Source organism: Manis pentadactyla, chromosome 10, assembly GCF_030020395.1.
Source record: "Manis pentadactyla isolate mManPen7 chromosome 10, mManPen7.hap1, whole genome shotgun sequence".
Taxonomy (NCBI): Eukaryota; Metazoa; Chordata; class Mammalia; order Pholidota; family Manidae; genus Manis; species Manis pentadactyla.
In genome coordinates this window covers 35516246-35660424 of record NC_080028.1, presented here as the reverse complement: position 1 = coordinate 35660424, position 144179 = coordinate 35516246, and the positions used below count along the sequence as shown (strand labels likewise).

Here is a 144179-nt window from a genome sequence, read left to right as displayed (position 1 = left end):
CGATCCTTACTGGTGTGAGGTGATATCTCACTGTGGTTTTAATTTTCATTTCTCTGATGACAAGTGGTGTGGTGCATCTTTTCATGTATCTGTTGGCCACCTGAATTTCTTCTTTGGAGAACTCCCTGTTCAGCTCCCCTGCCCACATTTTTATTGGAATATTTGCACTGTGTTTGTTGAGGTGTGTTAGCTCTTGATATATTTTGGATGTCAACCCTTTATTGGATCTGTCATTTATGAATATATTCTCCCATGCTGTAGGATGCCCTTTTCTTCTGTTGATGGTGCCCTTACCTGTACAGAAGCTCTTAAGCTTAACATAGTCCCATTTGTTCATTTTTCCTTTCTTTCCCTGAAGAGATATGTTCACGAAGAAGTCGCTCTTGTTTATGACCAAGATATTTTCGCCTGTCTTTCTCTAAGAGGTTTATGGTTTCTTGGCTTACATTCGGGGGTTCGATCAGTTTTGAATATACTTTTGTGTATGGGGTTAGACAATGATCCATGTTTGCTCCTTTTTTGCAGCCATCACCTCCGGCTTTGGAGCTGTGACTCAGCCCACCAGCTGTGGGACCAGTACATCCGGGTTTGGCAGCACCATCTCAGCGCCCTTCACATCTATGGTGTCAGCAGGCCCCACTGGCAGTGGCGGACTTGGGACAGGCGTGCCTGCCCCCCACAGCAGCCCTACCACCGGGGCACTTGGCTTTGGGTCAGGGCGGAGTGGGAGAACTGGTCCCAAGAACCCCTTTTGGGGAGCCTTAAAACCGAGCTCCCTGGGTGCAGCTGGCCAGAGCACACCAACTGCTTTCCATGTGGCCAGCACGCCTCAGAACACTCCTGGGTTTGGAGGTGAGTTTTGGAATGGGTTCGGTCTGCAGTGCCAGGCGCTGTCTTAAGTGCTGACACAGTCTCCGCTTTCGGAGCCGTATGCTTTGGTGAAGATTTAGACGTTATCACCAAAGTTATCTGTGAACAGCTTCAGGTAGCAGTGTAACTCATCACCGGAGGAGCTATTTAGGTATTCAGCGGCATCCTTTCTGGGACAATAGCAAACTGAGGCCATGGCCGCAGTTCCAGGTTTGGGAGCAGGGGCAGCGGCGGGCGGTGAGGACTTTACAGGCACAGGAGCAAAGGCCCAAAGGCAGAGATGAGCTTATGTTTTCGTGAGCAGAGAAGAGCCAGGTGTGGCTAGAGGTTATAAAGGAAAGTGGGATAAACTGACATGAAGAGACAGGCAGAAAGGAAGATCATTCACAGCCTTTCAAAATGTTTTTTTTTCTTGGTATCTATCTACAATTACCTTAAGAGCATTGTATTTATTTGGCTTCCCTCTTCACCAAGTACCCCGCACAAACCCCATTAGGGTCACTGTCCATCAGCTTAGTAACATGCTGTAGAATCACTGCTTGTCTTCTGTGTGTAGCCTAGCCATCCCCGTGCCGCCCCACATTATACATGCTAGTCATAATGCCCCCTTTCTTTTTCCCTGCCTTTACCCTCCCTTCCCACCCGTCTTCCTCAGTCCCTTTCTCTTTGGTGACTGGTAGTCCATTCTTGGGTTCTGTGATTCTGCTGCTGTTTTGTTCCTTCAGTTTTTCCTTTGCTCTTATACTCCCGAGATGAGTGAAATCATTTGGTACTTGTCTTTCTCCGCCTCGTTTATTTCACTGAGCATACCCCCCCTAGCTCCAACCATGTTGTTGCAAATGGTAGGATTCATTTTCTTCTTATGGCTGAATTATATTCCATTTGCATACATTCATCTACTTTTGGACACGTAGGTTCTTTCCATTTCTTGGCTGTTGTAAGTAGTGCTGCGATAAACTTAGGGGTACATGTGTCTTTTTCAAAATTAGGCTGCTGTATTCTCAGGGTAAATTCCTAGGAGCGCTATTCCTGGGTCAAATGGTATTTCTGTTTTGAGCTTTTTGAGGAACCTCCATATTGCTTTCCACAATGCTTGAACGAATTTACATTCCCACCAACAGTGTAGGAGGGTTCCCCTCTCTCCACAACCTTGCCAACATTTGTTGTGGTTTGTCTTTTCGATGGTGGCGATCCTTACTGGTGTGAGGTGATATCTCACTGTGGTTTTAATTTTCATTTCTCTGATGACAAGTGGTGTGGTGCATCTTTTCATGTATCTGTTGGCCACCTGAATTTCTTCTTTGGAGAACTCCCTGTTCAGCTCCCCTGCCCACATTTTTATTGGAATATTTGCACTTTGTTTGTTGAGGTGTGTTAGCTCTTGATATATTTTGGATGTCAACCCTTTATTGGATCTGTCATTTATGAATATATTCTCCCATGCTGTAGGATGCCCTTTTCTTCTGTTGATGGTGCCCTTACCTGTACAGAAGCTCTTAAGCTTGACATAGTCCTATTTGTTCATTTTTCCTTTCTTTCCCTGGAGAGATATGTTCACGAAGAAGTCGCTCTTGTTTATGTCCAAGATATTTTCGCCTGTCTTTCTCTAAGAGGTTTATGGTTTCTTGGCTTACATTCAGGGGTTCGATCAGTTTTGAATATACTTTTGTGTATGGGGTTAGACAATGATCCATGTTTGCTCCTTTTTTGCAGCCATCACCACCGGCTTTGGAGCTGTGACCCAGCACACCAGCTGTGGGACCAGTACATCCGGGTTTGGCAGCACCATCTCAGCGCCCTTCACATCTATGGTGTCAGCAGGCCCCACTGGCAGTGGCGGAATTGGGACAGGCGTGCCTGCCCCCCACAGCAGCCCTACCACCGGGGCACTTGGCTTTGGGTCAGGGCGGAGTGGGAGAACTGGTCCCAAGAACCCCTTTTGGGGAGCCTTAAAACCGAGCTCCCTGGGTGCAGCTGGCCAGAGCACACCAACTGCTTTCCATGTGGCCAGCACGCCTCAGAACACTCCTGGGTTTGCAGGTGAGTTTTGCAATGGGTTCGGTCTGCAGTGCCAGGCGCTGTCTTAAGTGCTGACACAGTCTCCGCTTTCGGAGCCGTATGCTTTGGTGAAGATTTAGACGTTATCACAAAAGTTATCTGTGAACAACTTCAGGTAGCAGTGTAACTCATAACCGTAGGAGCTATTTAGGTATTCAGCGACAGCCTTTCTGGGACAATAGCAAACTGAGGCCATGGCCGCAGTTCCAGGTTTGGGAGCAGGGGCAGCGGCGGGCGGTGAGGACTTTACAGGCACAGGAGCAAAGGCCCAAAGGCAGAGATGAGCTTATGTTTTCGTGAGCAGAGAAGAGCCAGGTGTGGCTAGAGGTTATAAAGGAAAGTGGGATAAACTGACATGAAGAGACAGGCAGAAAGGAAGATCATTCACAGCCTTTTAAAATGTTTTTTTTTCTTGGTATCTATCTACAATTACCTTAAGAACATTGTATTTATTTGGCTTCCCTCTTCACCAAGTACCCCGCACAAACCCCATTAGGGTCACTGTCCATCAGCTTAGTAACATGCTGTAGAATCACTGCTTGTCTTCTGTGTGTAGCCTAGCCATCCCCGTGCCGCCCCACATTATACATGCTAATCATAATGCCCCCTTTCTTTTTCCCTGCCCTTACCCACCCTTCCCACCTGTCTTCCTCAGTCCCTTTCTCTTTGGTGACTGGTAGTCCATTCTTGGGTTCTGTGATTCTGCTGCTGTTTTGTTCCTTCAGTTTTTCCTTTGCTCTTATACTCCCGAGATGAGTGAAATCATTTGGTACTTGTCTTTCTCCTCCTCGTTTATTTCACTGAGCATACCCCCCCTAGCTCCAACCATGTTGTTGCAAATGGTAGGATTCATTTTCTTCTTATGACTGAATTATATTCCATTTGCATACATTCATCTACTGTTGGACACGTAGGTTGTTTCCATTTCTTGGCTGTTGTAGGTAGTGCTGCGATAAACATAGGGGTACATGTGTCTTTTTCAAAATTAGGCTGCTGTATTCTCAGGGTAAATTCCTAGGAGCGCTATTCCTGGGTCAAATGGTATTTCTGTTTTGAGCTTTTTGAGGAACCTCCATATTGCTTTCCACAATGCTTGAACGAATTTACATTCCCACCAACAGTGTAGGAGGGTTCCCCTCTCTCCACAACCTTGCCAACATTTGTTGTGGTTTGTCTTTTCGATGGTGGCGATCCTTACTGGTGTGAGGTGATATCTCACTGTGGTTTTAATTTTCATTTCTCTGATGACAAGTGGTGTGGTGCATCTTTTCATGTATCTGTTGGCCACCTGAATTTCTTCTTTGGAGAACTCCCTGTTCAGCTCCCCTGCCCACATTTTTATTGGAATATTTGCACTTTGTTTGTTGAGGTGTGTTAGCTCTTGATATATTTTGGATGTCAACCCTTTATTGGATCTGTCATTTATGAATATATTCTCCCATGCTGTAGGATGCCCTTTTCTTCTGTTGATGGTGCCCTTACCTGTACAGAAGCTCTTAAGCTTGACATAGTCCCATTTGTTCATTTTTCTTTTCTTTCCCTGGAGAGATATGTTCACGAAGAAGTCGCTCTTGTTTATGTCCAAGATATTTTCGCCTGTCTTTCTCTAAGAGGTTTATGGTTCCTTGGCTTACATTCGGGGGTTCGATCAGTTTTGAATATACTTTTGTGTATGGGGTTAGACAATGATCCATGTTTGCTCCTTTTTTGCAGCCATCACCACCGGCTTTGGAGCTGTGACCCAGCCCACCAGCTGTGGGACCATTACATCCGGGTTTGGCAGCACCATCTCAGCGCCCTTCACATCTATGGTGTCAGCAGGCCCCACTGGCAGTGGCGGACTTGGGACAGGCGTTCCTGCCCCCCACAGCAGCCCTACCACCGGGGCACTTGGCTTTGGGTCAGGGCGGAGTGGGAGAACTGGTCCCAAGAACCCCTTTTGGGGAGCCTTAAAACCGAGCTCCCTGGGTGCAGCTGGCCAGAGCACACCAACTGCTTTCCATGTGGCCAGCATGCCTCAGAACACTCCTGGGTTTGGAGGTGAGTTTTGGAATGGGTTCGGTCTGCAGTGCCAGGCGCTGTCTTAAGTGCTGACACAGTCTCCGCTTTCGGAGCCGTATGCTGTGGTGAAGATTTAGACGTTATCACAAAAGTTATCTGTGAACAGATTCAGGTAACAGTGTAACTCATAACCGGAGGAGCTATTTAGGTATTCAGCTGCAGCCTTTCTGGGACAATAGCAAACTGAGACCATGGCCGCAGTTCCAGGTTTGGGAGCAGGGGCAGCGGCGGGCGGTGAGGACTTTACAGGCACAGGAGCAAAGGCCCAAAGGCAGAGATGAGCTTATGTTTTCGTGAGCAGAGAAGAGCCAGGTGTGGCTAGAGGTTATAAAGGAAAGTGGGATAAACTGACATGAAGAGACAGGCAGAAAGGAAGATCATTCACAGCCTTTTGAAATGTTTTTTTTTCTTGGTATCTATCTACAATTACCTTAAGAACATTGTATTTATTTGGCTTCCCTCTTCACCAAGTACCCCGCACAAACCCCATTAGGGTCACTGTCCATCAGCTTAGTAACATGCTGTAGAATCACTGCTTGTCTTCTGTGTGTAGCCTAGCCATCCCCGTGCCGCCCCACATTATACATGCTTATCATAATGCCCCCTTTCTTTTTCCCTGCCTTTACCCTCCCTTCCCACCCGTCTTCCTCAGTCCCTTTCTCTTTGGTGACTGGTAGTCCATTCATGGGTTCTGTGATTCTGCTGCTGTTTTGTTCCTTCAGTTTTTCCTTTGCTCTTATACTCCCGAGATGAGTGAAATCATTTGGTACTTGTCTTTCTCCGCCTCGTTTATTTCACTGAGCATACCCCCCCTAGCTCCAACCATGTTGTTGCAAATGGTAGGATTCATTTTCTTCTTATGGCTGAATTATATTCCATTTGCATACATTCATCTACTGTTGGACACGTAGGTTGTTTCCATTTCTTGGCTGTTGTAAGTAGTGCTGCGATAAACATAGGGGTACATGTGTCTTTTTCAAAATTAGGCTGCTGTATTCTCAGGGTAAATTCCTAGGAGCGCTATTCCTGGGTCAAATGGTATTTCTGTTTTGAGCTTTTTGAGGAACCTCCACATTGCTTTCCACAATGCTTGAACGAATTTACATTCCCACCAACAGTGTAGGAGGGTTCCCCTCTCTCCACAACCTTGCCAACATTTGTTGTGGTTTGTCTTTTCGATGGTGGCGATCCTTACTGGTGTGAGGTGATATCTCACTGTGGTTTTAATTTTCATTTCTCTGATGACAAGTGGTGTGGTGCATCTTTTCATGTATCTGTTGGCCACCTGAATTTCTTCTTTGGAGAACTCCCTGTTCAGCTCCCCTGCCCACATTTTTATTGGAATATTTGCACTGTGTTTGTTGAGGTGTGTTAGCTCTTGATATATTTTGGATGTCAACCCTTTATTGGATCTGTCATTTATGAATATATTCTCCCATGCTGTAGGATGCCCTTTTCTTCTGTTGATGGTGCCCTTACCTGTACAGAAGCTCTTAAGCTTGACATAGTCCCATTTGTTCATTTTTCTTTTCTTTCCCTGGAGAGATATGTTCACGAAGAAGTCGCTCTTGTTTATGTCCAAGATATTTTCGCCTGTCTTTCTCTAAGAGGTTTATGGTTCCTTGGCTTACATTCGGGGGTTCGATCAGTTTTGAATATACTTTTGTGTATGGGGTTAGACAATGATCCATGTTTGCTCCTTTTTTGCAGCCATCACCACCGGCTTTGGAGCTGTGACCCAGCCCACCAGCTGTGGGACCATTACATCCGGGTTTGGCAGCACCATCTCAGCGCCCTTCACATCTATGGTGTCAGCAGGCCCCACTGGCAGTGGCGGACTTGGGACAGGCGTGCCTGCCCCCCACAGCAGCCCTACCACCGGGGCACTTGGCTTTGGGTCAGGGCGGAGTGGGAGAACTGGTCCCAAGAACCCCTTTTGGGGAGCCTTAAAACCGAGCTCCCTGGGTGCAGCTGGCCAGAGCACACCAACTGCTTTCCATGTGGCCAGCATGCCTCAGAACACTCCTGGGTTTGGAGGTGAGTTTTGGAATGGGTTCGGTCTGCAGTGCCAGGCGCTGTCTTAAGTGCTGACACAGTCTCCGCTTTCGGAGCCGTATGCTGTGGTGAAGATTTAGACGTTATCACAAAAGTTATCTGTGAACAGATTCAGGTAACAGTGTAACTCATAACCGGAGGAGCTATTTAGGTATTCAGCTGCAGCCTTTCTGGGACAATAGCAAACTGAGACCATGGCCGCAGTTCCAGGTTTGGGAGCAGGGGCAGCGGCGGGCGGTGAGGACTTTACAGGCACAGGAGCAAAGGCCCAAAGGCAGAGATGAGCTTATGTTTTCGTGAGCAGAGAAGAGCCAGGTGTGGCTAGAGGTTATAAAGGAAAGTGGGATAAACTGACATGAAGAGACAGGCAGAAAGGAAGATCATTCACAGCCTTTTGAAATGTTTTTTTTTCTTGGTATCTATCTACAATTACCTTAAGAACATTGTATTTATTTGGCTTCCCTCTTCACCAAGTACCCCGCACAAACCCCATTAGGGTCACTGTCCATCAGCTTAGTAACATGCTGTAGAATCACTGCTTGTCTTCTGTGTGTAGCCTAGCCATCCCCGTGCCGCCCCACATTATACATGCTTATCATAATGCCCCCTTTCTTTTTCCCTGCCTTTACCCTCCCTTCCCACCCGTCTTCCTCAGTCCCTTTCTCTTTGGTGACTGGTAGTCCATTCATGGGTTCTGTGATTCTGCTGCTGTTTTGTTCCTTCAGTTTTTCCTTTGCTCTTATACTCCCGAGATGAGTGAAATCATTTGGTACTTGTCTTTCTCCGCCTCGTTTATTTCACTGAGCATACCCCCCCTAGCTCCAACCATGTTGTTGCAAATGGTAGGATTCATTTTCTTCTTATGGCTGAATTATATTCCATTTGCATACATTCATCTACTGTTGGACACGTAGGTTGTTTCCATTTCTTGGCTGTTGTAAGTAGTGCTGCGATAAACATAGGGGTACATGTGTCTTTTTCAAAATTAGGCTGCTGTATTCTCAGGGTAAATTCCTAGGAGCGCTATTCCTGGGTCAAATGGTATTTCTGTTTTGAGCTTTTTGAGGAACCTCCACATTGCTTTCCACAATGCTTGAACGAATTTACATTCCCACCAACAGTGTAGGAGGGTTCCCCTCTCTCCACAACCTTGCCAACATTTGTTGTGGTTTGTCTTTTCGATGGTGGCGATCCTTACTGGTGTGAGGTGATATCTCACTGTGGTTTTAATTTTCATTTCTCTGATGACAAGTGGTGTGGTGCATCTTTTCATGTATCTGTTGGCCACCTGAATTTCTTCTTTGGAGAACTCCCTGTTCAGCTCCCCTGCCCACATTTTTATTGGAATATTTGCACTGTGTTTGTTGAGGTGTGTTAGCTCTTGATATATTTTGGATGTCAACCCTTTATTGGATCTGTCATTTATGAATATATTCTCCCATGCTGTAGGATGCCCTTTTCTTCTGTTGATGGTGCCCTTACCTGTACAGAAGCTCTTAAGCTTAACATAGTCCCATTTGTTCATTTTTCCTTTCTTTCCCTGAAGAGATATGTTCACGAAGAAGTCGCTCTTGTTTATGACCAAGATATTTTCGCCTGTCTTTCTCTAAGAGGTTTATGGTTTCTTGGCTTACATTCGGGGGTTCGATCAGTTTTGAACATACTTTTGTGTATGTGGTTAGACAATGATCCATGTTTGCTCCTTTTTTGCAGCCATCACCTCCGGCTTTGGAGCTGTGACTCAGCCCACCAGCTGTGGGACCAGTACATCCGGGTTTGGCAGCACCATCTCAGCGCCCTTCACATCTATGGTGTCAGCAGGCCCCACTGGCAGTGGCGGACTTGGGACAGGCGTGCCTGCCCCCCACAGCAGCCCTACCACCGGGGCACTTGGCTTTGGGTCAGGGCGGAGTGGGAGAACTGGTCCCAAGAACCCCTTTTGGGGAGCCTTAAAACCGAGCTCCCTGGGTGCAGCTGGCCAGAGCACACCAACTGCTTTCCATGTGGCCAGCACGCCTCAGAACACTCCTGGGTTTGGAGGTGAGTTTTGGAATGGGTTCGGTCTGCAGTGCCAGGCGCTGTCTTAAGTGCTGACACAGTCTCCGCTTTCGGAGCCGTATGCTTTGGTGAAGATTTAGACGTTATCACCAAAGTTATCTGTGAACAGCTTCAGGTAGCAGTGTAACTCATCACCGGAGGAGCTATTTAGGTATTCAGCGACAGCCTTTCTGGGACAATAGCAAACTGAGGCCATGGCCGCAGTTCCAGGTTTGGGAGCAGGGGCAGCGGCGGGCGGTGAGGACTTTACAGGCACAGGAGCAAAGGCCCAAAGGCAGAGATGAGCTTATGTTTTCGTGAGCAGAGAAGAGCCAGGTGTGGCTAGAGGTTATAAAGGAAAGTGGGATAAACTGACATGAAGAGACAGGCAGAAAGGAAGATCATTCACAGCCTTTCAAAATGTTTTTTTTTCTTGGTATCTATCTACAATTACCTTAAGAGCATTGTATTTATTTGGCTTCCCTCTTCACCAAGTACCCCGCACAAACCCCATTAGGGTCACTGTCCATCAGCTTAGTAACATGCTGTAGAATCACTGCTTGTCTTCTGTGTGTAGCCTAGCCATCCCCGTGCCGCCCCACATTATACATGCTAGTCATAATGCCCCCTTTCTTTTTCCCTGCCTTTACCCTCCCTTCCCACCCGTCTTCCTCAGTCCCTTTCTCTTTGGTGACTGGTAGTCCATTCTTGGGTTCTGTGATTCTGCTGCTGTTTTGTTCCTTCAGTTTTTCCTTTGCTCTTATACTCCCGAGATGAGTGAAATCATTTGGTACTTGTCTTTCTCCGCCTCGTTTATTTCACTGAGCATACCCCCCCTAGCTCCAACCATGTTGTTGCAAATGGTAGAATTCATTTTCTTCTTATGGCTGAATTATATTCCATTTGCATACATTCATCTACTGTTGGACACGTAGGTTCTTTCCATTTCTTGGCTGTTGTAAGTAGTGCTGCGATAAACATAGGGGTACATGTGTCTTTTTCAAAATTAGGCTGCTGTATTCTCAGGGTAAATTCCTAGGAGCGCTATTCCTGGGTCAAATGGTATTTCTGTTTTGAGCTTTTTGAGGAACCTCCACATTGCTTTCCACAATGCTTGAACGAATTTACATTCCCACCAACAGTGTAGGAGGGTTCCCCTCTCTCCACAACCTTGCCAACATTTGTTGTGGTTTGTCTTTTCGATGGTGGCGATCCTTACTGGTGTGAGGTGATATCTCACTGTGGTTTTAATTTTCATTTCTCTGATGACAAGTGGTGTGGTGCATCTTTTCATGTATCTGTTGGCCACCTGAATTTCTTCTTTGGAGAACTCCCTGTTCAGCTCCCCTGCCCACATTTTTATTGGAATATTTGCACTTTGTTTGTTGAGGTGTGTTAGCTCTTGATATATTTTGGATGTCAACCCTTTATTGGATCTGTCATTTATGAATATATTCTCCCATGCTGTAGGATGCCCTTTTCTTCTGTTGATGGTGCCCTTACCTGTACAGAAGCTCTTAAGCTTGACATAGTCCCATTTGTTCATTTTTCCTTTCTTTCCCTGGAGAGATATGTTCACGAAGAAGTCGCTCTTGTTTATGTCCAAGATATTTTCGCCTGTCTTTCTCTAAGAGGTTTATGGTTTCTTGGCTTACATTTCGGGGGTTCGATCAGTGTTGAATATACTTTTGTGTATGGGGTTAGACAATGATCCATGTTTGCTCCTTTTTTGCAGCCATCACCACCGGCTTTGGAGCTGTGACCCAGCCCACCAGCTGTGGGACCAGTACATCCGGGTTTGGCAGCACCATCTCAGCGCCCTTCACATCTATGGTGTCAGCAGGCCCCACTGGCAGTGGCGGACTTGGGACAGGCGTGCCTGCCCCCCACAGCAGCCCTACCACCGGGGCACTTGGCTTTGGGTCAGGGCGGAGTGGGAGAACTGGTCCCAAGAACCCCTTTTGGGGAGCCTTAAAACCGAGCTCCCTGGGTGCAGCTGGCCAGAGCACACCAACTGCTTTCCATGTGGCCAGCACGCCTCAGAACACTCCTGGGTTTGCAGGTGAGTTTTGGAATGGGTTCGGTCTGCAGTGCCAGGCGCTGTCTTGAGTGCTGACACAGTCTCCGCTTTCGGAGCCGTATGCTGTGGTGAAGATTTAGACGTTATCACCAAAGTTATCTGTGAACAGCTTCAGGTAGCAGTGTAACTCATCACCGGAAGAGCTATTTAGGTATTCAGCGGCAGACTTTCTGGGACAATAGCAAACTGAGGCCATGGCCGCAGTTCCAGGTTTGGGAGCAGGGGCAGCGGCGGGCGGTGAGGACTTTACAGGCACAGGAGCAAAGGCCCAAAGGCAGAGATGAGCTTATGTTTTCGTGAGCAGAGAAGAGCCAGGTGTGGCTAGAGGTTATAAAGGAAAGTGGGATAAACTGACATGAAGAGACAGGCAGAAAGGAAGATCATTCACAGCCTTTTAAAATGTTTTTTTTTCTTGGTATCTATCTACAATTACCTTAAGAACATTGTATTTATTTGGCTTCCCTCTTCACCAAGTACCCCGCACAAACCCCATTAGGGTCACTGTCCATCAGCTTAGTAACATGCTGTAGAATCACTGCTTGTCTTCTGTGTGTAGCCTAGCCATCCCTGTGCCGCCCCACATTATACATGCTTATCATAATGCCCCCTTTCTTTTTCCCTGCCTTTACCCTCCCTTCCCACCCGTCTTCCTCAGTCCCTTTCTCTTTGGTGACTGGTAGTCCATTCATGGGTTCTGTGATTCTGCTGCTGTTTTGTTCCTTCAGTATTTCCTTTGCTCTTATACTCCCGAGATGAGTGAAATCATTTGGTACTTGTCTTTCTCCGCCTCGTTTATTTCACTGAGCATACCCCCCCTAGCTCCAACCATGTTGTTGCAAATGGTAGGATTCATTTTCTTCTTATGGCTGAATTATATTCCATTTGCATACATTCATCTACTGTTGGACACGTAGGTTGTTTCCATTTCTTGGCTGTTGTAAGTAGTGCTGCGATAAACATAGGGGTACATGTGTCTTTTTCAAAATTAGGCTGCTGTATTCTCAGGGTAAATTCCTAGGAGCGCTATTCCTGGGTCAAATGGTATTTCTGTTTTGAGCTTTTTGAGGAACCTCCACATTGCTTTCCACAATGCTTGAACGAATTTACATTCCCACCAACAGTGTAGGAGGGTTCCCCTCTCTCCACAACCTTGCCAACATTTGTTGTGGTTTGTCTTTTCGATGGTAGCGATCCTTACTGGTGTGAGGTGATATCTCACTGTGGTTTTAATTTTCATTTCTCTGATGACAAGTGGTGTGGTGCATCTTTTCATGTATCTGTTGGCCACCTGAATTTCTTCTTTGGAGAACTCCCTGTTCAGCTCCCCTGCCCACATTTTTATTGGAATATTTGCACTGTGTTTGTTGAGGTGTGTTAGCTCTTGATATATTTTGGATGTCAACCCTTTATTGGATCTGTCATTTATGAATATATTCTCCCATGCTGTAGGATGCCCTTTTCTTCTGTTGATGGTGCCCTTACCTGTACAGAAGCTCTTAAGCTTAACATAGTCCCATTTGTTCATTTTTCCTTTCTTTCCCTGAAGAGATATGTTCACGAAGAAGTCGCTCTTGTTTATGACCAAGATATTTTCGCCTGTCTTTCTCTAAGAGGTTTATGGTTTCTTGGCTTACATTCGGGGGTTCGATCAGTTTTGAACATACTTTTGTGTATGTGGTTAGACAATGATCCATGTTTGCTCCTTTTTTGCAGCCATCACCTCCGGCTTTGGAGCTGTGACCCAGCACACCAGCTGTGGGACCAGTACATCCGGGTTTGGCAGCACCATCTCAGCGCCCTTCACATCTATGGTGTCAGCAGGCCCCACTGGCAGTGGCGGACTTGGGACAGGCGTGCCTGCCCCCCACAGCAGCCCTACCACCGGGGCACTTGGCTTTGGGTCAGGGCGGAGTGGGAGAACTGGTCCCAAGAACCCCTTTTGGGGAGCCTTAAAACCGAGCTCCCTGGGTGCAGCTGGCCAGAGCACACCAACTGCTTTCCATGTGGCCAGCACGCCTCAGAACACTCCTGGGTTTGGAGGTGAGTTTTGGAATGGGTTCGGTCTGCAGTGCCAGGCGCTGTCTTAAGTGCTGACACAGTCTCCGCTTTCGGAGCCGTATGCTTTGGTGAAGATTTAGACGTTATCACCAAAGTTATCTGTGAACAGCTTCAGGTAGCAGTGTAACTCATCACCGGAGGAGCTATTTAGGTATTCAGCGGCAGCCTTTCTGGGACAATAGCAAACTGAGGCCATGGCCGCAGTTCCAGGTTTGGGAGCAGGGGCAGCGGCGGGCGGTGAGGACTTTACAGGCACAGGAGCAAAGGCCCAAAGGCAGAGATGAGCTTATGTTTTCGTGAGCAGAGAAGAGCCAGGTGTGGCTAGAGGTTATAAAGGAAAGTGGGATAAACTGACATGAAGAGACAGGCAGAAAGGAAGATCATTCACAGCCTTTCAAAATGTTTTTTTTTCTTGGTATCTATCTACAATTACCTTAAGAGCATTGTATTTATTTGGCTTCCCTCTTCACCAAGTACCCCGCACAAACCCCATTAGGGTCACTGTCCATCAGCTTAGTAACATGCTGTAGAATCACTGCTTGTCTTCTGTGTGTAGCCTAGCCATCCCCGTGCCGCCCCACATTATACATGCTAGTCATAATGCCCCCTTTCTTTTTCCCTGCCTTTACCCTCCCTTCCCACCCGTCTTCCTCAGTCCCTTTCTCTTTGGTGACTGGTAGTCCATTCTTGGGTTCTGTGATTCTGCTGCTGTTTTGTTCCTTCAGTTTTTCCTTTGCTCTTATACTCCCGAGATGAGTGAAATCATTTGGTACTTGTCTTTCTCCGCCTCGTTTATTTCACTGAGCATACCCCCCCTAGCTCCAACCATGTTGTTGCAAATGGTAGAATTCATTTTCTTCTTATGGCTGAATTATATTCCATTTGCATACATTCATCTACTGTTGGACACGTAGGTTGTTTCCATTTCTTGGCTGTTGTAAGTAGTGGTGCGATAAACATAGGGGTACATGTGTCTTTTTCAAAATTAGGCTGCTGTATTCTCAGGGTAAATTCCTAGGAGCGCTATTCCTGGGTCAAATGGTATTTCTGTTTTGAGCTTTTTGAGGAACCTCCACATTGCTTTCCACAATGCTTGAACGAATTTACATTCCCACCAACAGTGTAGGAGGGTTCCCCTCTCTCCACAACCTTGCCAACATTTGTTGTGGTTTGTCTTTTCGATGGTGGCGATCCTTACTGGTGTGAGGTGATATCTCACTGTGGTTTTAATTTTCATTTCTCTGATGACAAGTGGTGTGTTGCATCTTTTCATGTATCTGTTGGCCACCTGAATTTCTTCTTTGGAGAACTCCCTGTTCAGCTCCCCTGCCCACATTTTTATTGGAATATTTGCACTTTGTTTGTTGAGGTGTGTTAGCTCTTGATATATTTTGGATGTCAACCCTTTATTGGATCTGTCATTTATGAATATATTCTCCCATGCTGTAGGATGCCCTTTTCTTCTGTTGATGGTGCCCTTACCTGTACAGAAGCTCTTAAGCTTGACATAGTCCCATTTGTTCATTTTTCCTTTCTTTCCCTGGAGAGATATGTTCACGAAGAAGTCGCTCTTGTTTATGTCCAAGATATTTTCGCCTGTCTTTCTCTAAGAGGTTTATGGTTTCTTGGCTTACATTCGGGGTTTCGATCAGTGTTGAATATACTTTTGTGTATGGGGTTAGACAATGATCCATGTTTGCTCCTTTTTGGCAGCCATCACCTCCGGCTTTGGAGCTGTGACCCAGCCCACCAGCTGTGGGACCAGTACATCCGGGTTTGGCAGCACCATCTCAGCGCCCTTCACATCTATGGTGTCAGCAGGCCCCACTGGCAGTGGCGGACTTGGGACAGGCGTGCCTGCCCCCCACAGCAGCCCTACCACCGGGGCACTTGGCTTTGGGTCAGGGCGGAGTGGGAGAACTGGTCCCAAGAACCCCTTTTGGGGAGCCTTAAAACCGAGCTCCCTGGGTGCAGCTGGCCAGAGCACACCAACTGCTTTCCATGTGGCCAGCACGCCTCAGAACACTCCTGGGTTTGGAGGTGAGTTTTGGAATGGGTTCGGTCTGCAGTGCCAGGCGCTGTCTTAAGTGCTGACACAGTCTCCGCTTTCGGAGCCGTATGCTGTGGTAAAGATTTAGACGTTATCACCAAAGTTATCTGTGAACAGCTTCAGGTAGCAGTGTAACTCATCACCGGAAGAGCTATTTAGGTATTCAGCGGCAGCCTTTCTGGGACAATAGCAAACTGAGGCCATGGCCGCAGTTCCAGGTTTGGGAGCAGGGGCAGCGGCGGGCGGTGAGGACTTTACAGGCACAGGAGCAAAGGCCCAAAGGCAGAGATGAGCTTATGTTTTCGTGAGCAGAGAAGAGCCAGGTGTGGCTAGAGGTTATAAAGGAAAGTGGGATAAACTGACATGAAGAGACAGGCAGAAAGGAAGATCATTCACAGCCTTTCAAAATGTTTTTTTTTCTTGGTATCTATCTACAATTACCTTAAGAGCATTGTATTTATTTGGCTTCCCTCTTCACCAAGTACCCCGCACAAACCCCATTAGGGTCACTGTCCATCAGCTTAGTAACATGCTGTAGAATCACTGCTTGTCTTCTGTGTGTAGCCTAGCCATCCCCGTGCCGCCCCACATTATACATGCTAGTCATAATGCCCCCTTTCTTTTTCCCTGCCCTTACCCACCCTTCACACCCGTCTTCCTCAGTCCCTTTCTCTTTCGTGACTGTTAGTCCATTCTTGGGTTCTGTGATTCTGCTGCTGTTTTGTTCCTTCAGTTTTTCCTTTGCTCTTATACTCCCGAGATGAGTGAAATCATTTGGTACTTGTCTTTCTCCGCCTCGTTTATTTCACTGAGCATACCCCCCCTAGCTCCAACCATGTTGTTGCAAATGGTAGGATTCATTTTCTTCTTATGGCTGAATTATATTCCATTTGCATACATTCATCCACTGTTGGACACGTAGGTTGTTTCCATTTCTTGGCTGTTGTAAGTAGTGCTGCGATAAACATAGAGGTACATGTGTCTTTTTCAAAATTAGGCTGCTGTATTCTCAGGGTAAATTCCTAGGAGCGCTATTCCTGGGTCAAATGGTATTTCTGTTTTGAGCTTTTTGAGGAACCTCCATATTGCTTTCCACAATGCTTGAACGAATTTACATTCCCACCAACAGTGTAGGAGGGTTCCCCTCTCTCCACAACCTTGCCAACATTTGTTGTGGTTTGTCTTTTCGATGGTGGCGATCCTTACTGGTGTGAGGTGATATCTCACTGTGGTTTTAATTTTCATTTCTCTGATGACAAGTGGTGTGGTGCATCTTTTCATGTGTCTGTTGGCCACCTGAATTTCTTCTTTGGAGAACTCCCTGTTCAGCTCCCCTGCCCACATTTTTATTGGAATATTTGCACTTTGTTTGTTGAGTTGTGTTAGCTCTTGATATATTTTGGATGTCAACCCTTTATTGGATCTGTCATTTATGAATATATTCTCCCATGCTGTAGGATGCCCTTTTCTTCTGTTGATGGTGCCCTTACCTGTACAGAAGCTCTTTAGCTTGACATAGTCCCATTTGTTCATTTTTCCATTCTTTCCCTGGAGAGATATGTTCACGAAGAAGTCGCTCTTGTTTATGTCCAAGATATTTTCGCCTGTCTTTCTCTAAGAGGTTTATGGTTTCTTGGCTTACATTCGGGGGTTCGATCAGTTTTGAATATACTTTCGTTTATGGGGTTAGACAATGATCCAGGTTTGCTCCTTTTTTGCAGCCATCACCTCCGGCTTTGGAGCTGTGACCCAGCACACCAGCTGTGGGACCAGTACATCCGGGTTTGGCAGCACCATCTCAGCGCCCTTCACATCTATGGTGTCAGCAGGCCCCACTGGCAGTGGGAGCTTTGGGACAAGCGTGCCTGCCCCCCACAGCAGCCCTACCACCGGGGCACTTGGCTTTGGGTCAGGGCGGAGTGGGAGAACTGGTCCCAAGAACCCCTTTTGGGGAGCCTTAAAACCGAGCTCCCTGGGTGCAGCTGGCCAGAGCACACCAACTGCTTTCCATGTGGCCAGCACGCCTCAGAACACTCCTGGGTTTGCAGGTGAGATTTGCAATGGGCTCGGTCTGCAGTGCCAGGTGCCTTCTTTAGTGCTGACACAGTCTCCGCTTTCGGAGCCGTATGCTGTGCTGAAGATTTAGATGTTATCACAAAAGTTATCTGTGAATAGTGTCAGGTAGCAGTGTAACTCATAACCGGAGGAGCTATTTAGGTATTCAGCGGTAGCCTTTCTGCGACAATAGGAAACTGAGGCCATGGCCGCAATTTCAGAGTCTGTACGAGGGACCTCAGCTGGGGTTGAAGACTTTGCAGGCACAGGAACATAGGCGCGAAGAAGAGACCAAGTTGTATTTTCATGAGCAGAGAAGAGCCAGTGTGGCTAGAGGTTTTAAATAAGGAGATGGGATAATATGACATTAAGAAACAGGCAGAAAGGGAGATCATTCACGGATTTTTAAAATGGCTGTTTTTGTTTTTTGGTATCAATCTACAATTACCGTAAGAACATTATGTTTATTTGGCCCCGCCCTTCTCCATGTACCCTGCCCAGTCCCCATTAGAGTCACTGCCCATCGGCATAGTAACATGCTGTAGAATCATTGCTTATCTTCTGTGTGTAGCCTAGCCCTCCCCGTGCGCCCGCACATTATACATGCTAATCATAATGACCCCTTTTTTTTTCCCTGCCCTTACCCTCCCTTCCCACCCATCCTCCTCAGTCTCTTTCTCTTTGGTAACTGTTAGACCATTCTCGGGTTCTGTGATTCTGCTGCTGTTTTGTTCCTTCAGTTTTTCCTTTGCTCTTATACTCCCGAGATGAGTGAAATCACTTGGTACTTGTCTTTCTCCGCCTCGTTTATTTCCCTGAGCATAATCCCCCCTAGCTCCAACCATGTTGTTTCAAATGGTAAGATTCATTTTCTTCTTATGGCTGAATTATATTCCATTGTGTATATGTACCAAATCTGTTTTATCCATTTGTCTACTGATGGACACTTAGTTTGTTTCCATTTCTTGGCTGTTTTGAATAGTGATGCGATAACTATAGGGGTGCATCTGTCTTTTTTCAAACTGGGCAACTGTATTCTTAGGGTAAATTCCTTGGTGTGGAATTCCTTGGTCAAATCGTATTTCTATTTTGACCTTTTTGAGGAACCTCCATATTGCTTTTCACAATGGTTGAACGAATTTACATTCCCACCAACAGGGTAGGAGGGTTCCCCTTTCTCCACAACCTCGCCAATATTTGTTGTTGTTTGTGTTTTGTATGGCGGCGATGCTTCCTGGTGTGAGCTGATATCTCATTGTGGTCTTAATTGGCATTTCTCTGTTGACAGGCGATATTACACATGATTTCATGTGTCTACTGGCCATCTGAATTTCTTCTTTGGAAAACTGTTTAACTCCCATGCCCATTTTTTCATTGGATTATTTTCTTTTTGTTGTGCTCTGTTAGCTCATTATATATTTTCTATGTCGAACCTTAATCAGATCTGTCATTTATGAATATATTCTTCCATTCTGTAGGATGTCCTTTTATTCTTTTGATGGTGTTCTTTACTTTACAGAAGCTTTTAAACTTGAAATAGTCCCATTTGTTCCTTTTTCCTTTTTTTTTTCCCTTGCCTGGTGAGGTACGTTCATGAAGAAGTTGCTCATGTTTATGTCCAAGAGATTTTTGCCTGTCTTTGTCTAAGAGTTTTCTGGTTTCATGGATTACATTCAGGTCTTTGATCCATTTCAAATTTACTTTTGTGTATGGGGTTAGACAATGATCCATGTTTCCTTCTTTTTTGCAGCCATCACCTCGGCCTTTGCAGCTATGACTCTGACCACCAGCAGTGGGAGCAGTAGGTCAGTGGTCGGCAGTACTTCTTTATCACCCATCACGTCCAGGGTGTCAGCAGGTCCCGCTGGCAGTGGGGGTTTTGTGATCAGCATGGCTGCCCCCGACAGCAACTCCACCACTGGGTCATTCGGATTTGGGTCAGGATGGAGTCGGAGAACTGGTCTCAAGAACCCTTTCTGGGGCGCCTTGAATCAGAACTCCCTGGGTGCAGCTGGCCAGAGCACACCCACTCCCATCCACGTGGCCAGCACACCTCAGGACACGTCTGGGATTGCAGGTGAGATTTGGAATGGGCTCAGTCTGCTGTGCCAATCGCTGTTTTAAGTGCTGACACAGTCTCTGCTTTTGGAGCTGTACTGTGTGTTGAAGATTTAGATGTTATCACAGAAGTTATCCATAAACAGCACCAGGTAGCAGTGTAACTCAAGACTGAAGGAGCTATTTAGGTAGACAGCGGCAGCCTTTTAGAGACAGTAGAATGCTGAGTCCATGGCCACTGTTCCAGAGTTGGGAGCAGGGACAGTGGCTGGGGTGAGAACCTTGTAGGCACAGGAGCAAAGGCCCAAAGGCAGAGATGAGCTTATGTTTCCATGAGCAGGCAAGAGCCAGGTGTGGCTACAGGTTTAAAAAGGAAAGTGAGATAAAATGACATTAAGAGACAGGCAGAAAGGAAGATCATTCACAGCCTTTAAAAAACACTTTTTAAATTGTTATCAATCTACAATTACCTTAAGAACATTATGTTTATTTGGCTTCCCCCTTCACCAAGTAACCCACACAAACTCCATCAGAGTCACTGTCCATCAGCGTAGTAACATGCTGTAGAATCACTACTTATCTTCTGTGTGTAGCCTAGCCCTCCCCGTGCCCCCATGTTATACATGCTAAGCATAATGCCCCCTTTCTTTTTCTCTGCCCTTATCCCTCTGTTCCCATCCATCCTCCTCAGTTCCTTTCCTTTTGTAACTGTTAGTCCATTCTTGGATTCTGTGATTCTGCTGCTGTTTTGTTCCTTCAGTTTTTCCTTTGTTCTTATACTCCTCAGATGAGTGAAATCATTTGGTACTTGTATTTCTCCACCTGGCTTATTTCACTGAGCACAATACCCTGTAGTTCCATCCATGTTGTTGCAAATGGTAGGTCTTGTTTTCTTATTATGGCTGAATAATATTCCAGTGTGCATATGTATCACATCTTTTTTATCCATTCATCTACTGATGGACACTTAGGTTGTTTCCATTTCTTGGCTGTTGTAAATAGTGCTGTGATAAACATAGGGGTGCATCTGTCTTTTTCAAAATATAGGGGTGCTGTATTCTTAGAGTAAATTCCTAGGAGTGGAATTCCTTGTTCAAATGGTATTTCTATTTTGAGCTTTTTGAGGAACCTCCATTATGCTTTTCACAATGGTTGAACGAATTTACATTCCCACCAACAGTGTAGTAAGGTTCCCCTTTCACCACAACCTCTCCAACATTTGTTGTTGTTTGTCTTTTGGATGGCGGTGATCCTTCCTGTTGTGAGGTGATATCTCATTGTGGTTTTAATTTTCATTTCTCTGATGACAAGTGATGTGGCGCATCTCTTCATTTGTCTATTGGCCATCGAATTTTCTTCTTTGGAGAACTGTCTGTTCAGCTCCCCTCCCCACGTTTTAATTGCATTATTTGCTTTTTGTTTGTTGAGCTGTGTTAGCTCTTTATATATTTTGGATGTCAACTCTTTATCAGATCTGTCATTTATGAATATATTCTCCCATACTGTAGGATGTCCTTTTCTTATGTTGTTGGTGTTCTTTACTGTTCAGAAGCTTTTAAGCTTGATATAGTACCATTTGTTCATTTTTGCTTTTGTTTCCCTTGCCTGGGGAGATAGGTTCATGAAGATGTCACTCATGTTTATGTCCAAGAGATTTTTGCCTGTTTTTGTCTAAGAGTTTTATGGTTTCATGACTTACATTCAGGTGTCTGATCCATTTCAAATTTACTTTTTTGTATGGGGTTAGACAATGATCCATGTTTCCTCTTTTTTTGCAGCCATCACCTCGGCCTTTGCAGCTATGACCCTGACCACCAGCAGCGGGACCAGTACAACAGGGTTTGGCAGCACCATCTCAGTGCCCTCCAGGTCCAGGGTGTGAGAAGGTCCCGCTGGCAGTGGGGGCTTTAGGATGAGCATGGCGGCCCCGCGACAGCAGCTCCACCACTGGGACATTCAGCTTTGGGTTAGGACGGAGTGGGAGAACTGGTCTCAAGAACCCTTTCTGGGGAGCCTTGAATCCGAACTCCCTGGGTGCAGCTGGCCAGAGCACACCCTCTCCCTTCCACGTGGCCAGCCCACCTCAGAACACGTCTGGGTTTGCAGGTGAGATTCGGAATGGGCTTGGGCTGCAGTGCCAGGCACTGTCTTAAGTGCTGATACAGTCTCTGCTTTCGGAGCCGTATGCTGTGGTGAAGATTTAGATGTTACCACAGAAGTTATCTGTGAACAGTGTCAGGCAGCAGTGTAACTCATAAACTGGAGGAGCTATTTAGGTAGACAGTGGCAGCCTTTCTGAGACAATAGCAAACTGAGGCCATGGCCGCGTTTCTGGAGTTGGGACAACGGACAGCGGCTCGGGGTGAGTACGTTACTGGCACAGGAGCAAAAGCCCGAAGGCAGAGATGAGCTTATGTTTTCATGAGTAGAGAAGAGCCAGGTGTGGCGAGAGGTTATAAAGGGAAGTGGAATAAAATGACATTAAAAGACAGGCAGAAAGGAAGATCATTCATGTCCTTTTAAAATGTTTTTTTTTTTTTTTGGTATCTATGTACAATTACCTTAAGAACATTATGTTTATTTGGCTCCCCTCTTCACCAACTACCCCGCACAAACCCCGTTAGAGTCACTGTCCATCAGCATAGTAACATGCTGTAGAATCACTGCTTGTCTTCTCTGTGTAGCTTAGCCCTCCCCATGCCCCCCCGCATTATACATGCTAATCATAATGCCCCCTTTCGTTTTCCCTGCCCTTATCCCTCCCTTCCCACTCATCCTCCTCAGTCCCTTTCCCTTTGGTAACTGTTAGTCCATTCTTGTTTTCTGTGTTTTTGCTGCTGTTTTGTTCCTTCAGTTTTTCCTTTGCTCTTATACTCCCGAGATGAGTGAAATCATTTGGTACTTGTCTTTCTCCGCCTCGTTTATTTCACTGATCATAAGTCCCTTGAGCTCCATCCATGTTGTTGCAAATGGTAGGATTTGTTTTCTTATAGCTGAATTATATTCCATTGTGTATATGTACCAAATCTGTTTTATCCATTTGTCTACTGATGGACACTTAGTTTGTTTCCATTTCTTGGCTGTTTTGAATAGTGATGCAATAAATATAGGGGTGCATCTGTCTTTTTTCAAACTGGGCAACTGTATTCTTAGGGTAAATTCCTTGGTGTGGAATTCCTGGGTCAAATCGTATTTCTATTTTGACCTTTTTGAGGAACCTCCATATTGCTTTTCACAATGATTGAACGAATTTACATTCCCACCAACAGTGTAGGAGGGTTCCCTTTCTCCACAACCTCGCCAACATTTGTTGTTGTTTGTGTTTTGTATGGCGGTGATCCTTCCTGGTGTGAGCTCATATCTCACTGTGGTCTTAATTGGCATTTCTCTGATGACAAGCGATATGATGCATGATTTCATGTGTCTACTGGCCATCTGAACTTCTTCTTTGGAGAACTGTCTGTTTAGCTCCCATGCCCGTTTTTTTTTTTTTTTTGTAGATATGTATTTTTTATTGACGGGTAGTTGACACAGTATTACATTAGTTTCAGGTGTACAACACAGTGATTCAACATTTATATACATGATAATTCTAGCTGGCAACTATCACCATACAAAGTTGTTACAATATTTTGTCTATATTCCTTATGCTATACATTACATCCCAGTTACTTATTTATTTTACAATTGGAAGTGAGTACATTTTTTTTTTTGAGTGGGCATCTCTCATATTTATTGATCAAATGGTTGTTAACAACAATAAAATTCTGTATAGGGGAGTCAATGTTCAATGCACAATCATTAATCCAACCCAAGCCTAATTTTCATCAGTCTCCAATCTTCTGAAGCATAACAAACAAGTTCTTACATGAAGAACAAATTCTTACATAGTGAATAAGTTACATGGTGAACAGTACAAGGGCAGTCATCACAGGAACTTTCGGTTTTGCTCATGCATTATGAACTATAAACAATCAGTTCAAATATGAATATTCGTTTGATTTTTATACTTGATTTATATGTGGATACCACATTTCTCTCTTTATTATATTTATTTTTAATAAAATGCTGAAGTGGTAGGTAGATGCAAGGTAAAGGTAGAAAACATAGTTTAGTGTTGTAAGAGAGCAAATGTAGATGATCAGGTGTGCCTGTAGACTATGTGTTAATCCAATCTAGACAAGAGCAATAAAACATCCACATATGCAGAAGATTTCTCTCAGAACAGGGGGGGTCCCGTGCCCATTTTTTAATTGGAATATTTGCTTTTTGTTTGTTGAGCTGTGTTAGCTCATTGTATATTTTGGATGTCAACCCTTAATCAGATCTGTCTTTTATGAATATATTCTCCCATACTGTAGGATGTCTTTTTGTTCTGTTGATGGTGTTCTTTACTTTACAGAAGCTTTTAAGCTTGATATAGTCCCATTTGTTCATTTTTGCTTTTGTTTCCCTTGCAATGGGGAGATACGTTCATGAAGAAGTCACTCATGTTTATGTCCAAGAGATTTTTGCCTGTCTTTGTCTAAGAGTTTTCTGGTTTCATGGCTTACATTCAGGTGTTTGATCCATTTCGAATTTACTTTTGTGTATTGGGTTAGACAATGATCCATGTCTCCTCCTTTTTTGCAGCCATCACCTCGGCCTTTGCTGCTATGACCCTGACCACCAGCAGCGGGACCAGTAGCTCAGTGTTTGGCAGTACTACCTTATCGCCCGTCATGTCCAGGGTGTCAGCAGGTCCCGCTGGCAGTGGGGGTTTTGTGGTCGGCATGGTTCCGCCCCACAGGAGCTCCACCACTGGATCATTCGTATTTGGGTCAGAACGGAGTGGTAGAACTGGTCTCAAGAACCCTTTCTGGGGAGCCTTAAAACCGAGCTCCCTGGGTGCAGCTGGCCAGAGCACACCCACTCCCTTCCACGTGGCCAGCACACCTCAGAACACGTCTGGGTTTGCAGGTGAGATTCGGAATGGGCTTGGCCTGCAGTGCCAGGCACTGTCTTAAGTGCTGACACAGTCTCTGCTTTCGAAGCTGTACTCTGTGGTGAAGATTTAGATGTTATCACAGAAGTTATTCATAAACAGCATCAGGTAGCAGTGTAACTCATGACTGGAGGAGCTATTTAATTAGTCAGTGGCAGCCTTTCTGAGACAATAGCAAACTGAGGTCATGGCTGCAGTTCCAGAGTTGGGAGCAGGGACATTGGCTGTGGCTAACTCCGTTGTAGGCACAGGAGCAAAGGCCCGAAGGCAGAGACAATGTTATATTTTCATGAGCAGAGAAGAGCCATGTGTGGCTAGAGGTTTAAACAGGAAAGTGGGATAAAATGACATTAAGAGACAGGCAGAAGTAAGATCATTCATGGCCTTTAAAAAAATTTTTTTTTTGGTATCTATCTACAATTACCTAAAAAACAGTATGTTTACTTGGCTCCCCTTCACCAAGTATCCCGCACAAACCCCATTAACATCACTGTCCATGAGCGTAGTAAGATGCTGTAGAATCACTGCTTGTCTTCTCTGTGTAGCTGAGCCCTCCCCGTGCCCCCCCACATTATGTGTGCTAATCGTAGTGCCCCGTTTCTTTTTCCCTGCCCTCATCCCTCCCTTCCCATCCATCCTCCTTAGTCCCTTTCCTGTTGGTAACTGTTAGTCCATTCTTGGGTTCTGTGATTCTGCTCCTGTTTTATTCCTTCATTTTTTCCTTTGTTCTTATACTCCCGAGATAAGTGAAATCATTTGGTACTTGTCTTTCTCTGCCTGGCTGATTTCACTGAGCATAATACCGTCTAGCTCCATCCATATTGTTGCAAATGGTAGGACTTGTTTTCTTTTTATGGCTGAATTATATTCCATTGTGCATATGTATCACATCTTTTTTATCTATTCATCTACTGATGGACACTTAGGTTGTTTCCATTTCTTGGCTGTTGTAAATAGTGCTGTGGTAAACATAGGGATGCATCTGTCTTTTTCAAACTGGGTTGCTGCATTCTTAGAGTAAATTCCTAGGAGTGGTATTCCTGGGTCTTATGGTGTTTCTATTTTCAGCTTTTTGAAAAACCTCCATATTGCTTTCCACAATGGTTGAATGAATTTACATTCCCACCAACAGTGTAGGAGCGTTTTCCTTTCTCCACAACCTCACCAACATTTGTTGTTGTTTGTCTTTTGGATGGTGGCGAACCTTACTGGTGTGAGCTGATATCTCATTGTGGTTTTAATTTACATTTCTCTGATGACAAACAATGTGGCCCATCTTTTCATGTGTCTATCAGCCATCCGAATTTCTTCTTTGGAGAACTGTCTGTTCAGCTCCTCTCCCCATGTTTTAATTGCATTATTTGCTTTTTGTTTGTTGAGCTGTGTTAGCTCTTTATATATTTTGGATGTCAACCCTTTATCAGATCTGTCATTTATGAATAAATTCTCCTGTACTGTAGGATGTCTTTTTCTTCTGTTGATGGTGTTCTTTACTGTACAGAAGCTTTTAAGGTTGATATAGTACCATTTGTTCATTTTTGCTTTTGTTTCCCTTCCCTGGGGAGGTACGTTCATGAAGAAGTCACTCATGTTTATGTCCAAGAGGTTTTTGCCTGTTTTTGTCTAAGAGTTTTATGGTTTCATGACTTACATTCAGGTGTCTGATCCATTTCAAATTTACTTTTTTGTATGGGGTTAGACAATGATCCATGTTTCCTCCTTTTTTGCAGCCATCACCTCAGACTTTGGAGCTGTGACACAGACCACCAGCAGTGGGACCAGTAATTCAGTGTTTGGCAGCACTACCTCATCGCCCTTCACGTCTGTTGTGTCAGTGGGCCCTTCTCACAGTGGGGGCTTTGGGATGAGCGTGGCTGCCCCCCACAGCAGCTCCACCACTGGGGCGTTCGGCTTTGGGGAGGACAGAGTGGGAGCACTGGTGGCATGACCCCTTTCTGGAGTGGCTTGATTAAGAACTCTCTGGGTGCAGCTGGCCAGAGCACACCCTTTGCCTTCCACGTGGCCAGCATGCCTCAGAACACGTCTGTGTTTGCACATCAGATTTGGAATGGGCTCGCTGCCGGAGTCCAGCTCCAGCTGACGTGTGGGTCACGAAGGAAAGGACAGCGTCAGCGAGTGAGATCAATGAGGAGACAAAACACCCAATTAAAGTTGTAACATCTCCTGACATCAAGCAGCAGGGTCTTTATTTTTGTATCTTTTTACGGTTTACATAATGTTGAACATTTTTTAAAATTATGAATAATACAATCCTTTTTCTGTCAGTTTACGTAATTTCAGCTTATTACCCTTAATTAAATATCATTATTTCTTCTAATAGTAGCCATTTAACATTTAATTTTTAACTTTCCCCTAGTTAATTCATGTAAGCTACATGCTAGGTGCTAAACAGAAAATGGCGTAAGACAGCATGTGGGTTAAGCATGTAGGCTATGATTTTTACTTTAAGCATGTAAGATTATATAGACTTTTAGATATGTGTCTAAGGTATGTGTCTAAGGCTATATAAAGTTTAAGCAGGTTATATAAAATGCAAGCTATATGTCTTTTGGTTATTAAGTGTAGCTATATTATTAATTAAATCCTATCCTACACATGTGGGTTGAAACTTACATCTAAAATCTAGGGATGGTACTCCTATCACCCATTCCTTAACATTCATATGAATACAATAAAAACACCTTATTCTTTTATAATATTCATTCCACAATTTCAGATGTTTACACCTTTCCTCCTGCATCTACAGGCACCAGGGCCTTGCAGTCCTCTTTATCCTTTATATAATAACTCTAAATCTGCACTTACTACCTTACTATTAATATAGTAATATTTTATAAATTTATCATAAACTTTTATATATGGGATATTTGTCAATATAAATTTTATTTTGCTCATAAATTCTTTCTATGAGGGGGTTATCAGAGGTGTCTTCTAATATTATAAGCAACATAAGTGGGGCCCTGGGCAGTGGGGACTATTAATCTTTATTACTTTGCTGTTTCATATAAGTTTCTTGGGAGAATGGGTTTTTCCATGGCCTAGGTTCCTGTAACTCCTTCTCTGCCAATATTCTAAAGAAATCCCAGTTAGTCATGTTTGAATTGTTACAAAGGGGAGGACAAACTGCATCTAGTTTTAAGAGAGGCCTGGGCTGTTCTGCCTCACTTATTTGTGGCAGTATGCCTGGAACAGTTGGTCCCATAACACTGCTTTCATTTCCGGAATTGCTGCTTTGGTCAATATTTTGGGTTATGTTATTTACTAAAGATGAATAAATGTTAAGTACATAAGATTTCCCATATATGAGCCCAATCACCAACATCATAACTGCAAAAATAAGTGCAGGAATTAGCAGGGGCCAGCTATGAGGTTTCCTGTTTCCAGGATTCCTCCTCGTGCCTGGACCTTGTCAAACAGCATGAGCAGCATGGCCTGCACCATCTACCCCTTTTTTTATTTTTTGCAGCTAATTGAAGCATCTTCAATTTCAAATGGGTTATTCATATTCTTTTGCTCAGCAGTTGGATGAAGACTGGGAAAAGGAGTAGAAGGGAGAGTATAATTAATGCTGACATTCTGAAATTTATAAAAAAGGGAAACCAAGCAGTATGGATAGTATACGGTCACAGGGTAGCCAGGAAAGAATTAGCAACTTTAGGAGCTGTGGCTGAGGATACATGAGTTTCACTAATAGCTCTTATCTTTTTGTGTAAATCGGCCATATTTAAAGAAGTATTAGAATTATCACAAATGCCTAATTAATGATTTTTCACACTGTCCCAAGAAGTTTTGGTGGAATTATACAAGTAGGGAGTCATGCAGATTTATTATACTGACTGTAACATTTGGTGATCAAGCGGGTTTTTAAATTTTGGACTTGATTTTCTACATACAGCAGGGTTTTTTCTAAAACATTAATTCATGCCTCAATTTTTAAATTAATCTGCTCTTGTAAATATAAAGCTACTGAAACATTTTTGCTTAAAGTGTCTACGTGGTTGGGTATGTGGATTTCTTGTACTAAAGCAGTAGTGGATAATGCAAATGAGCTGATGAGTGTAATTAATGCAGTGATTCCTAATAATTAAGGCAGCTACAAACTGCTTTGGATGGCTTAAGGCATGATTAATAAACTGAAGAACTTGTATTTCTGGATCATTATACTAGGGCTCTTTTAAAACTACAGGAAGAATAACATAAGAAGGCTGATGTACAAGCATAAAAACAGTAGGACCGTAAATAGGGTCTCTTTAAGGGCATTAACTTTAGACTTTAATTTTTGGTCAATAATCTTTTGAGTGGCTAAAGCCAATGATACATTTTTAGACAACTAATCAGTAAGCGGCAGTATGGGTCTCTTGTACTAGGGCTGCAGCTGAAAAAGAAAGGGAAGTTGCTAAGGTAATGAGTGCAGCAATACCAAGAATGAAAGTTGCCACAAAACGCTTTCCCAAAGTAAGAGAGTGCTGGTACCACGAAGTGCTTGAAGCCCATAATCATTAAACTACATAGAATTTAAAGCAACAGAAATTATCAAATATGGGGGATGGTGCACAATAAAAATGACTTTTGCATTAGTTTTTACAAAAATACAAGTAGAAAGAGTACAGTTATTACAATTTATAATGAATTTATCTATAATTTTGCTAATATTTATAGATATATAATTTTGAAATAGCAAAAAGGCATATAAAGTTAACAAACAGGCTTGAAATTGATAAACAGCTTTTTTTTGTGGGTCTATGCAGTGTTACTGGTCTGACAGAAGCTACAACTCGCCATAATTCAGACTGTAGGAAAGATTTTTCATTTAGTGATATAGTTAATGTGGGTGGGACCGATGCATAGCAATAAACAGAGTTTTACGAGTAATAGGCAAACCCTGAAGGCTATCTACAGCTTCAGCTTTCTCCGTCAGCTTCTTTATTTGGTCTCAGGTCAGAGGGTCACTTCCTTGAGTTGATCTTGCTAATCGCTGCTGGTGCGGGGGAAAACTTGGTCGCAACTGGCGAGCTTTTCAGGAATCTTGCAGAGCGAGGTTCTATAAATGCTGTGCTAGAAGTTCTTCAAGGTTTTTCTTGGGCGGGGACTTTCACTTCGTCTCAGGAAGTTGTGTGGGGGAGGAGGTGGTGGTTGAGACTTGTCTGATGAGTTTGTCTGGTACCCACACGGGTGTATCTGGGTCCTGTTTAAAAATACAAGCATATCCTTTCCCACAGGTTATTAAAATATCAGGCTCTTTCTATTGCCCTGTAAGCAGGTGTTTTTATTTTGCTAAAGGTTTGGAATTAATTGAAGACAAAAAGCCACAAAATCATTTTCTTTAGTTTACTTAATCTTATGTAACCAATACCTGTTCTGCTAAAATCTATTTCTTTACTAATTTAGGAATAATTAGTGACTATAAATGACAGCAAACTTATAAATGACGATGTTTAAAGATTTGATAAGAGCTTACTATAGGACAGTTGACATAAGAAAATTTGGATACTTTTGTAACATAAAACATTTAGTTATAAGGTTTAGCATTATCTTCTTTGACAGTGTTTTCCAGGTAAATATATATTAGATAAATAAGCCAAATGGGCATAATAATTGACACAGAAGAGTTCATTAAATTAGCCAAGGTCATTCAGCTACTATGTGGAGAGCCAAGATTCAAACCCAAGTAGTATGACTCCAGAGTCTTTGCATTAACACTTGACTTTGAAAATGCAATCAGAGGACGTCAAAGACAAAATCACGCCACAGCAGATAAAAAAAAAATTCACAATGAAACTTGAATAGATCTTTGAATGCTTAGAATACTAAGTGAACTAGGAGCAAGAGTTAGGATACCAAGTGCAGGAGGAATAGCAAGACGATTAGAAGCAAGAAAGCCCAGGGTGAGCAGTCCTGGTATTCTTCTGTTAACAATTATAATAACATTTTTGAGCACTAACTGTATACCAAGAACTTTGCTAAGTGCTTTATATGACTTATTTCATCCATACAATAACATACATAGAGGTAGATACTCTTACTTTTCCAAGTAAGGGTAATCAAAGTTCAGAATGTCAAAGTAACTTGTTTAGGGTCAGAACTGAGACACAAACTCTCAACCATCATATCATATTCCAAGAAAATGAACCCACTGGATGATTTATTAGCATTAAACAGGGTTTATAGCCCTCAGAAAAAGATAATCACAATCATATCATCTTCACCTATTTTCATCTAGCTTGGAAAGCAAGCTGATACAATAAGAATTTAGGAACAGGACATACATAGCCCTGGATTGTCTCCACAGGGAGATAATTCCAAGGAAAAATGTCAGCTTGGAGACATTTCATACTCAGAAGGCATTACCTGGCCTGAAAAAAGTAGGCTCAACCACTCAAGTCACTTTACAAAAATGCAGCAGTGTGTTACTTAACTTTGGATCAGACTTGGTTTTCCCATCTTTATAGTCAATCTTAAGTAAGCAATGTTGTTCCAGAGAAGGAAGCCTTTCAAAAGGGACCATATATTCTCCGCAACACAACTCAAATATTTCTAGAGCATATAGACAGGAGAAATAGTAAAAGTTATTTTGACAAAATGCTCAGAGAAAATATTCTAAAACCACCTCATTCAAAGCACTCTTATTCTCTGTTCCTTCAGCTCTTATTTACTCTGCAATTTCACTTAGCATTTATGAAAAAATTAATATGTAATTTCTCATGAAGTATTTTGAGTATGCAGATTTGATCTCAATAGACTCTAAGCTCTTTAAAGATAGAGCCTATGAATTCTAACCAAGAGAGCACAAATAGAACCATTCCTTCAAGACTGTATTTACAACTAATCAGTTATGAACCACTTCCATAAAATTGCCCATGTCCTAGAAATGACTTATTGGCAAGGACAGGGAGAAAAGGGAACCCTCCTACACTGTTGGTGGGAATGTAAATTGGTGCAAACTGTGAAAAGCAATATGGAGGTGCCTCAAAAAAACTAAAAATAGAATACCATACAATCCAGTAATTTCACTTCTAGGAATTTACCCAAAGAAAACAAAAACTCCTGATTCAAAAAGATATATGCTACACAATGGAATATTACGCAGCCATAAGAAAAAAACAGATCCTACCATTCGCAACAACATGGATGGAGCTAGAGGGTATTATGCTCAGAGAAATAAGCCAAGCGGAGAAAGACAAGTACCAAATGATTTCACTCATATGTGGAGTATAAGAACAAAGGAAAACTGAAGGAACAAAACAGCAGCAGAATCACAAAACCCAAAAATGGACTAATAGTTGCCAAAGGGAAAGGGACTGGGGACGATGGGTGGGAAGGGAGGGATAAGGGCGGGGAAAAAGAAAGAGGGCATTATGATTAGCATGTATAATGTGGTGGGGGACACGGGGAGGGCTGCGCAACACAGAGAAGACAAGTAGTGATTTTACAGCATCTTACTACACAGATGGACAGTGACTGTGAAGAGGTATGTGGGGGGGACTTGGTGAAGGGGGGAACCTAGTAAACATAATGTTCTTTCTGTAAATGTAGATTAATGATACCAAAAAAAACCCAGATATATGCATCCCTATGTTTATTGCCACATTATTTACAATAGCCAAGATATGGAAGCAACATAAGTGTCTGTCAATAGATGAATGGATAAAGAAGTGGTACATATACACAATGGAATATTATTCAGCCATCAAAAGGAAATCCTGCCACTTGCAACGATCTGAATGGACCAAGAGGGTACTTTGCTAAATGAAATAAGCCAGGTGGAGAAAGACAACTACCATATGATTTCACTAATTTGTGGAATATGAAAATAAAACAAAATGAACAGAATGGCAGTAGACGCAGACACTGAGAAGTGACTGGTGGTTACCATGGGGGAGGGAATGGGGTGAGAAAGCGATGGGGATAAAAGGGCACAAAAATTGTCAGTCATAATATCAGCTGATCACAAGAATGGTAGTACAGCATGAAAACTTTGGTTACTGATTCTGTAACATCTTCCTATGTTGACAGATAGTAACCTCACTAGCAGTGGTGAGGATTTAATAATGTGGCTAACTGCTGAACCACTGTGTTGTACACTTAAAACCGATAAAAGATTATATATCAACTATGACTTCAATTCAAATGAAAGTCCACCAAGAAAAATTGCCCATATCTTTAGTCAGCTACAAAATTAGACCCTCACTAGGTAGATGTAACTGAAAAAGGAATATTTTTGAGTTATTTGGGATTTAGACCACATGAAAGAAGTAGAATTTTAGTTGGGCTATAAAATTCCTCATTTGACTGACTGCCTTGTGCCAAGTATGAAAACAGACAAAAACCCTTAATTTTGAAAGTTGTGCAATGGTCGTGTACGTTCCACAACTACATTGTGCAATTGTCACAAACATCTGTTTTTTAAGAAAAGAAAATGAAAACAGAAAACCACTTTGTAGTTCATTTTTGTAAATAGATATTCACTTGACCCATAAGAACATAACAAAAATTGGGGATAATATACTACAAAAGGATATACCTCTTTTTAGACAGGGCAGGTGAACAGAGGGAGAGAAAAATTAAGAAAAGTTGCTATAGAAAGAGATCATTAAGATTTTCTTCTCTTTTCCCTTGAGTTTTGGTTACATGACAGTTTGCATGCTTAGAGATCATTGCTGTTTCCTCCAAGAATTAAACAACAGATTTGTTTTCTTTCCCAAATGAATTGAAATTCAACTTTATAGATAATGACCTAAAGAATTAAGAGCTTTATATATGTCGTTTGTGAGATTGCATTTTGAACTTGTATAATGGTGTTTTCTTTGTATTGTTTCTCATTACTCCAAGTGTGTATGAATTGGACCCACAACTGAATTAGGAATTCTTGGAATCACTATTTCTTCCAAAGAAGAGAGTTGCACACAAAATAAGCAATTATTTTGCACACAAAAATAGGAATTCTGCAATTGCTTGTTAAGAAAAGGAGGAATTAACTCACTTATCAGCACAAGAAACATTTGGCAGCTTCTTTATATGATTTAGCCTTTTCTCCTAGGTATACTTCCAGCCATTTCTTCTTGAGGGTCTTTCCATCCTACCTAGGGCTCACCTCAAAAAGAGGTCTAGGGGCCTTCACGCTCATTAACTTGACAAACAAACCTGGGAGTTCAAGCTTCTCCCTGAGCCTGGGACTTCCTGCCGTAGGGTTAGGAGAGGTGGGGGTAGTTTGGGACGCCATTCTCTGCTTTCAGCAACATCTACCTTTTCCTCTGACTCTTCTTCCAACCCAGGAAACTTTAGCCTCTGCAGTGAGAAACTTTACCTGATCCATCTCAAGGTCTTCTAAGTCTCTTGCTTATTGTTATGTCCTTTTCTGTTTCCTTCAGGGTCAAGATTTGAGGCACACAAGTCTAAGTAAAACCCTTTTTCTTTTTTTTCCCATCTTTTCTCTTTCCTGATGCATTAAAGCCAGACTGTCCTAGTGCAGCCTGAATTGAGATGGAGTGGTAAAGAAGACAAAGAATTATCAGCGGAGAATTAGTGTGAGTATGTGTTTGGTGGGGAAATGAAATCCCTTGTAAATAGGAGGAAACAATTGGATAGAGATCAAATTGGATAGAGATTCCCACTAAGGAGATTGGAACATGAAAGTGGATGTTCAAGGTTCCTGGGATGTGCCTAAAAGTGGTCCACTGTGAGGGGAGGGATTCATTCCATTTCTCTCTCTTCCCTTGGATGGTAAAAAAAGTCATACTAAATCTATAATTTAAACTTACTAGACTTCTCATTGTCTTTGTATCCTCCAACCCGCATATGCAAAGCCCCATATGCCAATACAGTCCTATCCTGTTGCAAGACACAGACGTGAAGCCAACACTTTACTCTTCTAGGAGCTTCAGGAGCTGGGGGTCCTCTGCATTTAGTGAGGACTTCTGAAGGAAGGACTGCGCCCACCAGGCAGCAGTTGTTTGAAATCTTGTACTCACCAGATTTATTTTTCAGTTACTTTATGTGAACTGCTTACCTACTATATAGAGTAGCGGATCTCAAAACCTATTGTGCATAAGAATCTGGAGTATGCCTTTAAAATACAGATTTCCAGGCTCTTCCCCCAGGTACTCTGATTCAGCAATTCTGGGTTAGTACCTTATTTAGCATCTGCATTTTTGTCCAAGTTTCATACTATAAACACTGACTTAGAGATTCTATATCAGTTGTTATTTCATTCTATTTTATTACTAAAGTATATTACCCCAAAATAGTTTTATAATGCACATCAGTGCCCACTATATTATAATTATTATATAAATTATTCATTGCTAATGAGATTATAATTGAAATAACAATTTGTGGTACTTAAGCTGTTATGAATTCATGTCAGTTCGTCATTCTTAATTTTTATCTTATTGCTACCAATGACATTAATTTATAACATATATTTTCTACAAAACACCCTAAATTGTCTTCAGAATGACTTTAATCCTATGCAGGGTCTTAATTTCAAATGCTATTGTTCACTTGAAATGATTATTGATCCCATTCACTTAGCTAGTGCTTTACAGGACATTGTTGTGATTAAGAATAATAATTTACCAATGCTTCATCAGCATGGAATTATACCATTGGTTGCAGCATTTCTCAATTATATAAGTAAAAAGATGAATATTCCTGCATTCTGCCAGCAATTTAGCAAGGTCACTTGAATTTTAATGCTATTTTATACAGGAGCATATCTTCAGAGATAAATGCATGTTTCCAAAAATTCTAGAGTCTGAAGTATAAAAAATATATATATACTTTCTAACAGGCCATCATCATCTTTGGGTGGAAATAAAGTAACTGGAGACTACCAGTGTTATATATACCACAAGTAATAGATGAAGATTAATTCTCTAGGAGAAAATTATTTCTAGAAATTTTTCAACTTTTTTTTCTAGGAAATAAAAAACCCTGTATACCCATTAGGTAAGTATTTTGCCCAATAATATTCCTACTAATAATCTGTGGTCAGTAACACTGAAGAATCAACTTTGAAACAAAAATAAAAAAACAATTGAAGCCAATGAAATCCAAGAGCAGAAAAAAATAAACTTTTGTGATAGAAAAATGTCAAATAACATATTTGAAGAACTAGCTGAATAATATGAATCTAAAGCAAATTAGTTTTATGATTGAACTGAGAAAATATTTTATATTACCATATGTCTTCTTCTAAGTCCAAGAAAATGATCATGACATCTGAGTGTGTCCTATACCGATATTTCCCAGACCATGGGATGAGTTTTCAGAATCTATGTGGGAACGGTGAGGCAGTGTTCATCTGCAGCACGGCATTTTAAAGCATAAATAAAGGCCTTGTGAAATATTCAGCTAACTGCTCTATTCAGATTAATAAACCTTCTGAAAATACTGTGTAGCTTAAGTTTAATAAAATATTTGACTCTCAGAATTAGACACCTTGGAACCATGTTGTATATGCAATACTTCTAAAACAGATTTATGCTGTGTTACTTCATTTCTTTCGAAGTTCTCTTGTTCTGTTTTGTTTTTCTTGGCTTGGTTTTGCTTTGCTTTTCAATTTGGACATATATTATTATTATATTCTCACATGACACAATATAGTTTAGATTTTCACATATCTATAAAAGTTTAAGCCTCAAAACCCCTAACAACTATTTATGGGGTCCACTGTATTTTTTTAATATGAGTGTAATTAATTTAGACATAATGGCTCTGTTTTTGGTCACCTCCTATAGATGGCAAAACCTTCCTATGCCTTTTTGTTCTGTGCTTTAAAAGGAGTAATGATAGAAATTCCTTTAGTTGTTTATGGTAATAAATATGACTGATTAGAAATCTATTAAATTATGCTATAGAATGTGGTTTTAAAACTGCAGCACTTTAAAAACACTGGTCTTTATAATAGAATGGTTTCTCTTGAAAGAGTTGTGTACTGTTTGGAAGGTTCAGAGGTTACTATAAGAGTACTGAGCTCACAATTTATATAGTAATATGTATTAGTTTATAGGTCAGGCTTTAAAATTATAAGGTATTTTTCTGTGTCTTCATTAAATACACACATATGCACACATAATTTCATTACAAGTATGCACATGCATATATATATTTGTTTTACACATGCACACAGTACATTTGTGTTACACATATAATACACATGCATACAATAACACTGTTTATAATATCACTTATTTTTAAATAGAAGTTACAACCTCATCTGTGAGAGTTTGTACATTGCTAAAAATATTTTCTTTTGGCAACAATATGCATATTGATTTTTAAATAAATTTATGTGGTCAAAAACATCCCTCTAGTCTTAATTCAATTTATGAAATTTGAACAAAACTCATGTGCATCCATCTTTAGATCTAATTTCATTACTTTAAAAAATATGTGTGTTGTTTTAGCACTTAAGTGTACTAAGGATCATAAATCTCTACTAACAAATTATGGAAATCACATGCATACTTATACAGACCCTGGCAGATAGTAAGATAAGGGATAATTTTGTAAATTTCATGAAACTTTAAAAGAATTAAGAATTTATCCTGCAACTCATTTTGAAATTCTCGTAGGACTCTAAAATTTGTGATCTTCCTACTTGGATAGAATGTCCTACTTTTTCAGATGTGATTTATTTTAACATGAGACAACATAAATAAGAGTTTTTTAAAAGTCATTTATTCTAAAGTATAATTATGACATTTCATATGTTTTTTAATCCAGATATTTATTATTTTATATAGAGACAAGCATAATTGAGCTAGAGCAGGTTTTTTTCCTCACTTGGTTAAAGAATGGGCCCTTTTCAAGAAAAAGCTTCCAAGAATTCCCATGTAGACAAAAATGATGACTTTATTAGTATATTGTAATACTGTAAACTGTTATAAAGGCTTAGAAATCTTGTAGAGGTATAAATTAAAACTCATTAACAAATTAAAAAAAGAAAACTATAAAACCAATAAAATTCATATTAACAGTATATAACTGGATATTAAAGTTTTTACTAAGCATGTAAACTGGCACTTAACCAAAATTCGAGAGGGAAGAAAATCTTAATGATCTCTTCCTATAGCAACTTTTCCTAATTTTTCTCTCCTTCAGCTCACCTGCCCTGTCTAAAAGGAGGTATATCCCTTTGAAGTATATTATCCCCAATTTTTGTTATGTTCTTGTGGGTCGAGTGGATATCTGACTATTTACAAAGGTCAACTGCAAAGTGGTTTTCTGTTTTCATTTTTTCTTAAAAAACAGAAGTTTGTGACAATTGCACAATGTAGCTGTGGAATGTACACTATGATTGCACAACTTTCAAAATTAAGAGCCATTTCTGTCTGTTTTCATACTCAATACAAGGCAGTCAGTCAAATGAGGATTTTTATAGCCCAACTAAAGTTCTACTTCTTTCACGTGGTCTAAATCCCAAATGACTCAAAGATAATCCTTTTTCAGTTACATCTACCTAGTGAGGGTCTAATTTTGTAGCTGACTAAAGACATGGGCAATTTTTGTTTTGGTGGACTTTCTTTTTAATTCAAGTTATAGTTGATACATGATCATATATTGGTTTCAAGTATATAATACAGTAGTTCAACAGTTACCCACATCATTAAGTACCCCCACTAATGCAGTTACTATAGAAGGATGCAGGATCATTGGCTATATTCTCCAGTACTACTATCCCTGTAACCAACTTATATTATGATTGAGAATTTTTGTGCCCCCTTATCCCCCTCACCCTCCCTCCCTACCCACCCCAACCCCTCCCCAATGCTAACCACCAGTCACTTCTTAATGTCTATGAATCTACTGCTATTTTGTTCAACAAAATTTATTTTTAACAGCAGTAGCATGATTTTATTAAATCAATTTTAAAGGGAACTGAGACTTTAGAGTTTCAAAGCATTTATTTTTCAAATGTTTGCCATATATAAATAATACTTATATTTTATGAATTTTTCAGATTTTTCATTACTTAATTGAATAATGTGTCAGTATTCCCTATTCTAATCACCACATATATAGTATTTTAAATTAGTAAGATTTTCTTTAGAAGTATTCTTTCAAAGTTAAACAAGCTAAAAAATATACATATATATATATTATATATGAGCAAATTATTTATCCCCAGCTTTATTGGGATAAAATTGACATACAGTATTTGTGTAAGCTGAAGAGTTGGTGTTGATTTGATACACGCATATATTACAAAACGATTACCACCATAGTGTCTCCAAGCACCTCCACTATGTCACATTATTACCCTTTCTTTTTTGAGATGAGTTTGAAAAACACTCCTTAATGGAAAGACATTTTGTGTTTGTAAGAATAGAACATTATAATCTAGAATCAGTTCTAACAAATCATCTAACCTCTCTGTACCTCAGTTTTTCTATTTCTCTCATGGGTAGAGTGATAGACATCCTACCTTAGCAAAAGGAGACCATCAAGAAGAAAAATGCCTTGAATTCAATGATATAAAGATTCAAAGAAATGTTTTGTGAATTGAAATGTAAATAATGTAATAATGCAGCTATATTAACTGATGTCTGAGATTTTACCAAGAATCAGATTCTGGCTTTCTTTCATGTTCTATCTCATGAAGCACCACTTCTATCAATTCAATTATTATCGAAAAATAATTAGAGTAATCTGAAGAGAAGAAAATTTTTGACCTAGCTCATCATCTTGTTTCAAAGACATCTTGAACAGACAGCAAATAAAACTTATTCATGGAGATATTCTACTAGTCCACAAAAGTTTCCACTGATAAAACACTGTTATTTCCTTCAGTTGCTTAAAAATTGCTTAGGTTCTTCATTTCCAACTGGAAATTCAAGAAAATTTTCTGAGTGGCATGTATTTATCCTGCATTTAAATAAAAAGTCTGAGATCTATTTATAATTGAATAGAAGGGCAAAAATATAATCTTTGCAGTTGCTTCAAATCCTATAACTCTATTTGATTCTCTTTGCCTCTTTGCCCAGGAGATCATATCCTATCTTCTTAATCTTACGATATTTGGTCAATTCCAATCTTTTGAGTTGTAAAGATAATTTTGTACATTAACTTGTCTTGTCCATGATGAGTCCTATGAAAATTCACTCCAAAGCATATTTTAGTTCCCAAGTTTCCAAAACGAAAAGTGAAATATGAAACAAAGAAAAAATTATCCTATCTACTTTTGATTAATAATTAAAATTTATGTTAAGCAAAGAAGAAATTTCATCTTTCCATCACAGTATAACAGGAAAGAGAATTTGTCATTTTGTCCATAACTCTTTCCTCCTGTTGAGTGTCAGTGATCATTTTGAAATATATAATAGCAGAATATGAATGTGAAATATATTTGTGCTATTGGAAAGAGGGAAACATGCTTTCTCTCAACAGCAGAGGGGAACTTTCAGCAGCAATGTGGTTGTAATGGAGAAAAAAGTGCCACATTGATCTGTTAATAACTGCACTGTGCTTCTGTGAAGGTATTTGTGGTTACGTGAAATAATAGAGAAGAAAAATATGAGTGCAAGTCATTAAAAGTTTTAATGTTTAACAAAAATATTTCTTCTTTTTCCCACTCCTTCATTGAAGAAAACTCTTCCTTCTTCAAGATCTCGTGGGCTAGTCATAGAGCCATAAATTCCTAAGTTATTCCTTTGATAAGAATAGATGTTCTTTCCCTGAATCTTCCTTCTGGACTCTCATTTAATACATTGGGGTTTTGGCTCTGCTTTTCTAAAGTATCATTAGAAAATTTTTCTTTTTAATTTTTTATTAACTCTGGATAACATGTCCCAAAGATGGGGACATAGGATTTAATTCTCCCGTGGCCATTAACTTGCTGGGTGGCCTCAGACCTCAGTCTTCTCATCTACCCAGTGTAAATATTAATACATTATCTTCATAAAGACAGGGAGCTGTGGCCAAATCACCTCCCAAGTTCTTTCTAACTTTTTAACCCCAAGTCATTTCTACCTCTGATTTCTGGGTGCTCTGGGATTCTAAGATATTTCCTGACTACATCAAATTGGTTAAGGCCAACTTTTCAGGGGTACATCTACCCTGTTTTTTGTGGGGTGGGGGTAGGGGGTTAATCTGTTTCTGGGATAAAACCTTCCAGAGTCTCCTTTTGGTTCAGTCCTTCTGTGCATGTTTAATCCAGCTGATTCTGTGCTTCGCCTCCCTAAGTCTGGAGCTTTCCTCAAAAGAAGGTTCTATGAGAGGTCATGGTATCATCAGGTATGAGGGTAAGACACATGCAGTATAATAGCTGTAATTAGTGTTCATGGCTCCAAATTAAGAGGGATACAATACATTCCAAACTAATCTGAGCTTTTTATTAGTGCTGAAAGGAGCAGGGGACGGGGGGAACATGAACAAAAGAAATACACGCACTAAGCAAGAGGTTCCAGAACGTTTCAGTCACCATTACAGGCAACAGACGAAGTAGCTTCTTCCCATACCTTTATTTTTTATGTGTATAAACTGGGGGAAATCACTTAGAAATTATATGAAATTAGGAAAATATTTCTGAGATGTACTCTTAGCCACAATATTGTTTTTCTATGAAAAGATCTCTAATCACAGAACAAGATGAGTCAGAAATAGAGAACATCAAATAGATCAGTGTTTATTTTCTCAGGCTGATACATCAAGGAACACTGGGCAGTGTTTACATTCAGGCACATGACCATCGTGTCAATTCTGGTCTTCCATTCGGATAAACGCATTGTTTCTAGGACCTTCATTCTGTACATTCACCTGAGAAGTTTCTGCTCCTTAAACCTGTGGACATGAGCACTCTCTCTCCTCTCTCTCTCTGTCTAGCTCTAGTTCTAGCTCTTTTTCCAGCTTTATCTCTAGTTCTCTCTCTCCCTCTCATACACCACTCACAACACCCCTAAACCATTAGCATTCTTGCGTGTCTCCTTCCTTCCTACCACTTTACTTTTGCTTCTCAATTTCTATTCTACTCTGTCCCAGAGTCTTTCAACTCAAACCTTTTAAAAAGAGTGCACGTTTTCAGGTTTCCCTGCAGAGCCCAGACTGCCTCTTCCTGCCGTCGTCCTCCCTCCCCACCTAGCAACAGGACTCGCAGAGCCAGGTTCTCGGTTTGAGGACAGCCGCTGCTGCTGCTTGCAGGGCACTCAGGCTGCGTTGAGGAAGCTTCTGGTCCCCGGCGGAACAGGGAAGACGGCCACTCCCGTTTTCCCCGGTTCAGGGCCTGGCTCCATCCCTTCCAGCATTCTGACCCTCTTACCTAGCAGAAACCCACAGGGGTCCAGGTGTTCATGCTACCGCGGCTCCCCAGAGGTCTTCCTACTTCCTCTCTGGAAAAACCACCAGTCTTCCCCATCCCCTTCCACTCCTTCCATCTCACTCCTCAGCAGAGTGGGCCCTCCTTGGATCCCAGGCCCTCAGGCTCCCGACTGCTTCCAGCTTCCAGACTGAATCTGATAAAACTTCTTACTTGTGGTATTTGACGATGAGTTGATTATTCATTTTGCATTTTAATACTGACTCAAAGTCTCTTATCCCTAAAAATGATTGTCCAGCAGACCGGGCACTGAGATGATACTGCGGATGAGACAAGCAACAGACAGCACGTCACATGAGAAGATGTTCACATGACACTTAAAAGATTCTTTATTTGTAAGGCCCATTGGCAGGTATGAACTGCATTATCCCGGTATGGAGAAGGTTTTATACGATGTTGCTGGTGCTAGCACGCTCTTGCATAGAATGAGAATTACTACTGGGAAATGTATTGTTATAAGCATGTGAATAATAGACGACTAATACCGGAAACACCTAGATAAAACATCATCTTTACTACTAAGCATTACTAAACTTTTTTAACAAAAGGAAAACAGAGCGAATAAAGCAAATAATGAATTTCTTCCTTTTCAGAATAGGCCCTAGGAAGAAATAAGATAATTAAGTATAATCAAACATCATCTCTAATTCACAGCTCTCCTTTCTTCTGATAGTATAGGCTTGGGGAATAAAAACCAGGAAGGAGTTTTTCTTGCTGTCACTGAAAAGTGGTCATTAATGGTGGAAATTTCAGACACTGTGGTACAAACAGGAGAAATTCGGGGATCAGCAGAATCCTTTATGGAACCTCAAAGACAAGCCATTTAATCATCAGTGTGGCTGAAAATGATTGTCGTGAACCAGGTTTCCCAGGTAGATGAGTTCTGATGGAAGAGGGATTTCCAGCCGCAGCCAAGCAAACCGAGAAAAGGATCACGTGTTGCTTGTAGCTGTAAGGTACGGACAGCGGAAGGCGGCTTCCTCCGCCTGAGAGCCGACGCAAGGATGCAAACCGCTGGGCGTCCTGGTCAGGAAAGCAAGAGGGAGGGCGTCCTCTCCCTCGGTGCCCCAGAGATGAGCACACCTGGACTTGCTGTTCAGAGAAGGGGAGGAGAAATCAAAGGTTTCTGAGGGGGCTTGTTAGACCTAGACCCTCCTGCAGCACAGACCCAGGGCTGGCGGGAGAGGTCTCAGCCCTCCGGCTGCTAGAGGCAGACAGGAGCTCTTTCCTCAAGGGCGCCAGAAGGCTGCCCGCTGCAACTACAGTCACACCCTTTGGAGTTTTTCCATGTTCTCCTGGGTCTGCAATTCCTAGTGTAGAGAGGAGTAATTTAGTTTAAAATCGTGGGGCTTCTCATCGTACAGACTTCCTAGTCACCATGCCGTGTCGCTAACTCCAAAGACTTAATTGGCCTCCCATGGTTGTCTTCCCTCTAAAATATTTGCCTGTTTCTTGCCTTTTGCCCTCTAGAAACTCTGCTGCTTTGTAAACAACCTCTTCTGAAGCCTCCGTCTCTTGAGGATTATGAAAAATACCATACAAGAAAAATCTGAAAGATGAATGGATTAGATTGAGGTGATATGAAATACTGTATGAAAAAAGTCTGGAAGGAATGTATCAGTCAGGGTTTTCCAGAGAAAGAGACCAACAGCATGTGTGTATGTGTAAAAACGTTTATTGTGATGAACTGGCTCGTGAGATCATGGAGATCGGTGAGTCCGGAATCCGCAGTGCGGGCGGGCAGCCCGGAGACTGAGCAGAGCCGCCGGGGCCTCTGACGTCCCAAGGCGGCCCGCGGGCGAGCGCGTTCCTGCTTGAGGAGGCTGCTCTTTTCCATCCAGGCCTCTGGTGGACTCAGTGAGGCCTACTCCCATCACGGAGGGCAATCTGCTTACTCAAAGTTCATCAGTTTAAGCGTTAATCTCATTTACATACACCCTCCAAGTTGACACTTCAAATTAAACATCACAGTAAAAAAAAAAACAAAGAATAGTTGTTTTTAAAAAATATTTCCTCTTATTTCTTTCCTTTCCTCACCTTAATGGGATGTGGCTTTCCCACCATGAAACTGCTTTCTTTGTACTGTCTTCCATGGAGGCAGCCCTTCCTTGTGCACAGCACGGCCGTGGGACTCAGAGCAATGTCGGCATTCTCCTAGCAGTCTAGTGTCACCTCCGGATGACTTTTCTCCCCCTTGCCCAGAAAGCATCTGCCTTCAGGCTCGTGCTAATAGGTAAGGACACCGATTACCTATTCACATCGTTGTCATTTCCCTACTGGTCAATTTCTCATAGTCATCAAGGGCTCTCATACCCAACTTACAATATTTCCTCTTCAACTCAATCCGGCCATTCCTGCTGTTGAATTCCGTGCCCATGGTGCTGACTCATCCTTAAATAAAGAGTTTCTTCAACTCCTTGCCTCCTAAGGACTTCACCCCTTCCTCTTCAGCAGTGCAACCCACATCCTAGGCCTGACCTGCCCATGAAGCCCTTCAACAGAATTCAGTATCTTCCCTTTATCTGCATTCCTTTGGTCGCCATAGAAACCCCTTTTGTTGTCAAGTCCTAAGTAAAAGCATCCGGTGGGAAGGACACTTAGTCAAAGAGGCTGAAGCAGGTGGGCAATAGAACAGAGCAAGAATGGAGTAAGCAAGGAAATTTCTACAGATGGGGCTGGGATTACCCTCTGTCCAGTCTTCTACTCACCAATCAGTCCTCCTCACTCCCTCCAAAACACCAATCCAGTGTAATTTCCTACACAAAACACTTTAATGGGTTAGTTGGTAAATCCCAAATCTGGGCCATGCACACAAGGATCTTCACAATGAAAATTCTTCCGAGTCTTCCACATTCAGTGTCCTCATACCTACTCTGCTGCCTATTTAGTGAGAGGCTTTCACACCCATAATTGAACAATGCTCTACCAGACCTCATTTCTTTGCACATTGTTCCCTCGTCTGGAAACTCTTCTGTTTTTATGCTTCTGTTCAAATAGTAAACTATTGCTTATCCTTTAAAACTAAGGCACAGGGATCTTCCTAGGACATATCCTTTCTGAATCCCTCCTTCCCAAGCTGAGAAGAAACTCCTTCCAGGTGCTATACTTCCAGTTTATAAATCACTGTATATTGCAGATTAGTTGTTTGTTTCTAAGTCCATCCTCTTTCCCTTATTCTGAGCTTCCTGAGGGAAAGCTTTGTTTACTATTCAGTCCTCAGCACCCTACCTAGTGGAAGAGGCCTGCTTATTTAAGTCTCCTTAGAGCCGCTGACCACCAACGTGGCCCGGGATGCAGATGCTCCTGGACCACTGGCAGATGCTGTCCTGGACTGACCTGCCCTGTTCCTTCTTCCTCTAGTCCACTGGCTATCTGACTTCTATCTCTTTGCTCTATGGCTCATCTCCCATTATGTGTTTAGAGCAGGACAATAGAACTCAGATCTCTAAGCTGCTTAGGGCAGCAGTTCTAAACCTCTGCATCCCAAATGTGTTGAGTCATAGATCAAAAAGAGAGGAAGGGTTGGAGTCAGAGTGAGCCTGCTGGGGATGCAAAATTAATACCACATGCACAATATGCATGGACCTCAACATAACACTGAGGCAAGCAGCCAGACACACACACAAAATGTGCATGTGTAAACTAACCTATGCTGTTAGAAGTTGGGATAGGGGTTCTTTAGGGATGGAGTAAATTGAAAGGATCACTGCGGAAGGAGGGCATCACTGGGTGCTTATTTCTTGATCCATGTGTTCATTTTGTGAAAATGCATATAGCTGTACAGTTACAATCTGTGGAAAACCATTTTATACTTGGAGAATAGGAAAAAATTTAAAGTCTGACAATGCAAAGATTTATCAAGAATGTGCAAAAATGAGAACTTGTTTTCAGAAGTGTAAATTGGCAAACAAATTTGTGGAAAACAATGTGGCATTATCATGTAAGGCTGAACACATGCATATCCTACAACAATTCCTAAACCAGAGGAGTTCTGGCATATCTGTATCAGATAGCATGCAGAAGACTGTTCACAAAAACACTATTCATAAATTTAAAAAGAAAGAAAAAAGAAAAAAGAAATATTGGGGATGACCCACTGTCGGGGAAATAACTAAATAAATGGCAGCATATCCACACTACAACAGCAGCAAAAATAAAAGAGGTATCATCACATCAACAGAGATTATTTTAGAAAAAAATGCTAAATAAAGACAAGTCACAAAAGATTATATATGATTCGATGTTTATAAAACCTCCTAACAAGCCCTCTTACACTGTTATGGGAATGTAAATTGGTGCAACCATTGTGGAAAGCTATATGGAGGTTCCTCAAAAAACTGAAACTAGAAATAACATTTGACCCAGGAATTCCACTCCTAGGAACTCATGTGAAGAAAACAAGATCCCTGTTTGAAAAGACATGTGGATTCCCATGTTTATTGCAGACCTATTTGCAATAGCCAAGATATGGAAGCAACCTAAGTGTCCATTAGTAGATCAATGGATAAAGAAGATGTGGTGCATATACACAATGGAATATTATTCAGCCATTAAAAGAAAAGAAATCCTGCCATTTGCAACAACATGAATGGATCAGAGGGTATTAGGCTCAGTGAAATAAGCCAGGCCGAGAAAGACAAATACCAAATGATTTTCTTCATTTGTGGAGTATAAAAACAAAGAAAAAGAGAAGGAACAAAATAGTAGTAGACTCATAGACACTGAGAAGGGACTAGTATTTACAAAGGGGGAGGGGTTGGGTAGGGCAAAAGGGTTTAAGGGGCACAATAATTCTCAACCACAATATCGGTTGGTCACAGGGTCAGTAGTACAGCACAGAGAATGTAGTTAATGATTCTGTAACATTTTACTACATTAATGGACAGTGACTGCACTGGAGAGGGTGAGGACTTGATAATATGGGTGAAAGTTGAACCACTGTGCTGTATATTTGAAACCAACATAAGATTGTATATCAATGATACTTAAAAAAAATCCTAACTAGCAAGCAAGTATACACGGTGTGATAAAGCTGTCAAAGAGAGCAGATGCGCAGTAAACACACAACCCAGGACAGCGGCACCCTCTGGGAAAAAGGAGGGAGGTGCAGTTGAGGAGGTGCGTCATCAGATTTATCGATGTCCTAATTCCAAGATTAGGAGGTGGGTTATCTTTGTGCTTTGCAACTTGCCTGTATATTCATTTGGATGTACAGATATTAACCAACAAAAATTTATCTGCGAATTCCTGTTCAGCATGAGCACATGCTCTTACCTGATCTCTTTTCTAAACCCTCATTAAATGAAAACTACTGATGATAATAATAACAAAGGCTTAAAACACACAAAGCAAACAAGAAAAGCCATTAGCTAACAAAAGCTCTCTACCCATTTCAGAGGGACCGAAAGTGGGGGAAGGCGCTGCCAATGAAGCTTGGCAGAGGAGGCTGTAGCGAAATGCATGCAGAAAGGCGCAAAGCTGAGGAGACAGCCCTCCAGATCCCCCAGAGGGACTCTCCTCCCTGGGAAACAGCTGTGGGACAGGCAGGAAGGAGAGGTGGCGTGGAAAGCAGAGGTTCCGTGGCCATCTCTGGGTGTAAGAGTCTACTCCACCTCCCTCACCCCAGGTAGAAAATTCCTGGATGGAAAGGCACACGCTCTGGACAAATGCACTGCTGACTCCCCTCCTTGTGAAGGGGGCCCAGGTTTTAGCCCTGGTTTTGGTGGCCACCCGGATCTCCGTTTTTGGTGTCATTGAGATTCTGTAGCAGGAGACATTGGGCTTCTGTGCTTTTCCCAAGGAATGGCTTCAGCTAAGTCTGTTATCACTTGCCCATCTACTGCCGGGCTTTTAAAAGCATGTTGCTATTTTCTCCTCTCAGTCCTTGTGATTTTGCCCTTTTATTTAAATTTCTTTATCATGATAGGGGTTGGGAGAGCAAGGCTACCAAGAAACTCCTGCAAACTAAGTATTTAGTCCCACATTTAACCAAAAGTCTCTATAACTTTTACAACAAGAAAAATAAGAAATATTCTTAAATTGAATTGAGTTGGGGAGATAAAATATATATGTGCTTGTTTAGTGGGCTGCTACAAACAGAAACACAACGGGAACATTAGGGTATAGCTCATATAGCAAGGATAAGAATCATTTCTTGGAATGCATGTGTTACTTAAAAGTATGGTTCTTATTGTGGGTTGTGAATTTCCTTATTTTCAAGTGTGGAAAGCACTTTATTAAGCACACCTTTGATTAGCTCCCAAAAGCCAGAATAGGGCTGCCAGGTACAGAGACCCTGACTGATACCTGGATCATGGAACTAGAAAGAAAACAGCCAGACACACTCTATATTTCTAAATCAGCTGCTAGGTGCTTATGTATCCCTGTGGGAGTGGTGACAGGGTTCTTTGTGACTTTTCAGTATATCCTTTTGTAAAAATATAACCTATTCTCATAAATAAAGAAATACACACATTTATAAAAGGGCATTTTTTTTTGGTTTGATTTCCTACAGGGTGCCAGGCACTGCCTTAGTGTTTTACTGAGCAAACCAACAACCTGCCCTAAGAAAGAAAATTACTCGTTATTAGAAGTCTAAGGTGGGATGGTGAAAAAACAATGTAGTATGTGGTGATCATATGTTCTGGTGATACCCAAAAGCCAGCAGGACGTTTGCTAGTTTTAACTTTATTGAGGCAAATTCAAGTGAGAATCAAATGAGATCATGCAGGATAAAGTATTTTGAAAATGAGGGGAAAAAAGCAATACAATCTGAATGTAAGCTAAAACCTCACAGCTCTGAGGTCCTCCAGGGTGTGGGGAAAATGAGGACTTTCCTTTCACAAATGAGTTAGAGGGAGTATTTACAGGGTTATACTTATTCTTTCATATTTTGGGATGGGATTCTCAACAACCTCAAAGATTGAAATTTTTCCCAAATGTTAGAAATGCTGAAAGGTCGGCACAGCAAGCCGCAGTTTGTTGCTAAGCCTAGCAAGGTTTTCTGTTCATCAGTTTTATCATTGTCCTTCTGGCTGGGTGATCTTAGACAAATGATGCTTTTGCACCTCAGTTTCCTCATTTGTCATTAAACACATACAGACACATAGAATTATAGACATTGAACCAGATTTCTTCCGGTGCTAACAGTCTGTGGAATTCCCCCACCAGCCTCCATATGTGGGTCCATTTTCTCCTTGAAATCATTAGTCAAGTCATTTCCATGAACCCATCAGATTTTAACCATGATAGCTGTCCTGAGACATGATCCTTCCCACGACTCCCAGATCAAAAGAGAACAATTTCTACTGGAAAGTATTTCAGTCATGGCACACTGTAATGCTCAAATAACATGAGAAAAACTAATCCACATACTTGGTGAGCTTAGAATAGCTAAACTCTGTGCCTGCGGCAGAAGAGGGACCCTCCCTATGCAGGTAAATTGAGATCCTCAACACCACCACGAACTCCTAAATGCTGAGGTTAGAAATGATGCTTGCGTTGGTTTCTTACATTTGTATAAGGCTATGGGAGACTGCTCTTGACCTCATTTTTTAAAAATCTGTCTGCAAATGGGAGAAGAAACTGAATTATAAAAAATATTGGAAGAACATGTTGGAATTTTTAAAAATAATTTTGCACACTGAAGATTCTTCTAAGCAACAAAGGACCCAACATCTTAAAACATTGATGGATTTAACCCTAAAAAATACTGGATGGAAAAGTATGTGTTTATAGATATACAAAATTAAAATACACTTTAAATATTGCACGATTTTAGTTGTCATCTATACCTCAATTCAGCAGAAAAAAAAAAAGACCAGCAACTGATGGGGAGAAATATTAGCAATGTATTAATAAATACACATTTACTATCTAGAAAATATAAATGGCTCTATGAATAAGAATAAACAAACCAACAGAAAAATGGGCAAAAGATACAATGAAAAGATGGAAAGAAGATAAAGAAACAACCAATAAATAACATATGAAAAGATAGGCAGCTTGGTAAAAAAAAATCATGCAAAAATATTTATTATTGGCCATCAAACAAGCAAAATTTTAAAATAGTTAAAATCAAGTGCTGAGAGATGGGGAAATAGGCATTTAGGCAAGATTGGGTTACATTAAATTGCTACTGCTTACGTGGTGGGCAATTAGTGGTTTCAATGAAAACACGCAATTGTTTTCTTAGACCCAGCAGTTCTACTCCTAAGTATTCAAAAGAACAATTCATACACACACACACACACACACACACACACACACACACACACACACACACAAATTATACAAGTATATTTATCTCAGCATCCTCCGAAATAACAAAAAATGTATATAATCTAAAAATAATATATGTAGAATATGTTAAATGAATAAATACATTAAAACATAGAAGTAAATATATATTTCAATATATTTGATATATAAACTTTTAATATTTTATTTAATGAATATAAAAACATATTAACCAAGCTATATATATAGCTCAGTAAATTATGGTACATCTTTATTTGCATATGCAGAGTAGTCACAAGGAATGAGGAAGGTGAAAATATACCTACAGGGAAAGAGCCCCAAGGTAGGCTGGGGCTCTCGCAGAAAGCAAGTCCCATTGTACGCACTTGGTATGAATGCACTGACGTTCATGCACGCACACCAAGGGAGAAATCAAAGTGCATAACTGATTAAGGACATACGTGTATTTCTAGAGGAAGTTCTGAATGGAGCCCCACCTCTGGGTAAGGTGGACAGTAGACAATGAGGCACAGGGGAGGTAGAAAGAACATCATCTCTTTAGGTACCTTTGTAATGATGTATATTTACAAGGAAATGTGTTATTTGCATTATTTTTAAATTTGAAGACAATACAGGAAAGGGAAGCAAGGGACGTAAAACTTCTGCTTGTATCAGGCATCAGAGCATCAGGGTCTATCTGGCCCCCTTAAAAATGATTTATCCTTGAGCAGCCTCACTGCCTTCACCTAGACTTCTTTTAAGAGTAGAGCAGAGGGATTCGTAGCCCAGTCTCTAGAACTGGGCTATTGATTTAAATGCCACTCTACTTACCAGATGTACGGTAACTAGATGTCTCTGTACTTCAGTGTCCTCACGTGTAAAGGGAGGGAATATTAATACCTACTCCACAAAGTTCTTATAAAGATTAAATGCAAAATCCCTTGGAGCAATACTGACATACGGCCAACAATTAATGTTAGTTCTTACTGTGAATACCACTGGGCATCGCCTGTAGGTCTGGTTGAGCATAACATGCAATAGCACTGCTCTTTCCTTGCTTAGCATAACAGGTGGAGAAGACTGTTTTGGAAGCCAAATCCAAGTGTGGGTAGGCCCAGGTAGACAGCACAGCCTCTCACCTTATACAGCTTACAGACCTGTTAGGTAAGGTGCTAAGCCAAAGAGCTGTGGCACCTGCAATGCAGCAAAAGGTTTGCCAGTGTATGTGTGACTTCAAGCGCTTTCAGCATAGTTGGATCTCAGTAATTGTATTGACCAACTTGATAGCATATGCTTGGTAGCATATCTACTGGGGCACAAATTCTGGTTCACAAAGCATGTGATTAATTAGACAAAAGCGTTAATCCTCCACTTTCTCATCCAAGAAAAACGTGGACTGGAATGCCTACTTTGCACTGTTAGAAGGGTTAAAAATAATATTTGTGTAGTGCTAAATAGTGCCTGGAACAAAGTAGGTATTGAGGACATGGTAGCTGTTATTATTATGGTCTGAGTCTATCCATCCAAGATGGTTTGTTTTAAAATTTGGAAAACAATTCAACTTCATGAGTATCACAGTTTGTAAAAAAAACCTTATGACTAAATATGTCTAAACATAGGACTAAGAACCAAGAGTTCTTTCTAATTTTGGCTCTGTTGCCAACTTCTTTAATGCCCTTTGAAAAGTTTTGTAATCAAATGCAATACTTATTAATAATAATAAAGTCTGTAGCCAGAGCACATTCCCTTGCAGTACCACTCACTGTGATCATACCTGAATTACAGTTAAAATTCTTAGACTTCTGTCTTGTGTGCTATGAAGACATTAAGCCGTTAACCTTCTCTGGACTTTCACCTATAACCTTTGGTTTGGTGTAGTTCCTCCGGGTGCTCCATGCCTGGGTCTAGCTGGCCTTCCTGGGTCAGCCCACACTTGAAGTGTCTCTTTATTTGACCTGCTTTGCCAAAGATTTCAGAGAGGTTGGACACGGTGATTCTTATTCCAACTGTACACTGGTTCACTTAAAGAAATCGGAATAGTGATTCCTGTCCTGACACCCCAGTTAGTTATTTGCCTTATATTAACTCCAGCTGACTAAACAACTTACCTTTTCCAAATGACTGCAATGACACCCCCACTCCACCCTCCCACCAGGAAATGTGTCCACCCAGTCTGAACTCCCAAGGCATTTCATCTCTAACCACTTGGGGTACGTATGATTTTCTACTCTACATAATAATGACATATCTCCCCTCTCAGTTTATACATTTCTCAAGGGTTTAAAACTCACATGTTGATAGCCTCACAGGCCTAGTAAAATACCTTATAATAAATTATGGTACAAAAATAAGGAAAAAGGTCTCCTGAGATTTCTTACATCTAGAATAATTTAAAAACTCAAGGCCATGATTTTTCAGTTGTTTAAGAAAATACCAATATAATTAGTTAGTACACTGATGGCTTGCTTTTATCCTGATATTATCCTCTTTGCCATAAGAAAACATTTTCTTTCAAAATAACAAGTTCATAAGACTTAACATTTTACTTCATTGTAATGGGTTAGAGAAAAATCTAAAAATAATGTCCTATTTTGTAAAGTCTTGAAAATTTAATAAGTCTTACATGGTATGGATGCCAGTATGTGCATATATAATATAAATATAGGGCTGGCCCTGGGCAATGTTTTAAAATTCACTACAGTCTCATTTAATCTTTTTATAAAGGAACTTTCTTTGAACATGTACCATATATTATCTTACTCAATCTTCACAACAAATAATTCTAAGAGCAGTTCATTCATGCATCTTTCATTCAATTTAATGAACATGTCTTTCTACCTTACCATACTGTTTTAAGTACTATACTTGTTTTAAGTACATTAGGCAGGGAAAAGATACTCCAGGAGTAGGGTGGCGGAAGGTTCTCATCTTCATGGAGGCTATAAAAGAAAGAACAACAAAACATATAGTAGAATATCAAATAGTGATAAATGTTATCCCCTCACCTCCCTGCAAAAACAAAGCTGCGTAAGTCAAAGGATTTGGGAGTCAGAGAGGGAATAGTTATTTTATGTAAAATGAAAGATGTAACTTATTTTATATAAGACTGAAAGGTGTATTTGAAGAGATATTTGAGCAGATGCCTGAATGAAGGAGGGACAAATCATTCAGAGATCGATCATAAAAACTTGCCTTCTAGGCAAGGGAAATGGAAGTGCTAATGGCCTGAGGTGAGAGCATATTAATATAGTCAGGTGAGGCTGGAAAGTTCGCCAGAGGCCACCACCTGCAGGGCCTCTTAGGTGATAGCAAGAATCTTGAGGATTTCTGCTAAATGTGATAAGAAATTGAAAGGTTCAAAGCAAGGAAATGATATAAAGTAGTCCTCCCTGATCTCTGGTTTCACTTTCTGTTGTTTCAGTTACCCACAGTCAACAGCAGTACGGAAACAGAGATCAGATGGTCAGCAGTAGCCTAACTCTATGTCACAATGCCTGTGTCCTTCCCCCACTTCATCTCTTCACATAGGCATTTCATCATCTCACATCATAACAAGAAGAGAGGTGAGTACAGTACACAATGATATTTTGAAAGACCATTCACATAACTTTATTACAGTACATTATTATATCTGTTCCATTTTATAATTAGTGATACTGTTAATCTCTTACTGTGCCTAATTTATAAATTGAACTTTATCATAGGTATGTAAGTATAGAAAAAATATATAGTGTATGTAGGGTTCAATACTATCCATGGTTTCAGACATCCAGTGGGGGTCTTGGAATGTATCCCCAGTAGATAAGGGGGGACTACTGTAATTTTAATGGCTTCTACACAAAACACCTTAGCTACAGGTTGAAAATACAGTGGAGGCTGGGACAAGAGTGGAGGCAGCACCCTGTTTTGTTTATAGCATTTTAGGTATTGAACTTTATTAAATGCTTTTTCTGCATCTATTGAAGTGATCTATATGGTTTTTCTCCTTTAATTTACTTAATTGGAAATTACATTAAAAGACATATCAATGTATTAACCATCCAAACTTATGTGGATAAACTGTATTTGTTCACAATGATTTTTTAATGCACTCAATTCAATTTCCTTCTATTTTCTTCAGGATGTTTGCTATGTTTATATGCGAGGCAGGACCATAACAATCTTTTCTTACCCAGTACTTACCTGATTTTGTTTCAGGATAATACCAGCCTCATAAATTAGTATTTCTCCTCTTTTACTATGTCTAGAATGATTTTTACAAGGTATAAATGATATATTCATTGGAGATTTGACAAAAGTAGCCTATAAAACAGACTGAAGTATTGGGTTGGAGTAAGATATCAGACTTACCTCAGAAAGATAATGCATTTATTTAATGGTTATTAGCCTACTGTTTCTCTTCAGTCTCTTTTGATAATTTATATTTTTCTAAACTATTTTAAATTTTACCTTAATTTTCAAATTTATTCCCATGAAATTTTAAAAATATTTCATCTGTTTTATCTGTATTATGTCTTGTTTTTCATTATAACACCATCATCTCTGGTGCTTATTTTTTGTTATAGGACCTCTAATCTCTCAAACTAGAAATCTAGACATCATGATTCCTCTTTTTTATTACTCCCTGCAGATATTAGCAAATCCATTGATTTTTTCTTCCAAAATGCATATTGAATTCTCTTTCTCTCTATCTCTGTACCCACCACCTTAGTCATTTCTATCTCTCCTGTTCTACTGCAATAGTCTTTTCACTGGTCTCCCTGCTGCAATCTCACACAACCTCACAACTACTCTCACCTCCCCTCTCTCCTCGTCCTAGTACTCACAGCACTTCAGCCACATTTATTTCATCAGTTCTTAGAATATACAAAATTTTATGAATAATTTCAAAATCAACTGTGGCTCATAGCCAAAGCTTCAGATTTGCACTTATTTTATTAAACCCAGGAAAGAAAACATTTTGGATGAAAATCAAACCATCAAATAAATATACTGAATAATTTCCTAGTTTTCATTTCTAGTAAGAAGACACCAATTTTTTTTTCTGGCAGTAATTTTGGGAGTGGTGTCAGTGGAAATACAAATGACCAAAATTAATTCTTTCAAGCGTTTTGGGAATACAAAGAAGTTTGTCCATTCTTTTTATCCATTTACTCAGCAAACATTCATGTATATATTACTCCATGTCAGGAATACTACCAACATTAAGAATATAAAGATGAGCAAAAGATAGTCTCTATTCTTAAAGAGCTCATTATTTAGCAAGATATACACTAAAAATACACTAAAAGCACAGAAAATTAATTGAGTAAAATTCAAATACACAGAGATGCAAGAAAGGAACTACCAGGGAAAGGAGATAGCTGCAACAAAGACTTTTAAAAGAGCATGAAATTCCATTTGACTGATTTATGAGAGTCATGAAGTAGAGTCAAAAGAAAGAAAATCCAAAGGGCATACTGGTGTCTTTATTACCAGGCAAAGTGGCTTGGGCTACATCCTCAGGTAATATGAAATAATGAAAGATGATATTGGGCTATATTCATCCATAGAATTAGGACCGATCTGAATATGGAGAAAGAAAACGAAGGCAGACTCATAGGAAACACTAAATTGATATAGCTAAGAAACAGCAGGGTCAGATTTAGCAGAGGATTGTGAAAAGAGAAAAGAAAATTATTGAATTCTTCCTTTGTTCTAAAGACTAAGCAAAGCACTGCATACTATCCATGCATCACTGACTCCTCACAAGAAGGAGTTAATCCAAGGGGGTAATTAGTAGTATCCTCTGTTTAGAGAGTAGGAATCTGAGGCCCAAAGGGGTTAAATGACTCACCCAAGGTCACTCAGCTCAAAAAAAAATGGAGCCCTGGTGGAAGCAGAACAAAGAGTCTTGGGAACTGATGGGATGTCAGGGTGAAAAAGAGAGATGAGTAAAAGATGAGGCCTCGGTTGTCGGCCTGACTCATACTGGTGGAAAAGTTACCATGAGTGCGCAAGTCAGGAGGAAGAGCTGGTTTGGGTAGCTAATGAGGGATTCTCTGTTGGACCTGAGTTTATGCTACTGGTGAGAGATCTTGATGGACAAGTCAGGTAGTCTGTTAAATATAGGAATCTGGATCTTAGGGGAATGATCAGCACTGCAGATAGAAATTTAGAAGTTCTGAGTTTCTGTTAAGCTGAAGCTAAAGAGTGAGAACAATGAAATACAGGATGCACAGAGCACAAAAAGAACACTGTTAAGTACAATGTGCTTTTGGCTTGGCAAAAAAAAAAGACATTTTCTTTATACTTTCTCTTCCTAAAATAAGGCAACATTTGAACCTCTGGCAATTATCATTTCATAGTAAAGAGAGCCAGTTGCTGTTTCCTGAGGAAACAGTCTATTTCCTATGGGCTGCAGTCCTCAGCACGCCCTGATTTCCCTGTTAGAGGCACAGGGAAGCATGTACGTGTCTCCACTCCATTCCCCTGGCCTCAAAGTCCTCCTTTTGGCCAAGCCTATTTCAGTGGGGCAAGGCCTGTAGACTGATGGAAATCTGTCTGTCCCCAGATCTTTCCCAACTTCAGTGGCTCTGTTTTTCTTTTTTCTTCCAGAACAATTTGTGGATGTTTTTGAAGCACAAGACAGTATTACTTTTAACTTACTCTTTATTTACTTAGATTTCTCCAAGTGTCCATGGGTGTGGGAGTTAAAAGCTCTGTGATCTTTTGCTGAAAATCTGGGTGACATGCTGTGCATGGGGATGGGGGATGGGGGGAATGGTTGCTTCCATGCAGAGTTGCCCCACCACACCCCTGTCCTTAATCCGAGAGGCCAGCACCATCTCAAAGAAGGGAAGGACTGAGAGCAGCACTTGACTGGATTTACTGTTTTGCACCACTTGGAGATCATCATGTCCTGGAGTTTTGTAGTCTCCCTCTTTCCAGAAATTTCTATAAAAATCCTATATATCTGGTACTACAGGACTAGTGCTTTGCTTGATATGAAAGAAAAGAACAACAACAACAAAAATCCCAGTTATCCATCAGTTTCCTTTTCATATTCTTCTTCTTGCCATCTGATAAAATAAAATCTTGACGTAATTAACTGGCAAACCAGCTATTTTGTTGGCAATAGTGGCAAAACAGAATTACTTAGAACCAGTAACTTCTAAAAGTTTCTATGATTCTCAAAGACAAGTCAACAAAGGTAGTCCCTAGGGCATGTAATTCTAGAAATATGCTGTTCAAAACCAGTACTGCTCTTCAGAAACAAAGTACTAGCTGTATAGCCTTGGGCAAAGTTGTAACCCTTCCTAAACTTTCCTTTCCTTATCTGTACATTGAAAAGAATAATGTATCTTCCAGCTGCTGAGGAGAAAGTATTTAGCAGTAAGTGCTCAGCCAATGATAGCTGTGGTCCCAGGAGTAGGCACTACACAAGGGTGAGCAAGTTTGCCCTCAGGAGTTTGCAGGATAGTAGAATAGATGAGTATTTATGTAGGGGAAATCATAAAACAGTAGGCTAACAGCCACACAGGAAGAGCACACAAGTGCTCTGGGGGGATATTGTAATGCCCAGGGTTTGACCGACTGGTGAATAAGGAAAAGTCCCTGCCTCTCTGAGCTCAAGCTAAAAAGGCCAAGTAAGGCATATATACCTAGTAACCACACTTGAAGACACGAGGTATATAAAGTACCTTAGGGAAGACCCATATGTCATAGAGATTTCTGGTAAAGGAAGACTATCTCACCTTATATGTATGGTTTGTGAGCCAACCATACTTCTAAGGAACACTGTCTAAGAAACCTCAAAACTCATGGAAATCATATTGACATGAATCCTCCTCAGTGCACAGGATACAAAGTTCTCAGCCTCTAATAAGAGATAAGTAGCTCCTATTATTCATTGATTGTCCAATTTGTTGTGCCTACGAATAAAATTCCCATTGAAAAGATACTTGAAGCTGGCACTTAATGATTAGATTCTGGTTTTCAGTATTCTCTCTTTTTTTTTTTTTTTTTTTTTTAGGAGAGCGAGGTACAGGCTTTTATTTAGAGATAAAAGTGAAAGGACAGAGCTCCCAGCTCACGCCAGGAGGGGACAAGAGAGTCCCCATTATTCTCTTTTGAGAAACCCTCAAGTGGTAGGAACAATTCAGTCATGGCAAATTAATTTCCATATCATAATGACAAATTCATCTTTTATCAGCTTAACATTACAAAGTAAATCCTGGCATGGGAATTCCAACCAGAAGGGAGTGCTCTTGAAATATTCAAAATCTCTTGAACAGTGGGATTTTTTTTTCTATTTTCTCACCATTGCAGCTGTGCACATCAGTAGAAATAAGTATCACTCAGTGTGGGTAAAGTTGTAATATTTCCAGAATATCTAGCCTGGCTTTAGTGCAGTCTGCATATCAACAGGCATTCCTCAGGGGTGCAAAATAGTTCATCTCCATATCAATGGGTGATTACCTGGGCAACCAAGGGCTTCTCTGAACCTGAGAGGTGAGGGGGAGGGCTTGCTTGCTTCTGCTGGAGTAGGAGAGAGAGAGAGCCCCAGACTGCAGTTTGTAAGCAATAAACGGGTTTTAAACTTTATTTCTCCCTCTGACTGATTTCGGTTTTAGAGGTATTTTGCCCCAGGATATCCTTTCCCCGGAGTTACACTCAGGGTGTCAGGATTTCACAGCATTCGTGAAGGCAAAAACATTGAATGCTCTGAATCTGTTATTTAGTAAAATAATGATGCTTTCCACAACATAGGAATGACCTCAAAATTCATGTTTCCCTTAAAGAGAAATAAAAATTCCTAAATGAAGACCTTATGTACATTTGAAACTTAATCTGTCAAGTTTATTCATTATGGCTGACATAGGCAATATGTATGTTATTACATTGTGCACTTTTTAGTGGAGAGCTGCAGTACAACTAAACAGCAAAACTGTACAATGAATATGTTTTTGGTGTTTTTGATTTGAGTCAGTTCAATTCAGGAAGCCATCTGTCTGTTGCCTGGCCATAATTCTGGTTTTTCACAGCCAACTGGGCAGACAGAAGGATACTTTGAACTCAAGCCAAATATTTTTGGTGATTTATTGACAGTTTTAACAAGTTCAGTCATGTGAAAAGGTGAAACATTTGGTTAAAGAGAAGCTCCTGCATACCTGTTCTGAGCTGAACTGTATCCCCCCACCCAAATGCATACATTGAAGCCCTGACCCCCAGTACCTCAGAATGTAAATGTACTTACAGAAAAGGACTTTAAAGAGACAATTTAGTTAAAATGTGGTCCCTAGGGTGGGCCCTAATCCAATATGACTGATGTCCTTATATGAAGGGAGAATTTGGACGCAGACCCACAGAGAGGAAAGCCCATGTGAGAAGTCCAGGGAGAGAGGCCTCAGAAGAAACCAAACCTCTGACACCTTGATCTTGGACTTTTTTATGTCTTATGAATTTAAAAATTCTCAGAAAAAAAAATCTCAGAAATACCCATCAAATATATATAATATGTTCCATAGACTTCAATATGCATGTGCATGTATTCGCTGGCCTTCAGAACCAAGTAGGGCTTTTGAAACATACTTTTTTAAACTTATAGCTAATAACCGCTTTCCTAAATATTCACAGTTTTTATTACACATATTTCAAAACTGTTAACTCTGGAAATACCCAAAGATATCAGTTTCTAAACATGCATTAAAAAAGGCAGTTTGTGGGAGGGGGGGAAGGGGTGCTCCAACACATACTTTAACCATCTCAAAAGACATATATGACTGGCTCATAAGTATGAGAGGACACTGGTCTCCCATTAAGGAGTGGCAGCAGGCTGTGTCATTGTGAAAACAGACACCTGCCTGCAAGCTCACATTGTGGCAGAATTCATGATCGGCCATTGGAAGCACGTAGTGGACCTTGTGTTAGCATTAACATATGTGAAATGTAAATGAAGTTTAGGTAGGACTTGAGGCCCTTTGCCTCTGGGAGCTTGAAGTAGTGTATATTTAGATTCATTCCAATTCTGTGACCTGGCAAAGTCTGAACCTTCTCTCTAGATTTCATTATCTTTTCAGAGACTTATTTTCTCATGGCGACTCCTACTTCCAAGTCTTGGCCCGTTCTGTTGATGCAGATGTCAAATAGACCTCTGCCCTGCTCTCTGCATTGAAACCATTTCTAGCAAGCATTTCACAAATCCAAATGGATATATGCAGACCACAGAAAGATGAGCAGTGCTGTGGACCGTTTAGCCTTCAGTCTTCTCACTTCTCTCTCAGGCCTTCTCTGTCTTCATTTCCTTCTCCTTTCTTTGAGGAATAAAGTGAATCCTTCTTTGCTTCATGTATAGCAACTTAGCAACTATTTTTATTGCTTAAGGATGTCCTCAAGGCCTCACTGGCCACAGCAATGACTTATAAAAGTATGTCTTCCATACAAATACTCTGCCCCCCCCTAGGAAAGAATCTGTAGGAAGTTAAAATTTCCTCTCTTTATAAAATATGATCTACACATGACTCAAGTATTTTCAGGCTACTGGTTATCTGCCACATACATCAAACTATGTGCCCATATGTGTTTTCAGTGCTGGAATGTAGTAAAGAAGACAAAGTCTCTGCCATCACAAAGCTCATATTCTGTTGAGGAGGTAGAGGCATGATAGATACCAATCACGTATGTGCGCAAATGCATGTACCGCATAGAATAGCTTTTCACAGTAACCACTCCTATGCAGGCAACAAACCCAGGGAGTGGGGTAGGGGAGTGTGTGTGCTGTCTGTCTGTGGCTGCTACAACGTGGCAAGTGGGAAAACCATTTTCAGAGGAGGTGAGATTTCCACTGAGACAAGAATACTGAGGTGAAGGCAGTCAAGTAAAGAAGGTCTTGGAGGGGTACAGTGAGGGCAGAGGAGACCCCTAGTACAAAGATCTGAAGAAGGGAGTGGGAATGCCATGTCACAAGACAGGGGCAGGACCCTGTGGCTGCACAGCAGTGAGTCAGGGAGGGAGGGAGAAGGGCTGACGAGAGGGGGGCAGAGGGCCAGAACACCAAGAGCCTTCTGGGCCCCTAGCAAAGAGTTCGAGGTGCACTGAAATTATAATGGAAAGCCGCTGGAAGACTTTGAGAGAAGTGACACAATATGATTGTTATTTTTAAAAATATCACTTCAGTTGCTGTGTGGGGAAAAAACAAAAAATGTATACTGGACATTTGCTAAGAGAGTCCATTGCAGGGGCTCTTACCAACACACACACACACACACACACACACACACACACACACACACACACTGGCAAAGTCTGAGATGGATAAATTAATTAGTTTGAGTAGTAATTATTTCACTATATTTATATCAAAACATCATGTTGCATCCTTTATATATATACAATTTATTTTTAAAGTTTTAATGAAAAATAAAATTTGACTCAATAAAGAAAAAAGAATATAGGGGCAATAGCAGAATTCAAGAGACCACTCGGGGGCCTGCTGTAGGATCATCTGGTCAGGGATGGTGGCAGCAGAATTAGCAAGAAGTGGTCAATTTGGGTCACGCTTTTGAGGCGGAGCCTATGGAGCTTGATAGACTGTCCTGTGGTAGGAATGAAGGAGGGACCAGACTCAAGAGTGACTCCAGGGTTTTCCTTATGTAACACAGAGTAGCATGATTGTGGTACATCTCACCCTTGGTATAGCAAAGCAGTAGTTCATTTTCTTACTTAGCCTTCAAATATGCAGAAGACACTGCTTGACGCTACCAGAAAATGCATGCTGGACGTGGCTAGGGGCACATATCTGGTTATTAACGTGCAATATAGAGCATATCCTAACATGAGGCTGGTTCCTGGTCTGGGCAAAGGGACTTGCTCCTTGGGTTTTTTATGGAAATACACATTAGTTGAGAATGACTGAATCCATGCTATGAGACAAGAAATGTATACTTAACTAAATATATATATTTACTAAATGGCTACTTAATACACAGACTACCCTGAATGGTACACAGTGGAGCGCGTGTCACAGAGGAAAGCTCAGTCTCTGTTGGGACGCAGATGCTGCCTGTATCCTCTCTCTTTGTGCATCATCCCCATCCTTCTGATTCCTCTTGTGTTTCATGATGTTTCCACCTTATGAAGATCAGGGTCCTTGTTTTCCACCTGTAATGATGTACTTGCTCAACTTGCTCATTAAAAACAGTCCATTGCATTTCTAATGGTGCTTATTTTCTCCCAACTCCTGGCAAAATCACCAATTTCTTATTATTCAGTACTCACATTATTGATGAGTGAAACTATAATCCAAGCCTTTTACTAGGAAAGCAATCCCCATTTTGGTGCCCCACCTGAAAATGGAATTACCACGTAAACTGAAACACTGACGCTTCCTGGCAGCACATCATTACCTGGCCTCAAGCCTCCACTAGGTAACCCTTTCCTGCGCCTTTAGTGTACCTAGTCACATGAAATATATTGAAAGACATTCTCTTTGTATTTAGCTAAAAATTACTCACACACATACACACACAGAGTTCCAATTCCAATTCGGGGGACTCCTAAATGAAAAAGAGAAATGTACACTGAATATGTATAAACTGGATTTCAGCTGAAAGAGCTGTGGTTATAAAGTGACATAATACTTGCAATAAATGTCTAAAAAATCAGCTGTGAACTCACCTGTGCTGTATGCAAAAACTGCAACTCTGACATGCAAATGTGATCTAACTCATCAGAAATGTCCCCAAAAATATACATATCACTGAGTGCAAACACAGGCTCAGAAGTTTTTTTGCTTCAGCATCCATAAAAAATCTCATTATTGCTGCTTGGGCAATTTACCTCAGATTGTGGTTTACGATTCCTGAAGCAGTTAGCAGGTATTCTGCTTTTTTATTACAAGTTTGTATTATTTATTACAAGTTTGTAATTCTTTAAAACGTTCCATTTCACAAGTTTGTAATTCTGAAATGATGTGCACTGTGTTCTCCGAGAATACAAATCGGGCTGACAGTCATCATCCCATATTTAGACTATCCTGCTGGCTTTATACTCTAAATACTGTCTCTTGGATCACACTGGATCTTGAGGTATAACTGAGGCTCCCTGTGACCTGAGTCAGGGCAACCATCCCAAGTTTATTCTTGACTAAAGAGGAGTTTTAAAATTGTATTTTCATATGTATGACAGGGAAACTTCTCTTCAAATACTTTCCACACCTGTTTGCTAGTACCTATAATTAAGTTATGCCATAAATATAACATCATAACATAATACCATGACATTGTCTTGTCATTCTAGAATTTTTGATACTGGCTAAAGTTTGAATCATTCCAGGCCTGACATTTCAGTAATCTGGGAATGAGATCTAATAAAGAAACAGAACCTAGGACTGAGTCGAGGGACAATATCTAGGACAGCAGATGTGTGTGCGCACATGCACATGTGTGTTTATATGTGCTCAGAATTAGGCTGCTATTTCTGTCTCCAAGTCTCAGTCATCCTTTATTTTGCTGCAATTTTTTATTCTTAAAAATGGTAGAATCAAATAAGCCCAATTTTCCTGTAGAAATGATTTGCACAAAGAAGCTGGAGATAGTTTAATCTAATTGCTAATCATACAGGCTACATGATTTCTCAGGAAAGAAGATAAAAACTAACATTGATAGGCACTGGACATGTCAAGAGCATCACAACTATTATCTTAATTTTCCCAACAACCTTAGAAGGTCATTGTTGTTGTTCCCAATTTAGTGAGAAGCAAAGTAGGCAAGGTCACAGGTCTGTTAGCCACACAGGCAGGACTCAAACCTAAATCCTTCTGATGCATCATCTCATGTAATTTTCACATTCTATACACAAGTGGGGATCTTCCTTTCTTCCTATACAAGTGTATAGTTAGAGCTCATTTTTGAAGGCAGATAGACCTAGGTTCACATCTTTATTCTTAAAAAAGGAAGAGTCAAATGAGCCCAATTTTTCTGAATGGTGTCTTCTCCATCTGTAATTTCCACCACTGGGTCAAATTCAGAATTAATTGCTGGCTTCTCTTAGTGCTTCTGAAATTGAAGGGCTGGGCATTTTGACATTGTGTCAACTGCTATTTTCATTTATGCTAAAGAAAAATATTTCTTTAAAGAAATTATCATGCTTACAGTGTTTCTGTACACAACAGATTTTTATGTAGTTTATATATATTTTCTCTGTCAAACTGTGCTTCCTTTATGTCAAATGAGCAGGGCAAGATTAAAGTGCTGGCTCTTGAAGGGACGAACTCTTGGGCTGATAGATCATGAAAATATACACTGCCCCTAAAATTATATGCTCTTCATCTAATGATTTTTAAGTAAATGCTTACTTTTAAGTAAATGCTTACTTCCAAAGAATAGGATCATCAATATGACATAATGCAATAATGACTTATACATAGTAGTAACCATATGCACACATAAATACACACATAATTTATAACTCACAATAACCCTAGGAGGAAAGTATTATTATTACCATTTTACAGACACATTAACTTGACCAAGTCACACAGCTAGACAGTGGTGGGGACAGCATTACAAATCAGAGACAAAATGAAGACTTATTCAATTGTTGGTGTTCTACATGGAAAAAATATAGATCTCTACCTTAACAAGGCCCAGCTAGATTAAGATATATATGTAAAATATAGAATTTTACACATTAGAAGAAAATATAGAAATAAATTCATAATACTGGTGGTAAGGAAGATTTTCTTTTATAAAAATCAAAAAGAAAAATGATAAAAACACATTTGATAAATTTTACATCAAAATTAAAAGTGTATAGTCAATAAAAACACATAATCAACATTGAAGTAAGAGACACAAAAGACAGAGGTAACCAAATTCATACACAGAATATTTTTGAAACCTTCAAAAATCTACTAGAAAATGAAGAATAAGCCCACAGAAAATGGACAAAGAATATGAACAGATAATAATCGTAAGAGGAAAACCAAATAGACTAACAAAATACTCAGCTATTTGAAAAATGAAAATTCGAACAAGAATCACCATGAAATTATCAAGAATGGTGATGTTAGCAAGGATGCAGGGAAATGGGAACACTATACATTGCTGGAGAAATAAACTGGAACAAGCATTTTGGATATTGCAATATGGCAATAAAACATTAAAATGGAATTCTAAATATAGGCATATATCCTGGAATGGTTCTTGCATTTATGCTCAAGGAAACTGTAGAAAGCTATTCATGTGTATTGGAAAGCATAATAGAATTTATGACAGCATAACACAAAGGAAAAAGAAAGCCACCTAAATATTCATTAGAAATGAATAAATACCATGACTAATATTCATAAAATAGAATTCTATATAAGAGAAATAATCTATTTTTATACATTTTATAAGTGACCTTTATTTTATACATATATACATATGTATATATTTATCTTTATACATATTTTTATACATATATATATATATATATCATACCTGTTATCAACATGGAAAATTTCAAAACCTACTCCTCTGTGAAAAAAATAATTCATAGGTCAATACTGACATTATATATTTCAGATATACTTTCTTTAAAAAGATACAAATGCAAAATTTTATTAATTTTTTTATAGCTATAAAAACAAAAATTGTATTAATTAGAAAGTAAACTTTAAAATATTTGAATTAATTAAGGTAATTGGGGCAAAATAGAAAAGACTAAATATTGGATTAATTAGCATAATTTGGGAAACACAGGTATAACAAAGGATTAATTAAATTCAAGCAACATATCTATGAAAACAAAATATTAATTAGGTAATTAATTTGAATGACTAGATTAACAAAAAAATTCTAAAATTTCAGTGGCTTAACCCAATAATTTTTATTTCTTGCTCATATGACAGTCCAGTGCACATTTTCTTGCCATCATATATTCCTTCATGAAGTGATTCAGTGATTCAGACCCCTGCAATTTTTAAAGTCTGACATCCAAAAAAAAATGAACATCTTTTAGGACCTTGCCCACAGAAGGGAAAAGAGATGTAGAGTGAGCACATCTGCTTCTTAAGAGCTTTGGTAAGAAGTGACTTCAATCATTCCACCGAGGAGAAACAGTCACAAGGCTGCTCCTAGAGAGACGAGGAGTTTGGACACGGAGCCACTGCCTGACAGGCACTTCCTCGGCGGCTCTAAGCTGGGAGAAGGAGAGCGAGAGTGTCAGCAAACAGCCGGCCATATGTAACTCTCCGCATCTAGCGTGCTCCTATAAACAGAAGTGCACCAGAAAGTGGGAGAGAAGGTGAACCCAAGAAGGCTTCATCTTAATCTGTATCATTTTGTAGGAAAAAAAATTGATGTATATCAAATGTAGATGGAGGAACAGCTCCAGGAGCTATCACTGTAGACGGCTTTGCTATAACGTTAACGAGGTGTGGTAGAGATGGAGGGATGTGGCTGAGTCTGTTAGAATTCCTCTTTGCACCCCATTGGTTCTGTGTGGCCCATCAAGTATTTTGTTTATCAAACATTTAATCTTTTCATATTCCTGTGAGTTGCTTCCCTTTTCCTTTGAAGTGTCAAGCCTACCCCCTGGTCCAGGATGAAGTAATCTCCTTCTCCCTCACTGTCTTTGGAACCCATGTCTATACGTAATTAAGCTTTGTTTTTTCTACTGTTAGTCTGTCTCATGTGTCAGTTTGATTCTTAGACCAGCTAGAAGAACCTTGAAGGGGTAGAGGAAATTTCCTCCTCCCCAGCAACATTAAAAAAACTAGCTGTATGGGGCTTCCCAGGTTTACCTTCTAACCTTTTCCTCCAATCCTCTTCCTGGACCTCATGAACTTATTCTTGTCTCTCCTCACAGCAGACCCCTCATTATCCCTGAATATGTAATGAATCTGCTCCTCTTTCCTTTGCTGCTGCTGTTTCCCCTTGCCTCCGGCTTTGCCCATCTCCTGAGGCTCTTCATGCAGTATTTTTTTTGAGGGGGGAGGGATGGGGAGTGGTGTCAAAACCACACCCGATTTTGGGCCTTGATGGCTTGCAGCTAAAAAAATCTTCGTGTCACAGTGGCAAATCTTGGGGCAGCCTGCCATTGGTCCCCACAATGTCAAATGCACACTAAGGGATATGGCACACAGAGATGGTAGAGACTGTGGCTGTGTTTTCTAGCTGGACCCAGCTGTGTGAATTTGGGCTTATCATCTCTGATATTTAATATCTGAACTCTAATTTCTCTACTTGTCAAGTGAGGATAAAATGCAGAATCGAGCTTTAACTGAAAGACACTGTAATAACTATCTAGCAAGTATTTACTATATACAACTGTTGTGCTTTGCATGGATTATCCCAGTTTTTAGAAAATACTGTTATACTTTAGATATTACTATCCATATTTTACCATAGAGGAAACTGAGATAAAATGATTTTCAAGTAAGTGGGTAGAGTATGATTAAAACAAAGATCTGTCTAATCCAAAGTCCATGTTTTTAAGCAGTATACATTTATGTCTGGCACATAATACATGTTCAATAAATGTTAGTTAGAAATAATAGTAGTAGTAGCAATAGTTAGTAGTGGTAATTACAGTTTATACATAGGAAAAGGAAATATAGTGGTGAAAATTGTAGTAACAGTAGTAGTAGTCTACAGAGAAATAAACAAAGGGTTTTTTTGTTATTGTTTTCATAGAAAAAATAGCATGATTATATTTGAATTCTACAACACAACTCTGGAGGACGTATATTTCAAAGATGCATTTAGGGAGAAAGTTTCTAGAGCTTCAAAGGCCATTTATTTAGGAGGTTATTTCATTTATTTAGGAGGTTATCTCCCTCTCTCTCTCTATTCCATTTCTATCTCTATCTCTCTATCTCTTCTTGCACATACACCAAGGAAAGGACCCCGTGAAAACATACCATCTGCAAGCAAGTCAGGAAGAGATCTCACCAAAAACAGAATCAACTGAACCCTGGTCTTGAACTCCCAACTAGGAGAAAACAGATGCTGTTATTTAAGCCACCCAGCTTTGGCAGCCCAAGCAGACAAAGATACATACGAAGGAGTTTGGACCTTGTCGTGTAGGTCAAAACCTTCCAAAGTTCAGTTCCTGGACCATCTGCATTGGGATCTCCCAGGGGCTCTTCCAAATACAGATAACCCACATTCGCTGAATCAGACCCTCTCAGAGTGGGGCCTAGGAATCTGCATTTTTACAAATACAAGGAAGGCAGTGAGGACAGAGAAGAGAAAAAAAACACAAAGGAAATAAGAAATGCCCAGGAAATGGTCTTCACTGGCCACTGTCAATGGCTTCCCCAGAAAGTGGGGCTAACCAGCATGAGACTACATTCAAACTGGAAACCAGACCTCTCTTGCCAGATCTGGGGCCAGGGCTTGGATGCAAGGCATGAATGATAAGGGCAAGCCAGGCCAGCAATAGCTCAATAAACCCTCCCCGCAATGGTGGGGGGTCTGCTGATGGTGACTGTTCCCAAGACAGGCATGAAGGGTGGGGCACAAAGGCTGGCCTGGGCCAGGGCCCAGCTGTGGCTGCCTCTCTGTGCTAAGGGTTGGGGTTCTGAGTCAGCCCCTCAGTAAGGGGCAACAGACTTGGGGAAGAGTGAGCAGTCTTGGCTGGTAAAAGGAAGAGAGCCAAGTCCAGATCTTTCTCCTTTAAATGGCCACATCTTCCCTTTGAGAAATGAATAGAGACATGAGGGGGTCTCCTTAAGTCCCAGCCGATCCTCTGTCGGATGGGAATTCCATGAGATGACCCCCCAGTTCTGGGTTGAACTGTGATTTGGCACGATTTGAGTTGAGCAGGAGTCAGTTCGAGTCTTTGCAGCACTGGTATTCCACAGGGATGTATGTATTCAAGCCCTGTCTCTGGTATTTCCAAACGAGGAGCCCTGAGTCAATTATGCAACTGTTCTGAATGTCAGTTTCTCTTACCTGTAAAATGGGGATTACATATGACCTACCTCATAAGGTTATTGTGAGGACTAAATGAGATTATGCATGGACAGTGTTTACACAGTACCTGGCACATAGTTGACACTGTCAACAGCTATTATTTTTATTGTTTTGTTGTTGATGATATCATTTTCATAGAATAAGGACTTTCATAGAATAAGGATTCATCAGACGTGTGTGTGTGTGTGTGTGTGTGTGTGTGTGTGTAATGGCCTTAACTCTGGTTCAAAAATCATGCCAGCCCTTTGCTGTGACAGGCAGCATCACATCACAGATTGGTGCAAAGCAGTAACCCAAAATGAGATTCTCTTCGAAAAATGCCCCTTTTGGTGTTCATGCTCTTTCCAGAGTCAGAGGGAATAACCAGCGATTTGACTGTTGGAGCTATTGCCAATATAAGGAAATAAGTACAAATGAAAGGGAGTGAATTGGATTAATTAAGGATATTATCACTTGCTCTGTTTAATTACCTCCTAGCAGCCGTTCCCAAACTGCTGTCAGATGCTAGCATGTATGCCCAGAAATAAAAAAAGGAAGGGTCAAATGATCTCAGGAAATGATCCATCTTTGAGATTCACAATTCATATTAACCTGTGAAAGACTCCTTTGAGTCCAGAAGCCAAGAATCCCATTTAAGTTTGTTACCTTGGGAGGCTGGCTCAGGACTCAGGAAAATATAGGCTTTAATCCGAAAGCTGACCCCAGTGTGGTTATCTTGAGCACCTTCCTTTAACCTCTCTGTGCCTCAGTTTCTTCCTCTGTGAAGTGGGGATAATAAGGGTCATGAGGGTCAAATGGATGACACACACAGCATGGGTCCTATGGATAATTAGGGCTTTAAAGATAATGATGATTTTCCAACCTGCATTGACCATATGTTGGGCAAAGTTTGGACAAAGCAGAGCAAATGGGGAGATGTGAAAAGGAGTGCCTTGCGGGTTAAAGAAGAAGCCCCTTAAGAGTCAGGCTTCTTACCTGTTTGTAGCAGAATATTTGGTGAATAAAGTTCAATACCGACGCCTGTCAGATGCTGGGGCATAGGGGAGTAGACTGAATGTGATCATTGCCACTCAGAACTTAGGGTCACGCAAGTTTCTGTTGAGTTCACAGCTCGTGAGTCGCTGCCAGAAGCCACTGGCCACATGTTCTAGGCAGATGAAAGCCCAGCTTCCTTCCAAGGCTCTGAATACCACAGGCGAAAGCCTTGAAGGCCAACACAGACCCCGAGCTAAGAAACAAAAGGGCCGCCAGCAACCTTGTCTCTGAGCTCATCACTCCAGAGGAACTGATGGTAGCCAGCCCCGCAGAGGACAAACAGCTTGCAGGGCACGTGTGTCTGGTCAAAGCTGGAGGCTTCAGCGCTCATTAGCGCTGGGCTCCTGGGAGCCCGCCAGCCCTGGGGTCTCTCATGGAGTTCGCAAGGCCCAGCGCATTGCCAGAAAGCTGCCTCGGATCCCAGCACAGAACGTGGAAATGTGCTACCTCCTTGGCCCCTGACCACTTAATCAGTAAGAACTTAAGAGAGGGAGAGCGGGAGAGAAAGGCAGGACGGCCTGGCAGTCCCCTAACACAGATCTGTTTCTATAAATACCCACTACCCAATGTGGTGGACGGGCGAGGGATGTTTATCCGGACAGGGAAAGGAGCTCTGGGAAGCAAGGACGAAAAAGGAGGGAAAAGAGAAGGAAAGCAGCAGGGAGGAAGTTCAGAGGAAAAGGAGGGCAGGGGTGGGCGGGCTCCGCAGCGGGAGTGGGGGACCCACGCCACGGATCTTCCTTTGTGGCTGCAGCTTCGGCCTCCTCGCCCAAAAGACGGAGGACGGCATCCAGGAGTGGCCACCGGCCAGGGGCGTGGAGACACTCGCTCTTGGACCTCTCCTCTCCCGGCGTCAGAACCGCTCAAGTCCAGTGTTTATGCCCGGGCCCTCCCGCACCCCGTCCCCCGGGCCTCCCTCGGGCTTGGTCTCACCGTGTGGGCTGCGGCGGCAGCGTTGCTGGCCCGGAGAGGCGGCAGGGCGATGGGGGAGGGCGGGCCGGTCCCCACTCCGGTCCGAGGGGCCCCGCGCCGAGCCCCGGGGGAAGACTGAAGCTGATGAATGGCGCTGTCCCCTCCTTGGCCTGGGAACCACGCGCGGGAGGAGACAAAAGAGGGTAAGGGGGGCGTCACCCAGGCCCCGTCGCCCCGCCCCGCCCCTCTGGGCAGCAAACCCCGCTCTCCCTACGACAGATCCCCGACTCTAGAAACCGCCGTCCGGGGGGCCGACGCGGCGCCTGGGACGGGGATCCCCAGCGCGCACCCACGGGCGGGGCTCGGGCAGCTGCAAAGTTCAGTAGGGCCCAAGCGAGAGTTCGCGACCCCGCGGGGGAGCCGCGCTGGGCCGGAGCTCGGAGCCCCACGTTGCAGGCCGGGAAAAGGACTGGACTGCAGAGCGCGACGGCCCAGCCAAGCCCGGGCGGGAGGAGGCCCGGGGCCGTCCCCGCCCGGCAGGCTCGGAGGGCTCCACTCGGAGAAGCCTCCCGGCCCGCGTGCAACGATGAGCAGAACCGAGGCGAGGGCGCGCCGTCCGCGCCTCGAGGGTGGCCCGGGGGCGAAAGCGCGGCGCGGGGGCCCCGGCCCTCCTTACCCGTCGGGTAGGCGGCGGGAGCGGCGGCCGAAGGTTTCCTGGTTAACATGGCCGCTGGAGGAGAAAATGCATTTCAGGGCTGCAGTCTCCGCCGCCGCCGCCTCGTCGTCCCTTTCGCGGGTCTCCCGCGCCTCCTCGCCGCCTCGCGTCCGCTACAGCCAGACACACACAGTCCGCTGTATCCCCTCGGCCCGGGCTCGCCGCCGCGAGCCCCGCGCTCTGCTCCTCGCCGCCGCCGCCGTCCTCCTCTTCCTCGGGCGGCTGCAGCAACCCCCGGCCCGAGCACATGCATCGCCCTTCCCTGCGCGCCGCTGGCCTCCCTGATTCCCTCACATAGGGCGCGGAGGAGCGGGCTGCGCCGCCAGGACCCACTCGCTCGGAGCCTCCTCCCGTGATCGCGGGCGCCCGGGCGCCCGCGCACACTCGCTTTCTCTTCCGCGCGCGCGCGCGCGCGCGCGGGGCGAGTCCCGGGAGGACAACCCCGCCTCCACTCCGGGCCACCGCGGGTGCAGGCCCCGCCCCCAGATCCCACCTCCCCCGCCCAGCCACACACTCGAGTGTACACCCCGCCCGCACCAGGTCTCCCACAGAAGTCCCTCCCCGCGGCCCAATCATCTGCATGGCCACCCCTCCACTCCCCGGAAAACTGCAGCCTCTGCTCGCCCTCTGCCTCCCCCACTCACGCCCCATCCGGCATCTGCACCGCCCACCTCGGCTCCCCTACTAACGACCTTTTCCTCCCCAGCCTCCAGCCCCTGCAGAACCCCTCTTTTTCCCTACCGTGTAAACCTACCGCTCCTCTCCTAGCGAAATCACTGCAAGACCCCTCGTCTTCCATGGGCGCCCCCAAACACAAATTATTGCAGCTTTTCGAACCTAATGGCTGCTCACAAACAATACCACCCTCCTCCCTGGTCCCAGTGGCTCATCCACCCCCAATTTATCATCTCAATAACTTAGTTGTGCAAGAATCACCTCGGTAAGTCAAGTCCAGTAGAGGGCCGCAATGTAGCCCGGTGACCCCGAGTGTAGGCGAAGGTGAGTGTAGGCGAAGGAGGGAACTGCCTTCCCACTTCCACCTCCACCTCCACCACGCACACCCACCCCGATTTACTGACACCAAGTGACCGCTCTCCAGTCGCTAGGACAAGGGGAGGCAGAGGTGCGTGTGGACTGCTGCTGGGGAAGCTGCTGGCTGCGGGTTTGTCATGTATGGCCTTTATTATGTTGAGGTACTTGCCCTGTATAGCCATTTTGTTGAGAGTTTTTATCATGAATGGATGTTGAATTTTGTCGAATGCTTTTTCAGCGTCTATGGAGATGTTCATGTGGTTTTTGTCCTTTTTGTTGATGTGGTGGATGATGTTGATGGATTTTCAAATGTTGTACCATCCTTTCATCCCTAAGTTGAGTCCCACTTGGTCATGGTGTATGATCCTCTTCATGTATTTTTGAATTCAGTTTGCTAATATTTTGTTGAGTATTTTTGCATCTATGTTCATGAGGGATATTGGTCTGTAATTTTCTTTTTTGGTGGGGTCTTTGCCTGGTGTTGGTATTAGTGTGATGCTGGCTTCACAGAATGAGTTTGGAGGTATTCCCTCCTTTTCTGTTTTTTGGAAAACTTTAAGGAGAATGGGTATTATGTCTTCTCTATATGTCTGATAAAATTCCACGGTAAATCCATATGGCCCAGGGGTTTTGCTCTTGGGTAGTTTTTTGATAACTGGTGATGAGTTTTTAATCAATATGAGGAAATCTGACTTATCTGTCACACTGAACTAAAATTATTCCAGCTCAGAAGTAAAATGCATTTTACTTTCCCTGCGTAAACTTATCACAGTAGTCATATAAGAAATTTGATAACTTACCATCAAGCTCTCCCCTTTTTTTGGAATTCTAGTTTAAGTGTATAATCTTTCTTCTTCACATTTTTGATAACTTGTAAATTAAAATAAGAAATAAAAACATACATCTACATAGAGAATCTAGGAATTTTAAATTTCTTTATTAACTTCTTAAGTTATAAACCCACTTAATATCTTATTCTAGCTATGCCAAACTATGATAGTAAGTGTCTTATGAAAAAAAGTGTGGGGGTGTTCTTTGACCATATACATTAGAAGATGCGGTACATGTCCAGTTTGAGATAATGTTTTACTTTAGACCTTCTCAACATTTAATATGATACTATGAATCATGATTTTCAAGGGGGAAGGATGTTGGAAATGGAGTTTTTTTTTCAGACCACTTGTTAACCTCTCATAGAATTATGTTTCATGAAAACAGTTTAGAAAACTTGACTTTGGTATTTCATATAGAGAACAGATATTGGAAACTAATGGCTTTTCCAAAGGTCTAGAAATTTGAAATTCTGGTATTTACTTAGAGAATGTAACTTAATCATTCAGGAAATATCTTATCACTTTGTAGACTGAGATTTCTGATATTGCCAAAAGGCAAGTCAACATTTTGATGCACAACAACAATGCAGGGAAAAGGAAGTAGAGTCCATCAGAATGCAACTGTCAGACTACCAGGTGTGTACAGGGTTGGCTCTTCTACTCAGATTTGTTCCTTTTTCCTAAATTTACATTAGATATTGGAGTGATTTCATACCTTCAGTCAGAGGATATATCAAATAGAAGCTCCTGTTATTACTGATTGTATAACCTGATTTGAAAAACTTTTTAATTTGAAATACCATTAAGTACTCTTTAATTTGAAATGCCATGAAATTTCATAACACAGAAAAAGCATTTAAATGCCCACAAAATGCATTGTGTTGGCTGCTCATCAAAGTTGAAGTCGGGGAGGGGAAATACCAAATCTCTCATAACAATATTTTCTCTTGTATTTATATGTAGCTTTTCACACATTCTCACATTATACATTTATTTAGGATTAAAAAAATGTCCACACCAGTCTAATACCAGAATTCTTTTTTACATATGGGAGTTAAAAAAAAAAACAGTGATATTGCAACTGTTAATTAATTAGATGCCAGATTTGGATTTAGAATGTTTGATTCTGATTCTTTTATAAATTTTTGATCATTCATATTAAAGCAAGGCTAGATTTTTGTAGTCTTTCAAGTACCACACTTTTAAATTTTATTTAGTAAGTTGTGATTTTCTAAATCCATGATAAGTTGCACTGGAAAAACTTGAAACTTACCACAAATATTTGTTTATATTAGGCACAGTGATGAAAAGTTGCTGATTGCCAAGTTGCACCAACACATTGTCTCTCTTCAAGTGAGCGAAGCTACTGCGCTTGGTAAGTTGGAGTCAATCACATCCAAACTGCAGAAGGTGGAGGCCTATAATTTGCGCTTAGAGCAGAAACGATGAGAAAGAACAGGCTCTCTGTTATGCCCGTTCCGAGGGGAGAAACAGCAAAACATCTGTCCCAAACAATTCAGTCTCTACGACGACAGTTCAGTGGAGCCTTACCCTTGGCACAACAGGAGAAGTTCTCTAAAACAATGATTCAGTTACAAAATGACAAACTTAAGATAATGCAAGAAATGAAAAATTCTCAGCAAGAACATAGAAATATGGAGAACAAAGCCATGGAAATGGAATTAAAATTAAAGGGGCTGGAAGAGTTAATAAGCACATTAAAGGATGCCAGGGGAGCCCAGAAGGTACAACATTGTTTTAGTTCAATATTTCCAAAAGTTATGTAATAATTTTAAGTTCTTAACGTGCCTATATGAAAAATACTTAACATACAATAAAAATTCCAATTATAATTTATTAATTTAGATTCCTGAAATTAGGAGTATTGATGATTTGTATGTCTATTTATAAAAATAAAATGAGATTCTTCTAAGTGATAGTTTTAGTAGAAGTGCTTAGATTTTGTAATATCAAAAAATTTTAAATACCGTGTATATTTATTAAATACTAATTATAATTATTCATAAACATAATATTTATCAGTTGAATTCCACCCTTCATAATAAGATTACCCTTCATAATCTGTTCAAAATTACTTATAAGTAATAGGCCCACAGTTATTTTTCAGTATAATTTAATTTTGCCCTCATTTGGTCAGAGTTAAGCGGAAAAGTTACATATTTACATAAGTACCCAATAAATAGATGAAAGTAAATAAATAAATGAAAGTGAATTTTAGTCATCTCCATTCCAACATAAGGATGTTTTAGGCTAAGCCACCACATATCTTAGAAAAGTCTATGAAATTTCTAAATAAACTGCCATGTGGCTCAATTAAGGAGTTTTATTTCTTTATTATAGGATATCCATTAATTTCAATTTAAATCATTTTAATCAATACAGATATATATTATATATGTAGTATTTACATTTGTATATGTAATTTATACATTTTTAGGTAATCAATTGGCATATGAAAATAGAAGAACTTCATCTTCAAGAGCTTAAACTAAATCGAGAATTAATCAAGGATAAAGAAGAAATAAAATATTTGAATAATATAATTTCTGAATATGACCATACAATCAGCAGTCTAGAGGAAGAAATAAAAATTCCAATTATAATTTATTAATTTAGACTCCTGAAATTAGGAGTATTGATGGTTTGTATGCCTATTTATAAAAATAAAATGAGATTCTTCTAAGCGATAGTTTTAGTAGAAGTGCTTAGATTTTGTAATATCAAAAAATTTTGTACAGCAGAACAAGGTTTCATTTAATATTTATTTTGGTGTTTTGTTGCTAAGATTTTAAAGATAAGAACATCATAGTTAAAGATAACTATGTTATTCCTCTTAGTGAATATATTTCCCATTATTATTGTGTTTGAAATATTGTTTCCTATTTTCCAAAGCTTTCTAAAATTGCATAGCTATGTTGTAATAGTAGTATTAAACTTAAAAGGAATAATGCCCAATTTATTTGGTAAGTTAATTTTTATTTCATTATTGGTTATTTGCCTTCTTCCTGTTACAAGTTACTACTGGCTCTCGCTGATGGAGCAGGAGATGGCAGCTCGGTGCAGCATGAAGTCCATGGGCTTTGGAGGCAGATGAAATTCACTCAGCACGATTGCTTGTCTTAGAAATTTTGTTATTCCTTCTCCGAGAGTTAAGGAGGCAAATAGCTAATACTGAAATACCTGTATTTATGCTCGCACTGCCTTCGGGTCTTAGCTCAAATGCCTTACTTACCACAGAGACAGACCTTCATTAGCCACCAAGTGTATTGCTTACTTGTATACTACATACAGGTAAATCCTACCACCAGGATTCTCCAGGTGGGGATTATCTAGCTTCATTTTTCTCTATAGCACTCATCACCCTCTGACAAACTACATACTTAGTCATTTATTTACTGTTTACCCCACACTAGTATATACGTTCCATGGTCAAAGGGATTTGGTTTTGTTCATTGCTTTGTTTTTATTGCCTAGAATAATGCTTGGCACATGGTACATGTCATTAAATATGTTCTGGATGGGCACATGGATGGACTGACAGTCTGACCCCACATGTGCCTACTTCTGCGATCGTAGGCAAATTACTTCCCCTCTCTGAGTTTTCTTCCCTTTTCTTCCTAAAAGGAGAAGAATGATAGTGACCTCAAAGGGTTTGTTCTGTGATTAAAAATAAGAAATGTATGTAAAAGTTCCTGTTATATGCTAGGTGAGTGTCTGTGTCTGTATATGAACAAAAAAAGAACCTTCTCTTTTCAGTTTCATGAAGAAAGGCAAATGGCCTGGGATCAAAGAGAAGTTGTGCTGGAACATCAACTAGACATTTTTGACCGTCAGCAAAATGAAATATTAAGTGCAGCACAAAAGGTATTAATTCAGTAGCATGTACTTTTTTAGAAGTCAGATAGAATTTTAATTAATGTTTTTTATATTTCCAATATAAGTGGTGTTTAACCATGTTTTGTCATACTAGTTGTACAAATTAATATTGTTCTTCTAAATGCTGCAACTGCGTTTTTTTAATGTTGTATCTTAATAGTTTGAAGAGGCTACAGGATCAATGCCAGACCCTAGTTTACCCCTTCCAAATCAACTTGAGATTGCTCTAAGAAAAATTAAGGAGAATGTTCGAGTAATCCTAGAAACACGGGCCACTTGTAAATCACTAGAAGAGGTAATTAGAACAATTTGCACTTTGATCAGTGTATTATTGGGTATGTTTGTGGAATTTTCCAAATATTTTTTAACAAGGGTGAAGTGTAGAATGATGAATCTGTTGGTAATTCCATTCTCCTTTTCCACTCTCCGATAATGTTTCTCATAGCCAATGAAGAAAAGCATGTATAGCTAATTTGAATTTACAATCCATTTAATTACTACTTGTCACTTTTGGGCATTCTGATCAGTAGAAGTGACCTTGAAAGGAAACAAAAAGCATTTAGTTGTAGTTTTATGATGTATGTTTTATCCTTATATATTTCTATTTTATTTTGAAGTGTATGTTGTATACTCTGAATCAGTTTTCAGTTCATTCATTTTATGGGTGGCTCAAGCATTAGAAGGAGAGCTAGAAATTACTTCTTAGTTTAATAGAGGTCTTAAATTTGGTTAATAGGTGATCAAATCTGTATTAAAGAGAAAATAATATAAACGAAATATTTTCATTTTAGTTTACATATAAACATATTAATTGTAAATACATTTAAAAGTAACTTTGCAAGTAAAATTGTACATTTGTAATTAATTGAGGAAACTTAGATTTTCTTCAGTAATTGGAGTATTAGTCATTTATATGAGTTGCCCGAGTTACTTAAAATATTTGTCTTAATCCTTTGAACAGTGAGCATTTTTTCTGTTTTGTTTTAATAAACTTCAGATTTTATAGTAATGATTCATTGTCTTGGACCTAACATTTGAATTTTTATACTCAGCTTACCTTTATGGATGGATTGTTCTTCTAGTGTTGTGGACCAAAATAAAAGTCAATGGACCAAAATAAAATGAATGATTTATTATATTTCTTTTCTAAATCCAGCACTATCAGACATTTCTAGTTTTAAAACTACAAGATCTAAATAAATTACCTTAATTCAATTTCATTTTCATCATAACAATGAAGTTTCTAATGTGTGATAATATTATAAATAAATGAAGTACACATGCAGTAACTGAACTGTCACCCGAGTTTAATCAATTTAACCTTATTTTTTACATCATACTTACAATAGCCAAATAATATTTAATGAAGTGAAACTCCTTTTTTTTTGGTTTATAACTACTCTAAAATTCAGATGAAACTTTTTTGAAAGAAGAAAATATACTTAAATCATTTCTTATGATTTATCTTTGCAGAAACTGAAAGAAAAAGAATCTGCTTTATGGTTAGCAGAGCAAAATATTCTATCAAGAGACAAAGTCATCAGTGAACTGAGGCTTCGATTACCAGCCACTGCAGAACGAGAAAAGCTTATAGCCAAACTAGGCATAAAGGAAGTAGAACCAAAATCACAGTATACATTGAAAATTGCTCATCAGACCATTGCAAACATGCAAGCAAGGTTAAATCAAAAGAAAGAAGTGTTAAAGAAGTATCAACATCTTCTGGAAAAAGCCAGAGAGGTATTATGTTATGCTATTTCATTTATTATGTATTTTAGTCAAATGTCAAATATTATTCTGCCTTGAAGTGGTAGTTCATTTCTTACTTTCAAATCATTCTATCTAGGAATTGTTACTTTCATGTGATTGGATTAGAAATCTGTCAGTAAAACTGGCAGTTTGTGTATGTGTATCTTTCTCTTATGGACTGACTAAACCAGGAAAGCCGTCTTGGTGAGACCATATAATTTTGAAAAATATCAAATTGAGTTTATAGGTAAAGACAGGCAAAGATAAGAAGGAAATCTATCACACTAGTCATCAGTGTAAATCAGATTTGCTAGAACTTTGTGGGGGGAAGGGGAAAAAACATTTAAAACATTTTTTAGAAATAAGTTAAAAGACGATTGGTATTATTCTAGTATTAAAAGTAAATCATGATCAAGGTTGTCAACTTGAACATGTGCTAGAGGAAATGCATACTGGTGTAAATGTATACAGGCAGATAATTGTTCCTTTCCAATCATAGGAATCTTGGAAGATTAAAGATAATAAAATATTTAAGATCTTCAGAATGTGACTATATTTAAATCTTAATTTAAGGTAACAGTTTTCATTTGCTGTAAAACAGGAGCAAAGAGAAATTGTTAAGAAGCACGAGGAAGACCTTCATATTCTTCATCATAAACTAGAACTACAGGCTGATAGTTCACTCAGTAAATTCAAACAAACAGCTCAGGTAAGATCTAATAACTTTATTCAATTCTTTATTGATTTTTGAGACCATATAATAGAAAATTTAACACTCTTGGGTATTTTGTTTTTTGTTTTTGTAGTAGAAGCCACCTACCTTTTGTTGCTGGAATAATCTACAAAACACAACTCTTGTCATTCTTTTCCCTATATCTACAACCTTTATTAGCTCACTGCTGCCTACAAAATCATGTACCTTAGCCATGTACTCAGAGGCTTCCAAGATCTGACCCCATTCTACCTTTTCAAATTCTGCTCATTATATGTTTACCTACATCTAACTGCTTTTTCTGTTCTAAATTCAGGTTACATTTGCCTCTTTAAATCCTTGCCTTCTTTATGTGTGAAATGGCCTATCTTTCATCTCCAGACATGCAAACATTAGCATCGTGGAGTTTTAACTCATTAATTCAGTCAACACTTGTTGATCCTCCACTACATTGAGGTACTTTGGGAATACAAAGAATGAGATCTCTGTGTCCTGTCTTCTTTAAGCCTTCATTGCCCATTAAATCAGTAAATTTTAGATTAGATACTATATTTTGATCATTTGAGGGAACCAAATTAAAATGATGGAGTATGTATGGCATTGAATTTTATATGCTCGTGGCTAACTTACTCATATTTTACAGGATTTAATAAAACAGTCTCCTACTCCAGTTCCTACTAACAAGCATTTTATTCGCCTGGCTGAGATGGAACAGATGGTAGCAGAACAAGATGACTCTCTCTCCTCAATTTGATCAAACTAAAAAAAGTATTTCAAGATTTAGAGAGACAAAAAGAAATCACTGAATTAAAAGTCAGAGATTTGAAAATATCAAATTATGGTAAGTATTAGAAATATAAAAATAGACAAATGGTAATAATGATATAATGAGGATAAATGCATACATTTGCTGTGTTGTGCACTGATCTAAAAAGTTGATGTATATTATTTCATTTTATCTTCAGGACTGCTTAAATAGATTTTATTCTCCCCATTTTTCACATAGGTAACTAGGCCACAGAAAGGCTCAGTAAAATGCCTAAGGGCAGGGTTGTAAGCCATGATTTAAACCTAGTCAATCTAACTAAAAAATCAACCTACATTCTTGTCTAGAATTTTGTTTTTAACATATTTAAACTTTTGCTTCATCATCTGTAAAATGGAAATGATGGTACATACCCTGGGTCTTTCAGAGGGGTTATATGAAGGTCAAATGATACTGTATATGAAAAAATACTTTGCAAATTATAAGGCAACATATAAATGTAAAACTATAGTCTACAACTTTTAACAGTTCTGACACACAACAGAGGTTCAACAAATACTTGTTGAATGAAAAATCAACTATTTTTTTATTAACCATGTGCCAGTAAAAATCACAGCAGCCATTCTTTGTATTAGAGATTCTCAACATTGAATTTATCAGAATGCAGATTGTAAACCTAAAGTAGGCTTATAGTTATGTATTATGTAGTCTTTGTAGAACTCTCTCTCTGAGCTTTTATTTCTTATCTGAAAAAATGAGAAAGTGGTACTACTTGACTGTATAATTCCATTCCAGCTCTGAAGCTCTTATTAGAACCTTTAATTATTTACCCAAGATGCCTCAGACAAAATTAACACTATTTTTGCTTTATTAAGAAGCTGCCCCTTCTAAGAAATTACTTTCTAAAAGAAAAGGGGATTAGCAGTAACATACTATCTTTTTAATCTAGTTTTCCCCATTCTGTTTAACTGTATACCTGAGATGTTACTTTTGGTACCGTAAGTTTCTGTCATGTTTTGGAGTATAGAAGTTGCTTGTGCTTTTGAATTTAATTCCTGGAGGTAAAAAAAATCATCTTTTGAAATTGCCTGCTATGTATAATTATTGCCACATGAAATACTTGAGTAGTTGTTTTATACTTCACCAGATCATTTTAGCCTAAAATCATACTTTTATTCTCTGTGTGCACATTGGTATGCATATTGTAATGTGTCTTTGGAAATTATAGATCTGTGTTTTATTTAGTAAAACCTTATATTTTCCAATTGGATGATTAAAGTGACACGTTTTCACTGTAAGCAACAAGTCTCAGAATCTCCATATTGATAACCTTATTAATGTAGTGTCTATATACACAGTGAACTGGATATAATTCAATGTATCAGACTTACTAACTAAAGCTGATAATATATCCATTTCCATATGTATAGAGACATCTATTACTTATAGATAAAATTCTAATGACTTTGGGACCATAAGCAAACTAGTAATTCATGTGACTTCTGCGGGAGTTTACGTTTTGTCTGCATCACGGCCCTATGGGGTGGTAGTTCTCAAGAGGGAGTTTTGCACTCCTCCCCTGGGGACCTCTGGCAATGTCTGGAAACATTTTTGATGGTCACCACTAGGGGGTGCTGCTGGCACATAGTGGGTAGAAGCAAGGGAGGCTGCTAAACCTGTCAGTGCACAGGACAGCCCTCCCCACAAAGAATTATCCAGTCAAAAATGACAATAGTTTTGGGGTTGAGAAACCATGATGTAGAGGAAGTCACGTCTTGCTGGAGGCAGTAGTTAAAGTGCTATGTTTTGTTCATTCTCTGTGTTGTTTGTCTAGAGTCACAAAATTACTTGATGCAATTATTGCCAAAAAATAGGAGACAGAAACTAGAGGGAAAAAAAGTTATTTTATGTAAGTTTAAGAAAGCTAAGTGAATAATGAATTGTTCTTTTGGATTTGGATCAAGACTTAGTTTGGAAGAATATTTAGGACCAAGCATTTGCTCTTCATAAAATTTATATCAGTCAAAGTGTTAATTGGAGGAACCAGTCTATCAGATCCAAATGTTTTCTTCTATTAGGCTCCAAGAAAACCGTGCAGAGGAAGTGAAAAAAGTGAAAGGAGCAGTAGAGGACTTAAGGTGTCTTCTGTCCCAGTCACAAAAGGAGTCACAGAGTTTAAAATCTGAACTTCAGGCTCAAAAAGAAGCAAATCCCAGAGCTCCAACAACCACAATGCGAAATCTGGTAGATCGACTCAAGAGTTAGCCTTGAAAGAGAAACAGCAAAAAGTAAGTAACATTAGAAAACTAACAACATTTTGGAAATAACGTGTGGGAGATGGCTCTTAAGAGAAGACATGAAACAGATGATAGTGTATCTGTCTGCTTTAATGAAAAGTATGAGTCTTACTTCATGCTGTCAAGCGAGGTCTCAAGATAATTAGTTTAAATAGCCCTATTGGTGGTGATTTTAAATGTGTAGTCCAATTTACCTTTTTGTGTTGTCATCAGTCTGATTTGTGGGTTGTCTGTAGGAAATAAGGGAAAATCTTAACTCTATCTTTCCCCTCTTTTCTACTGAGGTCTTACGATACTACGGCTATTTTGAACAATCTGAATAATTGAACAATTTTGAGCAATTTGGGGTATTAAGAGGGAGATAGGACAGTGGGAAGGAAAGATTTAAGAAGCAAGTCACAGAGATAGTTTGATGAGGAGTTTGTCAGTGGCATTTCTGATTTATTAGTTTTTTAAATTTCTCTCAGTGTTAATATACACAATTGTTTTAAGAAGTGCTTCTATTTTCTCTGTGCTGGCTCATGTTTATTGGCAAATTTTAAGCCTTTTCCAATCCTATAACTTTCATTGTCTACTTAAATTCAATTATACTGAGAAATTCTGATAAATAGTTAAACTTGGATATTTGTAAATAAAACATACCTGTTTTCTGAATTGCAAATTGTTTGATTTGATGCTGAGTTACTATTATCAAGATCTTGAACTGTCGCATTCAATTTGGAAAGAACTGAGTGCAATTAGTAAAGGAGATTCATTTGAAAGGGTTGGGTGGTTTGTAAGTTACACCTGATTAAGCACATGGTATTTTAGGAAAATAGTTAAAAGTAATAAAGCATGAGTTGTTTTTTTGTATTACATATTGCTCATATAAAATACCAACTTTTTTTTTTAATGTATGTATGTTGTAATTTTTAGGCACTTAGTCGAGCACTTTTGGAACTCCGGGCAGAAATGACAGTGGCAGCTGAGGAACGTATTATTTTTGCAACTTCTCAGAAAGAGGCAAATCTTAATGTTCAACAAATTGTTGATTGACATACTAAAGAGCTAAAGGTGAGCACAGGCATTACTATAACAAAATTTCTGACAATTACCATGCAGAGAATCCCCTTTGATATGTAATAATTCTGATAATGAATATTCTGATGAATTATTGGTAGAGAGATACACACATATTCACACACTTTTGAACAATAGCTATCTTTATTGAATTTAGGCACTGATTATCACCTTGAAGATTAGCAAAGGATAGGCCATGATAAGCTACTCTTCCTAATAGAATTAAATTTAAGAAACATATATAGGATTTTTACTTATATGTTAAAAAGTGAGATAGATGTGTAGTTTTTTATTTCTTTAGTCTTATCAGAATTTTCTAATTTTTGCTTGCCCATAATGTTAATTAGCTTTCCTTTCCCCCCACCCCAAAATAGTTTATGGAAATCATGTAGCTCTTGACATATTGGTGACTCTAAAGCCTTTTTTTTTGGAAGTTCTTTACTTTTTGGCAATGCATTTTATAATTTTCTAACCTGATCATTAGATTTGGCGATTAAAATGTTTTTTTATAAAAAGTGTATTTCATAATGATTTTCAAATTTGTTTACACAAAGTTTCATATATTATGCAGGAAATAAAAAATTTGCTTTCTATATGTTTTATTTTATTTATAATTTTCATTTGCTCTTATTTTCTTTGTACATGCCTTTCAGCACCATTAAACTGTCTAGAGACTGGGTTTTACTTAGATTTTTTAAGTCTTGCATTGTACCCATCAAGCTTATGAGCATAGTTGACAGGAAAACTCTATTTACTTAATAATATGTTAATACAAATAGCCCTTTGTTGATGTCTCTAACACCTTTCTCTTTGCCTGAAATGTCTTCTGTTGAATTCTTCATATTTCTCAGGTCCTTTTTCTTGAAGTTTTTTTCTGACTTCTCCAGGACAATTTATGTTTTTCTTCTAACTACATTATAATACTACTAATTTCCCTTGAGTGTTATTAGTAATGCTTTAGGCCGGTAATAATTTATGCAACAACATATATTTTAAGTGCTATCATTCCCTTCACTTTACTGTATAGGACAACTAGCAACTCCTTTCTAGTGGCTTATGTATACTGTTCAGCATTGCAAGTTCTTGTCTTTGAAAAGTAGGTTAGAAACTACTTCAAGTCAGACATTTTGTTTAATGCCACTCTTATGCTTTGTAGTGTGTAAAACATTGCCTTGTACACCGAAATGTACTTGTTTCTTTACTAAAAATTAAATCAGGCATAATGAAACATTTGCTAATTTGGTAAAATTTTGTTTCTGATTATTTGTTGAAGATGAATTGCTTTAGCCTGTTTCTTGTTTTGTTTACTTCAAGTAGACTTGGTTCATTTGAAATGAAGATGGAAAAATATATATAACATGTGCAGTTTTTTCCTTGTGTTCTTAAAAAAATTAGATTGAAACATTCTTGGATTGAAAGTATTAATGGTATATGTTCTGTATTATATTGCTTTTATCCTTGATATTTGAAGATTCATAAATTAAATATTTATCTTTCATTAGTCACAAATTGAAGACTTAAGTGAAAATCTTTTAAAATTGAAAGAAGCCCTTAAAGCAAGTAAAAACAGAGAAAATTCACTGATAATTTGAATGACTTAACCAATGAACTGACAAAAAAACAAAAAGTCTATAATAAAATGCTTACAGAGAAAGATGGAATTGATCAAGAGAATGATGAACTGAAAAGGCAAATTAAGAGACTAACCAGTGGATTACAGGTACTTTTGTGTTTAATTGTGATCATGTCTGATTGAAAATACATAGGTGGTAGTTTATTCCATTTCTTAATTTTATTTATAGTATTTGCTGAAATTAGCTTTTAAGTCACTTTGATTAAGGTAGCTCATTCTTTTTTGACCTCTATTATATTTGTAGCTTCAGAGTAGCATCTTTAAAACGCAGAAGCAGCTATCATGCTATATTTATATATCAATAGTGTCATTTAGGAAGTATGGTTTAGCTGTAGCCTCAGCAAGCTTCTATAACTGGCATATTTATTGTGTATTTTGTTTAATTTTTTTTTTTTACTTAAGGTATAAAAATACATATTATATTTCAGGGCAAACCTGTGATAGATAATAAACAAAGTCTAATTGAAGAACTCCAAAAGAAAATTAAAAATCTAGAAAGTCTACTGGAAAGAAAGGTGGATGAAGTAGAACTAAAACCTATAAAAGAAAAGGTATGTGAGGAAACATATTGATCAATATGTTTAAGGTAGTGAAAGACTAAGTTAAACGTGTAATTGATAAGCAGATAATTTTTGAGGACCTACTACATACTATACCTGGTACTGGATAATGTAGAGAAGTCTAAGATAAATTTCTGTCCTTTAGGAATTCAGCCTACTTGAGGAGGTACCTATAACACAACTGTCATTCAGAGATACTACAGTATGTCCGTGTCCTCTCCCTGACATCACAGCACCTCCAAACCTTCATACCTTACATATCGAACTTCTCCCCAACGTAATTGTTCACATAGATTGGTGCTTTCAATCTTTGAGAAAGAAAGCTGGGCATTTTTAGTCTTCTACCTTGACCCAAATGTGTCCTTCTTTTTAAAAAATGTGTCCTTTTTATCCTTCAATAAACTGGTCTGTTATTTCAGGCTAACAAAATGATTTGGAATATATACAGATTTAGCAATAATAATAATCAACCCACTCATTGATTGATTCTATAATGTGAGAAAAAAATTTTCATATAGATAAACAAACTGTTTCTAAAAGATATTGCTGATAAAAATAATCAACTCCCCAAAACCCTAAAATTAGCTACACTTCATACAATTAAATTTGTTGTAAATAATAAACAAAATATTTATCTTGTAGTGAATACCAAAAGTGACCTGGAAAATATTGGTGTTAATAGTAATGTTTGCCCCTGAAGAAAATTGCAGTGGAGGATCTATGGTTAAGAAAAGAATTGATCCTAAAATTTACCCATAAAATATTTAATATCTAAAATAAACATGAAATAGAAAAGAAAATTAACTATCTTTAATGGCAATGAAGAATAAACAGATAAAGGGATTAAAATGTCATAATAGACTATATTCAAAATATCCTTTCCCTATGAAAATTGATCAAGGTCAGTATAATTTTGATTAAAATGCTCACATTTATTTAAGTAGAACCCCAACACATTGCTGTCACAGACTTTGCTGGTGAAAATTGCAAGATCACAATGTCCTTACTCTTTTTTTTTTTTTATAGTCAACATTTATTATGATTCACTATTTCATACAAACTGTAATGTAGAAAACAGGTTGGTGTGCACTAAAATATTCTTACAATACAGGCTGATTCACGCTGCTCTGTTCTCATGGGGAGCAGGCTCTCCCCCGCGTCAGGCACAGCAGCTGCACTTGTCTGACACCCCGTTGCAGATGCCGCCCTGGGCACAGTTGGCACAACCCGCAGGACAGCAGGAACAGCAGCTCTTCTTGCAGGAGGTGCATTTGCACTCTTTGCATTTGCAGGAGCCAGCACAGGTGCAGGAGCCACCAGTGGGGTGGGAGTAGTTGGGGTCCATTTCGAGCCGAGGTGTCCTTACTCATCCCGATTGCTTTCTTCACTGCCTCCCTAGTCGGGCATAGGCCTCATTGTCGGACAGCAATTCCTAACCCGATGGCTATCAGAATACCTCAATAGCGTTGTGGCCTTGCCTGGACTCCTGACTTCTGTACTTCAGTGTATTTCTCCTTAAAATAAAAATAATACCATTTGCATTGCCAACTTCTCAAAATCATTTTGACAGTCGAATGAAATAATGTGAAAGTCTTTTGTAGGCCATCAAATCCATATCACTGTACAGTATTATTACTAATTAGAAAAAAGAACACAAAGAACAATACTAAAATTAAATTCTGTATATAGGAATCTAGTAAGAATATGCAGTTTTTAAGGTGCTGGGCATTTCTAATTTATGAATGTTTCTATACTCAAAGATGCTTTCATATTGAAATTTCACCAACTTTTTTCTCTGTAAACAATATTTGTAGCCTGTCTACATGAGATTTAAAAAAACCCACCCCCAGGCCCTGCATTCCTTTTTCTTATGCTTCTATACTTTTTCCATAGTCTTGATTACTGTCTCACATACTAACATTTACTTATTTACGTATTCATCTTTTGGACAAAATCTTTGACGGCAGGAAACTTACCTGTTTTGTTTATTTTTGTATCCTTAGTGCCTGGCATGTAGTAGATGTTCAGTATTTTTCGAATGAATGAAAAATTTTAAATACAATAACATTTTAATATCTCTATGGAGGAGGCTATTGGTACAGAAAATATGAGAAGAGAACTTCTCTCCATTCCCCTTCTCCCTTTCTCTTCCCCAGTCTATAACAGATCTTTGACATTTGCCTGTTATTTCTTATTGTTCATTTTAAAATTATTTCAGCCTTGCTTCCATCAGTCTTTCTGCAGACGGCAATGTCAGATGAGACAGAATTGCCCACCCCCTGCAAAGCATTCCATGCCACAGAATATTTACTTACATACCTTATGACCCCAATTAATAGTTACATTTCTGGAAGTTCATAAAATTCCTTTTGTATATTTTGGGAAAAAAGAAGTTAATAACTTTCAAACACTTAAGTTTTTATATATTTTTAAAGGCTACTTGTTAGCTGAACTAAATAAATAAGGTCAAAAAGTTGGCCAGAATTGGAGAAGATAGTTTTGATAGGGCAAGTTATTTGAGTTGGGCAAATGACTTTAAGCTCTGGCTTTTAACCCTTTCAGCCCCGACATTGCCTTATTTAGAGTAAATACAGTGTTTCATAATATCCTCTTTCCTATTCCCCATGAAATTCATGGTTAATATAAACATTACATGCATAATTTCAAAAATATTGTTTGAAATAACCTTAATGAAATAAGAGAAAAATAAAAGGAAAATAACTTGTAAAAATAATAAATATACTCATATGTTTTTTCTTATTTCTGCATGAAAATGCTGTGGCATACTACACTAGAAAACACAATGAAGTAGGCATGTGCATGTACCTTTATGCATGATCATGTGAATTCAGAGCTGCAGTGCAGACTGACACGAATGCACGCTGCTGGCAGCTAGTGTGTCACAATGCCATTGCCAGTTGTAATTTCATCTCCAAAATGGTACGCAGTGGTTGGTATGGTTTTTAGCAAAATGATCTCGACAGTCTTTCCTTCTATAAGGCTGTTTCATTCCTTGAAAATGCAGTATATAGTAAGCCATTAAAAAATTGGTTTGTGGAATGAAGATAAGTTATTTGCTCAGATAACTGAACAGACTTTTTAGTTACATGAATGTCCAGGAGAACATTTGAAGGTTCAGCACATGGGACTGTTCTGCGTTATATGGATTTTTCTTGGTGACTTCATCTCAATTACAATGAACTGGGACCACTACACCTACTAATTCCCTTCTCTGCTTTGTTTGTTTAGCACTTACCACCAGCAAACATACCAAAATTAATTTTCTTGTTTTTTGTCTATATTTTACTTCCTTCTGCTCATCCAACCAACAAAAACTAGACTGTAATATCCATGTAGATAGGGGTTTCTGTCTGGTTTATTCATTGCTTCTGTTCCTGGTGCCTAGAGTAGTACCTGACATATGGTTAGTACTAAACAAATATCTGTTGAATAAGAGAAGTAATGCTCATTGAGATTTGAAGGGGCTGTGATGCTATATGGTGACAAAACTGGTTTATCTATACATACCTATTCTTTGTCTGAAGCTTACTTTAGTCATGATCGCCTGTATTAGAACCTTTATTTAGAGATTCCTAAGGGCATTAATGTTAGTGTGATCTGTTCCCCAGAATTTCTTCTATCAAGTTATAAAATACAGAATCCTTAAGCTAAGTTCCATAGTAAAATGAATATATTTACATATTCTCTAGGAAGTGTTGGTTTACCATTGTCTAGTAAATTATAGTTGATAGATTTAAAATGAAAATAATATTGGTAATTTTCTCCCTCCTTTGTTATTGTTTACAGAGTGCTAGAGAAGAATTAATTAGGTGGGAAGAAGGTAAAAAATGGCAAGCCAAAATAGAGGGAATTTGAAACAAGTTAAAAGAGAAAGAGGGGGAAGTCTGTACTCTAACAAAGCAGTTGAATACTTTGAAGGATCTTTTTGCTAAGTGAGTTTATTTAATGTAAGCCTATGTATAAAGTCTTTAATTGACTTGGAAGTTAAATTGTTTTATTATACTTGATAGTATGAGAAATTTCTTAGCTTTAATTATATATTATCTATGATTCATTTTTTTCTTTAAAATGTGTTTTAAATATATCTTAACAACTTATAAATGGAGTTTTGTAAAATTTTGAAATATGTTAGCTCATAGCAAATACAGAAGGACCCAATTTTTTGCATATTGGTCTTGTTGTGAGTAAGCAGCAGTTTAATAAATTGAATATGCCAAACAATGAATGGTGTATTTTCATGATTCTGTCTCACAGAGCTGATAAAGAGAAACTTACTTTACAGAAGAAACTAAAAACAACTGGTATTACTGTTGACCAAGTTATGGGAGTGCGAGCTTTGGAGTCAGAAAAAGAGTTGGAAGAATTAAAAAGAGAAATTTTGACTTAGAAAACGATGTATCGTATATGAGGTAAGCTATTACACGGAAATACGCTATCCATTATAATGAAGGAACTGGTTGACCCATAGAAACTGACATAATCGCATAATCGTGTTAAGTTTGTGGTCTGTTGCTTGTCTTTTGCCGTGGGAGTTGAGATGTTCCTGGGTTTTTGTATACAATTTTGGATTGTATTCTTGAACTTTTGAATATTATGTCACGAGAGGGGTCTTGGTTAAATGCTGTGGGAAATGTAGATATCTTTGTTTTAGCAGAGGGGTGGTCCGGACAGGTTCAGGTCTCAAGTTCTAACTTGCTATCTGAGATCTGTGGTTCCAACATCAGTTCTGTTTTCAAAACCTTGACAGCGCTCTTTGGATCTGGCTGTGCTCCTTCCCGGTGACAGCCGGCGGCACGAGAGCCGCCCTCTGTGTGTTGGCTCAGTTCTCAAGAGTCTTTGGTACTCTGATTAGGATCAGATCCATACATGCTCAGCCCAAGGGTGAGTCCAGAGGTTTGTAACCAACTCCGTAAGGTTCCTTTCTTGAGCTTCTCCCTTTTTGCCGTCTCCCTGATGCTTCGTTTCCCTAGGGCTTCGGCTTTTGGTACTTCGAATCAAATCGGAGCTTTAGTTACCCTATCCCGTGCACTTCAGCAATTGCACACAGCCCTGCAGCCAAGCAAGCAGCAGAGGGCAGAAAGGGGATGTGGGGGCAGTGGGGGGAGCGGCGGCTACTTTTGCTCTGCCTCCTAACGATCACAGCTCTACCAATCAGAGAGGAAAAAAGAAGGGATTTTTGCACTTTGTATTGTAAGTGCCACTTCTCCTTACTCAACTTTATGGATTCCTTGGAGCTCTCTCCCTTGGTGCTAACACTCACTTTCAGATTTCCAGCAGTGCTGTCTGTGTTCAGGCCAAAAAATACCAGAGGACATTCGCCACCTGTTTGCTCATACTTCACATTCTGGTATTCTTTCCTACTCTAAAATATTTACTCTTCACAGTCCTCAAATAGCTGCTCCATGCATTTGTGAGATACAGGATTGGAAGTGTTCACTCCACTGTACCTAGAACCAGAACCACCTCTCCTCCCCACCATGTTACTTTAGCAGAGCCTCTGAGATTTTGTGTTGTTTTTCTGTCTCTTTACAAGCTATGTCTTTTCTTATAATCACTGTCATGCAATGCAAAATAAAATCAGAACTAGTAACAATAATTAAAACTATTTATAATTTTGTTTCACTCATTTCTTCCAAGATGAATTTAGATTACTTTTTTATAATGTTACTTCCTCTTCTGTGTGCTTATGAAGTTTGGGATCATGTTAATGATTACTGTCAAAGTCTGGTACCTACATATAATGTTGGACATGAAGATATTTACTATTTAAAATTTATCACACTTTTTTCCTTTATATTAATCTTCAAAAATTACCATTAGTGCTTCTCAATTAAAGTCTATATTTGTGTCAGTGTTAATGTAATGTGAGAATATGTAGTTGAATTCCTTTAAAGGAACACTCATGAGCTTCTAAACTACATTCCGTCTCTTTTCCTTCTAAGTCCTTGTTCCTTAAATCCTTCAGAATTTTCCTTGATGAAGAAAGAAGTGATTGAAGAATTTGTCTTTCTTTTGATATCTATTCATAGTTGCTATCTGATCCCAGTAGTGGCTCCTTCCCTTCCTGATTTTTCTTGATCTAAACATATATTGAAAACAAAACTGAACGCTTTGCAATTTTCACAAGGATCAAAATTCTTTAGTTTGCAGTCCTAATGATTTTAGAGGTTTACTTGCTCTTTTTTTCTAATGTGAGTCTATATGGGTTGAAGTATTTGGAGAAGACTTAATAGAAGAGATTGAACTTATCTTCTCTCTCAGTTCAAGTGTAAATTTTTAAACTTTAAGAATCAGATCTAGATGTTAAAGGGAAGAAGGACATTTCCAGAAAGAGAACCCCTAGCAGAGATGTAGAGGCAAGGGTGAATCTTTCACGTGTGGGTAAGAGTGAATTTAATTGCCTCAATAAAGGTAGACTCTGGCATAATTAGGTTGAATAGTGATGTGCAGGGCCTTGTAGGTCACACAGATGACCACAGACTTGAAGTGACAGATTATGTCACCACTAAGAACTTGAACTTTCTGAGAAGCTTGAGAAGCACATGGATTATATGGAATTATTACATGTTTTAAAAACACTGATGTTTAATTCAGATCTTACACAATTCCATACAAATAGATTAGATGCATGTTTTTTCAAAATGTTAATGTAAACCAAAATTTACTTGTTTACTCCTAATTCAAGAGAGTCCTGCAGTGAATCCTCTGTAGAGGGTCATTTTATAATATAAATAGTCATGTCCTATTTTTATAAAGTTTGTAAGTTTTAGAAAATTTAAAATAGAGTGTTAATAAATACATTGTGTTTTCTTTCTTTCCTATATTTTAATATAGTAAAAACAGTGAAATTTGAAGTTTGACTAGTAAAGAGTCTGTGGTTGTTTAATTTCTAGGACTCACCAAGCTCTTCCTCGAGATTCTGTCATAGAAGAAAAACTCCATGCTTTAGAAAAACAGTTTTCAAAGGATGCATATTCTAGGCCTTCAGTAAGTGTACATCTTTTTTTTTTTTTTTTTTTTTCATTTTTAAGCTCAGAAGTAAAATCAACTTCTGCCTTTATCCGGTCACAAACATTTGATCCCTTTCATTAATGTTAATGCAGTAAACTCAACTTTTATTTTTACCAGGTAGTAATATATGTTGACTTCTTTAATTCTTCTTACATAACAACAGTGAATAGTAAACTTGATTGTTTTGCTTTTGCATAAAACTTCATTACAAATGATTTCTGAAGATTTTAAGTGTAGTTATCATAAGTTTTGCTGTGGTAAGAACATAAAATTAGATAAAAAAAGAAAATAGAGCACTGTTCCCATTCAAACGTGACATGTTTCTAGTTTTTCTTTATAAAGAATCATTATGTAGAATTGTTTGGTATGTCTTACTTTAAAACATTGAGCGTGTATAGTTTTGTCTTTTTCCTTTTATCTTTTCATATTTCTTTCCTCTGCTTCAAGCAGAATCTGTTATGTAACACAACTCTTTGTACCCTTGCTACCAGTATTATAAATACAGGCATAATGTTTTTCACAAAAAGAACACTTTACATGGAAACAAACAAAACCCCGTAAATGTGTTCAGAATTAAAATATGGGAAGGGAATAGATGCCAATGACAACTTATATCATCAGACACCTAGAAATAGTCTCCGTTGTCACAGTAATGAGGAAAAACACAAAGCAGAAGATAGTGTAGGTCCCACTGAGTTAGATAAATCTGAGGCAAGACCAAACAAAAAATCAAGTCCATTTAGGTCAACAAGTGATACTGGGGCAGATTTCAACTCCAAATTTGAAAATGAACCAAATCCTGAAATTGAGAAAATAATCAAGACTTGTAAAAATAACAGGAACATAAGGACAAGGAGGAGAAAGAGCTAGGCAAGAAAGAGAAAGGGAAGGGGACACAGCTGAAGGTGTGAGTCACAACTGCCACGGGGATCGAGAATGACCTCCTGGGCAGGATCACCGTGATTCTACAACAAGCCACACTTGCTGCTGCGGTGACTGGTGGGCTGAGCGGGAGGCACAGGCAGATTCTGAAGCTCACACGCCAGTCCAGCGAAGCAGTGTGAGTACACGGCAGTCCTTTGCTTCTTTGTTAGCAGAGTCTTCTTACAGCCAGTAGTATATACGTATGGTGCAAATGGAGATAAACTGTGCAGAATTTGTAAAAAGTATGAACTATTGAAACTTCATCTTTTATTAAGCCCTCATATTTGACTAGTTCCTACAAAATTTATGCTTATACATTTCCTTATTCATTTTAGTAGTGTTTTACCCTTGGTACTCACCTAAAAAGTACTAGATTAGATAACAATAACAAAAATAGGGCACGTTAGAGGTGTTGGTTTTGCTAGAGAAATTCCTACCTCATCTATAAAATCTCACTACAGATAAAATTTCAGTGAAAACATGTTGTGATACTGTGGGACATTCTAAAATAAACTGTTCATCTTTTTGCCTTGTAATGGATATCTTATTTATATTGAGAAAAAGGAGCTTGCATGGGTTGCTATCTATGCTGTGTTAGAATATGTACCTAAGTCTAATTTTCACAGTACCCTGATTTACGTGGGAAGCTTGGAGAGTAAGTAAAATCTCCAGTGATCAGGAAGACGCATAGCCAGAATTTAACTGCAGGTCTGACTTAACAGTTCCTCATGGACATTCCATCAATACACTATTTTTGGTCTGTTTACCTTGCAGGACAGAAGAAGACAAGTTTTCCCCAATTCAAATAAAATAGTAGTTATCTTCTTTTTTATTTATCCTTTCTACTTACACATTCCAGTCACCTAAGTCCTAAAAACATCAACTAAAATCAAACATTTAAAAGTTAAGAGAAGGTGGATGAAAGTGACTTAATTCTTATTTCATTTATTTATCCCGGTTCATAGTGTTTTTCACTTGATAATCAGTAATTGAAAATTTGAGACTTTCACCGTGTGTTATTGTTAACACCCATCCACTAAGAATTTAATTTCTACCTTTTAACAGGATTCCACTTATGTACCAGGATTCCACTTATGTAAAATTCTCATAAAATTCATTATTTAAGAATTTTATTCTTATTACTTCATAGGTAGTTTTATTAGAATTCATTTTCCAGAAATTTGGACAATCTCAACTAATACTTCGTTTTGTTTGATGAGACTAAGGGGGGACGGATGATCCTTATTTACTTACATAATAACGGCACCCATATTTGTGGGAGGAGAACTGTGTTAAAAAAAATACCCTTATGTGAGCTCATCACAATTACGCTCTTCTGTAAGTGATATTTAATATAATTTATGTCGATCCATCAGTAGTACTCAGGTATTTACCATTTTTTTGTTAAATTAGGTAGCTACCATGTACAGAAGAGATGTGGGAAAGACAGAAGAGCTCAGAGACAGGAAATTACAGATTTCCATGTCTGAAGAGATCTTAAAAACTGTTCCTTCTTGTGGCTTCATTTGTAAGATGCAAAAACTGAGGACCTTACAGGTGGCATAGTTTGCTCAGCATTAACCTAATTGTAGAAGAATCGGAATGTATTTTGAGGTGATTTGACAGAATAAGTAGGGACATATTCCTGCGGTTTACAGATACCAGCACATCCTTTTCTTGCTACTGGGTGTGTGCATATGCACACACATTCCCTCAAACACATAGAAATTGGGTGGATGCGTACAGTGCTTCTAACAGTGTTCTGTTACATTCCCTTGAGTCAGAATCAAATAGCCCAGAATATCTTTATTTCTTAATGTCCTATTTTCTAATTTCTTTAATTTTTTTACCTATATCAGAATGTACAATATTTAACCTACTGCTAATTAAAAAGATGTTGTAGAGCATGTATAAAAAGATGTATTTGTTTGATTTTGTATTTTTAAAACTATAATGTCTGGAGTTACTACCCAAGCCAGTAGAGAGAGAAAGGGACGGGGGAGAAAAAACTTAATCTGTGCTGTGTGCTTTCACTAAATTACTTCATCTGTTGTTCATAACAATCTTATGAGGTAGGTGTCTTCTACCCACTTTACAGAAAAAGTAATCAAGCACAGATTTCCCTTTCAAATAACCTATAGTTTAAAATGAGAAATAAAATTGAACATAAATAATAATCTGAATGTTACTGGATTTCAGAAGCGGGAGTGATTATTTTCATTCAAGGAAGGAGGAAAAGCTTTCTGGAGGAAGGGATTGAGGCAGTGATTGTTGCAGGCTTGTGTATTAGTTTACTAGGTCATCATAACAAAGCGCCATAGATACAGTGGTTTAAACAACAGAAATATATTCTCACAGTTCTGAAAGCCAAAAGTCCAGAATCAAGGTACTGGACGGGATTATTTCTTTAACCTCTGAAGGAAGGTTCTAAAGCCTTCTCCTTGGCGTGTAGATGGGCACCTTCTCCCTTTCTCTTCACATTGTCTCCCCTCCAAGCTGCCTCCATGTCCAAGTTTTTCTCTTGCGTAAGAATACCAGGCATACTGGATTAGGACCCACCGTAATCATCTTATTTTAATTTGGTTTAAAATCTTTAAAAAGGCTCTATTTCCAAATAAAGTCACATTGGAGGTACTGGTAGTTAGGACTTCAACATATGAATTTGTGGGTGGAATGTGGGAATGAGGCATAATAAAATCCTAATAGATAAGTCATACTTTATTTTTGGACTGGAAAAGCCACTATAAATCAGTTTAGTCATTATGAGTACATACGGAAGCATTATTTGTGTGGACATTGTTAAGTCCTACTTGACATTGTTTTTTTTCTTTTAGAATTGAGGTTTTATTTGAGGGTCAGTACACAGACATCTAAATTTGTACACAATTCTTAATGTACATACCAAATATCTAGAAAATCATGTAATTATGATTTTTCACTCAACAGTTATTCCAGTGACTTTCCAGCTTAAACTTTGGAGGCAAGTTTTCCTTAATAGGATATCAAGTACCGTATCTTCAAATATTGATATGCTGTTACATCAGTTTCACTAATTCACGACTTCTTATCATATGCACTACATATGCAGATTTTTAATCTTTCACAGCACATTAACAAGGTTACTAGGAAAACTGGACTGCCAAGACCAAAGATGTTACACAGTGCACACAATTCTCACAGGAGAGCCAAGATCAAGGAGTGGTTTTCTTTAGGAAACCTACCAGAGACAACACAGGAGTAGAAGTCATTTAAAATGTTCAAGATATATTAAATGCACAACTGACTCCAAATTGCCATTTAGTTTATGTTTATATTACAGAATATAAAAACTACCCCCATTATGGAATGTTAAGCTGACACCCAAGACAATCAAAGCCTCCCATATTCAATACCCCACTATTTTCTGGTTGTACTAAAAAATAAACAACCAGCAAATTTCACCTCTTAAAAAAAAGCATTTACACTTAAAAAATGGGATGAAGTGGGATCCCCTCCTTCTTAAAAATGTTTCTAGAGCTACTAAAAAACTTGCCATTTACAAAATAATTGATAAAAATATTCCTCTGGATTGTACAAGAAGGGAGACAGGGACCACTGATAAGACATGGCATATGATAGTAATCTGACTTGGCTCCTTTCTCTCCTGCTTCATCAGAGGCTGGACTCTCATTTTTAGTTTCTCCGTTTTCTGCGGGTAAATCTTCTTTAGCTTCCTGGTCAGCCACTTCGGCCTGCTTTCCCTTTGCTCCCCTTTTCCCTTTTGTTTGCACTTTCTTGTCTGAAGATTTATCCTTTCCTGCCGCCTTTTTTGGCTTCGTTTCCACTTTTTGCAGGAGCAGGTTTAGCTGACAAGCTGGCTGACCTCGTCTTGGGCTCCTCCTTCGCCGCGCCCTCGGCGGAGCTGACCGTCCTCTTGGGCATCGTGGAGGCGCGGCGGGCGCGTGCCGGGTGCCTGCGGGCCGCGGCGCGCCAAGAGCCTTCGCGAAGCTGGGCCGCCTGGCCGCTGCCGCTCCTCCCGCCGCCAGAGCTGCTGCGGCCCGCCGCGCGGGCGGTGGGAGAACCGGCTTGACATTGTTTTCTTTTTAATTTAAACAAACCCCATTACCGTATCTCCCTGCAAGTTTTATATTCTAACTTATTTATTTTGGTTTGAATTTCTCTAGAGCTCTCCAATTTTCTCATATTTTTCTAAGGAAAAATGTTCCCTTTTTTAGCATAGTGTTTACTTATCCAGTATGCCTTATGCCATTTTTATTTATTAAGCCTTAAAAATATTCCTAACTTCATTTTCCTGAAGACTTCAGAAATGGAGTCAGAAGATCATGGTCAAAGAGAACAGGACCTTCAAAAAGAAAACCTGAAGTGAACTAAAACTTCAGCTTGAACAAGCAAATAAAGATGTGCCAAGATTAAAGGTACATTTTTAATGTTTTTTAGTTAGTAAATGAACTATTCCATAAAATATTTTTCACTAACTAAACTCATCATAAATTTAAATAGTTGCAAAGGATGTACTTGACCTTTTTTCATTACTGACATTTAACAATAAAAATTTCACTCCAATGACATTTGAATTGCCATAGTGGTTTGATACTCATCATCTATGTAAATAAATATAAGAAAAATAATCTCAATAAAAATTCAAACAGGTCCTAAAATTTGTATGGAAATGCAGAACCAAGAATAGTCAAGACTGCTTCAAAAACAATAAAATGATAGGACTTGTTCAATAAGATATGAAAGCCTAAAAAGTGATAGGCTTTAGGACAATGGCTAAACAAACTGACAGGTGGAACACAATGAAAAGCTGAAAAATATCCTTGCAGAGATGAATACTTGATTTGTAACAGGTAGCATGGTTGAGCAACGAGTAGAGGATGGCCATTTCAGTTAAGGAGGGAAAAATGGACTACTCTTATACTGTATCTAAAAACCAATTCTAGGTATATTAAGCCTAATTTTTAAAGGTTTCAGAAGGTAATAAGGACATAAAAAATTATTAAAGAAAGAATGAGTAAATTTGGATATATTAAAATAAATATTTCCATTCATCAAGCACCATTAAAAGGATAAAAAGATAAGCCACAGAATGAAAAGATATTTTCTTATGTGGTGATACGACCCTAATAAAAGATCTGCACTCAATATTTGAAGAAAAATAAATAGAATAAAAAAACAGAGAACCTACCAATTAAAAGCAATGAAATCAAATTGGTAATCAAAAACTACCTAAGAACAAAATTCCAGAACCAGATGGCTTCACAGCTGAATTTTATCAAACCCTTCTTAAAGTATTCCACAAAGTAGAAGAGGAGGGACTACTTCCAAACTCATTCTATGAGGCCAACATCACTCTAATACCAAAACCAGGCAAAGATACCACAAAAAAAGAAAATTACAGACCAATATCCCTGAAGAACATAGATGCAAAAATCCTCAACAAAACATTAGCAAACTGAATTCAAAAATACATCAAAAAGATCATCCATCATGACCAAGTGAGATTTATTCCAGGGATGCAAGGATGGTGCAATATTCAAAAATCAATCAATATCATACATCAATAAAAAAAAGGTCAAAAATCACATATCATGTCAATAGATGCTGAAAAGTCATTTAAAAAATTCAATATTGATTCATGATAACTCTTAACAAAATAGATATGGGGGTACATACCTCAACATGATAAAGGCCATATACAACAAACCCACAGCCAGCATATTTAATGGCTAAAAGCTTTAACCTTTTCCTCTAAGATTGGGAACAAAACAAGGATGCCCACTCTCATCACTTTTATTCAACATACTACTGGAGGTCCTAGCCACAGCAATCAGAAGACACAAAGAGATAAAAGGCATTGAATTTGGTAAGGAAGAAGTTAAACTCACTATTTGCAGACAATATGATGTTGTACATAGAAAACTCTAAAGAATCCACCAAAAACCTACTAGAACTAGTAACTGAATTCGTTGCAGGATACAAAATCACTACACAGAAATCTGTTGCATTCCTATGTACTAATGATGAACTAGCAGAAAGAAAAATCAAGAAAATAACTCCACTTATAATTTCATCAAAAAGCATAAAATACCTAGGAATAAACCTAACCAAGGAGATGAAAGACCTATACCCTGAAAACAAGATGCTCATGAGAAAAATTAAAGAAGACAACATTAAATGGAAATATAGCCCATGCTTATGGATAGGAAGAATTAATATTGTCAAAATGGCCTTTCTGCCTAAAGCAATGTACAGATTCAATGCAATACCCTATCAAAAAACCAACAGCATTCTTCAATGAACTAGAACAAATAGTTCTAAAGTTCATATGGAACCACAAAAGGCCCTGAAGAGCCAAAGCGATCCTGAGAAGGAAGAATAAAGCTGGGGGGATTATGCTCCCGAACTTCAAGCTCTACTACAAAGCCACAGTAATCAAGACAATTTGGTACTGGCACAAGAACAGACCCATAGATCAATGGAACAGAATAGAGAGCCCAGATATAAACCCACCCATATGGTCCATTAATATATGATAAAAGAGCCATAGATATACAATGGGGAAATGACAGCCTCTTTAACAAATGGCATTGGCAAAACTGGACAGCTACATGTTAAGAGAATGAAACTGGATTATTGACTAACTCCATACACAAAAGTAAACTCGAAATGGATCAAAGACCTGAATTAAGTCATGAAACCATAAAACTCATAGAAGAAAACATAGGCAAAAGTCTCTTGAATATAAACATGGGCAGCTTTTTCCTGAACAATTCTCCTCAGGCAAGGGAAACAAAAGCAAAAATGAACAGATGGCACTACATCAAACTAAAATGCTTCTGTACAGCAAAGGGCACCATCAGCAGAACAAAAAGGCTCCTACAATATGGGAGAATATATTCATAAATGATCTACCCCATAAGGGGTTAGCATCCAAAATATATAAAGAACTCAAGTGCCTCAACAACCAAGAAACAAATAACCCCATTAAAAAATGGGCAGAGAATATGAACAGACACTTCTCCAAAGAAGAAATTCAGATGGCCAACAGGCATATGAAAAGATGTTCCACATTGCTAATTATCAGGGAAATGCAAGTTAAAACCACAATGAGATATTGCCTGACACCAGTTAGGATGGCCATCATCCAACAGACAAGAAACAACAAATTCTGATTAGGATGTGGAGAAAGGGGAACCCTCCTACACTGTTGGTATGAATGTAAATGGGTTCAACTGTTGTGGAAATCAATATGGAGGTTCCTCAAAGAACTAAAAATAGAAATACCATTTAACCCAGTAATTCCACTCCTCAGAATGTATCCAAAGAAAACAAGTTCCCTGATCTGAAAAGACATATGCATCCCTATGTTTATCGGTGCACTATTTGCAATAGCCAAGATATGGAAGCAACCTAAGCGTCCATCAGTAGATGAATGGATAAAGAAGAGGTGGTACATACACACAATGGAATACTATTCAGCCATAAGAAAGAAACAAATCCTACCATTTGCAACAACATGGATGGAGCTGGAGGATATTATGCTCAGTGAAATAAGCCATGTAGAGAAAGACAAATACCAAATAACTGCAAAGCAAAACAAAAGGAACAAAATCACAGTAGACTCAGACACTGAGAAGGGCCTAGTCATTACCAAAGGGAAAGGGTTGGGGAGGGCGTGTTGGGAGGGAGAAGGGGATTAAAGGGCAAAATAATTCACAGAGAACCTGATGGAACAGGTTTCTTTGTGTTGGCACTATTGACATTTGGGGCTGGATATTTCTTTGTCGTACGTATTGCAGGATTTTTAGAAGGATCTTTGGCCTCCACCTACAAGATGCCATTAGCATCTTCCCAGACAAAACTACATTTAGCCATTGCCAAATATGTCCTACTGTGGCAGTGGCAAAATCATCTCTGAGAACCACTGTGATAGAAGTAATATAAAGACAATTCCATTTAAAAATGGGCAAGAATCTGAATTGACATTTCTCAAATATATATAAATGGTCAGTAAACTCATAAAATGATGCTCATTGTCATTAATATTATACAAATGTAAGTTAAAACCACAATGAGACACCATTTCATATGCCCTGGGATGATTTAATCAAAAGGATAACAAGTGTTGATAAGGGCGTGGAGAAACTGGAATCTTCATACATTGCAGGTAGGATGATACAGCTTCTTTGGAAAACAGCCTGGCAGTTCCTCAAAAGGCTACATAGAGTCACCATATGTCCAAGCTATTCCACTCCTGGGTGTATACCTCAGAGATGCAAAACATACATCCACACAGAAGCTTGAACACAGATGTTTGTATCTACATTATAGCAGCCCATAAAGTGGAAACAACCAAGTATCACCCTGTGATGAACAGATAAATTGTGGTATATTTGACTATAAAATGGGATGAAGTATTATTATAGATGACAGCATGGATATAGCTTGAAAATACTATGGTAAGTGGAAAAAATCATGTACAAAAGACCACATACTGTATATGATTCCACTTACATGAAATATCCAGAATAGGCAAATCCATAGAAACTAAGTATATTAGTGCTTGTGTAGGGCTGGGGACACTGGGAAGATATGAAGACTAACTGCTGATGGGTTTGGGTTTCTATGAATGTACTAAAACTTTTCAACTGAACACCTGAATGAGTGAATTGTACGCAAATTGTATCTCAATAAAGCTTTTAAAAATGTGACTCACATTTATTGCTTAAATATTTAGTGCAGCTTTTCTTTGCAACTGATGATAATTATTGGAAAACACTGAGAATGGCTAAAAAGGTTTGTTTAAAACCATGTCTTCCCTTCAGAGTTTCTTATTAGTGCTCTCGTATCACTGATGTATGAGACTTTCCTTCAAGAGTAATACATTCTTTAACAATAGTTCAGAAATAGAAGAAGCAAATTTTTCAACATAAATTCTTAACTACGACAGTGTATTTGAATTCAGAACATTCCAACATGAATACCACTATTTCTAATACCATGTGAATTCATTTTCTGTCACTGCTGTAATAAATTATCACTAAGCAAGTGGATTCAACACCTCAAGTTTATTGTCTTCTAGTTCTATAGCTTAGAAATTCGGTGCAGATTTGTCTGGATTAAAATTAAGGGCTATATTCCTTCTGGAGACTCTGGGAGGGAGTCTGTTTCCTTGCCTTCTCTAGTTTGTAGAGAACGTCTGTATTCTTGGTTCACGCCCCCTTCCTCTACCTTTGGGGTCAGCAATGAGTAGTAAACTCCTTCTGACACTGCATCACTCTGACCTAGCTTCAATTGTTACATCTCTTTTCCTGGCTTTCTTCCTCTGTTTTTCTTATCCACTTTTAAGGACCCTTTTGATTGGGTCTACCTGAATTATCCAGGATAACCTGCTAATTTTAAGATAGCTGCATCCTTAAATACATCTGCATCCTTAATTTCTCTTTCCCACAGAACCTAGTATAGAAACAGGTTCCAGGGATTAGGACATAGACGTGTTTGGGAGCCATTGTTCTGCCTACCACATCATGATTTTCTACTGGTAGAAATGTCATATAAATCAAGATACTGGAGAAAGCCCTACAAGTTCATGGAAGTTTGATTAAGCAGTAAAGGAATATTTCTTTTTTGGTCAATGTAGTATAGTAAATTTTGACATGTGTGAAGGGTAGGACTTTTTCTTTGTATATTGGAGGAAAGGCTTTTGTGAACTCAGGTCTGTTCTCAAGCAAACCAATTTTAAAGGAAAAATGTGTGGAAATTGAGAATCTGGAATAGGGTTGATTTATTTCAAATTACTGAGATGGCATATCCACCAAAGGCTTCCTATAACCCAGGACCCTGCTAAGATGATCATTGATTTGGGGCAGTGGTTTCTAAACCTGGCTGATTTCATAATTACTTAAAACATTTAAAAAAATAGTATCAGATTTCCAGGCTTTAATGTAGACCTGCTGAATCAGTAGTTCAGAAGCAAAGACCTGAAAGATGTTTTGAATAATTTCTTTAGTTGGTTCTGATAATTAGCCAGATTTGTTAACTACTGGTTTAGAAAACAATGGGAGCTGAGTTAGCAATAACAGAAGACACAACTGTTCTCTAGCTTTTTCTGTTATTTGCAGGTTGGTTTTGAAGGTTGTAGAACATTTAAGTATAATCTAGGACTTTGGCCAATCTGCAGTGTAGCTAATAGAAGAATGTGAAAATATCATTCTTCTTACTTTCAAGAAATCATCCCCCAAGCCACAGAAAATGAGAACTATTGAATTATTTTTCCTTTTTTGGACATACATATTCTACCATTATAAGCTATGCCTTATGTAAATTGGTCTTTTTAAATTTGTTGTAATGCAACTAGTTATTTTTATATCACAGATCTAATGTAAGAATACAGTAATATCACTTAGCATTTATGTAAAAAATTTGGTCTATTAAATTATGGTTATCATTACCATCTAAAGCCTACGAACTAGCAAATTGTTGACATTTTTTGTAAGTTTGTTTAATAACCTTTCCAAAAATAAGGAGACACATTTTTTAAAACAAATTATGTAGCTAATCAGGAGAACAATGGTTGATCATTGAACATGTGCATAATATGTATCTTGAAAAGCCTGAAATGTTGCATTTTCTTCGTAGGTATTAGACTACAGAAAGAAACTCAGCAAGGAACTCCACCCCCAACCCAGAGTCAGGAACCCCTGAAACCTCAGAGGAATATTTCACTACCCATTCACCATCCTTTAGTTATAAAAACTGAGGAAGAAGAGGAGGAAGATGATGAACAAACTGGTTAGTAAGCCTTTTCTCAGATTTACAATGCACATTAAAAGACCTCACAATATTTCATACGTTTGTTTAACTGTTAGAGGTTCATGATATATAAGGCAGATTTGGGTGTGAAAATGATTTCAATTTTATTAAGTATATTAAAATCATTATGTTCTAATTTATTCTATGTCTACACATGCTTATGCTCTTTTGGACTGGAAGGTTTTTGTATAATAGCTGGGAGACAGATCTCATGTTTAAATATGTACAGTTGTTTACAGGGATACTAATAACCTCTTTTATTTATATATAACTGAACATTGATAAAAGTGATTTATGTATCTTTTATTTATATGTAACTAAATATTAACATATCCTTCTGTCTGATATATGCTTACATCTGTCTCATATTTAATCCTGGAAGTTCTAGATATGCATGGAGTATTTTATAGTTTATAAAGGCTACCGTCTGTATTATCCCAAGGAAACCTTGCCAAATTATAAACAGCATTAGAACCCAGGTCTTCTGCAGCCTAGTGCATCCTATTCTTCCCATATCATCAGAAAACTGTGGTGCCAGAGAAACATGCAGAGAAACATGCAGAAAAGTAGACTCTTCCTTCCTGCCCTTGAACACATCCTGTGGGCTCCAGACCACCATAGCCTCTGTGCTCAGTAATACACAGAACTACTCATTCCTTTATGTTACTGCTGTAGCTCCGCATCCCCCAAACCCACATCCTCCTCCAAAGAACATGATCTCAGCGTGTGAGTCTATCCCTCCTGCTTCTCATCTCACACGCATAATGTGTGATTAGGCATTTCATTTCTCTCAACTGATTCTAATACATGAAAAACAGCAATTAGAAACATTTGCCAGTATGCAAATTACTGATTTTAAAGATAAAAAAAAAACCTAGTAATCCATCCATGAAAACAATATTTGGGATTTTTCATTATGGTTTATAAATTTTTAGATTATTTGGCTTTGGAACAATTTAATTAAAAAATATATCCTATAGATGCATCTAGTTTACGGACAATGACCCCTGAAGAAATTGAAGAACCAAGAGCAATAAAGGAGATATGTTATAAATCTGGTAAGAAATCAAACATTTGTGGATTTTTCTAATATTTGATGTGACAGATATGCTAACCATCACTTTTCTTATGGGAGATTAGGTGAATACTACAGATTTTATACTTCTCCAGATATTTCATCATCAAAAAGCCTAACCTCTACAGCAGAAAAAGAATTAGAAAAGCCTTTGGAAAATGGCAGTGAATTGCAAGAAGGTAAGGGATGACAAGGCAGCGCTTCAAGGTGATTTGTGAAGGATACTCAGTCCAATAGGCTGTGAATTATTTAGTAAGATGTACAGTAGAGTTAAATGACAAGACATCAGAATTGAGAGTGAGAATGAAGTGCTTTTCTCAGATGACCTTAACTTTAACATGAAAAGCTGCTATTAATATAATTATGCTTTCCCAGAGATGCCACAGAATGAGGAGCCTTCATAAACATATGGTGACACTACATTCCATGCAGTAATTCTGTAAATAATTTGCTTTTATGATTACATATTTCTTTGGAAGCAATTCTTCCTGTGTAATAGATGTAGAGTTTTCTGGTTTAGAACCCAATCCAGAATAACATGTGGTATTAGAATTTCATTTCTCTTTTATTCTCATTTTAATAGTTTATTTTATAAGAAAATTATCTAGAGATATATAAGAAAAATGGTGAGACTTATTTAATTACCACAGTTCAATTAGCATTTTTTAGTCAGTAGTAGACACAAATAGTTTTTACTCATTTTCTTTTCATGGTATATAAATAAAAACAAAAGAAGTATCACAATTCATTATATGAAAAGCAAATCAAATAGACTAAATGTATTATGTACAAACTATAGTGTTAGAAGGCTTGAATTTTTAAATTGCCATTTGATAAATTATCCACACATGCAAATCAATTTGCTGACTGCTTTCCTGATAATTAAAACATTTGCCTAAAATTTATGTATTTATAAATCTACTTTTTTCATCATATCACCATGCAAACAACACTTGCATTAACTTTTAGGATTTTACTATCATCATGAATTCTATCACAAACTTATGTAAGCATGTAGTCGTTTCCGGGATGATTTTTTCTTTCTTAAAAAACTTCTAGGGGATGGTCTTACAGTTCCAAAAAAATTTAGCCTATGTGAAAAGCAAGGGGAGATGAAAGCATCATTGGATGGAAAACCAAGGACTGACCTTGCTGCTTTTGAAAATGGAGGTGAGTTAATTTATTACTGGCTGATTCTGAATATATCATCATATTAAAAAGTGAGTTTGAATTTTCTCTCTCATAACTAACTTAGTTTCTTCAAAATCTTTTTGACATTTTTATTGCTGGCTTTGAGTAAGCTCCTTGGGGCCAAGAACTGTATATAATCAATTGCTGTAAATGAATCCCTGCAGTAGACTATCTGGTACATGATGTACATGCCATACATATTTGTAGAAAAAATGATTTTATGTTTAAACAACTGAATGGATGAATAGGGACATGTATTTAAAATTTAGAGATGACTGGAAGTTAATATGCTGGAACAATGAGTCAAATTTAACAAGGTAAACTCACACAAGGATGAACATAAAGTCTTACATTTTATTTAGTTTCAAGATATTCATGGCGGGTTTTCTTAAAATTGGGAAAGAGCTGACATGATAGAGATGGTGAAGAAAAAAGTATTTTTTGTTGGCCACAGAGTTTCAAATGAGTCAGTAACATCTGTCAGCTACCAAATAGCTAAGGTAAATTCACACTGAATTATTAGGAGTAGTATAGGAAGATAATGAAATGTGGTAAGTCATTTAAAGTACTCAACAGAGTCTCTGACAAATAGAAAAATGCTCCATAAACGTGAACTATTATTAGAGCAGTTCCACTGATTTCTGCATAGTGTAGTCCATATTCGGTGTCACTTTTAAAGAAGGCTACTTGAAACATATTTTATGTTAGGAAGGGTAAGTTGTATGGTGAAGGATCTGAAAATTTAGTGTATAAGTAATATTTAAAGCAACTATAGATTTTTATTCTGAAAAACAGAAGACCTTTAAGGAACATAAAAAATGACTTTCATATTTCTGAAGATATTATATGGAAGATAAATTATATTTACTGTATCTCTAAAGGGTGGAAGAAGTAGAAATAAAGATTGTTATACATTAAAGGAAAATGTGCTGACTATGAATTTTCTTGCATATTATCTGTATGCAAGTGTACATATTGAATATTCATATTCAAATTTGCACATGTACTAATCTAAACATATATGATATGAATAGAGATGGGGATGGTATCACTGAGAAGTGTTTGACAAAAGTGGGCAAAAGGGATATTGTAGGTGTGGATAATCTGTGTTGAAAGATGGTTTTGTACAACTTACTGCCATCACTGCCACTGACAGTAAGGTATTGTCCTAGGAGGTGACTGCCACGTCCAACAGAGGATCATAGTGCTTGGAGTAGACAAAAATAAAGCTTTACCTGAAAAGAAAGAAATCACCATGTCAAAACGCTCAGATACTAAAGGTAATTAATCATTCTATAATTTTAATCCATTTGTAATTTGAATAGACAAGTTATTCATAAAGTTAGACTGCTTTAGAAACCAATACAAGAGGCAAGGTAATAAATAAAAATATATTACTACTAAATGCACTAAATAGGAGTTAAGAGCCCTAAGGTTCCCTGAATCTGTCCCTAATTGTTTGACAATGGGACTTTTTTTTAGCTTATGTCCTTATCTGAAATACTGGACTGTTGGACTCCATACGAGTCTTGCTAGCTCTGCAGTTCTTAGTTCTCTCAAATGGTAATACCAAGTCCTAACTTTAGTTTCTTTTCCAGCTTCAAATACTCAGTATGACTGAATTTTCTTAGAAAGCTTTTTTTTTAATACTGTGAAGAGTATTAATCTCATGACATCCCCATTTATAATTATTACTAGCTTTGGTTTATTACTAATCAAGAGATATAATAATAAAATACATCTTCTATAGTTCTATACTGCTCTTACTATGCTTACAAAATCCGAGCTGGTACCTCTCTGCTGGGCAGCTAGTCACAGACTAAAAGTATACCAGTCCTGTAACTGAATGGCAGGATGGCTTCACATACTCTCCATTCAAATATTAACCAATTTCACCTACTATTTTCTCCACTGTTAAATAAATGTCCTCAAGAATAGATTAAGGCACTTGTGTCCAAATTATTCTTATGGAAAATTACTTGTAAATCTCTCTTCCTCTTTCTCATTCAGAGATGGGGAAAGTCTGCCCAAACCATCAAAAGGAAAAATACAAACAAAAACTCTTACTACACCAATAATGATAGCCACAATCCACATGTGGCTGTGTAAATTTAAGCTAATCGAAATGAAGTAAAATTGAAAAGTTCAGCTCTTCAGTTTGCACTAGCCAAATTCCAAGTGTCAGCATCCACATGTGACTAGTGGCAATCACTTCCGAGAGCACAGGTTTAGAATATTTCCATCATTGTAGAAAGCTCTGTTGGATAGCCCAGCTGTAAGGATAGAATATGTGAAAGTCGTTACATTTTAAATATTTCTGGAACTTTAATTTAAATCAGACCATTTGACGTTAAATTGATCATCTTTTAACACTTTGGAGGGATTAAAAATATTGCCAGAAATATATAATTTACATATTGAAGATAATGGCTGTATTTCTGAATTTTTAATGTTTTGTTAATGACAAGCTTTGGGGACTAAATGTGGTAATTAGGGAATTTCATGGATACATGGTAAAAATTAATATACATACATATTTTTTAAAGAGGTGCATCCATCATATGTTTGAAAGTGAAATTCCAACTGAAACACTTCTACTAATATTGACATTTTATTTTCTTAATTTGCTTTGAAAGATAACAAGGACGATCCTGATCCAGAGTGTTCCCTAACTACCCAATTAGTACCTACAATGCATCTGTTAAATGCTACTGAGAATGTCAGTGTGAAGTGCAGAGTGGATCCCTCTTCAAGTGAGACATTAGCTCTATAATTTTTGGCCTTAGATATATATGTATATGTATATATTTGTCTTACCACGGATTTGTTTTGCTTATTTTAAATAGAATTTTTAAAAAGAAAGAAAAAAGGAAGGTTTGGAAATTATTCAGGATTAAGAATTAAAAACCCAATATTCTTCTACTAACTCTGACAATGAATTATGACAGACATCCTAGTAAATTACATTCTTTCCCACTAGTTTACTTTAGGTGTTAACATTAATAATATGCCAGTTTTTCAGAAGATTCATTAGTATAGCACTTTAAATGTAACCCACAGTGGGTTATATTGGCAGGTTTTTATTATGTTCTGGATTATTTTTCTGGATTTGGCTTCTCCTTGCCATTCAGTACTCTGAGCCACTTCTCTTGACATAATTAAGAATAATGAATCTTCCTTCATTTCCTCTCTCTTTTCCTTCTTTCCCCTCTTTCATTTTATTGAACCCCTGTAATATTCTTGGATCCCAGTTAGGAACCGAAGGGAAGGCCCATGATGGTTTACTCCAAGAAGTCCAGCTTACTTGTTAAAAATATAGTTTCCAAATCCTAGGAGTGGGAGCTTGAGAGTAAGGGTGGAGTATGATATTTGGAGAAGAGGCAGTGAACCCCAGCATCACTGAAGGTTTAACACATACGCTGAAGTAGAGAACTAGGGCAAAGACAGATTGATGAGTCCACTGCAGTGAGCTAATGTCACCACACTGAGAACTTGATGTTCATTTCCTTGGCACAGTAGTTACTTGGGAATGTTCATGATCTCCACACAAAGAGATAACAAAGAATGCCCCTCTCTACCATTGTTTAAGATTCTCTGTAAAACTGTACCTTAGAAATTCATGGAAAATTGAGCATGTACATATACTTTTTGATGTAAATAATGCAAGTAAAATATGAATGATATAGTGATCTTAACACATACAGAATCTGACTCTTCAGTTTTGTTTCACCAAACTATCCATACACCCAAATTCTTAAGATCTCAAAACAATAAGGTAAAATTCACTAGAGGTATTTTGCCTTAAGTCAATTTCTTAAGTAGTGTTCAAAATAACAATTCTAAAACTACTCAAAAACAACATTGGGAATGTAATTGTATGTTCTTTTAAAAGAATCCATTCTTTCCTTTGGAGAAAAGTATTTTTTCCTCTAAGGAATACTACTTATTGGAAGTTTTCTCATCAATCAATTTCCAAGATAGTTTTTTTTTGTACTTAAAATAAATCACCCTTTGTTCTACCAAAAAAAAGTGTTAGGGTGATGCATTATTTTTTTTCTCTTGCTTGACATGTCAATGCACAGACATGTAATTATCACCTCCAGTAGTTTTCAGATGAAAGCATCTCTTAAAAAACTGTAAAAATTTTGTGTCTTCTTTAAGTGTATGATGTCCAGCCAGTGAGGAAGCCTGATTTTAAAGGTGTGAAAAAAAGGAAATGGATTTATGATGAACCAAAGAACTCTCCTGGCCCAGGAATGTAGAGAGGTAAAGTTTCTTTTATATTTGGTATTTTGATAATTTGAAAAGAGATTAAATATGAAATGGTATTTTCTACCTGAAAAACTAATCATGACTGTGCGATGTTATTTTAGATGTCAAACCAACTTCAATAAACTTAGTCTTTTTAGCTTATATTGTCTCCCATTATGCTGTTAAGCACTTAAAAATGCAATGTGTTAATTATGGGTTTGAAATCAGCTTGTTTTTTTTCTTTCACTCCCTTCCCCCTTTCTTTTACAGTGGTACAGGCACCAATTTCCCAAAATAAAATGAGGGACCATCGCAATTATAAAAACAGAAATGCTGAAAATGCATCCTATATCCATGCTCAGAGAGATGCTGTCAAACCTGTCTCGTTGAATGCACCTTCTTACAGCGGGCCCATGAATAGTTCCTACATTAAAGGCAATGTTAACAAGGAACCCAAACCCAACCGCTGTCCTGGTGAGGTTCATTACTTACATAATTTACTCATGTCTATAGTTTGCATCACCATGGAATTTCTGGATGGTCCAACTGACCTTCACTGTTACCCACCTTCTCTTCTTTTTCGAGGCCATCACCACCATAACATCTTAGAAAACTAGTGAAGGGATTTCTTCCATGTGTAGAAATACACGATTTAAAGGATATGGAAGAAAACATGTTGGGTGACATCATTTGTTGTGAACCTCCCTAGAGTTTTGTCTCAGAGCACAGCACTCTGTTCCCCCTGGATAGCTTTACTTCACCCTTAATGATTGTTTTCAAATGGTTGACCTTGTCTTGTTCCACTAACTACATTGTTCAATGATCACTTCATGCTAGTGCTTCAGCTTTTCTTGAGAACCTCATGACTACTTTTGGAAAGGGTTAGTTTGGGGGTTAATGGCAATTATTTTTGACAACGTCTCATCTCTTCCACCATACACAGATTGCTTCTAAATCATTGCCATCACGTAACAGGCAAAATCACAGTATGTGTCAGGCAGTACAGGCCTCAAGGGAGGAAAGAACCAAATCTCTTTTTCTTCCTGTCTCACATGAATTTTGCTCTTTTAAAGTTGGGTTGCAAAGTCCACTCAGCTCCCTGTGATATCATGCTTGTATTTTCCTGTGTTCACAGTCTACTCAGGGCAGTTCTGAATGTTGTGTACTTTCTGAAATATAAGTAAAAACTCTGCTTCTTTTAGGTCTTTTCTTTTATAATTTAAATAGAAGTTAGTTTTATGTAAATTGTTTTTCTTCTCCTTGTTTTAGAATAGAATGATGTATGGATTTACATATAAAAATAAGGATACCAATAGGTAAAGCAGGCTTTTCATTTTATTTACTAATTTTAAAAAATCAATTTTATTGTTATTTTACTGTGAGCAGACACCTGTGAAGAATACAATGGCCAGCAGAACTGCCTGGTGCCATTATCTAGATTTGTGTGAAGGTGGCTGCACTTACACTCGCTATTGCTTTTGCACCATTTGTGCAAATGTCAACACGGAAAAATCAAAATAAATTCGTAGGATTATTGTGGACCATTATTTGACAATCACAGCTGTGTGGTAATACTTGAAAACACAAATATATCACTGTTAGTTAACTGTTCAAATACAGAGCCATCAGAGGAAAGTAGACATTTAAAGACCAAGTCAATATATAAATGCTTTGGTTTCCCGGGGCAGAGAGTTCACTGTGGCAGAGCGATTATTGCCATCATGGAGTCACTTCGTGGAAGGAAAGGGACTTTGCCTGTACCTTCCAGGTTGTCCTTCCTTCCTTTCTCCTTTTCTTCCTTCTCTGCTTCCTTCCTCCCAGTTTTTAAAAAAGCTTTTTAAAAATTGTAAAATCATGGCAAAGAAAAGCAATGTAATCTTTCCATTACACCGAGATATCATATTCTCGTCTAGCTTAGCCTCATAGGAGAGAGCCTGATATGAGGAACAAGACAGTTAATTAAGAGATGTGTAACCATGTTCATTGAGAACTTAAATGGTCTTTTAATAAACTCATGTCCCTGATGCCTTAGCTTTGAAAGAGTAACTTTAAAATATTCCTGCACTATGATTTTAAAGTTATAAAATATTCAATTCCAGTCTCCTTTTTTCTCAGATAAATATACGTCATATAATGGTTCAGCCTGGCAGAAAAGAATTCCTTTTTCAAAAACATATTCAAAAACTGAAAAGATAAATACAGGTAAATATTTACTAGTGATTTTAATGCATCATATAATTCTGAAAATGAAAGACAAGTTTTTAAGCTCAAACAACTTATTTTAGAAAATTTAGAAAATTTTCACAATGCATATAAACAAGTACTTGTTTAGTTAGATATTTTCTCTACTAGCCATCTTACTTTGTATTGTTGTGTTCATCTTTGTTCATTTTTATGTGTTATCAGAAATCTTTTAATGTACTTCTCTCCTAGGCTATAAGTATAGCAGTTGCAGCAATTTTATAATACGTTAAGATGCATTCTTTGTTGAACTGCAAAGCAAAGATATAAAACCATATGCTGACCCAAAATATTACAGCCTTACTGTGTCCACCATAGACAAATATGGGCTGGTACACACTGAAAGGGCATCAGAGATGAAGTTTCTAGGCCAGGAGGTTCAGAGCGACTGTGGTCTCCCCCTTGTTGTGCTCTGATCTCCAGGAAGGCGTGGGGACCCTGGGAAGAACCTCAGGGTAGAGGCTTGTAGCAGATCTGACCTCAGGTGGTTCTCTGGCTTAAAAGCTTCTTCTACCTTATCCGGGAGCTGGCTCAATGGCTTTGGGAAGCCACACAGGATAAAATGGTTTCAGTTACTTCTCAGAGAAATGAACCTTTCAGAAAAAGCCCTTGATAGGGAGTCCCTACCTAAATCGATAGCCCAGAACTTTCAGAATCATCTGAAATACATAAGCTCTTGTAAGAGCTTCCCAAAATGAGCCAGAACACATCCAGACTAGAGACTATCCTCTTCCCAAGATAAACTGCTGAAATCTTCTAAAGCATTATTTCTCTAAGCTCTTTGAACTTTAACTGTGATGCAATATGCAAACTTGTATATATATTTATGTACTGGAGTTAATTGTTTTTCATTTTTCCCATCTGTTCCCAAATCCTATTGTTCTGCAAGAGAACTCTGCTTGTAGCACTATTTGACCGAGTATATTTTCTCTTAATTTTGTGTGGGTTTTCACATGTGGTTGCACTTAGTTTAGGGAGGAAGGAGGTGAAAAGTTGACAAAAATCCTGGATGAAACTGCAAATTGCCAAGCCACATCTTTTTCTTCCATGGTTTCCTTGTGGGTGGGATGGTTTTGGAGAATCAAAGGATGTACACCTCACCCCCAGGTCCCAGTGACAGCTCCTGTCCCATCCCAGATAGTTAAACATGAATTACAGAAGGATTTGGGGGAAGGTGTTGTCACTTCAGAGCATGAAACATGTACCGTCCATGTATGGCACAAGAAAGGGAATGTAACGAGGGATGTCAGCTGACAAAGCTGCTCTTTTCTTTCAACCTGGAAATTACAGAGGAGGGAATGGAAAGGCAGCAGGAGAACAGATCACTGTGGGGCCGCTTATTCAGTACTCATCTCCTCCTCGTCTCTTACCACCTCCAGCTCTGCCAGGTGGCTGGCAGGAAGGTCAATAATAGAATTCCTCTTAAGTTTATAAGAATCAGAGCATAAAAAGGAACTGCGTTGCACTTCCCAGATGCAGTCTAGGGAGAAAAGTTTTAGAGAGAGTTTCTCAATACCAGATGGTGGTGGGTTGGAGGGGAGAGCAGGCTGTGTTGAACATGAGAAGCTTCTTAAGATTTCCAAGTTCCAAGCTTGCTTGCATTATATATTCTCGTGAATTTCAAGTGCAAGTGAGTTCCTGGGAGAGAGGAACAGTGGGTCTATGCAAAGTCTCCTGACTGCGACAACAGGAATGGCATCAGAATGATGCCTTTGCGGTTGGAGCCTATTACAGGGGAGAACTCAGCTGGAATCTCAATAGATTGCTCTGCCAAGGAGTTGATTGGAAACCAAGCCATCATCCATTGGTCAAACCCTTGTTACTTGAAGTATGGTCTGAGGGCCACCAGCAATGACATCCCCTGGAAGCTTGCTAGAAATGTAGAATCTCCATCTAAGATCTGCTGCATCAAAATCTGCATTTTAGCCAGACTCCCACATGATTAGAAAGCATACTATAGTTTGAGAGACCCTAGACTACGTCATCTGGGCCATGATTCACTAGCACATGACCCAGACCTTGTTGACACCCAAGATTGTCGAGATGATACTCTCTTGTAAGCTATCCCACAGCAGCAACCATTCTCCTCTGTCCCAACCCTAGAAATGAGGGGAGCAGCAAGGAGGTGAGAAAGGGAGAAAAACCCTGAGAGAAAAATTTAAATCTCAGTGTGACTGAAATATAAACCTGAAGTAACTAAGAAATCACTGACGTGGACTAAGTTTATGTACAAAGGACTAGATAAGTTTTCTACATCAGGCAGAATGGGGGGACTAAGAGTTAAGACAGATTAAATAGAGTTATAACAAAATAAAGTTAGTTTCCTTGTTTACCTGTGCTTTAGACTGGGAAATTTGGAATGTCTGAACTCTTATCCTTTCCAACTGGGGTCATCACCAGACTAGAGAAACATTAGCTTGAGTTTCCTCCCTTGTACTTCCTGCTAGGTCAGAGAGATGTCAACACTTCCCAGTGGACAGCTGGACTGCTGGAGAAAGGAGGCAGAAAGCACAAGCTACCACTGGTCTGTTCCTCTAAGGAAAATCTGGGAGCCAAGGCCACAGGAGTAGAAATGGGGAAGATGTTGTTGGATGCTCTGAGAATAACGCACTAGGAGAGCAAAATGTGTCTGTGGGAATCTAGGAAAGGAGCTGAAGGTGTGTAGAGGTGTCATTGTCATTGGCAGCCTTTCCTTGACGTCACATGTCCTTTCTGATAGGGACACAGCTGGTGTGACTGGAGGCATCTGTCTCCATTGGATGGAACATCCATTCCGTTTATTCTGGGTGCCCCATGGTGCAGTATTATACACAGTATTTTTTGCTTTCCTTTCCATCCCTCCATCCAAATTCAAAACACAGCAAGCTTCGGAAAGACGTGCAAATAGCTGAATGGCATTTTGAAAATTTATGAATAAAAACAACAAGCTTAGTTTTTGGTTTGCCTTTAGATTTATGGTATGTAATGGCCAAAGACATATAAAATGTTGGTTACACTGAAGAATGCTGAAGAAGAAAATAATTGAAGTATTTCATGTGTTTTGTTACTAGAGGCAAGAAGAAATGGGAGCAAATAAACCTGGAGGTTGAGAGAAGGGAAAAATGAGAAAAGAGAAAAGTGTCAGACATCATCTGATTTACAATCAAAATGAAAATTCAAATAAGATGTTCAAGTACTCCATACTATATAGTGGATAGGCAAAGATAATAAAATGCAAATTCTGAAATAAGACGCAGGAAGTACATTGTGCTTTTTCAAAATGCAAATTACAAACAGCTGCCTGTGTATTTATATAGGTCTGGAATTTATTCAATGCCTTGCCACAAACATTTAATAAAATTTAAAATTTTGACAATTAAAATCATTCTTTAATTGTAAACTGATATTGCACAGATTGAGTAGTAAAATTGTGTCTTTGATCTCTGTTTTGCAATATTCTTTTTGGAAGAGACTTCACATTTTCTTTATAGTAGATTTTTAATCCAGGCCCTCAGCAACAATAATAGATAAAATGTAAACAAATTCAATGAAGTCCCACAGTTACAGATTAGGATGAGTATGTTAGAGGAATTCCAACAGAAATTCACTTTGATGTATTGTAGAAAGAGACTAAGATTGGTTTATTATGCAGGGAAGTTGCAGAACAATGTCTTTTAATGGGCAACTACAAAATCTGTCTGCTGAGCTATGCCCTGTTCAAAACTGAAAAATAAACATTTTTCTGCCATGAAAGCAAAAATTATACAGTCATATTGGAGTAAAGGACTTATTATAGAGAAAAAGAGAATTAATAACAGTGTCCCCAAAGTCTTAGTGTGGTTTTAAGACTTTAATAACTCCAGAAGTATAAATGCTTCCAAATACAAAAGAGACATCATTTGAAAACTTTTCATTTCTTTTGTACTTGCTTAGAATTGTGTAATAGATTTTCATTTAATTTTTGAAATTTCGTCTACAGGGTGACTGAAACAAGAATTTAAAAATGTATTCTTCAAACTTAAAAACAAGTGTGAGAATAATACAAGTAATTAACCTTTCAAATGATGTTTTTCTAAGTTTGTAGCATTACACTTCTGAATTTATTAAAGCCCATAATTTCATTAAGACTTTGAGACACCTGTATTTATATTTGCATGCATCTTGAGTTTACTGGTAGCCTCTTTTTCAGTGTATGTGGGGAGCGGTCAATATTTGTAGAAATATTTTATTTTAAAATATTTTATAAGATGTGAGTCCGGCTTGTGAAGTAATAGGCCATGATTTCTGGCTTCTGATGGTGCCCTGTCTACCCACTTTCAAATACATGGGGGTATGATCATTTTGTTTACACAGACAGAAATGAAAACTGTGTCAGAAAAATATCTTGGTGAGATAGATTTGAGAAAGATGTAAGAAAAGAGCTGAGCTGAAAAGCTGTCTAGATGGAGGCTGATAGGGAACATCCTGTAATTCCATTTAACTAACAGACCTGTGTCCTTCTAAAACTTCACCTTGTGATGAAGAAGAAAGGGTTCTAAGAAGGCAAATAAAGATATCTTTCTTGAAGTACTGACTCGGGGTGTATCTTTATTACATGCAAAATGCTGAAGAATCAATGAGGAATGAGAAAAATCTGAAGGAAGGCTTTAATGTCATTCTTTTGAATGTGAACACATATTGCTCCTGAATAAATGAAAATTTTATTGTGATATACTTTGTCTAGGACCAAGTAGACAATGGCAATGACCAATCCTATTCCTATTACAGTTAAGGGAAAAGTCTATTGGTTGAAATGGTGTAAACTAGTAGCCAAGAAGGAAGAAGAAAACAAAACACAAAATAAGTAAAGATAAAGGATGACAAAGATAAGTGGAAAATAAAAAAAATGTAGTAAGCCAGCAAGAAGGTAGGCCTGCTGACTCCTGAACATAAAAGTAGTACATTTAAACTTAAGTTTATGATGGCAATGGTGGGCAGTTGCTCTTCTGACACAGATAAAAGATTTCAAAGAATTTAACTGATATTTTACTCTTTCCAAAATGTAGCAGTAATAAAAATAAGAACAGAAATAGAACTTCTTGGACATTTAGTATATTAGTTTGCTAAGGCTGCCAAAACAAAGCACCACAAACTGAGTGGCTCAAACAGAAATCTATTGTCACAGAGTTCTGGAGGCTAGAAGTCTAAAAGCAAGGTGTGAGCCAGGTCAGTTCCTTTCGAGGGCTGGGAGGGGAAATCTGCGCTAGACCGCTCTTTTCAGCTTCTGGATCACGGTCTTCTTGTGTGATTGCCTCATGTGATCATCTCTTCATATCATCTTCCCTCTGTGAACTTTTGTGTTAAAATTTCCTCTCTTATAAGGACACAAGTCATATTGGATCAGGCCCCACCCTTAGGACCTCATCTTAATTTGATTGCTTTGTACGGATCCAATCTCCATGTAACATCCCATTCTGAGGTACTGGGGGTTAGGACTGCAACATATGAATTTTGTAGGGACACTTTTATGGTTGTGAGTAGATCTTAATTCTAACACTCCAGTCTCCCTAAGCCTTTGAATCCCTTCATCTGCAGTAAACCAAGGCATGTCTGGCATTACTAGCTTGTACACTTTGGTTAGTGAGCAGTATGGTCAACAAACTAGTCCATATTTAGGCCAACCAACCAAACTGTTAAAGCTCTTTATCACTTTGATAGCTGCAACATTAAAATGTAAAATCTCTGCTAAGTGGGCCCCTATCAACAACTTTGGTCTGATCCAACTTTATGTTCCTTTTGCTACTATCCCACATCTTTAATACCTAGTTACACACATTCCAGGACTTTTGTCTGTACAAATTAGAAAATTCAAATAGTTTTTTGGAATGTAGCGTACCTCCTCATGGGTCATACTTTGTACCTCACCTTTAGTGGTCAGCTGGGACTTGAGTCTACTTGTAGGTCTATAACTACAGTAATAGCAAAAAGCAGTGGAGGGGGTCAGTCCTGAGGGGAATCAGCTGTTGTCTTGCATGGAAACTGCTTCAGGATTAATTTGAGACAGGGGTGGAGGGACTGCTTCTACTCGGGGTGGAGATGTTAATTCTTCTGGCAAAACAGATTCATCAGAATTTAGGAGCTCAAACATTCCCACGCTTCATGAGTAGCTTTCCCCGCATCCCCAGTCTAACTTTAAGAGGGTGTTCCTTCCCAATCAATGCCCTCCCTTCAACAGTAAATAACTTGCGAGCCTGGCATTTAGATTTGTAATGTAATTTAGTCACTCACACGATGAGATTCTGGTTTTGTTTTTCAGCAACCTCAGTTCTTACCTACAGGAGATACAGGCCTTACTACAGGACAGGCACAGAAGCTTTCAGGTCATTTATGTGATGTGTGAGCTAGGAATTCAAATCCTTGCCCTCATCCATTTCTTTCCTCACTATGTTCAGTGACCTTAGGAACAACCAACCAATCTCATTATATTTGTTAGCTTGACAAAAATGCTCAAAGGTATTAAATACACGGTCAACTAGATCATTGATTCTTCTAAGTGTTTAATTATGAGACCCCAATGGCGATATTTTGTGTATTTCTATTGCTGTGGACTATCAATGCTTTATTTACTACTAGAAATAGTCATTAAATCTAATCGGATTAGACAGTCAATTCCAGAAACCCCACAACCAATTCAGAAGACTCATCCTTAGAGCCACTCTCAAAGTCTGATGGAGGAGGCCAGCAGGCTGGAGACTTAGAAAAGAGTTATGTGTTGAGTTCAAAGACAGTCAGCTGGAAACAAGAAAGAGCTGGTCAGTTTGCTTATGGACAGTAATATGGTGTTTGAATGAGAAGCCCTAAAAAGAGCCTTGAGCCCTGTGGATATGCTAACACACATTGCTGCCTCTCCTATACAACTGTATGTGCAAACCAAAGAGGAGTTATTGAAGCCAGGATATGGTCAGCAGAGCAACATCCTGCAGCCAGTCCCAACCGCACTAAGCCCTGGAAACTTTGTTGACTGGATGTGGCCTTGGACATTCTGAGACATGGACCAGCGATGGCTGGCCATTCTGGCACCTTGAGAACAAGGCCTGGAAGTTGGTCTCTGGTGTGGTCTTGGAGTAACAGCAGAGTGGCCCCTAAAGATCACAGTAGTGTACCTAAAAATGCTGGGAGGTGAGAGCATTTTATGGAGAAGTTTTGTCTTATCTTTATGGCCACTACATTTACCTCCAGGAGCCCTATATATTGACCCATCTGTAACTCTCCCAGGGTGAAAGTCTGGTATACTGGACCAGGACGAAATCCCATCCCTGCCACTGTCCTATCACAGGACCACTCTCCAGCATGCATCCTACCTGATGGGCAATACTTGCCTATTCTGGTGTCATTAAGACATTTATCTTATTGCCCTTAAGGTTATTTTCTTCTACAGTCCTTGCAGCTTGGACCCACCCCCTGGCCGCAGCTGCTGCTTGCTGTCCTGCTCAGAGCTCCCTACTAGTTCAGCTGCAGGTCTCCTCCTGTGGAATGGGGGAGCCATGGACTTAATCTGCACAGGACTTTGAACCTAGCTGAATCCTCCGGTTTAAGGATTATCATGATTTATTTCTGTTTTTATTGTATGTTATTGGTCTAGTTACAGTGCTCCAGTTGTCTCACTCTTTTTTCTCCAGTTTTCCAGCTTTTTAGGGGCTGTTATGGAAGACGGGAACTTAGTAGACTGTATGGCAAGAATTCTGGAGGGGTGGGATGAGGGTAAAATTGCTGTATTTCCAGAATCTCTCATCTGACCTTAGTCCATCTCCATATCAATAAGTGTTTACAAGGGGTGGAGAGAAACTGTTCTCTCCTTAGCCATTTCCATATCAGTAGGTGTTTATGAGCAGCGAGTGGCGAGTGTGCCCCTGGATGGAGAGAAACGGGTGAGCAGGAGTAGCTGAAGGAGAGGCGTGAACCAGGCTTCTTGTTGGCAATAAATGGGTTTCCCCCACTTTAGGTTTTCCCTCAACTGATTTTGGCTTCACTGGTTTCACTGGTTTATTCACCCCATGCTGGGAACATTCTTTCCTCCTGTAACTACACAACCTTAATTCCTTTTTGCCATATGACTCACAGGTTCCAGGGATCAGGATGTGAGCATCTTTGTAGAGACATTTTCCTGCCTACCCCAACTACCTTTATTATGCACAATAAAAATAATAGTTGCTACAATCTAGCAGGCACTATAGCACATGACATGACTCATTTAAGCATTACTACTCTGTCCCTGATGTATGGCAGTGGTGGTACTGCAGATTGGTGGAGAATGGAGAGGCTATTAAATGTTTTGAGAAATTAAGTATCCAGACAGAAAAAACAAAGAAGACTATGGATCCCTAGTCTCGCACAAAAATTTCAGATGAATCAAACAGCTAAATGTCACAAAGCTTTAAAATGTACAGAAACTGTGTGTTGAGTGTAATCGTAATTCACAGCATATTTAGAAATGTGCCACTGAATGAAGTTTGATAAGCCTGAAGTAACTGCTCTGCTTGTTAATGTTTGGGTAAATGGAGGAAGGCAGGAAGAGAGAAAGGCAAGCATATTCCACTCCTAAAGTCACATCGGACCTCCTAAATATGCTTCCCAAATTAACAATGGCATGTTTGCAGGAAATTAGACACTAGGCCTCTGGTGCTTATCACTATGGCGCTGTGTGTTTCATGGTATTTCTCACTGAACTCATTATTTCTGGATTGTACATAACTTATTTCACAACTATTGTACATTTTTACCTAAATTCTCTTTTCTTAGCTTTACTTGAGGGACCTAAATTGCTTGTTTTCAACTCTAATCTTAGGATATGTCTATGCTACCTTTAAGTTAAGTTTATTAGTGTAGGGACCAAGGGCATGCCACGCCATGATGTGCCATTGTGACATGAAGATTATTTTGAGCTGAAAAACTGTCAAGGCCCAAAAGACTCAGGAAAATCCTTTGGGCATCCCCCTCCACTCCCAATAACAGAACAAGAAGTTGGAGGGAGGAACTCCTCCAGAAGAACCATCACCAGAGAGCTATATTATAATGTAAACTAGGAGTGATAGGAAGGAACGTGACAGAGTCTGTTAAAATTTCTCTCTGGGCCTCATTGGTTCTGGGTGGCCCAAGAGGTATTTTGTTTACCAAACATTTACTTTTTCATAGTCCTCTGAATTGATTCCCCATTCCTTGATGGGCCCAGTCTCAGACCCCAACTGCCTTCTCCTTGGTTCAGGATGACATAAATACCTCATTCTCTTTCACTATCTTTGCAACCCAAGTGTATGGCTTCCCCATGGATAGATAAATAATTGAACTTTATGGAAGTTGTTTTTTTTTCTCCTATTCATGTCTCATGTCAGTTTGATTCTTGGACCAGCTAGAAGAACCTCGAGGGACAGAGGAAATGTCTTCCTCCCCAGCATTAGAGACAGCCTTTCCTTTGAAAATGATTTTTGGCTCCTCTTACCAGAGGCTGCCATTTGAGTTGGAAATGAAAGTTCTAGCTAGACAGTCTCTTTTTACTTAACAATGTCTTTGTCACAAATTGGAGTCTACAGCCTGGCAAAACTAAAAGCCAAACTTCTACTTTGCTCCTGGCGTAAATTCAAAAGGACAATTTGTACCATTTGTAAACTAATCAAAACAGATCATCCACAGTAAGACTGGGATAACCTTTAGTTCCAATTCAATCTGCTTTGAGTTGGTTTTGGATTGTAGTGTTTGTGGAGATAATTGCCCCTATTGCCAACTTGATGTTTATTCTCTTTCACCCATGGAAAAGGTGCCATTGAACAAATTAAGGGGGATTATCATGAAGAGTAGGTAATTGCCAGTAAGTTCAATAAACTCATATGAGCTTTGGAGCCAGAGGGTATTTTTTAGGCTTCTGTTTTTGTCATTCGCCAGTCATGTTACCTAGGAGGAAATGCTTATTCTCTCGGTGCATAAATTTCCTCATTTGTAATAATAGATTCCTGATAGGGTTGTGATAGGCATTCAAGATTATATATGAATTTCCAAAAGTTCTGTCTGGGACAGGAGTGGTTTTTTGATAAATGATACGTATTATTTTTGAAAAATATCATTGATAATTGAAAATAATTTAAAATTGAAATCATAGAAAAATATTATCACCACTTGCTGATCAATGTAACAGAAATAATGTGATCATTCTCTTAAGACTTAACACGCTATTTAATTTGCATGATAGCAACTAAATATAATAAGATCTGGATGTTTCAACCGGGGCATAGGCTAGAAATACAGTTTAAAGTTGTTTTTGAGAACAGACTGATAATGCTCAGACTTACTTGCTCCTTTTCTATGAGATCTCCTGCTGACTAAGGATACACAAATGTTTCCCTTTCTCACACTTTTGGTTCAGAAACAAATCTATTTCCAATATTTTAATAGGAATAAAATATAAGAACAAAGTAAATTTGATGCATTATATCACTGAAAATTAAATAATAAACCACATGATATAGCAGAATTTAAAAGCTTTTTCATTTAAAAAAAAATCATGATTTAATAATTTATATTCCCCAGGCATGTAGCCCTGGGAAATTTCTAGCCCAGGACATCATAGCTCTGCTTAGAGTCTACCAAATTATTTGCATGAGATTTTTCCACAGGGAAATAACTTCAAATATCCTTCCTCCTGACACCCAGAACTTCTCTTTTCCCTCCATAGCTAGTGAGTTATTATGTTTAAAGCATACAAGATTGGTTAATATCAAATAAATTCATATTCAAAATCCAAATTGTGTCATTGAAAAGGTATATTTAAAATTAAACAGAAAACATTATTTAGTTGGTCGATTTTCTGGCCTATCCAAATTATGCTTATGATGCCGGGGTTCTTGTTTGCAGAGCCGAAGAATGAGCTTCACAAACAGTCAAGGTAGGAGAGCAAGGTACAGGCTTTTATTTAGAGATACAGTGAAAGGACAGAGCTCCCAGCTTACGCCAGGAGGTGACTGGAGAGTCCGTAGTGGTGCGTTGTCTAGGGGGTTTTATAGGCAGTTGAGGATTTTTCGAGAACATGAAAAAAACTTAGGGGTGTGGACTTGTTAAGTGGTCCCTGAATATTTAGAATTAACTTAACACGAGCAACTTCCTCTGATGATTTCTCTCTGACATATCACCATCATGGTCTGGGAGCATATGAAATAAGGCCACCTGCTCAGCCCCACAAGGTGGGCTAAGGGATTGTTTGCTAAGAAGTAAGTTAGGAATCTCTAACGTCTTAACTTCTTGGGTATTAAAATGCAATCTTATCTTCAAGGTGGAATCCTTCCTGCCTTTTACTGTGTTGTTTATGCCTGGACTTACTTGCTAAATTAGTTGCCCAGTTTGCAAAATCACTTCATCAGATCTGAAGGAGGAAAGACAGCACATAGGCCTGGGCCTTTTAGTATGCTAAAGTGAACCTTACCCATGATTATAAATGGTTAGCATAATAAAACATGTGCTACTCTTCTTTATCTGGGGAACATTAACTGATTTCACTGAAGAATGATTCTAGAGCTCAATATTTAACATAGAGTTTTAGCAGGGGGGTTTCTTTGCATGTAGTTACATTGCTCTGACTGCAAATATCCCGCACTGCCCCCTCTGGAGGCCCTCACCCTACTCTGACTACATCCACGGTCTCTGTCTCACTTACTCTATAGGCCTGAATAGTCAAGGGATAGTTACAATTATTGGGAGAAAATAATTCTATTTATGTAAGTATATATATATTTAATAATCTTCAGACTAACATTGCATTACATAATTTGTGAATTTGAATTTCTGGAATTTATAAACATTAATGTGCTATTATATTAACATATGTTAACATATTAATGTGATATATTAAGGGTAATTTTTTTCAGAAGTGCATAAAATTCAGATTCCACACTTTATAAGCCTTTATCTAGTGTGTGTTGATAAATGTGTAACAAATGGTTTCCAGGAAAAAATAGCTGCAGTTTGTAGCATTGCTTAATTCTGTGTAAAAACTCCCAGCATAGCAGATTTAAAGCTACCAAAGCAAAATCACTGAACACAGAACTGGAAACAAATGCATGGAATTGGCTCTCCTGAGCCTGAAAGAGTTCTCCAGTACATCTGCATATTCATAATAACATAATTTCATGTAATCAAATTGAATTTAACTTAAATTGAGTGCCTATTATGAACTAGCTCCTATTCAAGATATTGGGGATATCTCTCTAATTGTGTATTATTTATGTTGTATGTTTTTGTTTATTTATTACCAGTTTTTACCCTAAGTAAAAGCCTCAGGAATGTAAGGATTTTTTCTTTTTAGTTTATTTTTTATTTCTCTGACCATAAAATGATGCCTGACACATAGCAGATAAGAAATAAAGATATGGGGGGCGGAGCCAAGATGGCGGCATGAGTAGGACAGTGGGAATCTCCTCCCAGAAACATATATATTTTTGAAAATACAACAAATACAACTATCCCTAAAAGAGAGACCAGAAGATACAGGACAACAGCCAGACTACATCCACACCTGCGAGAACCCGGCACTTGGCGAAGGGGGTAAGATACAAGCCCCGGCCCGGTGGGACCCGAGCGCCCCTCACCCCAGCTCCCGGCGGGAGGAGTCGGAGCAGGGAGGGAGAGGGAGCCCAGGTCTGCTACACAGCCAGCCCCAGCCATCCGTACCTGAGGGTGGGGTGCTGGATACTAGGGAAACAGGACAGTAAGACCTGTGAGCGGGTCCCCGCAGCCTGCGCCCCTGGGACAAAGAAAAGCAAGTACTTTTTGAAAGTCTTAAAGGGATAGGGACTCCACTGCTGGACGGAAGCATCCCGGGACACTTAGACCAACACCTGGGAATCCCAGGAAACTCTGGGTGCCCTAAACCCCTGGGCAGCAGTTCTGAGACCCCTCACAGTGATAAACAGCACCCCCTGTCCATTCTCCCTCCAGCGCCCCACTATAGCAGAGCAGCAGCCTGAGGCTGCCACACCCACAGCAAGGGAGCTTCCTCCATAGCAGCTGGGCAAGAAACAGACCCAGACTACATGCAACTGCCCAACACAAGCCACTAGGGGGTCGCCATTGTCCCAGTAAAGAAAGGCCAGGAGCAAGTGGAAAAGGTCTTGGCTCTCCCACATGACAGGCAAGTCAATAGCATACCACTGCATCTATCAACATGAAAAGGCAAAAAAATTTGATCCAGACCAGGCTAACCCAGACACCTTCCACATCCTCTCCTGAGAAGGAATCTGGGGAGGTAGATTTACCCAATCTTCCTGAAAAAGAATTCAAAACAAAAGTCATAACCATGCTGATGGACTTGCAGAGAACTATGCAAGAACTAAGGAGGGAGAATACAGAAATAAAACAATCTCTGGAAGGACTTCAAAGCAGAATGGACGAGATGCAAGAGACCATTAATGGGCTAGAAATCAGAGAACAGGAACGCAGAGAACCTGATGCAGAGAGAGATAAAAGGATCTCCAGGAATGAAAGAATATTAAGAGAACTGTGTGACCAATCCAAAACGAACAATATTCGCACCATAGGAGTACCAGAAGAAGAAAAGAGAAAAAAGGGATAGAAGGTGTCTTTGAAGAAATAATTGCTGAAAACTTCCCCAAACTGGGGGAGGAAATAGTTGCTCAGACCACAGAAATGCACAGAACTCCTATGACAAGGGACCCAAGGAGGGCAACACCAAGACACATAATAATTAAAATGGCAAAGATCAAAGATAAGGACAGAGTAGTAAAGGCAGCCAGAGAGAAAAAAAAGGTCACCTACAAAGGAAAACCCATCAGGCTATCATCAGACTTCTCAACAGAAACCGTACAGGCCAGAAGAGAATGGCATGATATATTTAATGCAATGAAACAGAAGGGCCTTGAACCAAGGATACTGTATCCAGCACGATTATCATTTAAATATGAAGGAGGGATTAAACAATTCCCGGACAAGCAAAAGTTGAGGGAATTTGCCTCCCACAAACCACCTCTACAGGGTATCTTAGAGGGACTGCTCTAGATGGGAACACTCCTAAAAAGAGCACAGAACAAAACACCCAACATATGAAGAATGGAGGAGGAGGAATAAGAATGGAGAGAAATAAAGAATCATCAAACAGTGTTTATAATAGCTCAATAAGCGAGTTAAGTTAGACAGTAAGATAGTAAAGAAGCTAACCTTGACCTTTGGTAACCACAAACTTAAAGCCTGCAATGGCAATAAGTATGTAGCATTCAATAATCACCCTAAATGTAAATGGACTGAATGCACCAATCAAAAGACACAGAGAATGGATAAAAAAGACATAGAATGGATAAAAAAGCAAGAACCATCTATATGCTGCTTACAAGAGACTCACCTCAAACCCAAAGACATGCACAGATTAAAAGTCAAGGGATGGAAAAAGGTATTTCATGCAAACAACAGGGAGAAAAAAGCAGGAGTTGCAATACTAGTATCAGACAAAATAGACTTCAAAACAAAGAAAGTAACAAGAGATAAAGAAGGACATTACATAACGATAAAGGGCTCAGTCCAACAAGAGGATATAACCATTATAAATATATATGCCCCCAGCACAGGAGCACGAACATATGTGAAACAAATACTAACAGAATTAAAGGAGGAAATAGAATGCAATGCATTCATTTTGGGAGACTTCAACATGCCACTCACTCCAAAGGACACATCGACCAGACAGAAAATAAGTAAGGACACAGAGGCACTGAACAACACACTAGAACAGATGGACCTAACAGACATCTACAGAACTCTACATCCAAAAGCAACAGGATATACATTCTTCTCAAGTGCACATGGAACATTCTCCAGAATAGACCACATGCTAGGCCACAAAAAGAGCCTCAGTAAATTCAAAAAGACTGAAATCCTACCAACCAACTTTTCAGACCACAAAGCTATAAAACTAGAAATAAATTGTACAAAGAAAGCAAAAAGGCTCACAAACACATGGAGGCTTAACAACATGCTCCTAAATAATCAATGGATCAAGACCAAATTAAAATGGAGATCCAGCAATATATGGAAACAAATGACAGCAACAACACAAAGCCCCGACTACTGTGGGACGCAGCGAAAGCAGTCTTACGAGGAAAGTATATAGCAATCCAGGCATATTTAAAAAAGGAAGAACAATCCCAAATGAATAGTCTAACGTCACAATTATCGAAAGTGGAAAAAGAAGAACAAATGAGGCCTAAGGTCACCAGAAGGAGGGACATAATAAAGATCAGAGAAGAAATAAATAAAATTGAGAAGAATAAAACAATAGAAAAAATCAATGAAACCAAGAGCTGGTTCTTCGAGAGAATAAACAAAATAGATAAGCCTCTAGCCAGACTTATTAAGAGGAAAAGAGAATCAACACACATCAACAGAATCAGAAACAAGAAAGGAAAAATCATGACAGACCCCACAGAAATACAAAGAATTATTAGAGAATACTATGAAAACCTATATGCTAACAAGCTGGGAAACCTAGGAGAAATGGACAACTTCCTAGAAAAATACAACCTTCCACAACTGACCCAAAAAGAAACAGAAAATCTAAACAGGTCAATTACCAGCAAGGAAATTGAAGCAGTAATCAAAAAACTACCCAAGAACAAAACCCCCGGACCAGATGGATTTACCTCGGAATTTTATCAGACATACAGGGAAGACATAATACCCATTCTCCTTAAAGTTTTCCAAGAAATAGAAGAGGAGGGGATACTCCCAAACTCATTCTATAAAGTCAACATCACCCTAATACCAAAACCAGGCAAAGACCCCACCAAAAAAGAAAACTACATACCAATATCCCTGATGAACATAGATGCAAAAATACTCAACAAAATATTAGCAAACCGAATTTAAAAATACATCAAGAGGATCATACACCATGACAAAGTGGGATTCATCCCAGGGATGCAAGGATGGTACAACATTCGAAAATCCATCAACATCATCCACCACATCAACAAAAAGAAGGACAAAAACCACATGATCATCTCCATAGATGCTGAAAAAGCATTTGAGAAAATTCAACATCCATTCATGATAAAAACTCTCAACAAAATGGGCATAGAGGGCAAGTACCTGAACATAATAAAGGCCATATATGATAAACCCACAGCTAACATCATACTGAACAGCAAGAGGCTGAAAGCTTTTCCTCTGAGATCGGGAACAAGACAGATGCCCACGGATGGAGCTAGAGGGCATTATGCTCAGTGAAATAAGCCAGGTGGAGAAAGACAAGTACCAAATGATTTCACTCATATGTGGAGTATAAGAAAAAAGGAAAACTGAAGGAACAAAACAGTAGCAGAATCACAGAACCCAAGAATGGACTAACAGTTACCAAAGGGAAAGGGACTGAGGAGGAAGGGTGGGAAGGGAGGGATAAGGGCAGGGGAAAAAGAAAGGGGGCATTATGATTAGCATGTATAGTGTGGGGGGGGCACGGGGAGGGCTGTGCAACACAGAGAAGACAAGTAGTGATTTTACAGCATCTTACTACGCTGATGGACAGTGACTGTGAAGGGGTATGTGGGAGAGACTCGGTGAAGGGGGGAGCCTAGTACACATAATGTCTTTCATGTAATTGTAGATTAATGATACCAAAGTAAAAAAAAATTGAAAAAAAGAAATAAAGATATGTTGAAGTGAAGGACACAATCTCTGTCTTCAATGAGCTTGAAGTCTATCAGGAAAAGAAACAAATGACTTTTCAAGAAGAAAAACAAATTAGAGCATATTATAATTAATAAGCTTTAGAATTTTCTAAAGGTGAAAATTATAATAAATTCCATAATACTATAATTAATAATCTATCTCTGTACCAACAGCTACATTTTTATTGATGTGTTACTTGTTTGTGATTCTGCAAAGAATAATAGCAATAATGCTGACAGTAATAGAAAGCTTTTATACAGTGCTTATTCCATTGTAGGATATACTGAATAAATTACATATATTATTGAATTTAACTCTCATAACAGTCTTTCAAATATGCACTAATTTTACCTTCCACTTCAGAAATGAGAAGAGTGCGCTACTTCCAAATAGTTTAGTAACTTGCTTAAGTCAAAGGCCGTAAGTGTCAAGCTCTATTTTGAACCTGTCTTTCTGATTCTAGAATCTATATTCTTTTTTTTCATCTTTTACTATCAGTGTTTTTAATGGCCAAATATTTGAATAACCTCAATACTCAAGAATAGGGTCAAACAGATGATGTTCTTTCATATGGTGGAATACAATGGCTGCCACTGACAATCATGATATAGACTCTCTATATTCTTAACCTCTATTCAGGTTAACATTAATTTCCCTCTTTTTTGTTTTAAAATGGTCTTTGAGAGTTCACATTTTCATTTTCATGCTTTGCAATGTGCAAATGCAAGATTGGCAATTGGAATTTATTTTTTAAAATAAAAGATGCTCTACCATTGACAACAGGGTTCCCACAAAGTGCTTCAAACTGGCCACAGAATTTGAATGAGATCACTACAGATTGTGAAAGGAGGGAGTCATAAATGATACTTTCCTGAGAGTGTTGGGAGCCCACGGGCTCACTATGAGTAGATATTAATGATGCAGACAAGTATTTTAGGGTCTTGTGGTGGAAAATAGGGTAATTAAACATTTCTTATACTAACTACCGCTGATTCTCTTATCTAGTACCTACACAGTTTTTATATGGTAATTTATTCAATGTCTTCATCTGATTTTTGTAATTGTCATGATTCTGCCTTTTAGTAGTGCATGACTTTTGGCAGGTAAGTGGGGATATTAACAATAAAACCTCATATAGTTGAGAGGAGTAAATAAGATGATTCATGTATTTTAAATAATACCTGGTACATGGTAAGTAAGCACTTTCTATATATTAGCTTTTATTATTTTTATTCTGAACATTGGAGAGACCTAAGCTAAGGAAGAATAACCTTTCAGCATTTCTTAAGTTAGGTGACAGAATGCTGAAGTATAGTGCTATAGAGCTTGGAATGGGCTGAGGAGTGGGGTGTAGTCCAGGGCACAGTAAAGATCCTAACCCCCAATATTGTATCTTCTCCTAAATATTCCAGTTAGCCAGCAGTTCACAAGTTTCTCTTTTAAAATATACCCTCATTTTGCTTCAGATGTTCAATTACTCTCATTAGTTAGCTTTCTTCCTAAATACCCTTTCAAAATTGTCTTATTTCTTATTACAGCATAATCTTTTATAATAGGAAGTGCATTTTATTCATTGCTATGTCTTACAACATTCCATTTAGTAGATTCCTCACTATAGTCGCTGAATCAGAAATTAAGAGGAAGCAAAGGGAATTGATAAATCTATGAGGTGTGTGTTTCTTCTAATCGAACCTACTTTTTAATTATTGCTTTTCCAATTTTACCTTGTATCTGTCAATGTCTTAGTAAAATCCCATTTGAAATGCATTCACAGACTTATTTCATAGATTATACCAATGAAGTTGCTCAGCCTGTTTAAGTTAGGATCACCAGATTTTAGATAACTGAATTATTAAAGTTAAGACTTAAGGTTTGGCCTCCAATGACACAGAAAGGCATCAGATAGCCACTGATGCTCAATTCATTGTTGTTCTTTCATACAACAAATATTTACTTTAGTACTTCCTCAATACCTGTGCCAAAATGTCAGGGACATAGCAGTCAACAAACCAGGAAAAAAAATCCTGCCTTTGTGGGCTTATATTGTACTGGGGAGAGACAGACAATGAGTATGTAGTAAGTCTTGATGATGAATCCTATGGAGAAGGATGAACAAAGTTAAGGTGGAGAGAAGACTGGGGGATAGAACTTGCTATTCCAGTAAGGGAGGAGAGCTCACTGATAGGGAGGTGTTTTGAACAAAGGTCTGAAGGAAGTGAGGGAGTAGCTCATGAAGATGAACCTTGGGGTCAACACATTCCAGAGGGAGGGAACAGCAAATATCGAGAGCCTAAGGAATTGGGGTGCTTGGTGCTGGTAAAGAAAAATTGCACCTGGCAAAGTTAACCAGGCAACGAAAATTTTATTTGACTATTGTAATGGGGAAGAGAGATTCAACTCAACTCCACAAACAAAGGGCTGGAGACGTTTAAGAGCTGGGTTGGTGGGCATCCTAGGTTCTCAAGCTGAGCAGCACTGGTAATTTGAATAACTATTTGCTCTGGGAGGCTATCTTAGTCCCTAAAGGATGTCTAGCAACATCCCAAGCCTCTAACCACTGAATACCAGTAGCACCTCCCCCTGCTCCCCAAATACCACCCCCAAGTTGTGACAATCGAAGATGTCTCCAGATGTGGCCAATGGTTCTCCTCGGAAAAATCACCCCTGGGTGAGAACCACTTTTCTTTGTTATGAGGACTATAGAATTTAGTAAAAGATACAAATATGGGTCCAGAAAATTAAGGAGGCTGCTCTATAATATTTGGTTGTCACAGATCTTAAAAAAGTCTTTTCTTTTTCGATTGTATGGCACAGGAAAGTCAAATCCCATTTTACCTGTACATGGTTAGGTATGCAATCATTTTTTATGATGTTGCTTCAAGGACACCTACTGTAATCAACTGGGGCCAGATGGCTTGGATTCATGAAATGTACTCAACCACATTGATAATATAATAGCTCCTAAATTCACAGAAAAAACTTTTGAAACTGACAGAGTAGAACTGGCTTATAATTATATAAGGGTTCCAGGGCCTAAATAACAAAAGGAAAAAGAAAAGAAGACTTAGGTTGGAGTTGCTAAAATATCTAGTAATGTATTCTTATTTTTGGACTACTCAAAGCAAGAAGAACTAATGGTTACTGGGTTGGTTTCAATTTTGGAAAATCCTTACATAGACTTATGACTGTTTGGGAGACTCTAATAGTCATTTCAGACTGCCGTAACAAAAATAGAAGACTGGGTAGTCTAAAGAAGAAAGTTATTTCTCACACTTCTGGAGGCTGAAAAATGCAAAATCAAGGTGCTGGCCAATTTGGTTCCTGTTGAGTCCTCCATTGCTGGTTTACAGGTGACTGCCTTCTCTTTGTGTGCCCACATGGCCTTTCTTCCCTATGAGAGAAAAATAGCAAGTTCTTTTGTGTCTCTTCTTATAAGGGCATTAATCACACCATGAGGACCCACCTTTATGATCTCATATAACTCTAATAACCTCCTAAAGGCTCCATCTCAAATACCAACACATTGGGGGTTCATGCTTTAACACAATTTGGGAGAATGCAGCATTCTGTCTGTAACAGGGACTCTGGAGGTACTGAGTTAACACTTTGAAGGATGTGGGCAAATGTCCTAGGTGATCTCAAAAAGGCTTTTTCATAAAGAAGTCATTGAACAACAAAGCTCCCTAATTAGACTGAACTGATTTCTTTTCAGGAAGATACTGGGGACATTAAACCAGAGGCTATTACATTCCCTTGGAGCACAGTTCCATCTCCTGAGATTTAATTCCTGCCTAGTAGATGCAGTGATTCTCAGCATTTGATTTTTTTGTGAGATTCAAATCAAAAGGTAAAGATTTATACCTGGAAGTAATAAAATAATTAAAGAAAAACAAAGGGGACAAAAAAAATGTTAAAGTAAGCCTGCTTAAAAGGTTAAACTACATGCTGTCCATCTGGCTATGTTTGCCCTGTGTTTACTGAAAATAATACCCACAGATGGTATACAATATTATGCATCAGAAAAAAAAATTGAACACAGAAAGTAGAGATTATTCAAAGTCCTATGACACAGAAGCAGGAATTGTGAAAGCTTTTGTAGTCAAGCCAGACCAAGATTTATGTAGATGATGTGGATGAAATCTGTCTGCTTAAAGAAAGAGGTGTTAGTGATTGAAATGGTTTTGGGAAGGTCTGAGTTAATATGATTTGTGGGGAAAATATTTTTTAAAATTTAAGGTCATCATTAAAGATGGTGGCATGAGAGGTAAGACAGAGGCTTCCTCCTAAAACCGCATATAATATGAAAATATAATTAATACAACAAACCCTGAGAGAGCAACAGGAAAGAGGACTGCGCCAGACTGCACACACCTGGAGAAAAGAGCGGACCTCACGGAACAGGGTAACTTACCAAAGCTGTGGCCTGGTGGGGTCCAAGCCATTCCGCCACTCCAGCTCACCGGTGGGAGGAAGAGAAATGGAGTGGGGGAGGGACTGGAGGCCTGGGACTGCTGAACACCTAACTCCAGAGATCTGCTCTGGGAGCACAAACCTACATTTCATGGTGCGTTCATGATACTCTCATGATTACGGGGTTGTAAAGGTAAGACAGGCAGAATTCCTGGAGAGACTTGAGATTCCAGCTGCTTGTGGAAAGCAGGGATCCAGATCTGGCTGCTCTCGGAAAAAGCTTATACCTGTGTGCTCGGCCCACTAGTTCAGGCAGTGGAGACAGGCATAGTAGCCTGGAAGCAGGAAACAGCTCTTTCCTCCCCGCAGGCAGCAATACCACTCCCCTGCGACCCCCAACATTGCTTCAGGGGCTGAGCAGCTCCAGAGAGTAGAGCTTCTGGACACTAGAGGGCGCCATATCCAAATATGAAACACCAAAGGAACCTGGTCCAGAGTAAAATTATTAATACAACTCTCGAGAAAGATTTAAATGACATGGACCTCATGACACTTCCTGAAAGGGAGTTCAAAATAAAAATGATTAACATGCTAATGGAGGTATGGAAAAATATTCAAGAACGAATTCTGGTCAGAGATCCAATCATTCAAGAGCACAATGGAGGGTATTAAAAGCAGATTGGATTTGGTGGAGGAGATAATAAATGAAATAGAAACTAGAGAACAGGAATACAAAGAAGCTGAGGCACAGAGAGAGAAAAGGATCTCTAAGAATGAAAGAATATCGAGAGATCTGTGTGACCAATCCAAATGGAACAATATTCGCATTACAGGGATACCAGAAGAAGAAGAGAGACAGATATGGATAGAAAGCGTCTTTGAGGAGGTAATTGCTGAAAACTTCCCCAATCTGGGGAAGGACATAGTCTGTCAGGCCATGGAGGTGCACAGATCTCCCAACACAAGAAACCCAAGGAAGACAACACCAAGACATATAGTAATTAACATGGTGAAGGTCAAGGATAAGGACAGACTATTAAAAGCAGCCAGAGGGAGAAATAAGATCACATAGAAAGGAAAGCCCATCAGGCTAACATCAGATTTCTCAACAGAATCATTACAGGCCAGAAGGGAGTGACATGATGTATTTAATGTAATGAAGCAGAAGGACCTGGAACCAAGATTACTTTATCTGGCAAGATTATCATTTAAATTTGAAGAAGGGATTAAACAATTTCCAGATAAGCAAAAGCTGAGAGAACTTACCTCCCACAAACCAACTCTACAGTCTTATTTTGGAGGGAATGCTGCAGATGGAAGTGCTCCTATGGTTTAATAGCTGTCACCAGAGGTAATAAAAACACAGTAAAGAAAGTAGAACAGCTAAATACTAAGCAAATGGAAAATTAAATTAACTATACACAAAATCAAACAAGGGACAGACAAACAGCACAGAATAAGATACTTAATATATTAAGAATGGAGGAGGAAAAAAAAGGAGGAGAAAAAGAAAAGAAGCTTTAGATTGTGTTTGTAATAGCATACTAAGTGAGTTAAGTTAGATTCTTAGATAGTAAGGAAGTTAACCTTGAACCTTTGGTAACCACGAATCTGAAGTCTGCAATGGCAATAAGTACATATCTATCAATAATTACTCTAAATGTAAATGGACTGAATGCACCAATCAAAAGACATAGAGTCACTGAATGGATTAAAAAACAAGACCTATCTATATGCTGCCTACGAGAGACTCACTTTAAACCCAAAGACATATACAGATTAAAAGTGAAGGGATGGAAAAAGATATTTCATGCAACTAATAGAGAGAAAAAAGAAGGACTTGCAGTTCTTGTATCAGACAAAATAGACTTCAAAACAAAGAAAGTCACAAGAGACAAAGGACATTACATAATGATAAAGGGGTCAGTCCAACAAGAAGATATAACCATTGTAAATGTCTATGCTCCCAACACAGGAGCACCTACATATGTGAAACAAATACTAAAAGAATTAAAAGGGCAAATAGAATGCAATGCATTCATTCTAGAGACTTCAACACTCACTAACTCTGAAGGACAGATCAACCAGACAGAAAATAAGTAAGGACACAGAGGCACTGAACAACACATTAGAACAGATGGACCTAACAGACATCTACAGAACTCTACATCCAAAAGTAGCAGAATACACATTCTTCTCAAGTGCACATGGAACATTTTCAAGAATAGATCATATACTAGGACACAAAAAGATCCTCAGTGAATTCAAAAACATTGAAATTGTACCAACCAGTTTCTCAAATCACAAAGGTATGAAACTAGAAAAAAATTACACAAAGAAAATGAAAAATCACACAAACACATGGAGGCTTCACAACATGCTCCTAAAAAAACCAATGGATCACTGACCAAATAAAAACAGAGATCAAGCAACATATGGAGACAAATGACAACAATAATTCAACACCACAAAATCTGTGGGACGCAGCGAAGGACGTGCTAATAGGAAAGTATATTGCAATATAGGCCTACCTCAGGAAAGAAGGACAATACCATACATTTAAGCAATCTAAACTCACAATTAATGAAACTAAAAAAAGAAGAACAAATGAGCCCCAAAGTCAGTAGAAGGAGGGACATAATAAAGATTAGAGTATAAATAAATAAAATCAAGGAGAATAAAACAATAGAAAGAATTAATGAAAGTAAGAGCTGGTTCTTCAAGAAAATAAACAAAATAGATGAGCCCCTAGCCAGACTTATCAAGAAAAAAGAGTCTACATGCATAAACAGAAACAGAAATGAGAAAGGAGAAAAACGGGCATTATGATTAGCACACATGATATAGTGGGGGAGGACATGGGAAAAGGCAGTATATACAGAGAAGACAAGTAGTGATTCCATAGCATCTTACTATGCTGATGGACAATAACTGTAATGGGGTATGTGAGGGGGAGTTGATAATAGGGGGAGTCTAGTAAACTAATGTTCAAGTAATTGTACATTAATGATACCAAAATTAAAAATTAAAAAAAGTAGTAGGATAACAGCCAACATACAAAAATCAGTTGTATGTCTATACATTACCAATGAAAAACCTAAAAAGGAAATTACAAAAGCAGTTCATTACAGCAGCAGCAAAGAGACTAAAATAACCAAAGAAGTGAAAGACTTCTACAATGAAAAGTACAAAACACTGCTGAAAGAAATTGAAGACATAAAGACATGAAGACACATCTCACATTCATGGATTGGAAGATGTGATATTGCTAAGATGTCAGTACTACCCAAAGCAATCTAACAGTCAACCCACTCTCAAAATCCCAATGACTTTTTTTCTGTCATTAGGATTTTGAGAGAGTGTAATTCATATGGAATACAAGGGACCATTGAAGAGCCAAGACAATCTTGAGAGACAAAACTGAAGGACTCACACTAACTGAAATCAGAATAGTGTGGTATTGGCATAATGACAAGCAGATAGGCCAGTGGAATGGAACAGAGACCCCAAAAGTAAGCCCTTGCATATGTGGTCAGATGATTTTTGGGTGCCAAGATCACTCGATGGGGAATGACAGTTTTTCCAACAAGTGGTGCCAGGAAAACTGGATATCCACATGCAAAAGAAGGGATCTTTTCCTAACACAATGTACAAAATTAATTCAAATTTGATCAAAGACCTAAATGTAAGACCTCAAATAATATAACCCATAGAAGGAAAAATCGGAGAAAAGCTTCATGACATTGGATTTGGCAATGATTTCTCGGACATGACACCAGAGGCACAGGCAACAAAAGAAAAAACAGATAAATTTGACTTCATGAAAATGAAAATTTTGTGCATCAAAAGGCACTATGCACAGCGTAAAAAAGAAACCCAACAGAATGAGAGAAAATATTTGAAGATCATATGTCTGATAAGGAATTAATATCAAGATTATATGGAGGACTTCTAAAACAGCCCAATTCAAAGTAAAGGACTTGAGTAGTCATTTCTCCAAGGAAGATACACAAATGGAAATAAGCACATGAGAAGATACTCAACATGACCAATCATTAGGGAAATGAAAATCAAAACTACAATAAGATACCACTGCATACCCATTAGAATGGCTACTAAAAAAAAAAAAACCCAAACCCCAGCAAGTGTTTATAGGATGTGGAGAAATTGGAGCCCTTGTGTACTCTTAGTGGAAATGTAAAATGCTACAGCTGCTATGGAAAACTGTATGGTGGTTTCTCAAAAAATTAGAAGTGGAATTTATGTATGGAAAATGGAATCCTATATGTTCAGCAATTTCACTTCTGGGTATATACCCAAAAGAATTGAAAACAGGATCTCCAAGAAACAGTTGTACACCCATGTTCATAGCATGTTTAACAGTAGCTAAAATATGATAGCAAAATATAAATTTTTATACAATAGTGTCCCTGGAATAATACAGATTGATGAATGGATGATCAAAATGTGGTCTGTAGATATAATGGAATGTTATTCAGCTTTAGAAAGGAAGAAAACTCTGCGGTATACTACAAAATGGATAAACCTTGAGGACATTATGCTAAATGAAATGAGTCAGTCACGAAAAGACAAATACTGTATGATTCCACTTACGAGGTCCCTAGAGAAGTTAAAATTATAGACAGAAAGTAGAATAGCTGTTAACAGGGGTTGGAGGAAGTGGAGAATGAGAAGTTATTATTTAATGGGTGTGGCGTTTTAATTTTTCAAGATTAAAGTGTTATGGAGTGCTGGATGCACAGCAATATGAATGTATTTAATCCAACTGAACTGTACATTTAAAAATGCTTAAGATGGGAAACTATGTTATGTGTAATTTACTAAAAAAGAAAAAAAACCCAAAAAAACCGTGCAGGAAACATTTTTCTTAATGGGACACTAAATGCATTCTCTGCAGGGTTAGGAACAGATGACAGTAGTACTGTCAGCATCACTACGCAAAATATATTGGAATCCTGGACTGCATGGGAAGAAACAGAAATAAGAATACCTTAAGAAAATGAACATGGGAAGAAATAGAAAAAAGAATGTCTTGAGAAGAAAAACACCTAGCCAGACTTATCAAGAAAAATAGAGGGTCTACACACATAAACAGAATCAGAAATGACAAAGGAGAAATCACTCTGGACACCATAGAAATACAAAGAATTATTAGAGAATACTATTAAAAATTATATGCTAACAAACTGGATAACCTAGAAGAAATGGACAACTTTCTAGAAAAACACAACCTTCCAAGGCTGACCAGGGAAGAAACAGAAAATCTGAACAGACCAATTACCAGTAACAAAATTGAACTGGTTATCAAAAAACTACCTAAGAACAAAATCCCTGGTCCAGATGGCTTCACTGCTGAATTTTATGAAACATTCACTGAAGACCTAATACCCATTCTCCTTAAAGTTTTCCAAAAAATAGAAGAGGAGGGAATACTTCCAAACTTATTCTATGAGGCCAGCATCACTCTAATACCAAAACCAGGCAAAGACACCACAAAAAAAGAAAATTACAGACCAATATCCCTGATGAACATAGATGCAAAAACACTCAACAAATTATTAGAAAACCAAATTCAAAAATACATCAAAAAGAACATCCATCATGATCAAGTAGGATTTATTCCAGGGATGCAAGGATGGAACAACATTCGAAAATCCATCAACATCATCTACCATATCAACAAAAAGAAGGACAAAAACTACATGATCATCTCCATACATGCGGAAAAGGCATTTGACATAATTCAACATCCATTCATGATAAAAACTCTCAACAAAATGGGTATAGAGGGCAAGTACCTCAACATTATAATAAAGGCCATATATGACAGACCCACAGCCAACATCATACTGAACAGCGAGAGGCTGAAAGCTTTTCCTTTAAGATCAGGAACAAGACAAGGATGCCCACTCTCCCCACTTCTATTCAACATAGTACTGGAGGTCCTAGCCATGGCAATCTGACAACACAAAGAAATAAAAGGCATCCAGATTGGCAAGGAAGAAGTTAAACTGTCACTATTTGCAGATAATATGGTATTGTACATGAAAAACCCTAAATAATCCACTCCAAAACTGCTAGATCTAATATCTGAATTCAGCAAAGTTGCAGGATACAAAATTAACACACAGAAATCTGTGGCTTTCCTATACGCTAACAATGAACTAATAGAAAGAGAAATCAGGAAAATAATTCCATTCACAACTGCATCAAAAAGAATAAAATACTTAGGAATAAACCTAACCAATGAAGTGAAAGACCTTATATAGCCTGAAAACTGTAAGACACTCTTAAGAGAAATTAAAGAGGACACTAACAAATGGAAACTCATCCCATCATCTTGGCTAGGAAGAATTAATATAGTCAAAATGGCCATTGTGCCCAAAGCAATATACAGATTCGATGCAATCTCTATCAAATTACCAACAGCATTCTTCAATGAACTGGAACAAATAGTTCAAAAATTCATATGGGAACACCAAAGACCCCAAATAGCCAAAGCAATCCTGAGAAGGAAGAATAAAGTGGGGGGGAACTCGCTCCCCAACTTCAAGCTCTACTATAAAGCCACAGTAATCAAGACAGTTTGGTACTGGCACAAGAACAGACCCACAGACCAGTGGAACAGAATAGAGACTCCAGACATTAACCCAAACATATATGGCCAATTAATACATGGTAAAGAAGCCATGGATATACAATGGGGAAATGACAGTCTCTTCAACAGATGGTGTGGGCAAAACTGGACAGCTACATGTAAGAGAATGAAACTGGATCACTGTCTAACCCCTTACACAAAAGTAAATTCGAAATGGATCAAAGACCTGAATGTAAGTCATAAAACCTAAAACTCTTAGAAAAAAACATAGGCAAAAATCTCTCGGACATAAACATGAGCGACTTCTTCATGAACATATCTCTCCAGGCAAGGGAAAAAAAAGCAAAAATGAACAAGTGGGAGTATATCAAGCTGAAAAGCTTCTGTACAGCAAAGGACACCATCAATAGAACAAAAAGGTACCCTACGGTATGGGAGAATATATTCATAAATGACAGATCCGATAAAGGGTTGACATCCAAAATATATAAAGACCCCATGCACCTTAACAAAAAGCAAATAAGCCAATTAAAAAATGGTCAGAGGAGCTGAACAGACACTTCTCCAAAGAAGAAATTCAGATGGCCAAAAGACACATGAAAAGATGCTCCACATTGCTTGTCATCAGAGAAATGCAAATTAAAACCACAATGAGATATCACCTCACACCAATAAGGATGGCTACCATCGAAAAGACAGACAATTGTTGTAGAGAAAGGGGAACCCTCCTACACTGCTGGTGGGAATGTAAATTAGTTCAACCATTGTGGAATTCAGTATGGAGGTTCCTCAAAATGCTCAAAATAGACATATCATTTGACCCAGGAATTCCACTTCTAGAAATTTACCCTAAGAGTGCAGCAGCCCAGTTTGAAAGACAGATGCACCCCTATGTTTATCGCAACACTATTTACAATAGCCAAGAAATGGAAGCAACCTAAGTGTCCATCAGTAGATGAATGGATAAAGAAGATGTGGTACATATACAGAATGGAATAGTATTCAGCCATAAGAAGAAAATAAATCCTACCATTTGCAACAACATGGATGGAGCTAGAGGATATTATGCTCAGCGAAATAAGCCAGGTGGAGAAAGACAAGTACCAAATGATTGCACTCATATGTGGAGTATAAAAACAAAGAAAAACTGAAGGAACAAAACAGCAGAAGAATCACAGAACCCAAGAATGGACTAACAGTTACCAAAGGGAAAGGGACTGGGGAGGATGGGTGGGAAGGGAGGGATAAGGGTGGAAAAAGATAGGGGGCCTTACGATTAGCATGTGTAATGTGGGGGGGGGGCATAGGAAGGGATGTGCAACACAGAGAAGACATAGTAATTCTATAGCATCTTACTATGCTGATGGACAGTGACTGTAATGGGGCTTCTGGGGGGGACGTGGTGAAGGGGAGAGTCTAGTAAACATAATATTCTTCATGTAATTATAGATTAATGATAACAAAATAAATAAATAAATAAGGTCATTCATCATGACCAAGTGGGATTTATTCCAGGGATGATAGGATGATATAATATTCAAAAATCAATCAACATCATACACCACATCAACAAAAAGGACAAAAATCACACAATCATCTCAACAGATGCTGAAAAAGCATTTGACAAAATTCAACATCAATTCATGATAAAAATTCTTAACAAAATGGGTATAGAGGGCAAGTATGCCAACATAATAAAGGCCATATATGACAAACCACAGCTAATATCATCCTTAACAGTGAAAAGCTGAAAGCTTTTCCTCTAAGATGGGGAAAAAGAGAAGGATGCCCACTCTCGCCACTCTTATTCAACATAGTACTGGAGGTCCTAGCCATTGCAATCAGACAACACAAAGAAATAAAAGGCATCCAAACTGGTAAGGAATAAGTAAAACTGTTACCGTTTGCAGATGGCATGATATTGTACATAGAAAAACCTAAAGAACCCACTGAAAAACTACAAGAAAAACTGAATTTACCAAAGCTTCAGGATGCAAAATTAATACACAGAAATCATTTGTATTCCTATATACTAACAATGTATGAGCAGAAAGAGAAATCAGGAAAACAACTCCATTTACAATTATATCCAAAAGAATAAAATAATGGGAATAAACCTAACCAAGGAGGTGAAAGACATATACCCTGAAAACTATAAGACATTCTCGAGAAAAATTAAAGAAGACACCAACGAATGGAAATACATCCTGGGCTCAGGGATAGAAGAATTAATCTTGTCAAAATAGCTATCATGCCTAAAGCAATCTGCAGATTCAATGCAATCCCTATCAAAATACCAACAGCATTCTTCAATGAACTAGAACAAATAGTTCTAAAATTCATACGGAACCACAAAAGACCCCGAATAGCCAAAGCAATCCTGAGAAGGAAGAATAAAGCAAGGGGTTATGATCCCTGACTGCAAGGTCTACTACAAAGCCACAACAATCCAAACAATTTGGTACTGGCACAAACAGACCCATAGATCAGTGGAATACAATAGAGAGCCCAGATATAAATCTACACATATATGGTCAATTAATATCCAATAAAGGAGCCATGAATATACAATGGAGAAAAGACAGCCTCTTTAGCAAAGTTAGACAGCAGTATGTAAGAGAATGAAACTGGACAAAATGTTGCTCAAGTAATTGTATATTAATGATACCAAAATAAAAACAACAAAAAAAGAGAATGTCATTGGATTACTGTCTAACTCCATACACAAAGTAAACTTGAAATGGATCAAAGACCTGAATGTAAGTCATGAAACCATAAAACTCTTAGAAGAAAGCATAGGCAAAAATCTCTTGAATATTAACATGGACAACTTTTTTCTGAATACATCTCCTCCAGCAAGGGAA

At 38.9% G+C, this 144179-nt stretch overlaps 4 protein-coding genes, 1 long non-coding RNA gene and 1 pseudogene across 8 annotated transcripts in view; 2 read left to right on the top strand and 4 right to left on the bottom strand.

The window, feature by feature from the left end:
• The window catches only part of LOC130679260 (nuclear envelope pore membrane protein POM 121C-like), a 135733-nt gene extending 109029 nt beyond the window's left edge, over positions 1-26704 (top strand). Inside the window, 3 exon segments of the mRNA XM_057487883.1 lie at positions 19183-19401; positions 24015-24341; positions 26097-26704. Of these exon segments, the coding sequence (XP_057343866.1) occupies positions 19183-19401; positions 24015-24341; positions 26097-26314 (764 nt within the window). The 3' untranslated portion in view covers positions 26315-26704.
• A 35155-nt stretch (positions 26705-61859) lies between these two features.
• On the bottom strand, positions 61860-63745 carry LOC130679013 (uncharacterized). Its single transcript, XR_008992012.1, has 2 exons — positions 62858-63745; positions 61860-62801 (listed from the first exon to the last, which is right to left on the bottom strand). It is a non-coding gene; the product is annotated as an uncharacterized LOC130679013 (long non-coding RNA).
• Positions 63746-65315: 1570 nt separating this feature from the next.
• LOC130678993 (dual specificity tyrosine-phosphorylation-regulated kinase 2-like) lies at positions 65316-71950 on the bottom strand. 4 transcript variants are annotated; one of them, XM_057486591.1, is made up of 3 exons: positions 71507-71950; positions 70852-71000; positions 65316-66172 (listed from the first exon to the last, which is right to left on the bottom strand). In XM_057486591.1, exons 1-3 carry the CDS (start codon positions 71553-71555, stop codon positions 65999-66001), a joined length of 372 nt encoding a protein of 123 aa, XP_057342574.1. In that variant the 5' UTR covers positions 71556-71950; the 3' UTR covers positions 65316-65998. The 4 variants fall into 4 exon arrangements, with proteins under 4 accessions (XP_057342574.1, XP_057342576.1, XP_057342575.1 ...); XM_057486593.1 differs by having other exon boundaries at positions 65323-66103; positions 71507-71945; XM_057486592.1 differs by lacking the exon at positions 65316-66172 and adding an exon at positions 67921-68862.
• A 2735-nt stretch (positions 71951-74685) lies between these two features.
• LOC130679259 (centrosomal protein of 290 kDa-like) lies at positions 74686-115942 on the top strand (the record flags this gene model as incomplete). The annotated part of the gene is given in 27 exon segments (XM_057487882.1): positions 74686-74852; positions 74854-74901; positions 74903-75155; positions 75869-76016; positions 76162-76178; positions 77188-77295; positions 77468-77602; positions 78781-79047; positions 79658-79765; positions 80412-80514; positions 80517-80585; positions 80588-80609; positions 82613-82791; positions 82794-82822; positions 83747-83884; positions 85393-85465; positions 85468-85610; positions 85952-86074; positions 89891-90036; positions 90359-90465; positions 90468-90513; positions 92998-93091; positions 104681-107099; positions 108293-108400; positions 109757-109873; positions 111282-111386; positions 111642-115942. Coding segments are annotated over 23 exon segments (2589 nt in total), but the record flags the coding sequence as incomplete, so codon positions are not given.
• LOC130678996 (metallothionein-1A-like) lies at positions 86879-87488 on the bottom strand. The gene has a single exon (XM_057486601.1). It carries the CDS (start codon positions 87426-87428, stop codon positions 87243-87245), a length of 186 nt encoding a protein of 61 aa, XP_057342584.1. The 5' UTR covers positions 87429-87488; the 3' UTR covers positions 86879-87242.
• LOC130678988 (non-histone chromosomal protein HMG-14-like) lies at positions 93158-98467 on the bottom strand (annotated as a pseudogene).
• Positions 115943-144179: the final 28237 nt, after the last annotated feature.

Excerpts from the sequence above, each read along its gene's own strand:
- LOC130678993 (XM_057486591.1), bottom strand. The coding sequence starts at position 71,555 with ATGTTAACCAGGAAACCTTCGGCCGCCGCTCCCGCCGCCTACCCGACG. Across the intron at positions 71,001-71,506 it reads TCCCGCCGCCTACCCGACGG|GCCAAGGAGGGGACAGCGCC; the intron begins GTAAGGAGGGCC and ends CGTGGTTCCCAG. Across the intron at positions 66,173-70,851 it reads CTGCCGCCGCAGCCCACACG|GAGCACGCTAGATGCGGAGA; the intron begins GTGAGACCAAGC and ends TTCTGTTTATAG.
- LOC130678996 (XM_057486601.1), bottom strand. The coding sequence starts at position 87,428 with ATGGACCCCAACTACTCCCACCCCACTGGTGGCTCCTGCACCTGTGCT.